At 39.8% G+C, this 144,179-nt stretch overlaps 3 protein-coding genes and 1 pseudogene across 3 annotated transcripts; 3 read left to right on the top strand and 1 right to left on the bottom strand.

Annotated features, from left to right (window-relative positions):
- Positions 1 to 2,253: 2,253 nt before the first annotated feature.
- Positions 2,254 to 53,547, bottom strand: smc2 (structural maintenance of chromosomes 2). Its single transcript, XM_043716076.2, has 24 exons — positions 53,068 to 53,547; positions 51,724 to 51,873; positions 49,958 to 50,080; positions 46,912 to 46,950; positions 46,066 to 46,176; positions 40,273 to 40,317; positions 38,153 to 38,386; positions 37,581 to 37,730; positions 37,224 to 37,457; positions 33,408 to 33,567; positions 29,913 to 30,030; positions 28,624 to 28,762; positions 28,334 to 28,453; positions 27,239 to 27,443; positions 21,733 to 21,868; positions 18,750 to 18,874; positions 15,294 to 15,487; positions 14,279 to 14,422; positions 13,990 to 14,184; positions 10,647 to 10,847; positions 9,279 to 9,395; positions 6,466 to 6,626; positions 4,441 to 4,588; positions 2,254 to 2,976 (listed from the first exon to the last, which is right to left on the bottom strand). The coding sequence occupies exons 1-24, from the start codon at positions 53,233 to 53,235 to the stop codon at positions 2,785 to 2,787; spliced, it is 3,609 nt and encodes a 1,202-aa protein (XP_043572011.2). The 5' UTR covers positions 53,236 to 53,547; the 3' UTR covers positions 2,254 to 2,784.
- A 3,610-nt stretch (positions 53,548 to 57,157) lies between these two features.
- Positions 57,158 to 69,872, top strand: dnajc25 (DnaJ (Hsp40) homolog, subfamily C, member 25). The gene is made up of 4 exons (XM_043716086.2): positions 57,158 to 57,478; positions 59,763 to 59,915; positions 61,833 to 62,303; positions 63,156 to 69,872. The coding sequence occupies exons 1-4, from the start codon at positions 57,158 to 57,160 to the stop codon at positions 63,276 to 63,278; spliced, it is 1,068 nt and encodes a 355-aa protein (XP_043572021.1). The 3' UTR covers positions 63,279 to 69,872.
- Positions 69,873 to 73,059: 3,187 nt separating this feature from the next.
- On the top strand, positions 73,060 to 100,059 carry gng10 (guanine nucleotide binding protein (G protein), gamma 10). The gene is made up of 3 exons (XM_043716098.2): positions 73,060 to 73,279; positions 90,463 to 90,594; positions 98,681 to 100,059. Exons 1-2 carry the CDS (start codon positions 73,199 to 73,201, stop codon positions 90,586 to 90,588), a joined length of 207 nt encoding a protein of 68 aa, XP_043572033.1. The 5' UTR covers positions 73,060 to 73,198; the 3' UTR covers positions 90,589 to 90,594; positions 98,681 to 100,059.
- A 23,180-nt stretch (positions 100,060 to 123,239) lies between these two features.
- Positions 123,240 to 124,002, top strand: LOC148151856 (uncharacterized; annotated as a pseudogene).
- Positions 124,003 to 144,179: the final 20,177 nt, after the last annotated feature.

The raw sequence follows: 144,179 nt of genomic DNA on the forward strand, positions 1-144,179 counted from the left end.
GTTTCCATTCATCTGCGAGTTTGTAAGGTGGTATCCAATGAGTCTAGATGAGTTCCCGCAGTGCAGATTGTAGACGGTACATACTCTTACTACTGTGCAATGAGGGTGTAGGGAATGAACCACCAATCAAGCACACTACTGCTCTGGATGCTGTCATGCTTCACCTTGTTGGAGATTCATTCATTCAGGGAAGTGTGGGCATTCCATCACATTCATGACTTGTATCTTGTAAATGATGGACAGACCTTACTATAGGATTTCTAGCCTCTGACCAGTTTTCATAGCCACAGTGTTTATATGGCTAGTCAAGTTCAGTTTCAAACACAAATCCCAGGATATTGACAATGGGGAACTGATCTGCATTGGTGTCATTAAACGTCAAGGAAAGACAGTTAGATTCTCACATTGGATATGGTTATTTCCGACAAGTGGCAGGCGACATTTGTGCTACACTATTCAGCCCAAGTCTAGATGTTGTTCAGGTTTTGCTGCATTTTGACATGGACTGCATCAGGACCACAAGTGTTGCAAAGGGCACTCAACATTGCTCAAGGTGGTTATTCCTAGAACATTACCCCCAGGAACTCTCGGGTGATGACTTGGGACAAAGATAATTGATCTTTTTTCCCTTTGTGGTAGGTATGATTCTAATCATGGAAAATTTTTCCCAGTTCTTACTAACTTGAATTTTGCCATCTTTGATTTGTTAAACATAGTCTTGTTACCAAACACAGTCACTCTCACTCACCGCAAGAGTTTAGCTCTTTTATCCATGCTTGGACTAAGACTGTAGTGAAGTCAGGAGCTGTGTGGCTTTGGCAGAACCCAAAAGGAGAATCAGGAGCAGTTAATACTGAGCAGGTGCCACTCAAAAGCAGTGATCACGATCCTGTCCATGACTTGATCACCAGCAATAAGTAGATTGTTGGAGTGTTACTTCTCTGGGTTAGTATTGTGGCTGTACTGAGAAACAAGATTTGTGATTCATGAATTAGGTAGAAGCAGCCCCTCAAGGCTGCTTTGCCATAGAGTAGGATCATGATGAGATTATTTTACAATCCCCAGCTACCAGATATCCTTTCAGCCCCTTGCTTTTCAAACATCACTCTACCTTTTGTCTTAAAATATTCAGAGTGCCTTCCTCAAAAGCTGATGGAAGCAAAAATCCAAAGTCTTACGACCTTCTGAGAAAAATCCTCACCTTTATCTTAAATAGGCAACCTGTTCTTTTTAACCACCCAGAGTTCTTGATAGTCCCACAAAAGGAAGCATCTACACCTACCCCGCCGAGAACCCTCAGGATTTTATGCTTCAATCATCTCTTACTTTTCTGAACTGCAGTGGATAAATTAGCTTGTCCAATCTGCTTTCAGAAGACCATCTGCCCATTCCAGATTGAAGTCTGGTAAATCTTTGAACGGCTTTTTACATATCTACATCCTTTAATACTTTACACAGTACGACAGATATGATTACACCAGTCCTCTGTATAACTGAAGCACATGCCTTCTACTTCTGTATAAATTTCCCTTGCATTAAGTAACATTCTATAAAGATGAGATTCCGTACAGGCCCTTTGGCTCAACAAGCCCACACCGAACCTCCGAAAACTAACCCACACAGACCCACTCCCCACCCTGAGTATGGGCAATTTACCATGGCCAATCCACTTAACCAGCACATCTTTGGACTGTGGGAGGAAACTGGAGCACCCCAAGGAAACCCACGCAGGCATGGGGAGAATGTGTAAACTCCACACAGACAGCCGCCAGAGGTGGGAATTGAACCCAGGTCCCTGGCACTGAGGCAGCAGTGCTAACCACCAAGCCACCACACCTCCCTAGTTTCCGAATTACTCACTGTAGCTGCCTATTAGCCTTTTGTGATTGATGTACTAGGATACCCAGATCTCATTGCTGGTAATTGCCCAAACTCTCAAATTAAGATAGGATTTTATATTTTCCCTGCCAAAACAAATTTCACATTTCCCATAGTTATACTCTTTCTGTAAAATCTTTACACTCTCACGTAACCTACCCCTCTGTAGTTACTTTTCTTATTTTCTTCATCTAAGTCACTTATACAGTGGAATACATTGGCTCGTGGTGTCGTTTTGGGGTTGGGGTCACAAGGAAGAACCAACAATGTGGGAAGATAGTGACCCAACTTTAATCAATTTACAGGCCGTTGATGTCAATAGTTGAAGAGTTGGGCCATTGGGGAAGAATTTAACAACAACGCTCATGTAAAAAAGACAAAAGATTGAGGAGTGGATTACTAAATGATAACTTTATCTTGCATCTAGTCCAACAGCATTAGATACGTTAACTCATAAATCTACAGTAGAATCAAAGTCTTGTGCAGAAACTTCACCAAATGTCATGCAGGAAAGAAGCAATGGATACCAGAATAAAAATGAGTCAAGAGGCAATCAAAATCATAAACTAACTGTACATCATTCTTTTACTAACACACAAAACATAACAGTTTTAAGGTTAAATCAAAAACTGTTTTAATTTGTCTTAAGTTTTTTTGAAACATTGATGCAAGAAATACATTAAAACAAAAATGTGTAAAGAAGTTCATCATCTTCCAGAAAAACTCTTTATAATTATAGTAGAAAAAAGAAATTTATTAGAAATATTTAAAACAGTTGCAAAAAAACAGTTTCGGAAAATATAAAGAGAAACAAAAAGTAATTTTGCTGTACAGTTTTACATATACAGGAGATGGCATGCACAGTTCAATACATCCATTTGAGAGATGATAGTTAGTGCTTCAGAATTATATTTGAAGCCTGTTTCTCTTCTCTTTAGTTCTATCTTTATCTGCTCGGCCTGGAAAGTGATGAAGTGCGTTTGAACCATTCTGACTCTGAGCAAATCTTGTAACTGTTGACACACCATCCACAAACTTGGTTTTGAACAAGACATTAGCGTTGGTGAACATGCCATCTTTTAGTGACACGACGATAAACTGTAGGAGTTTAAAATGTTTTTAAAAAGTTACTTTGTCAACAATATAGTGTTTTTGAAAATACTGTGTGCAATTCTGATCTCCCTCCTATTGGAAAGATGTTGTGAAACTCAAAAGGGTTCAGAAAAGATTTACAAGGATGTTGCCAGGGTTGGAGGTTTTGAGCTATAGGGAGAGGCTGAATAAGCTAGGGCTGATTTCCCTGGAGCGTCAGAGACTGACCTTATAGAGGTTTATAAAATCAAGAGGGGCATGGATAGGGTAAATAGACAAGGTCTTTTCCCTGGGTTTTAGAGTCCAGAACTCGAGGGCATAGGTTTAGGATCAGAGGGGAAAAGAATTTAAAAGGGACCCTAAGGGGCAACTTTCTCACGGAAAGGGTGGCGAGTGTATGGAATGAGCTGCCAGAGGGAGTGGTGGAAGCTGGTACAATTACACCATTTAAAATGCATCTGGATGGGTATATGAATAGGAAGGATTTAAAGGGATCTGGGCCAGATTCTACCTAGGTTTCATTGAGCAGAGAACTACTGCTTCAACATGACTTACTGTTATATATCTGCAGTTCTGGGTATGCAGATCAACTCATTGTTGGATTAATTAATTGCTATAGTCTATTTCTAATAACTGGAAACTTGAGCTCCTATGCAAAATAGCTAGGTCTCTTTCATCTTCATTATTAGTTACTTTAACTCCATACAGAGTTGCTTCTTTTCTAAACAATGTTTGTTGCATCTCTAATTTCATCTGCTAATTCAATGAGGCAGGCATTGTCTACTTGCGAACCATGGATGAGTGCTGACAGGGTATTCAGACGCTAAGGCATCACCTCAAGTCTGATCCTTCCCCAAGCAACACCCAGTGCACCGACACCAGAGTTTGCCAAACAATCAGCAGGATCAACCTTGGTCAAACTGGAATGTTCCAGTTAGAACACAACATAGTCATGAGAATTGAACCAGAGACTGTTTGCTGCTCCTCAGTTGGTCGACTGTTAAGACAATGAGCAACAGCTACATACAGAAGGGCTCCATATCTTATCCAGAGCTCACGTTTCCTGTTGTTCTTAGCACGCATATTAATAGGACAAATAAAAATAGCCTCCATGCTCTGGATGAGGAAGGGGTAAACTATTGTTAGTCAGTGTTCAATAATGTCTGTTTGAAGCATTAGTGAAGCAGACTAATTAGGTGCTGAACTCACATTGTTAAACAGGTAACTAAATGGTCAAAATATCACTTGAACAGAATCGGACAGGTAGGGGCTCAGACTTACATAGTGCTAATCTTCATTGAGAAATAAATGTTTCAGAATTGGGAAGGGAGAGCAGGAAGATAAAAGCAGCAAAGAAAATAGGAATGAGACAGGAAAGGCAAAAGGGAGCCAAGAGTTTGATTAATATGCTGTCAAAAATTATATTAACGCAGTTATCGGCTCTTTCTAAAAAAAACATTAATTACATACCTGGGAGTGCTGGAAGTGTGTTCGCAGCATTTGCCCAATGTTCTGAGTATGAGAAAGGTCCAAAGCTGCATCAACTTCATCCAGAATATAAATTGGAGCAGGTTTAAACAGCAACATAGCCAGGATCAGAGATAGAGCCACTAGTGACCTATGGAATGTAAAAACAGAACCAATCACATTCTGGTACTGCAACAGATTTTGAATGAAAAGCACTAGACTTAAATTTGAACAGATCAAGTGTTAACTCCAGTATTGTTCTCACTATCAAAGCTCATTTATTTATCCTCTCTACTAGCATTAACATTCCCTTTGCCTTTTGTTCCAGGGGTATTTTTACCATCTGTTCTGCTTGTTCCTCCACCTTTTCTGCAGCATAAAACCCATCACTTTTTCAGCTGTCTCCAGTTGCAAAGAATCGTACTGGATTTGAAATGTTGATTCCGTTTTTCTTTCAATTACAGTTATACCAGTATACTGTTTTAAGTGTTTTTTTAAAAATTTAACCCATTTTCCTAATCAACCAGTTCAGAGATATTATTACACACCTCTGGAGCAAGTGTGCCTTGATCCCAGGCTCTCAATCCAGTGTAGGAAAACATATTGTTTTTACTTCTGACTTGTTAATTGTCTTGGGCAGTAATTTGTTATCAAGTCAAATGAGTATAATTGTCTTGATGTTTTTATTTTGGAGGAATTGTTAACACTAAGGCTCATCCCTTCCCCCTCAGTGAGTATGAAAGACCTAAACCTTGAAGAGAAGCAGGAGGGTCACCCCAGTGTCCTGACCAATATCGATCAGCCAACAGAGAAAACAGATTATTTGGCCATTATCTGAGAGGAATGGGACTGATTGGACTCAGTGGATCGAGTGGACCTCTAAGACACAGACTTAGGTGCAAAATTGAAGCAACTTCTGGCTGATTTCTCTCTACATTATTTTTATTTCTAAAAGGCAGTGACAACAGAAAACATGGAAGCAAAAGCAATACACTATGGATGGTGGAAATCAAGTAAGAGGTGAATCAGCATTTGTGGAGACAGAGAAAAAAAAAATCGATAAAAGATAATCAATCTGAAACATTCTTTGCTGGATGCTGTCTAACTTACTGAATCTATTAAATAAAACAAAGAATACCAAAAATAAAGTATGAGTTTTCAACATCCAGTTATCTAACTGAGTTTGCTACTCTCAGCAACCTATAAACAAAGGCCCCTGAGTAAAATAAGCTCCCAATCTCCAAAAATACAGATGAGTGGAAAGTAGATAATGAAACTGGAAGAGGCTGTACGGTTACCAAGGATGCATCTGTCCTAACAAAGTTGGAAAATAGAGGGGTCAGAGGATGATTTTTGATTTATTTTAAACAATGAACACTGGTGGTTGGACAATGTTTTCTACTGGCAAAGAGAACAGTTTAAAATAAAAGAGGTTCTGATCAAGACCTTACTGTTTGTAAGTTACCTTGTTTGTTTGTCTCCAAACCAACAAGAACTACACATGAAAGCAGTTAATTGGTGTGGTGGGATCCTATTTTTCTTCATAAATGCCTGACTTGCTGAGTATTTTCAGCAATTATTTTTCAGAGGTTTGTAATACTGTAAATCTCTTCAAGGCATTGTGAAAGGTACCAAATGAAGGACAGTTCTATCTTTCTAAATGGCTTCAGACTAATAACAGAAATTGCACACGCTATTCAGAATGTCAAATAAGAGTCTGAGAACAATGTTAAGGGTTAGTTTATAAGCTATAGACAACTGTACTGTCTCATCAGTTCTAGTACATAGACCTGCCCATCTGGCTGTAGATATGTAGTACACTTGAGAATGTCCAAAGATGGGGCCAACTTGCTTAACGGCCCAGCCTGTCACTCACTTGGTAGGTGACCAACTTTGACACAATATTCTTGTGAAAATTTCAGCAAAGTTACACGAGAGGCAAACTGCAAGTTCTGAAAGCAAACTACTATAGCTGAAGGTTGACAGAGGAAGTATTTACATTAAAAGATAAGTAACATTCAGACAGACCTCTGACCACCACTAAGCTCGGTAAGATTGTCCTTCCAGGCATCACCAAGAGCTACTTTGAATTCAATTCCATCTAGAATGGTCTTGCCTTCAGGAGGTACCAACATGGCATTAGCTCCAGGAAGCAATGTGGAGAAAATTGAGCCAAAATCTTTGTCTACCTGTTAAAAGAGTTAAGTCAAAAAACAAAAATGATATTGGGCAATATATTAAGTTGAAAATACACTGATTACAGTTAATTTGTTGCGTTTTGAGAAGATTTGTAGCTCAGTTTGAGGTTCTGGATGTAGGTTTGCTCACTGAGCTGGAAGGTTCATTTCCAGACGTTTCGTCACCCGACTAGGTAACATCGTTAGTGGGCTTCAGTGCGAAGCACTGTTGATAATTCCTGCTTTCTATTTATAATGTTTGGGTTTCTGTGGGTTGGTGATGCCATTTCCTGTGGTGATGTCATTTCCTGTTCTTTTTCTCAGGGGATGGTAGATGGAGTCTAACTCGATGTGTTTGTTGATAGAGTTCTGGACGGAATGTCATGCTTCTAGGAATTCTGTTTTGTCTCGGTTTGGCTTGTCCTAGAATGGATGTGCTGTCCCAGCCGAGGTGGTGTCCTTCTTCCTCTGTATGTAAGAATACTAGCAAGAGAGGGTCACTAGGACAAGCCAAACAGAGACACGCATGAGAATTCCTAGACGTATGGCATTCAAACCGAAACTCTATCAACAAATACATTGAGTTAGACTCCATCTACCACCCCCTGAGAAAAAGAACCAGAAGTGACATCACCACAGGAAATGACATCACCAGCCTTAATTTCCCTCTTAAGTATACTCCTACTGCCTTTATACTCTAAGGATTCACTCGATCTATCCTGTCTATACCTTACATATGCTTCCTTCTTTTTCTTAACGAAACCCTCAATTTCTTTAGTCATCCAGCATTCCCTGTACCTATCAGCCTTTCCTTTCACCCTAACAGGAATATATTTACTCTGGATTCTCATTACCTCATTTCTGAAGGCTTCCCATTTTCCAGCTGTCTCTTTACCTATTAACATCTGCCCCCAATCAGCTTTTGAAAGTTTTTGCCTAATACCATCAAAATTGGAGGTGTGGTGGACAGCAAAGAAGGTTACCTCAGATTACAACAGGATCTTGACCAGATGGGCCAATGGGCTGAGAAGTGGCAGATGGAGTTTAATTCAGGTAAGTGCGAGGTGCTGCATTTAGGGAAAGCAAATCTTAGCAGGACTTATACACTTAATGGTAAGGTCCTAGAGAGTGTTGCTGAACAAAGAGTGCAGGTTAATAGCTCCTTGAAAGTGGAGTCACGTGTAGATAGGATAGTGAAGGTGGTGTTTGGTATGCTTTCTTTTATTGGTCAGAGTATGGAGTACAGGAGTTGGGAGGTCATGTTGCAGCTGTACAGGACATTGGTTAGGCCACTGTTGGAATATTGCATGCAATTCTGGTCTCCTTCCTATCAAAAAAATGTTATGAAACTTGAAAGGGTTCAGAAAAGATTTACAAGGATGTTGCCAGGGTTGGAGGATTTGAGCTATAGGGAGAGGCTTAACAGGCTGGGGCTTTTCTCCCTGGAGCGTCGGAAGCTGAGGGAGTGACCTTATAGGAGGTTCACAAAGTTATGAGGGGCATGGATAGGATAAATAGACAAAGTCTTTTCTCTGGGGTCGGGGAGTCCAGAACTAGAGGGCATAGGTTTAGGGTGAGAGGGGAATGATATAAAAGAGATCTAAGGGGCAACATTTTCACACAGAGGGTGGTACGTGTATGGAATGAGCTGCCAGAGCAAGTGGTGGAGGCTGGTACAATTGCAATGTTTAAAAGGCATTTGGATGGGTATATAAATAGGAAGGGTTTGGAGGGATATGGGCTGGGTGCTGGCAGGTGGGACTAGATTGGGTTGGGATATCTGGTCGACATGGAGGGGTTGGACCAAAGGGTTTGTTTCCATGCTGTACATATCTATGACTCTACGACTCTATAAACCCAAACGTATAAATAGAAAGCAGGAATGATCAATAGTGCTTTGCCCAGAGGTCCACTGAAGATGTTACCTAGTAGGGTGACGAAACGTCTGGAAATGAACCTTCCAGCTCAGCGAGCATCTACAGTTAACTTGTTCCAGGAGCTTCCTATAAGTTGCACATTCTGCTTAGTCACAAATTGATAAGTGACTTAATGGAGTCAATCCAAATCTTTGACTTCTGAAGTAAAGAATCTAGTGATGTATGATGGTCCATTTAAAAGTTGTAACAAAATGAATTCATACACATTTAAAACAAAAAGTCCACATGCATTGAAATTGCATATTAAAGCTTAAGAGGTACAGTTGTGGAATATCACAATTCTCAGTCAATTCCAAACTAATGCAGTGAGGGTCCATTGCCTCATTCCAGACTTTTAGCAACACAATTTAAAAAGAATATACTTGTCTTTTTTAACTCCATAGCCAAAAGAGGCAAAGTAGACAGTGGTTTTCTTTTTATTTGTTGATCAATGCAAAAGAAAGTCAACATCAACAAACAATATATTCAAAGAAAGCCGCAGGCAGTCAAGCAATTTTAGTCTGAGATCAGTAAATTTGTAACTTTGAATAATTAATTCTAGGTCTTATCCAATGAGTCCTAATTATTTCTTACTGGCTGACTATTGGAGAATAGTTATCACTTGTGTTTTCCTTGATATACTTTTGACTTTACTGCTACTTATTTTGTTTTGTATATTCTGCTTCTTCAAAAACAAAGAAAACAACCTCCAAGCCAACAAAATATTGATCTATGCATTAGTTTTTACCTGTTTCCAAGCAATATTCAGGGCTTCATTTTTCTTTTTATCCAATTCTTCAATAGTTGAAAGAATTTTTGATTTGTCATTTTGAACTATCCTTTTTTTCTTCATCAAATCATTGTACTGTGAAAAGCATAAAGGGAGTTGGCTTAGAATTTATGAACGTTCCTCTTATGCAGTTGCACCTTTCTTATATATAGTAACATGCAGATGTCCAAGACTGACAACTACAATTTGTGGTGACATAGTGGTAATGTCACTAGATGAGCAATTCAAAGGTAGAGGCAAATTCCTTGGGGACATGGGTTCAAATTCCACATTGCAGCAGTTGGTGGAATTTCATTTCAATTAATAAACATCTGCGATATAAAGCTGGTCCCAGTAATAGTGACCTTGAAAACTATCAGTGAAAATGACCATCTGTCTCACTAATGTTCTTCAGGGAAGAAAATCTGTAATGTGACTCCAGATCAACAGCAATGTAGTTGACTCATAAACATCCTCTCAGATAGTCTATCAAGCCATTCAGTTCAAGGGAAATTAGGGATGGGCAACAATTGCTGACCTTGCAAAAGACAGCCTCATGGACAATTAGCAAAATAGAATAGTGGATACAATTCTCAGTCATTTCAGAGGTACCCACCTTTAATTTTAATGGGTATGCACACATTATGCAATTATGTAGGACACATCAAACAGCCTTAAAACCTTGTGTTGTTTACAGTATTTTCTGTCAATCTTTTCAAATGCATGGGAGACTTGTTCATTACAAAGCCAATAGTCAGCAGAAATGCCAAGTCAAGAAGCGATAATAAAACAGAACTGTTCCAAATGCCAGACCTAGAACATCCATTCCGTCAATCACTGGATAAACACGACTCTTAATTATAGCTATTAACAAGGCTATATTTACCATTTTTGAAAAGAAAAACAGCTGCAGGTGATGGATGTCAGCACGTATCCATATCATTGCTCGTATTTAATAATTGAGATGTTCTTTTAATAGCAGAACAAATTAATCATGCCCAGTACTTCTAGAATAGCATATCACATCACTGACAGGGCTTAATAAAAAGCTGTCATATGCAAAGCCAACCCTTTAGTCACCTAGAAGCCGCTATGATTAACAGGCAACTAAATATCATAGTTATCTTTTGTTGCAGGGACATTTTTTCAAGCCTAAAAGCAAGGCCAAGAGAACAATTTATTTACATTTAAGAGGACTTGTATTAAGTAGAAAACAAAATAGCTCTCTTACTGCCAACTGCCAGATCAGATATGCTAGGATTAAAGCATCAGCTCTATGAATATGAGAACTACAAATTTACTTTTGTTTCTTCTGTGCTCTAAAGTGATTTAAATATAAAGTCATACCCGCTCCTCTGCTTGGCTAAGCATGTTCATTGCCCTCACATTCACATTTTTGCTCAGTATATCTTTCTTCTCCTGTAATTGCTGAAGCCTCTGGCCTGCTTCTTTAGGATTATTTGCTTTAAAATCATAGACGGTGTTGGGCTGGCCAAAGAGATGTTTTTCAGAGGTAATCCACTCATACTCTTTCAGCATTTTGGTCACCTGCACAAGTTTTAAATAGATCAAGAAAAGAAAGAGAGCTATTGTAAAGATCAACAATATAATTCCAACTTCTTAAACAAATCCTGCTAAACATTTGATTCATGAAGATAATATCATTCTTTTTTGCCTGCACTGGAAACCAAGTAGCCAACTATTTGCCAAAAGCTTGCAAACATAATTTGCTTTCTACACTCATTTGCACCAGGTGTGGAATTTCTAAGTAATTCCTACATTGACATTTAATAGAACACGACACCATTTTGGATACTGAGCGTGCATTTAATGGGAATGGCAACTACGTTAAGTGCATAGAGGTTATCTACCTAAGGTCACCTCATTTTAATAAAAAAGTGTCAAGTTTCACAAGTTCCATATTCAGCCTGACAATCGCAGGAGAGGGAAAAGGAAAGGAAAGCAGGATTCAAACTCTTAAAAGACCATGGGAAACCTTTATAGCACACAGCCATTATAGTCTACATCTTTGCCTCATTTACTGATCACAGGTCTGCTTGCAGCTCCCTCAAATGGTCTTCCTCCAGCAGTCACAAAGACTAAAACCGATTCCTACAACCATCTACCTCCAGCTTTATCCAGAGACAGAAGTTTGATGCATTGCTTGATTTACAGTAGAGTATTATTCTCCATCTCAGATTGATTTTTAATATAACCAGCATCAACTATCTATCCCCAGAAACTCCAGCCCTTATTTCACAAGTAGACTTCTTCAAGGCTCACCTGACCAACCAGCCTCTCTCACTAATGAGCTACTTAATATTGGAATTTCATTCCTGCTGTCCTTAGCAAATTCCATTAACTTGATGCATTCTAGCAAATTGACAAGTCTTTCTCACAGATCTCATGGTATACAGGGAGAACTAGCTATTTGGACACAGAACTGGCTCAAAAAGTAGAAGACAGCGGGCGGTGGTGGAGGGTTGTTTTTCAGACTGGAGGCCTGTTACCAGTGGAGTGTCACAAGGATCGGTGCTGGGTCCACTACTTTTCATCATTTCTATAAATGTTTTGGATGAGAGCATAAGAGGTACAGTTAGTAGGCTTGCAGATGACACCAAAATTGGAAATGTAGTGGACAGCTAAGAAGGTTACCTCAGATTACAACGGGATCTTGATCAGGCGAGCCAGTGGACTGAGAAGTGGCAGATGGAATTAAATTTAGATAAACGAGAGGTGCTGCATTTTGAGAAAGCAAATCTTAGCAGAACTTATACACTTAATGGTAAGGTCCTAGGGAGTTTTGCTGAACAAAGAGACCTTGGAGTGCAGGTTCATAGCTCCTTGAAAGTGGAATAGCAGGTAAATAGGAGTCATTTGGTACGCTTTCCTTTATTGGTCAGAGTATGGAGTACAGGAGTTGGGAGGTCATGTTGAGGCTGTACAGGACATTGGTTAGGCCACTGTTAGAATATTGCGTGCAATACTGGTCTCCTTCCTATCGGAAAGATGTTGTGAAACTTGAAAGGGCTCAGAAAAGACTTACAAGGATGTTGCCAGGGTTGGAGAATTTGAGCTATAGGGAGAAGGTGAATAGGCGAGGGCTGTATTCCCTGGAGCATCAGAGGCTGAGGGGTGACATCATAGAGGCTTATAAAATCATGAGGGGCATGGACAGGATAAAGAGATAATCTTTTCCCTGGTGTGGGGGAGTCCAGAACTAGAGGGCATAGGTTTAGGGCGAGAGGGGAAAGATATAAAAGAGACCTAAGGGGCAACGTTTTCATGCAGAGGGTGGTATGTGTATGGAATGAGCTGACAGAGGGAGTGGTGGAGGCTAGTACAATTGCAACATTTAAAAGGCATCTGGATGGGTATACAAATACGAAGAGTTTGGAGGGCTATGGGCCGGGTGCTAGCAGGTGGGACTAGATTGGGTTGGGATACCTAGTCGGCATGGGCAACTTGGACCTAAGGGTCTGTTTCCGTGCTGTACATCTCTATGACTCTTACTAACCTTGATCCCCAACCTAATAGTCTACAGTTCTGCAGTCAACACGCCCGCTTCTATCTTTGGTCTAAATGTTGCTCAGCGTTTGATCCCTACTTTCCAAATGTGCTTTACATCATTCCCAACAGTCTTCCCTGTTCAGTATACTCTTGCTACTTAGGTGATCCCAAGTTACCTCCTTGTATGCCCAAGGACAATGTGATTAGTTTGTTTCAAGTAGTAAAGTGGTCAAAAAGTTTAAAAAAAAACACTTGATTCCAAAGCATTAATTTTACAAAATCATTAAAGTGTTAATTTAAAATAACATAACATTAAACAATTTTATTTAGTCACTACAATTACTAATTCATTTTTATTTTCATGTAAACCTGTTTGCTTTCATCAGAATTCTAACAATTATTAACTTTTATTAAAAGATAGATAAAACAGAGAAGGGGGAAAAGATATTTTGATTGCCGAGAGCATCAAAAACACCAGCATTTAGGCTTCTACTTCAGAAGTATGACAGTCGTCAATATCGAAACAAACTGGAAGCTTAAATTACATTCAATAATAAAGACAAATATGGATGGAGGATACAGTTAAATAATTTGTCATGGATTTGAATCAGTTATAGAAATTGCAGTCAAGTAACAGTAAAATTTTACATAAATGTAGGCCCAATTTTTACAGCTACGTTGCCAAATAGATTTTGCCACCTTCAATGTGGAAAAATAATTAGAACAATAGTGATGGAAGTTTAATATTTTTGCTCTTATCATTCAGGTTACATTCAAATCACTCCATATAATTTAGGTAGTCATGGTCCCAAGCAACAGCATTTGAAAGTCATCCTGCCACGTTTCCCACAGACAGTACAGTGGAAATGATATACTCTTTTTGCGCCAGCTTAAGTCTCTATTGGAAAACTGGAAGCAGAAATCAATGTGCAGAATTCTCACCATGAACAACTAACTGAGCTGTGACCAAAACTTCACAGGAAGACTGCTCAAGGATCACCAACAATCTTTCAGGATAGTGAAAACAGACTACGAATAGCTCGGTCATTTGGTACCTAACCCATTTTCTAAACCCACAAAATGCTTAATTCCTGGCAGCATTGCTATTAATTTGTGATTGTACAGTGATTAATCTTTCCATTAATCACTTATTACTTTCTCTTTATTCTCTTGTACTAACCTTAGCAGCAGCCTCAGCAGTGTCCTTTTTATGTTTATGAATGTTGTGCTCCAATTCCTGAATTTTCAACTGTGCTTCATTTTTTTGTTTCACTAACTCAGATATGGAATTGGCTTTGATTTGTATTTCTTTATTCTGAGACTTTATGGTTTCCTTCTGTTTAGCCAGGTCATCCTGAGCTTTCTTCACAGCTTCCTGCAATTAAAAGAATGAAATACACATACAATTATCAAAATCACGTGACCTGCACTTTGCAGATCATAGGTTTCTATTTTAATAGGATTAGTACCTTATTATTTGCTATTTCTTCAGCCATGTTTTCAATCTGCTCTTTGTAAGATTTGATGGCTTCATCCACAGCCTCAATCTGCTGTTTGTACGCAGTCTGTTCACGCTTCAACTCTTCCAGTTCTAAAAGCAAAGCATCCACTTCCTACAGATTAAACACGACAAACTAGGATCAGAGGGAAAAAAAAGCAACGGAAAAGATTTTCCTCGTTTCCCCTACATTTCATTTTGGAACATAAATTAAAACCCCTGAACAAACATCCACTGAAAAGGAACCAGCTTCTGTAAATTGAAACAGGACTGAAATTTTAAAATTATTTTAAAACAAGTGCAAATGTGTTAAACAGCCAGTGATCCTGAATAGGAAATGTGGAAAATCTACTTTCAGATAGACATGATTTTAAGCAAGTTTGATGTCAATGTGTTGATAAAAGAAACAATGCAGAATGCAGGCAGAATTTTGTATAATCTGCGACAGCAGCAATACAAGATAGACCTAATATATCTTTAGAAAGAACAAACATCCGTATTTTCAAACTGGGTAAAATCTCCTTTCATGTGAAGGCAACTTCATGAACCAAGCATTTGCCTTTACACTTAGTTTTAAGCCTCCCTTGCTCATTTCTCCCATCAACCACCTTTCCCATAGAAACTAGGAGCACGAATAGGCCATTTGGCCCTCCCTTGGTGACTTTAAAAAGAGCAATCCACTCTCAGGTCACCTCCAATATTGTTCCTGGGGACATAAGAGTTGTCCAGTCCAATTTCCCCCTTACACAATGGGAGGGTGAATGTGAGAATTAGAAATTTAGCAATACAAATCAATTCTTCAACCTATAAAAATAACTTAATTCCAAGAGTTCTGTACACATCTTTAACTCCACTTTTCTGTCACATATTACAGGGGGAAAATAAATCAGAGCTGTGCAACTTTGACTCACCACCAAACACAACAGATCTCTTTCAGACAAACTGGATTTGTGACAAATTATACATCTCATTGCAATGTTAAGCACCTGTTGTTTCCCTTTAGTCTTCTTATTGGACAAATCGGCCTTCTTTTTGGCATCATCAAGCCTTTTCTGAGCTTCTTTTAGTTCTTTCTCCCTCTCAAACTCTGCATTTTTCATTTTGTTTTCCAAGATCTTGTACTTTTCTTCAGCCTTCTTTTGAACTTCTTTTGTTTTTTTCAGTGTTGCTTCACACTCATCTAAAATTAAAAGACACCATAAATATGTGCTACATTGAGGTCACACCACAGTATACTCTGTGGTTAATCTCTTTGAGCCAAAAGTAGCAGAGTACACTTGAGACAATTTGATTATTGCAAATGAAAAGTTAGTTGTCAAGATTTTTGTGGATAATAGAAGGAAAAGTCTTGCAATGCAAAAACGGCAGTTCCAAATACTCATCAAGAAAATGTTCCTTGCATCATTAATTTCTTTTCATTTGTAACTAAAGAAATTTAAATTTACAGGAGGCAGAGTAATGACAAAGTCACTAGTTTAGTGTTTAGGATTCGCAGTTTAACATTTTGGAGGCATGGGTTCAAAATCCACACGTCAGATAGTGACACGGGAGTTCAATAAAAATATGGTGTTAAATGCTAGCCTAATGGCATCCACAGAATCACGGACAACTGTTGTAAACATCCATCTGGTTCACTAATATTCATCCGGGAAGAAAATCCAAAATTCTTACTAACCACATGTGACTCCAGACACTCAGTAATATGATTGACTCTTAACTGCCCTCTGAAAGAACCTAGCAAACTAGCTCAAGGTCAATTAGGGATGGGCAATAAACATTGGTCAAGCCAGCGAAGACCACATCCCTTCATCAAAAAATACTAGCACGTGTATTCAGGTCACTTTTACAAATTAAAAGTAAGTTATCCTGGAGAATTTAACACATTCTCAAACCTAACATTAAAGCTCTCACAATTACTTGTTGTTAAATCAAGCTTCTTGGGCAGTTTGATGCATTAGCAAAATTTACTTTTGATTTAAATCAGAAGACTTTCGATAAAGAATCTCATTAATGTGTTTTAAAGCTTGAACAATTCATGCCAGGGCTGATGTTCGCAGGTGAAGGTCCAGCTGGAAAGTGGGTAGCCTTCAAAAAAATGAGATAACGAGAGCCCAGAGACGTATATCTCTGTTTGGGTGAAAGGAAAGGCTGGTAGGTGTAGGGAATGATGAATGACTAGAGAAATTAAGATTTTGGTTAAGAAAAAGAAGGAAGTACATGTCAGGTACAAATAGGAGAGATCAAATGAATCCTTAGAAGAGTATTAAAGGCAGTAGGAGAGCGAAATCAGGAGGGCAAAAGGGCATATGAGATACTTTGGCAAATAGGGTTAAGGAAAATCCAAAAGGACTTTTATAAATACATTAAAAGGACAAAAGGGTAACTGGGGAGAGAAGACGGCCATTTAAAGATCAGCAAGACAGCCCACGTGTGGAGCCGCAGAAGATGGGGCAAGATACTAAATGAATAATTTGCATCAGTGTTTACTGTGGAGAAGGACCTGGAAGATACAGAAAGTGGGGAAATAGATGGTGATATCAAAGTGCCCCTTGTTGAAATATTTGGATCATTGATAGTCACAGGTGCAGTGCAGGAAGACTGGTGGTTGGGTAACGTGGTGCCACTATTTAAGAAAGGTGGTAAGGACAAGCCAAGGAATTGTAGACCAGTGAGTCTGACGTGGTGGTGAGCAAGTTTTTGGAGGGAATCCTGAGGGACATGATTTACATGTATTTAGAAAGGCAAGGACTGATTAGCGATAGTTAGCATGGCTTTGTACGTGGGAAATCATTGAGTTGATTGAGTTTCTTGAAGTAACAAGGAGGATTGATGAGGGCAGAGCAGTGGACATGATCTATATGGACCTCAGTAAAGTGTTCGACAAGGTTCCCCATGGGAGACTGGTTAGCAAGGTGAAATTTCATGGAATACAAGGAGAACTAGCCAAATGGATACAGAACTGGCTCGAGGGTAGAAGACAGAGGATGGTGGTGGAGGCCTGTGGCCAGTGGTGTGTCACAAGGATTGATGCTGGGTCCACTATTTTTCGTCATTTACATAAATGATTTGGATGTGAATATAGGAGGCATACTTAGTAAGTTTGTAGATGACACCAAAGTTGAAGGTTAGCAAAGAACTTTACCTCAGATTACAAAGGGGTCTTGATCAGATGAGCAAATGGGTTGAGGAGTGGCACACGGAGTTTAATTTAGATAAAAGCAAGGTGCTGCATTTTGGAAAAACAAATCAGAGCAGGTCTTTTACACTTAATGGTATGGTCCTGTGGAGTGTTGCTGAACAAAGACCTTGGAGTGCAGGTTCATAGCTCCTTGAAAGTATAGTTGCAGGTAGTAGGATAGTGAAGGCGGCATTTGGTATGCTTTCCTTTAATCGGTCAGAGAATAGAGTATAGGAGTCGGGAGGTGATGTTGCGGCTGTACAGGACATTGGTTTGGCCACTTTTGGAATATTTTGTGCAATATTGGTCACCCTCCTAGAAGGATGTTGTGAAATTTGAAAGGGTACAGAATAGATTTACAAGGATGTTGCCAGTGTTGGAGGATTTGAGCTATAAGGAGAGGCTGAATAGACTGGGGCTGTTTTCCTTGAAACATTGGATGCTCAGGGGTGACCTTTGAGGTTTATAAAATCATGAGGAGCATGGATAGGACAAATAGACAAAGTATTTTCCCTGGAGTGGGGGAATTTAGAACTAAAGGACATACATTTAGGATGAGAGGGGAAAGATATAAAAGGGATCTATGAGGCAAGGTTTTCACACAAAGGACACTGCATGTATGGAATAAGCTGCCAGAGAAAGTTGTGGAGGCTGGTACAATTACAGCATTTAAAAAGCATCTGATGGGTATATGAATAGGATATGTTTAGAGGATATGGGCCACGTGCTGACAAGTGGGACTAGATCAGGTTAGAATATCTGGTCAGCATTGACAAATTGGACTGAAGGGTCTGTTTCCATGCTGTACATCTCTATGACTCTATATGATTTCAGATTATAAAGGGCAATAGTAATCGCTGATTCTCTTTTTTGAAAGAAGCAAAATTTAGTCAAAATCTTCCCTTTCTAAAGCCAAACTAGCTACTGAAGCTTACCTCACTAGGTATTTTGCCAGGTTACTCTTAACATACATAGCAGTAGATTCAGTTCCAATGATACACCCCACTGATGCCATTTTATCACTTTTAGTAACAATGTTAACAGAAACAAATGCCAGCCACCGTACTTCAAAGCCTTCTCCCAGAAGTAATGCAAAGCAGCCATTTTACACATTAACATTTAAACAAGTATTCAAAATTGAGGCCATATAAAATAGCATGCTAGAATATATTCCTCTGACGATATCCTGCTTTCATGAAAATTATACTTAAAATTTCACTAATTCCACCCCCACCCCATCCCTTACAGTTATAGTACCAAATACCAATAGTTTTTTGAAGGGTTTCCAATTCCTCCTGCTGTTTGTGGTAGGAGCTCTGTTGAAGCTTCACTAATAGTAATTCTTCCTCCTGAGATTTTAATTCACGTTGCTGTTTCAACTCTCGGTATCTGAAAAGATTTGAGAGAAAAAAAATTATCTGTATCATCAAATGTGACATCAGAACACAAAGAAGGGTGTTTTCAATTTGTTTACTGAATTACTTTGGCCTAAACAGTTAAATAAATATAGTCAAGCCTTTCCCTTTCTTGTTCACTGATATCTCTGTAGTTATCATCCTTTTCATTACAATGCCAAAATTTAACCCACAAAACTTCACTGGCCACATACACGAACTTTAAATCTGGCCAGCGCCTTTTACAAAAGGAGTCCAAAAGCATGCGTATACTCTTTTCAGCAGCCCAGCTTTACTACTACCACCAGGCTTTTCAGTCATGAGGAAGTGCATGATTTATACCTGTGGAACAGATCAAAAATATGAGGAAAAGTTTGAATAAAATGGATCAGGGTTGGGAAGGGGAATGGAGAGACACCAGATATTGGTTTCTGGCTCTGATATTCATTCAGAATCAGAACAGAAAGGCTTGCAAAATAACAGGGCACTTGGACTTACAAATGTCAATAACATTTTTGCAACATACAAATCGACAAAGTGGAGAAAAGAAACTGGTCCAGTACTGGCTACTTAGAACATTTTGTACTGTCTCAAACAAAAAGTCAAGTCACAGCTAAGGCAAGTGGGTCCTTGGGGGAAGGTATGGCTTGTTGAACAGCAATGAGTAGATAGAGGGGAAGAGGGAGAAAAATAAGGCAGAGAATGACGGTCTCAATTATTATTATTTGTTGGAGGCAAGGGTGGAGAATAGCCTAACAACAGGGTCAATAATGGCTAAAAAGAACAGGAATAGTTTTGATTGTGAAACTATGGAAGCTTTGAGCAGAGATTAGCAAGGTCTGATAGCATCAACAGATCCAGTCAGATTTGATGATGAATGGTTAAACTAGATGCAGTCATAAACATTCAAGTCTGTGCCGGTTGGACTTAAGGGATCAAAATATGGCTAAAGTACCAAAAGGAGAAAAGCTTTGATGGGCAGATGAAGGCTATTACTTGCAGAAGAGCATAAAAGACAGGAGGTGAGGAAGCAATTCAGCAGATTGACAGATACAGATGCATTTTGGCAAGTGGAAGGCCAAAGGCTGGAAACTTCAAAGTCTCAAATGCTCGAAGTCCTGTGGTAGAATGCAATGGATTTGCAGATACGCTGGAGGCTCCTTACAGCACCAATTAACTAACACCCAAATTCAGGGATAGGTGTGGCAGATGAATGAGTCCATGAATTGATGGAGCGCCATAGTATCCACAAGCACACTATGAGATTTTCTTGAGGAAAAGTCATGGAAAATTGAGATAGCATACAGAAAAAAAGGTCTCAGAGACTGTAGAAGGAAAACAATGTCAAAATTGGAATAGGCTTTACATGTTACTATTTTTGCACACATACACAGTGGCAAGAAAGCTATTGTGTGGTGGGGTGTGGAATGGAAAAAGATGGTTAATGATTAAACAATAAAAGAGATTGATGATGCAAGAAGTAATTATAAAGGGTAATGAAGAAATAAAAGAAGTATCTGAAACAGTAGAGGGTCATTCAAGGAACTCAGTTGTGGTCTCAATAATGAGTAGTGTATACCAGAAAAGCAGTTAAACAATGTCATCAACAATGAGAAACAGTCAACAAGCAGTAGAATAATGGCTACTGGGCAGCAGAGAAGGAGAATGGCAACTAACAGAAACAGACTGATTCCAGTACAATGGTGCCTGAAAAGCTTCCTGCAGAGAAACACAAAACCCCAAACTCAGGAGCAAGCCTGATAGAACCAACATAGTCTAGTAAAGAATACATGGAAAATGTCAGTGGCACTGGAGTAAGAGTTCAGAGTTCGAAACATTAACTTCGAGTGCAAGCTTTTTCTTGTGGTCTTCAGGAGTCTGTCATCAGGTTCAGCTGGGAGTTAGAATTGAAGAGGAACATTCAACTGCAATTTCTCCTGAACTGGCCAATTAATGTCCAGAGAATGGGCTCTGCATTCAATTAAGGATTCTGGATATTGGAAGATGACCTCACTCAAGTTTTTTAAAATTTAAAATAAAAAGAACCTCTCAGCTGCTGAGCCATTGTTGTATGGTTAGAATGTACAACTTTTAAAACATGGCCTAAGGTGGCTACTGAAGCTAAGAAAGATGGGAGGGCCTCTAAGGCTGCCTAGAGCTCTGGCCCTGCTTCCTCAGTGCTATTAGACAGCTGCTTTGAACCCTGACTGCTTCTGGGAACCCAAGGCAAATTAGGAAACTGCAGCATAATTCCATGCACAAACCCCCTCGCAGTTCAGGAAAACAACTTGCAAGTGGAATGGAGCCAAGAAGCTGACCTTTGTGCCTGCTCCAATCAGGACCTAAAAACCAGATTCTGGCTGAGTCTGAAGCTTGTGGATACAAGTCCAATTTAAGCTGACATAGAAGTGTTATATTAAAGGTGCTACTTACATGGTCTGAGCTGCCTCTCTTTTGAAAGAGAGGAAACAGAAGCTCCCTATCCATTTCAATAGTTCAGTTGAGAGTTTTGACAATAGAGCTCTCTCTGCCAGTTTTCTCAACAAGCACCACAAATTGATCAGCTATTTGTTTGGTGATGAGGTATGAAGGTTTTTTTTTGCCAATAAGACAAGCAAAATACATCAAAATAAAACATTGCATGTGAAGCACATTGAATGTTTCTGAGAGGCTTGGCATAGCATTATACAAATCTAAGTTCTCTCCTTGCTGTGGGGAGGGTGGGGGGAGTGGAGATGGAGACAGCTAGAATGTTAACTTGTATAAACAGTTGTCGATTTATACACTTTAAGCATTTCAAATAATAATTTCGGTAGAATAAAAGATGTTTAATAACCCAAGAAGCAGACATACATTTCAACAATATTCTGGAGACTTGCCAGCTCTTTATCCACTTGCTGCAATTCAGTTTGTTTTGATTTGAGCTCATTCTGGACATCCTTCAGCTCTTGGAGTTTAACCAGCACAGAGGCAGACTGCACACGAGCACCTGGTTAACACAATTAGTACAGAGAAGGGTCACAAATGCCTCCCCTATCCATTCATAAGTCTTGCAAATGGAAATGAAAAGCACCAGATAAAAGCACATTTCTGCTCACTGTGGCCCACAAACTTCAACAGCATGGAAGTAAAGGGGTGGCCTTCATTTTAACAGGACCAAATAATGAAGTAGACTGATTAAAAACACTTATCAAAGTAATGCTGGAAATAGACTCTCCTGCATTCATTCTTGGGTTGCAAAGAGTAATTTTGTCTATTGGATATTTTCATCTTTTTCTCTACACAGTACATTAGTAAATACCCAGATATATCCTGATCCAATTGATATTTAATAACCCTAGAAAGTGAGTTTGCCAGGCATATGTAAACTACAAATATCTGGCTGATTGCTGGGCACTGTATTTGAAAATGTGGCTGTACACAGCTATCAAGTGGATTTTTACTGCACTATTCCTTTGGTTTCTGCAGAGAGACTGCGGTTATTCAATTCAATAACCAGTTTAAAACAAGTCTTGATGTGACTTGCAGCGGCAGTTGTGTGGGCAAATGCTTCGAAACTTATAAATTACTGATCATTTACTTGTACTTTAAATACATTTAAAAAACAACTGTGAAAGAGGATCTTAGACAGCACATTGGAAGGCAGCATATTCAAGAGATTTCAAGAGCTGCAATATAAAAGTGCTGAAGGATGGTTATGATGGTTCAGTTCTGTCTCCCTCAGATAAAGTATTTTGGTTTGTTTTTAATTACACCAACTTTACAGTTACCATAAATCTACTGTTTTGTGATGTGGGTAATCCAAGATGGAGGACAGAAAACATTGTGGCTGTTAGAGCTACTCCTTTTTTGAGCTATTTTATGTGCTGAGGTCGATTTCCTCGAATTCCAGGAGCAGCAATTACTGTTTTATAAGTTGTTGCATTGTTTGGAACTTTGGGGGGAAAAAAGATCAAAACAATGGCACAAAGAAGGAAGACAAAGACAGTGACCATATGGTCAGACAAAGAAACCTATACGGCTATTTGACACAGCAGTGAATCTACATAGTTACTGCCTTTGTTGTAGGAGTTCAACTATCTCTGGACATCGAAGTGCGTCTAGGAAAGGTTAACAACAGCAAAATTCACAGGTGACCTTGAAGGAACCTGTATGGAAGAGCTCACAGCACAGAACCAGATAAGTGCATAGTTTTTGAGTGTAACCTTGCTCTAAATCTACAATAGTGAGTAGTGGGGGTTCTTTCTTGATTATATATCTTTCATTGAGATCTGTCTCTTGATAAAATTTTAAAAATATAAACCATAAGTACTAAGTTAGCCTGGATCACTTTTTTTTTAAAGAGCAAAAAGGCAGTGCTATTTTCTGGGTCTATAGGTTGTGAAGGAACAAAGATGGGCTTTAGTAGAGTGAGATGTGGGAGTTTAAGGAGAGTTTCCATGTTACTGATGATTATGTCTGCAAGAAATGTTTTTGGTTGTGAATCCTATCAGATCAGTTGGAGTGACAGTTAGAGGCAATAATGAATTTTCAGGAGCAAGGGGGTGTGTTGGATGGCAGTTATAGAAAGAAAGAAAAGTCACAGATACATTTTCCTGGAGGTAATCCATCCACCTGAGTGTATGAGACGCAGACAAAAAAATTGCAAATGTTGGAATCCAAAGAAGACAGGCAGGAGGCTGGAAGAACAAGACAAGCCAGGCAGCATCAGGAGGTGCAGAAATCGACATTTCGGGTGTAACCCTTTTTCAGGTCGAACAGTCAGGCCAGGCAGGAACAAAACAGACATCAAGGACTGAAACTAAATTGCATTTGTTTCGATGCAAGAGGCCTAATAGGGATTGCAGTTGAACTCAGGGCAAGGTGAGAATTATGAGACTGGGAGATTATAGTAATTACAGAGTCATGGCTCAGGAATGGACAGGATTGGCAGCTCGATGTTCCAGAATATAAATTATAGAAGAAGGATAGAAAGGGGGCAAGAGAGGTGAGGGAGTGACATTTTTGATAAGGGCTAAGCTTTACAGTTGTACTTAGGGGGTATATTCCTGAGAATACATCCAGGGAGGTTATTTGGGTGAAACTGAGAAATAAGAAAGGGATGATCACCATATTGGGATTGAATTATAGACCTCCCAATAGTCAGCAGGAAATTTTGAAACAAATTTGTAAGTTAGATCTCAATTATCTGAAAAATAATAGGGTGATTATGGTAGGGGATTTTAACTTTCCAAACATAGTCTGGGATTGCCATAGTTTTAAGGGTTTAGACGGAGAAGATTTTGATAAGGGTGTTCAAGAAAATTTTCTGATTCAGTATGTGGATTTACCTACGAGAAAAGGTACAAAACTTGACCTATTCTTGGGAAATAAGGCAGGGCAGGTAAAGGAGTTGAAAGTAGGAGAGCACTTTGGGGCTAGCAACCATAATTCTATTTGTTTTAAAATAACGATGGTAAAGGATAGACCAGAGTACTACAAGTTTTAAAAAATTGAAATTCTAAATTGGAGGAAAGCCAATTTGACGGTATTAGGCAAGACCTACCGGCAGCAGTGGCTCAGTGGTTAACACTGCAGCCTCACAGCGCCAGGGACCTGGGTTCGACTCCCGCCTTGGGCAACTGTCTATATGGAGTTTGCACATTTTCCCCGGGTCTGCGTGGGTTTCCTCCAGGTGCTCCGGTTTCCTCCCACAATCCAAAAGACATGCAGGTCAGGTGAATTGGGCATGCTAAATTGCCAAGTTAGGAGTAAATATAGGGTAGGAGAATGGGTCTGGGTGAGTTACTCTTCGGAGGGTTGGTGTGGACTTGTTGGGCAAAAGGGCTTGTTTCCATACTGTAGGGAATCTAATTTAAAACCTTTCAAACATTGACTGGGGGGGCAGATGCTGCAGGCAAAGGGATGGCCGAAACGTGGGAAGCCTTAAAAAAAAAAGAAGAGATAACGACAGTCCAGAGACAGTATATCCCTGTGAGGGTGATAGGCAAAGCTGGTAGGTGAATGGAATGTTGGATGACTAGAGAAATTAAGGAATTGGTTAAGAAAAAGGAAGCATTTGTCAGCTATAGACAGCAGAAATAGAGTGAATCCTTCAAAGAGTATAAAGGCAGTAGGAGTATACTTAAGAGGGAAATCAGGATGACAAAAAGAAGGCATGAGATAGCTTTGGCAAACAAGGTTAAAAAGGAGGATCCAAAGGGATTCTATAAATACATTAAAAGGACAAAAGGATAACTGGGGAGAGATTAGGGCCCCTCAAAGATCGGCAAGACAGCCTGTGTGTGGAGCCGCAGGAGATGGGGAGATACTAAATCAGTGTCCACTATGGAGAAGGACATGGAAGATATAGAATGTGGAGAAATAGATGGTGACATCTTGAAAAATGTCCATATTACAGAGGTAGTGGTGTTGGATGTCTTAAAACGCATAAAAGGTGGATAAATGCCCAGTACCTGATCAGGTGTACCCGAGAACTCTCTGGAAAGCTAGGGAAGTGATTGCTGAGCCTCTTACTGAGATAATTGAATCATTGATAGTTGCAGGTGAGGTGCCAGAAAACTGGAGGTTGGCTAACATGGTGCCACTATTTAAAGAAAGATGGTAAGGAAAAACCAGGGAACTGTCGACCGGTGAGCCAACGTCGGTGGTAGGCAAGTTGTTGGAGGGAATCTTGAGGGACAGGATTTACATGTATTTGGAAAGGCAAGGACTGATTAGGGGTAGTGAACATGGCTTGTGCATGGGACATGTCTCACTAACTGGATGGAGCTTTTATGAAGAAGTAACAAAGAGGATTGATGAGGGCAGAGTGGTGGACGTGATCTGTATGGACTTCAGTAAGGTGTTTGACAAGGTTCCTCATGGTAGACTGGTTAGCAAGGTTAGATCTCATGCAGTACAGGGAGAACTAGCCACTTGGATAGAGAACTGGCTTGAAGGTAGAAGATAGAGGATGGTGGAGGGTTGCTTTTGAGACTGGGAGCCTGTGACCAGTGGTATCATTTATATAAATGATTTGGATGTGAACGTAGGAGGTATAGTCAGCAAATTTACAGATGACACCAAAACTGGACACATAGTGGACAGCGAAGGTTATCTCTGCATACAACAGGATCTTGATTAGATGGGCCGATGAGTGGCAGGTGGAGTTTAATTCAGATAAATGTGAGGTGCTGCGTTTTGGAAAGGCAAATCAGGGCAGGACTTATACATTTAAATGGGAAGGTCCTGGGGAGTATTGTTGAACAAAGACCTTGGGAGTGTAGGCTCATAGTTCCTTGAAAGTGGAGTCACAAGTGGATAGGATAGTGAAGCAGGCATTTTGTATGCTTTCCTTTATTAGTAAGAACATTGAGTACTGGGAGGTTATCTTGAGGCTGTACAGGACATTAGGTTAGGCCACTTTTGGAATAGTGCACGCAATTCTGGTCTCCTTGCCATCAGAAGAATGTTGTGAAACTTGAAAGGGTTCAGAAAAGATTTATAAAGGATGTTGCCAGGGTTGGAGGATTTGATGTGTAGGGATAGGCCGAATAGGCTGGGTTTGTTTTCCTTGGAGCATCAGAGGCTGAGGGGTGACCTTATAGAGGTTTATAAAATCATAAGGGCCATGGATAGAGTAAATAGACAAAGTCTTTTCCCTGGGCTCGGACAGTCCAGAATTAGAGGGCATATGTTTAGGGTGAGAAACTAAAAGATATAAAAAGGGATCTAAGGGGCAACTTTTCACACTGATGGTGGTGCATGTATGGAATAAGCTGCCAGAGGAAGTGGTGGAGGCTGGCACAATTGTGACATTTAAAAGGCATCTGGGTGTGTATAAGAATAAGGGTTTAGAGGTATACGGGCCAAGTACTGGCAAATGGGCTGATATTAGTTTAGGATATCTGGTCAGCATGGACACGTTGGACTGAAGGGTCTATTTCTGTGCTGTACAACTCTAGGACTCTACTGCTTGTAGTTAAGATTATTCATTGGTTTGCTGTTCAATGATTTTGACGAGAAGCACATAGCCCAATGTGATAAAATGATTAATTTAACAAAAGGGAAAATGGGAATTGTATTTTGTTTGATAAACAGAATGGTGATAGTTTGAGCATTATTTTACTGAACATAATTGTTTCATTGGTAATATTCAATAAGCCAGTTTGAGACTTCCAGTACAAGCTATTTTATGTAAGTACTGTGAAGTGAGAAAAGACAAGTTTTGTATTTGGTTCTGGAGAGTATAATGTACCAATTTGAGGTAATTTTAGTGTGGTTCTAGGATACTTATTTTTATGATGTGGTCCAGGAAGCAATGCAATGAACACAACAGCGTTTGAACAATCTGTCCCAAATAAATAAGAAAACTAACCTCCACTTAACGTTCCCTGCGGGTCAAAGGTATCTCCACCAATCGTGACGGTCTTCGTCATTATCCGAGGATCAAAAGTCACCTTCTTGGCATTATCCAAGCAGTCACATACTAACACGGACCCAAAAACATATTCCATTGCCTTCTTTAATTCATGCTCATATCCAACAAGTGACAAGGCTGTGTGCACATTATCCACACCCACCTGAAATAAAGAAACCAAAAAAAATTATAAATCAGCTGTAAGACAGGCAACATACTGGAGTTTGATATACAGTTGCACAGTCTACAGCACAGACATGCTCATCTAGTTTCCTTTAAATGCATTTGTGCTGTTCATCAACATACCTTGAACTATAAGATAATTCATGAAGAAAATAAATGATCAATGGATGTGTTACAAATCTTACATTTGCGATTTCTCGTCTCAGACTTCTCCAGTAATGGAATTGTTTTCTCTATTTCAAATTTATAGAACCAAACATCAATAGTGAAGATCCATTTCATGCTTTTTTTGGGGTGTTTTAGACCAACAATCTGGCATTTGAAGCACGTTCATCAAAACTCAGCTTCATTGGGGTAGTCATGTGGCTTGCATGGAAGATTCTCACATAGCAAAGATACAGCTCGACAACTCAATCTTAGATACAACGACAATCCAAAAATTAACTTCACAGCTTGCAAGCTGGATCCCCACACTTGGGTAAAACTCAAACAAACTGAAATGGAGAAGTCTCTGTCTTCAATTTCAGTATTTATGGAGAACAAGATCAAATGTCTCCAGGACGAGCTAATGCTCATTCCTCCACTATCACCTTTTATGCTATTTTTATTTTAAACTTGCTCACGGGAATTGCTGGGTCGAGGTGCATTTATTACCCATTCCAGATTCCCCTGGAAGTGGTGGTAGTGAGCTAGCTTTTGAACCTCTGCAATCCTTTAGTTTTTAAACCCAAACTAAGGTCTAGAGGTAGTTTAAACATTCGTATGTACCAATTCATTTCATAAAGCACACGCACACACAAAAAAAAGTGGACTGTATATGCAGGATCATTATTAGGTTCACAGTCCAAATTCTCAACATTCTGGGCTTACCAGATTTTTGGCTGTCTTAACAATACTTTCATTAATACATTTAGCAGAAATTTTGTTGAGTGGTATGATGGTGTATCTTCGTTTGAGCTCCCCTTTTTCTAAAAGTTTCTTGCCTGTTACCTAAACAAATAAACAGTGTGGAGTAAATCATTACAATAATTTTAAGAGCAACATTGGTCATGGAAGACTTAAAGAAAAGACATTAGCATGTAGGTGCAGCAATACGATAAAAATTTGTTTTAGGTTAGTTGGCTTGTGTTAATATAGTATTATCTGTGCTTTTCATTTACCTCAGTGTCCACCACGACATTATACAGACGACCTCCAGCAACCACTTCTAGAGCGGTTGCTGTGGAGACATCTTTCACAGAGAGAAGAGTGGCAACAAGACCTTTCACACGATTTGAGTCCCAATTTTTTTCAGGATCCCTAAAGTATTGAAAATTGATTTTTCAATTAGATTTTAAAAGTTTTTAGTTGAAACCCAATTCCTACAACTCTGATAAAATTTCTGCAAAGTAGCAAATGTAATTTAGTTAACCCAAACAGGTTAACCTACACGCTCCTAGATTGTGACAAGGATATATGAAAAGTAATTAACAACATTGTGCAAATAAAGAAGGCACTCAATACTGTGCTACTGAACATTGTAAGTATGCAACTTCTCCTTGAAGCCTTTCCCTGCTTAGTTTTAGCAGCAAATACAGAATTGCAAAATAAGAATGGTATTTTATTTCAATCTGAGGAGGCTTCAGTCCAATGTATATCTAACAACTAACTTTGAATTCTGTTCACATTTCGACAGCTGTGACAATCCATAACACAAAACAAGATCAATTCACTCCATGTCCCAAAGTTAATGGGGGCTTTATAAAAATTCCAGGATTCAGAGCTTTGCGAAAAGCTAATCAGTTCTTCTTTGGGTAACACCGTAAATTGCACCAGGTGTCTTGAAAGCTGTTGACTCGTTTCTCATATGTTATACATAAGCAGATAAATAGACTACTGAACAGGGAAAAAAATGATCTCCAATCAACATATAGTATATAATTTCTAGTGTATTTTAGAAGGCTGTTAAGTGATCTGTGGAATCAAATCTTACTACATGAAGAATTGAAACTCAACAAAACGTTTTAGAATTCTTTAATTCACTCATGAAATGTGGCATTGCTGGCTTCCCAGCATTTATTGCCAGTTTCTAGTTTCCCATGGGAAGGTGATGGTGATCTGTCTTCTTGAACCACCGTAGTCCATGTGTTGTAGGCAGACCACATGCCATTAGGGAGGGAATTCAGGATTTTGACCCAGAGACACACTGAGGTTTTGGCAATATATTTCCAAATCACAACAGTGAGTGCCTTGGAGGGGAACTTGGGAGTGGTGATGTATCTGCTAGAATATAGACTATCACAATGTTTTGACAAGCTATTGTTATGCAATTATAAATGTTAAAGTTAACAATCTGCACTTGCTTGTTCTACAGTTACCCACAATACTTAAGGTTTTTAAAAATTATGCCTGCAGAAAAAAAGTGTTTTATTCATATGCATATTTAGGTTGACACATGGCACAAACTTACTTGTACTCAAAATTCAAACTAGGGAATTTTGCCATCAAAACTTCATAAGACTCTCTCAGTTTGTTAACCATCCGTGACAGTCCTTGGCGCTGGTGCAAAAGTTTCTCCTCTTTGCCATCTTTAGAGGAAATAATGTTAAAACACATAGTAACAGTAAATAATAAAACTCTAGTTTTTCTGTTCACACATTGTACAAACATTCAGATTAGGAGTTTGATTAAGTCATTTGGTCCCTCAAGCCTGCTCCAATATTCGATCATGGCTGATCTGATTGAGAACGCAATTTCAGTTTCCTGCTTATCACCAATACCCCTAGATTTTTGACTAATAAAGGAGTCGACCTACAAGTCTTCAAAACAGCCAGATGATTGTGCCTCTATCTTTCTGAAAAGAACTCCAGAAAACTCCTCATTTATAAACTGTCCCCTATTTTAGTTTATCCCACAAGAAGAAAGATCCCTTCAGCGTTCACCCGGACATGTCACCTCAGGATCCACCAAGCTTGATAAGACCAAAGAAAATTTAACCCTCCATACCAGAGCCAATCCAGATCCTCTCTCTAAACCTGTCGCCTATTTTCTAAGGATCAGTATCCCTCTGCTCCCTGCCCATTCATGTATCTGTCGAGATACATCTTAAATGACACTATCATGCCCGCCTTTACCACCTCCACTGGCAACATGCTCCAGGCACTCACCACCCTTTGCGTAAACTTTAACTTTTCCCCTCTCACCTTGAACATGTGACCCCTAGTAATCGAAGGCCACCTTGTAATCTTCTGAACTCCAATGGATACAGGTCCAACCTTTCCACAGAAGATAAATCCCTTATCTCAGGCATCAGACAAGAGAAACTTACCTGAACTGCTTCTAATATAATTACATCCTTTTTTAGGAGACCAAAACCGTATCTTGTTGTTTCTCCGTACAACTGTACCACAACATGTCTTTTTATATTCCATTTGTTTTAAATTATTTGGAACAACAACATTCAATTTGCCTTCTTAATCATTTGTTACACTTGTATGTTAACCTTTTGTGATTCATCTACCAGGACACCCAGATTTCTTTGTACCATTGACTTCGACAATCTTTCCATTTAAATAACACGCTGCTTTCCCCATTTTATACTTCATCTGCGAAAACTATTTAATTAGTGAGCAAAAATCTATATCCCTTCACAACTTGCTTTCCTAGCCCATCTATTTTTAAATCTTTCAGCAAATTTAGCAACTTCCATTCAATCCTTTTATCTATGTCATTGATATAGATCATGTAAGAGTACACTCGTTCTTTCTTGCCAAGCTGAAAGCAACACATTTGTGCCACTTTCCTGTTAAATAAACGTTCTGTATCAATGCTAATATGTAGAGGAGGTAACAATGGCATTTTATTTTTATAGTAACCTTGGATTTGGCACTTGTCAGATGCCTTACATTCAACATATTAATTAGGAGTCCGATCCACCTTTTGACCACATCATTGCTGACCTCAATCAAACCTCAAATCTATATTCTTGCTTACCTCTGATATCTTTCACCCCTTGCTTTGCAAGAAGCTATGTAAAACTGATATACAAAATATTTAAGGACTCTAGAATCTCTTCCTAAAATGTGATGGAAGTAAAGTCTCATATTGCTCAGATGATGTTCGCCCAATCTGTTTTAAATGTGTAATCCCTGGTTTTTAAAACAGTGACCCCTAGATCCAGACTCCTCCTCAACTGGAAACATCTTTTCTGCATCTACCCTGTCAAGTTAGTTTCATTCAAATGATCTCTTTTCTAAACACTGCCTAGCTTGCCAGTCTAGCCTGTTTTTTAAGACAATCCACTCATTCCAGATATTAACCTGAAAAACCTTCTCTTGCTGTATTGAATGTAATTACATCTTCCCTTAAATAATGTAACCAATACTATCACAGTACTCCAGGTGCCGTATCACTACTGCCCTGTGCAACTCAAGTATATCCTCCCTACTTTGTATTCAATTTTCATGATAAATGATAGCTTTCCTAATTACATGTCATACTGCATACTAATGTTTTGTGATTCAAATCATGAAAAAAAAAATCCAGATCCCCATGCATTTCAGAGCTCTGCAACCTCTCACCATTTAGATAATGTGGTTCTTTTTTATTCTTGCTGCTAAAATAAACAATTTCACCCCAGTACACTCAATTTGCTACATCTTTGCCCACTCACCTCATCTTTCCGTATTTTCCTTATGTCCTCTTCACAACTTACTTTCTTACTTTTGTGTCTACAGCAAATTTGCTAAATATAAGTCATTCAAACAAAGTGTAAACAGTTAAGCGCCAAGCACTGATCCCTGTTTTTCTTTGGGGGGGGGGGGCAATACTGCATGTCATATCTTGTCAGCATGAAAAAGATCCATTTCAATCTACTATTCATGCCAATATACTACCCCCACACCACAACCCTTTATTTTACTCAATAACTTTTGAGGTGGCACACTCAATAGTTCATTTTACCTGCAACAGGAGTTACCACCTCAAAAGAACTCTCAATAGATTGGTCAAACATGACTTCCTTATCACAAACCATGTTAACTCTGGCTGGTTATGTTCAGCTGATCTAAGTGCCCTGCTATAACCACTTTAATAACAGCTAACATTTTTCATTCATCTATAGGAGAGCCTGTTTGATAATCCCACCCATGTCATTGATTCTTATCCGGACCTCAGCCACTAGATCCTCCTTCTCCCAATTCAAATTCCTCTCCAACCAGAGCACTGGGCAGGTAACAGAATCTTCTGGACTCATGCTCACAGCTGCAGAGAATTATGTCTATCTTTTTACTATACTGTCCACTACCATCACTATGCTGTTATTTAATCCTCCACTTGAATTGGTTCCTATACTACAGCGCCATGGCTAGTTTGCTCATCTACACTGCAAACCCCACTTAAATTCATAAAAACTACAAAAACCTCAAACCTGTTTGACAACTGCTACCTTCTCCATTCCCTTCTCTGCTTCATCCTCCTCCTGTCATCGATCACAATGCAAAAATCACTGATTACTCATCACACAACTCATTTCATATTTATTATAAATTACAAAAATCAGTTGGAGGCTACTTGTGACTCAAACAAACTGCAATCCAATGGAATACAGGCATTGCCCACTTTGCAAAAGTTTGCTTTTATGAACGACCTACATTGGTACCGGTTTTCGCTAACTGAAAGAAATCCAGAAAGGATTTTCACCTTTACAAAAAAAGCAAAAATGTTCCCATATAAATTAATGCTTCTTCGCTTTATGCCATTTTGGCTACCAACAGTTCCATAGGAACGCTTTACTTTCAGATAGCTGGGGGTGGGGGGAGATACCTGTATACATTTCAATACTGCCAACATGATCGCTCATAAAAGATTAAATAATAAAAATGAGAAATTATCACAAGCATTATTCATCTGAAACATGATTAGTCAAAGGTTAAACTGTACTATTACTTTCAAAAAGTTTGCGAACCTTCATAATTCAGTTTCCGCATTTCTGTTTCTAGCTTCTCTCTGCTCTTTTTAACAGCTTCAAAATCATCCTGGTTTTTCTTGTAACTACTGTCCATCTTTTTCATTTCTGATTGTTTGGCCTTCAATTCTTGCTGGGCATATTTCAATTTCATCTGAGCCTACAGTACAAGAGCAAAATACCCAAAAATTTAATTTTAGATTTTTTTTCATTAAAATTAAATTGGTAACATTTACAAATTTATGGTACAGCAAAGTCAACTTAGAACCATTTTAGAATTATTGACAAGCTATGTATAGATTTACATCAAATTATAAACCTCTGTTTTGCACTTGTGTCAGGCTAAGTAATTTAGTATGAAAAAATCAAAAACAGACAACATTTCTGACTTTGTCCACAAGACCAAGTCTGCTCCACCATTTAAACATGGCTGATACATTTCTCAACCCCATTCTCCTGCCTTTTCCCTATATCCCCATACCAATCAAGAATGTATCTACCGCTGCCTTAAATACATTCAATGACTTGACCTCCAGTCTTCTAAAGCCATGAGCTCCACAGATTCACAACCCTCCAGCTGAAGAAATTTCTCATCTCATTATTAATGCCACCTTTACTCTGAGGGTCTGCACCCAGATCCTACACTCTCCCTATTAGTGGAAATATCTTTTTCACACCATTTGATCCACGCGTTTCAGTGTTCCATATGTTTCGAGGAGATTTTCCCCCGCTCATCCTTCTGTCAAGTACAGACCCAGAATCCTCAACTGTTTCTCATAGGACAAGTCTTTCACCCCCAGCATCAGTGTTGTGAACCTCCTCTGTATCCCCTCCAACACCAGCAAATCTTTCCATAGATACAGGGAGTAAAGCTGCTCACAGCATTCCAAATGAGGTCTGACCAGGGCGTTGTACTACCGGAGGCTGTACATGTCTGCTTTTGTATGCTAGCCGTCTTGAAATGAATGTTAACACTGCAACTGCCTTCCTAACTTCCATCTGAACCTGCACATTAATATAAGAAATTAGGACTCCCAAGTCCCTTTTTGCTCAGATTTCTGAAGCCTTTCCCCACTTAAAAAATAGTCATTACCTCTGTTCTTCCTAACAAAGTGCACAACCTCATACTTTCCCATATTGTATTCCTTCTGCTGCATTTTTGCCCACTCTCCTAACTTGTTCAAGTTCTTCTGCAGCCTGCTCAAAATTATTTTTAAAAAACTGAACCCCTATGTAGCCAGCAACTTCAAGAAACTCTTTCCAGTCATGTTTGTTTCACATCTCAGCGTTAGTAGATTAGATTAGATTAGATTACTTACAGTGTGGAAACAAGCCCTTCGGCCCAACAAGGCCACACCGACCCGCCGAAGCGCAACCTGCCCAAACCCATTCCCCTACATTTACCCCTTCACATAATGCTACGTGCAATTTAGCCTGGCCAATTTACCTAACCTGCACATTTTTGGATTGTGGGAGGAAACTGGAGCACCCGGAGGAAACCCACACAGACACGGGGAGAATGTGCAAACTCCACACAGAGAGTCGCCTGAGGCGGGAATTGAACCCGGGTCTCTGGTGCTGTGAGGCAGCAGTGCTAGCCACTGTGCCACCTTGCCACCCATGCTACCAAAAGAATACTAAAATATTGATGTAACAGCAAACAATTGTAGTCCTTTGTGAGGATTATCAAATTTTTATTTGGACTATGTTTTCAACGCATCTTTTCATTCTATATTTAGGAGTTAACTTTTATTTGACATAATTGACAGATGAACCTTGATTATCCAAAGGACATGGGCAGGGAGTATTTTGTTCAGTTAATCGAATGCCGGACAACACAGTTTAGCCAAGCATCAGGACCATGCGATCTTGCCGGACAATCCGAAATTCAGATAATCAAATGCCAGATAATCGAAGTTCCTCTGTATTATTAGAATAAAAACTTGTATTTTTATAGCACCAACTAGCATAGTAAAAGATCCCAAAGCAAATCACAAGTTTTATGTGACTTGAGCCACATTAACAGATATTAGAGTTGGATCAAGAGATAAGCTTTAAGGAGCATCTTTCAAAAAAAAAGGGGGAAAAAAGAAAGACAGGCTGTGGTTTACAGAATTTAAGGACCCATGGCAGCTGTAAGCACAGCTGCCAGTGGTGGAGAAACCAGAACTGGGGGGGTGGGGATGATGCACAAAACAAAACTGAATATGACTACCTCAGATATTTATCTGGAATTGGAAAAATTACTCAGTTTTGCTTCCAGTTTCCATTCTTCTGTCACTTCAACCTCTTCCCTTCCATTCCTTTGGTTTCACTTCTGGTTATGGGCTGTCCATCAATATCCAGTGCAAGCCCATCAATTCCCAGTGTTGCTTTGACTACACTTCCTGATAAAGGGCTTTTGCCCGAAACGTCAATTCTCCTGCTCCTCAGATGGTGCCTGACCTGCTGTGCTTTTCCAGCGCCACACTCTTGACTCTAACCTCCAGCATCTGCAGTCCTCACTTTCTCCTACACTTCCTCACACCCTACTTCCTGATATCTGTCTGATAATGACATCTTTCACAGGGGTGCCTCTGACACCTCTTCTTTTTTTTGTCAGTCAAGAACCGCCACTATCGTCGACAAGGCACTCCGTCACATCTGATCCATTTCCCACAGTTTAGCCCTGAAATTCTCCACCATTCCAGAACAGCAATAAGATTTCCTCATCTTTGCCTTCTATCTCACCAGTCTACGCATTCAGATGATCATCTTTTGCCATTTTTGGCCTAATCTCTTCCCCTCCTTCCAGAAGGAAAAATTCCCGTTGTCCTTCTTTTCTACCCAACTAGACTCCACATTCTAAAAGATTTAACAGGGTCCCGCTCTACCCACAGGAGTGACCTTGCCATTAGAGTAAACCATCTTGCTCCTGTACTAAAATATCTGTCTTGGGCCTGCAAAGCATTCCAACAAAGCTCAATGCAACCTGGAAGCACAACTATGCATTTTCACTGAGGTACTTTAAGTCCTCTAGAATTCACCAACAACTTCAAAGCATAATCTACGTCCTCAATTTTCACTAGAAATCCACACACTTGGCTGTGTCTTGTTTGCATCCTGTTGAATTTGTTTTCAGCAGAACACGATTTCTCCATTTCACACCTACCATTTACACAAAATTTATAATCTTAATTTCTCCTTTACAACCATTAGAACTGTATTTTGCTCTGGGCATTCTCTCCATCTGTTCCACTCATCCCCTGTCAACAGCATAAAAACCAATTTCAATTTCATATCAGACTGAAAACATTAGCTCTTTCTCGCTCTCTCCACCGATGCTGCCAGACCTGCTAGGTTTCTCCAGCATTTTGTGGTTTTATCTCAGAGGAAATTACCAATGTAAGGAAAGTCAAAGTATTGAAGAAGTTTAAAAAAAAAATGAGAATTTTCAATAGATAAAAAAAACATCAATATTAGCTGAGCATTCTATTTTAATTTCAAATACCATATTTCATTTTTATTCACTGCCACCACATCCTTCAATGGAATCACTACACATTTTAAGAGATCATTCTAGCGACTTAAAAAGTACTACCATGCAATTTTTAGTAAACTTGGACCGGAATATCTAAGTTTTTATCTTGTGACTTCAGTAGATTCACTGTGACATAATAACTTGTGCTGAGAAGCAGAGCAAAACTCTGAAAAAACAAGTTCTCAACAACTGTACTTCAAGCTCCATATTTACATGATCCATTAATTATCTACTGCTGAATTAATGAAAACTCTTCAAGTTAAAAGCAATCACGAAGTATAGTATGGTTTACAAACCTGCTTGGCTTCTGTTTCTGCCCTGCTTATATCATTTTTGCAAGCCATCATCTGACCAGCAAGTGTGGCTGCCTCACCATCATCATTGCTGGAGAGACCAGCAGAAACTGCATTGAAGTGCTGCTGAGCAGCTTCCAGAGTCTTGTTATCTTTCTGACTAGTTTCCTGTAGAGCATTCAGTTCATCAGATATCTTTTTCAATTCTTTTTCCTTAGCTGCAACAGCATTACCATCCTGGAGAGACAAAGGTAGCAATAAGCAAAATAAAGGGGTAAAACCAGATACCTACATAAAATCAAAGTAATTTCAAACATTCTAATCCACTAACCACCAAGTTTATTTTGACAAATGCCTTACCTCCTCCATACTTTTAATGAGCGCTTTCCATTTCTTTTCTTCCGCTTTGAGGTTGTCTTTCTTAGAATCATATGTACTTTGCACTTTGGCATCCATACGATGAGCATGAGCAACTGCCTGTTCCAGGGACTGAAGCACTCCACCAACTTGCTACAAGACAAATGCCAATTTCAATGTTTCTTTCAAGTGAAAAAAGCAAAGAGCAGAGACATCATTCAAAATAAAGCTAATTAGTCAAGGAAAATAAAAGGAAATAATTTGGAGAAAATGACTGTAATCTAGATAGGAGATGAGGAACACATGGAGGATACATGCTCCTTGTGACTGGAACATAGCAGAACATGTCTGTATTTAATACTTCTGTTTCAGTCAGTAAACCAAAAACATAAAAACTGAGTTTTTATATCAGGTCACACACAGTCATCAAGAACCTTATAATTGTGGCATACAATTTTCAAACTGAACTGGTCAGGTGAACAAGCAAAATGCATGTACCATTTATCACTGGAATAAACACTTAACAGCAACATTAAATCAGAATGAACATTCAGGTGGTTGCAACTAGTATGTACCTCATCTCGGATTTTTTCCAACTCAGCCACTTCTTTGTTGATCTCCTTCACTTTCTTTTCACAATCAGAATTTGTTTCTTGAAGTTTAGTGATACTGTCTTGCATAGACTTTAGATCTTCAGCAGAGCGCAACTTGGTCTCCTCTGCACAAACAAATTGGTATGCAACGTACAGACGGGTAAGATGCTCAATCTCACGTGTTATTTTCTGGAATTCCAAATATGAGGATCTTTCCTACCAATAAAATGAAATTGTACATTTGTAATGTATTAAGAATGGCAAATTTTTGAATTAAAATATCAAGTCAAATGACTTAATCCAGTGACCTACAGAAAACCCAACTGGCAAGCTTTACCACACCTTTAAAGATTTTAAAATTGGTTGAAATATTACATTTACAGATACAACTCTGCAGCTCATATCTGTTCTAAAATCCCATCAACCCTTGTGCTCCCGGTCCTGTACTTACTCTCCCAATTTTAACATCTCACCTCAGCTTTCAAATCCACCCGAGCCTTGCTCCTCGCTATATCTCCCTCTTCTAGCCCTAATCTTCCAAGATCATCAATTCCTCCAATTTTAGCATTTTGAGCATCTCCATTTTTATTGCTGAACCAGTGCTGACCATACATTCCCATGCTTCACACTTTGGAATTCTTCCTGAACATTTGACCTCTTGCTCCTCAGTGTCTACTTCTTTAACACACAACTTTTTCACAAACCTTTAACCACAATTATACTTGTGAAATACTTTGAAAAAATTTGCTACATTAAAAAAAGGTAGCAAAGCTTATGTTTTATAGAGAAGCTATGGATTAAAAAAAATTCAATTCCAGCATTTAAAGCCAGTCAGATACTAGTAACTGTCTGAAGAGAACTCATCAAATTAGACAATCTCATCAGAACTTTCTCCCTGCCTCAATCTTCTCTTCACAGATTTTGCCAGATTTGCCAATGAAATTTCTTCAGCACTTTATTTCAGTTTTCCAGCATCTGCAGTATTTCACTTTTATTATAATCTTCTCTCATACTTTGAGGACAGTTGTATTGACAGTGACTGGCTTCCAGTACTTTGTTCTGCAAATAAATATTTTCAAGAAAGCCTTAGTGCTAGCATGCTAGTCAACAGAAGTCATCACAGCAGCACTCAACCCAGTAACTTTCTCATGGATGTCAAGACAACGTGTTAAAAAGCCATCACCAGCAACAGCACTAACTAATTCTTCACTTTATAATCAGGTGTACCAATTCCTAACTGTAGCATTCTTTTCACCATCACAGTAAAATTAAAGTAATTTAGCACTGGGGTTCATCTGGGAAATCACTCTACCTTAGAATCCTTATAGTGTGGAAGCAGGCCATTTGGCCCATCGGGTCCACAGGAACCTTCAAAGGGAATCCCACCCAGGCCTATCCCCGCAACCCTGCATTTCCCATGGTTAATTCACCTAGCCTGCACATCCTGGACACTATAGGCAATTTAGCATCACTAATGCACCAAACCTGCACATCATTGGAACGTGTGAAGAAACTGACGCACTCTGAGGAAACCCATGCAGACACGGGGAGAATGTGCAAACTCCACACAAACAAACAGCCATCTAAGGCTGGAATCGAACACCAGTCCTGGAGCTGGGAAGCAGCAGTGCTAACCACTGAGTCATTATGCCGCACTGTACCTTGTACTACTTAACTACACATTCGGTGAATTAAGGGAGATTACAACGCAGAAGAGTTAAAAAAAAAAAGCCATGTAATAGCAAACACAAAAAAAAAAGTTTTAAAAAATTTTAAGCCTTATAAAGAAAGACTATGTAGATCTGCGGTTGAAAAATAGTATTTATGTTTGGGGCTAAGATTTTCATTTCAATTGCAATCTACACAGTTGTAGTCAACGATAGGTTCCCTCAGTGAACAGTTTTGTAGGAAATGATGCAGATGGTCTCCAAAAAGGGAAAAATATCAAATTAAAGATGATCTTCCTTTTCTGCGTATTGAAGGAAATAGGAAGGAAATGCAGGAATTCAGGGTGGAGAATTACTGTTCTGAAATGCTATTTATGATTTCCAAATTATACCTAATTTCCTCCCTTGGCATTACAGCAACCATTTAGTACATACCTCCTTCAGTTTCTGAAGTGTTGGAGTAATTTCCTCTTCAAGGATCTAATATACAAGAAAGTCCAGGAGAAATAAAATTAGAAGATTAAAGTACTTTTACTTTGTTCATGATTTAAAGTACATACAATTGAGCTGTGGTAAGAGTAAATACTTAAAAAATATTTAGTTTGAGCATAGCACTTCAAAGACAATACAGAAATAATTTAATATTCCATGCAGTTTATAGCTCTAAGCAATACAGACAAAATTCTAGAATTGTTAACATTCACACTAATCACCAAATACTGAACAGCTCAAAAATAAATGGAACAGCATTGTACAGACACTGTTGTTAAATGTACTCACTTTACCTTTTGTCTCTTACTGGAAATTGGTAAAGGTTTTCTTTCAAATTTACTTGTATTATCCAAGATCGAAAATGTTTAAATTATTTACACAACTGAAGATAATGTACCAACACAAGCATATTTCATTGCAGAAAACTCAAGAAAAATTATTCATTATGTGCATTTTAACAAAACTCCAACACCCTTAATGAACAATGAAAGATCAGTTGTTTTGAGCTGTTGGCTTTCTTTAAAGCGGCACAGTGGCTCAATGATTAGCCCTGCAGCCACACAGCGCCAGGGACCTGGGCTCGATTCCAGCCTCAGGCAACTGTCTGTGTGGAGTTTGCACATTCTCCCAGTGTCTGCGTGGGTTTCCTGTGGGTGCTCCAGTTTCCTCCCACAGTCCAAAGATGTGCAGGTCAGGTGGATTGGCCATGCTAAATTGCCCATAGTGTCGGGTGCATTAGTCAGAGGGAAATGGGTCTGGGTGGGTTACTCTTCAGGGGGTCGGTGTGGACTTGTTGGGTCGAAGGGCCTGTATCCATATTGTGGGGAATCTAACCTAATCTATAACATATCAAGTGATGTGTGTTTCTTTTTGAATGCACCATTTGAGAAAAATGTAATTGGACTGGATGGTAAAAGGCAATTTTGGAAGAGATGGGGAGCTGAGGGATAAAGTTCAACCTGAGAAGAATTCAGGGTAACGGTGTGCACGTACAAATAGAGCAGCATTGAATTCAAAAACTAAATTGAAGGACTGCTGGAAGCTCTCCTATTGGCAGTCACCAAATTAAAGTAACTTGTGATCTAACCATAAAGCCCACTAAACAAAGATTAGTACAATTCCAATAATATTGAAATTGTGCAACATTAATGATGAATGCGATTTTTGAGATTTGTAGCTCAGGTTGTAAGTTTGTTTGCTCAGCTGAAAGGTTTGTTTTCAGACATTTCATCACCATACTAGGTTTCAACATCAGTGAGCAGCTGGTGAAGTGCTGGTGTTATGTCCCACTTTCTATTTACGGGCCTTGGTTTCTTAAGGTGGGCGACATCATTTCTGATTCTCTTTTTCTCAGAGGATGCTAATCGATGTGTTTATTGATGGAATTTGAGCTAGAATGCCAGGCCTCTACAAATTCCTCTGTGTGTCTGTTTAGCTTGTCCGACGATAGATTTGTTGGCCCAGTCAAGGTGGTGTCCTTCTATGTCTGTATGTAAAAATACAAGTGATAGTAGGTCACGTCTTTTGGTGGCTAGTTGCCGTTTATGTATTCTGGTGGCTAGTTTTCTGCCTGTTTGTCCGGTGTAGTATTTGTTATAGTCCTTGCATGGTACTTTGTAAATGACATTAGTTTTGCTGGTTATTTGTACAAGTCCTTTAGGTTCATTAGCCGCTGTTTAAGTGTGTTGGTAGGTTCATAGACTACCATGATGACAAGGGGTCTGAGTAGTCTGGAAGTTATTTCAGCGATGTCTTTGATGTAAGGTAATATGGCTAGAGTTTTTGGATGCATTGTGTCTTCCTGTTTGGGTTTGTTGTTGAGGAATCGGCAGACTATATTTATTAGGTACCTGTTCTTTCTGAATATGTGCCAAAAGACTTTACATACTAACTCAACATACCATGAATGGACAGACGCACTAGAATAAGCCATTAGCATTAAACAGCTGCAAACGCAGAAAATGAAAAAACTAACTCTTCAGGAAAAATTGGACATGCTCACAAAAAAGAACAACACAGAGGCTTGGATAAAAACACCTATCAGACTGCCCACTAACAGATACGGAAAAACCGTCTTAGAAAGAGGATCAAACAAACAACCACACAGACGCAAACAAAAAAAAGACTTCATAACAGCATTAGAATCAACACTGAAGGACAATGGACTCAGGAGAAACTGAACAGACTATCTGACAGACAGTTGCACCAACACTAAACAGGAAAAAGGAAGGGAACACACTAAACAGACAGGATAGGAAAACCCTAGAAAGACTCAAAAAAGACAAAAACAGTGTAATCCTCCCTGCAGGCAAAGTACGCACAATCATTCTCAACAGAACAGAGTACATTGGAAAAATGGATACCGGCACTTACCAATAGGGGGCAATAGACCCAACCCCACAACTAGAAAAACATGTAAAATCCACATTGAAAAGGCTTCAGAAAATCAGGACAAATAAACAAGACAGACTTCTAAATAATGAAACTGGATGGATCCAACACACCCTGCTTCTATGGACTACCTAAAGTACACAAACCAAGGGACCCCCTCAGACCCATAGTCTCACTACCTGGAAGAGCAACATACAGACTAGCCAAGGAACTCCACAGAAAACTGAAATACCTAATAGAAGACTCATGCCACTCCATTCACTCCACCCAAGAATTCCTGAACACCAAAGACATCAAGATAGAAGAGGACAAAATGATGGTCTCCTTTGACATAACAGCACTGTTCACATAAATTAACATCAACCTGGCCAAAGAAACACTGACTGCACTACTAGAGGAACAAAGGACACAAGCACCATACAGCAGCAACATCATCAGCAAACCCAACAACCTCAATCTTAGTAGACTTGTGCCTCATCACCAACTTTACATTCAATAACAAGACCTACAAACAAATCAACAGAACACTCATGGGAGCACCAATATCAGGGTTCTGAACAGAAGTAGTAATACAGAGACTCAAATAGCCCTCCCAACTGTCCGCTACATGTATGACACCTTTCTCATCACAAAACAGACCAAATTAGAGGCAACCCACAACACCATCAATAATATCCTTACCTGACATATAATTCTCTAAAGAGGAGGAGAACAACAACAGACTCCCATTCCTAGATGTCACAGTAGAACAGTTAACGGAGAACTTCAAACCAGCGTCTACAGGAAAACACCACATATGGACCAAATACTGAACTACAGAAGCAATCATTCCAACACCCACAAAACAGAGCTGCATCAGGACATTATTACAATGAGCCACAACACACTGTTGCAAGCAGGAACTACAAACAGTATAAGAAAAATACCTATACAGCATATTCAGGAAGAACGGGTACCAAATAAACAGTCTGACGATTTCTCAACAACAAACCTAGACAAGTAGACCTAACGCACCCAGAAACTCAAGCCACATTACCTTACATCAAAGACATCTCTGAAATGACTACCAGACTACTCAGACCCTTTGGCATCATGGTAGTCCACTAACCTACCAACATACTTAAAGAGCGGCTAATGAACCTAAAGGACCGTACAAACAGACAGCAAAATGAATGTCATTTAGAAAATATCATGCAAGAACTATAACAAACACTACAATCGGACAAACAGGCAGAAAACTAGCCACCAGGATACATGAACACCAACTAGCCACCAAAAGATGTAACCCACTATCACTAGTATCCTTACATATAGGCGAAGGAGAACACCGCTTTGACTGGGACAACAGATCCATTGTAGGATAAGCTAAACAGAGAAATGCATGGGATTTCCTAGAGGTGTGGCATTCTAGCCAGAATTCCATCAATAAACATATCGATTTGGACCCCATCTACCATCCTCAGAGAAAAAAAAAAAATCGCAAATGTTGTCAGCCAGACTTAAGAAACCAAGACCCACAAATAGAAAGTAGGACATAACACCAGCGCTTCACCGGAGGCTCGCTCATTATGTTGCATAGTATGGTGATGAAACATTTGAAAACAAACCTTCCAGCTCAGTGAGAATCTTACAACCTGATTAACGATGAATACTAAGCAAGCACATGCAAGAAAATGCAATCTGGATTAGGGTATGCAAAACAGTAACTATGTTTCTTCATAAATGGCTCCATAAAAGAAAAGAGCAATAAATTTTTTTGGTTATCATCATTGTCTTACATGGCTCTTACATGGCATTAATTCAGTTTGTGAACTGTTAAAAGAACAAAGAAAGGCTCTGTGCCCTTTTCCTAGTTTTGTTGCTACAAGACATGTGAGGCATCACAGGCTTCCTCAGGAGCCTTTTAAAATATCAATCCAGAGAATAGAAAAAATATTTCAAATGGACTTGAAGCTCTAGAATCCAAATAATCTACCACTTCCAACATGCCAAAAGCCAATGTAGAACTAATTTTTATATAGTAGCACAACCCACTGAATGAGAAAAGTTTGACTAAAAAAAAGAAACTCAAGGGACAGGTATTGAAGTTACAAAAACAATGACAACTCACAGTGTCTTCTCCCAACCCTGTTTAAAACTGAACTAGAACTTTTTAAATCTCAATATTCTCCTGGGCCCTCTTATGAAGGCAGTGATCCTTGCTCGGCTAAATATGACCATATAACTGTCAATGTTTCATCCAACACAGGGCCCCAGAGAATAACCAGTCATCTATTTTACAATAGGAGTGCGTACAAGTTTAATACTTCATCATGCACATCACATACACATGCAACACTCCCTCACACTTGAGACTTTACCATCGAATACTTTGCCTTTGTAATTTAGAGATGCTTGAGACAATTGTAGTCACCCATTTGGTCTCAGCTGAAGGCACAGGCTGAGAATCAAAGCATAATTTCTAACAATTATGGCTCAGAAACAGATTAGGATTCACACATTCAATTTTAATGAAGCCTTTTTACCACTTGGGGTGCAGGTTCATAGTTCCTTGAAGGTGGAGTCACAGGAAGACAAGGTGGTGATTGGTACATTTCCCTCCTTTGGTCATTGCATGGAGTAAATGAGTTGGGATGTCATGTTGCGGCTGTACTGTATAGGCTACTTTTGGAATACTGCATTCAGTTTCCGTCTCCCTCTTACTGGAAAGATGTTAAACTTGAAAGGATGCAGAAAAGATTTACAAGGATGTTGCCACAGTTTTAGCTATAAGGAGAAGCTGAATAGGCGAGGACTATCTTTCCTGGAACATCAGAAGCTGACAGACAACCTTATAGATGCTTATAGAATCATGAAGGGCATGGATCAGTAAATCGCCATGGTCGTTTCCCAGAGTAGGGGAGTCCAAAAATCAGTCAGCATAGGTTTAAGGAAAGTGGGGAAAGATTTAAAAGGGATGTAAGGGGCAACCATTGTCATGCCGAGGGTGGTGTGTATATGGAATGAACTGCCAGATAAAGTGGTGGAGATTGAAACAATTACAACATTTAAAAGGCATCTGGATATGTACATGAATAGGAAGGGTTTTCGACAAATAGGGTCCAAATGCTAACAATGGGACTAGATTAACTTAGGATATCTAGTTGGCATGGAGAATAGTAACAAAGGGTCTGTTTCCATGCTGTACAACTCTATGACTCCATAATTGTAAGTCAAGCTCAGTAACTTCTCACTGTCCTTCAATAATACACTTTGCAAATCAAAATAATTTACCAGCAACACCAGTGGAAAAGAAAAGTAATGACAAAGCAGGAAATTTTTTCCAGTGACATCAAACCAATTTACCGTATGAATTTCTTTCAACTTGGCCTCCTTTTTCTCAATTGTTTTCTCAGCCGCTAACTTTTTACACTCATACATTCTGGTCCCTGCAGCTTCCTCAATCAAAGATAGAATCTAAGGAGAAAGCATGAAGAATTAGGTGCTGCATTGTCTTGTTAACAGTCTATTTCAAATACTTAAAGCTGTGCACTATAATTTTTTTTAAAAAACCATTCCAAACCCAATGCATATATCAGATCTTCAACAACTTGTAAATCTGGAGGGTTGTGGTGTTTATGCCAGTTATCTGATAATGTATCCAACCTATAAAATGTTTTCCATGAAAGCATCTTTCTACAAAACTCCGATTCAAGCATCCTTGGCATGCGATGTAAAACCAACACATCTCTTCATGCATTGAAACTTGTCCAAGCTGAGAAATTGCTATTCTCTTCTGCATTTACAAAGATATGCCATTCTCACAAACTTGCAACCACTTCTATTCTGTTGAATGAGCAAACTGAACTTTTCATTCAATTGTTGTTTAAACAGATGTCCACTTAAAAGTCTAAATGCTTAGTACTTGCTCCTTCAGTCATTTTCAGATACAGATCTCTTCTATTTACAACCATGTCCCTCAACAATCTTTCATGGGCCTTAGAATGGAGATTCACAGCTAACAGACTACTCCTCCAAATAGCCTTCAGCTCTTTTTCAACTATGAAATACAAGGAGCAGAGAGTAGCTCTCAGGAACAACTTAACAGAATTTGAATATACAATTGCATAAATCAGCTCAGGTCAAAACAAGCAGTACATGAGTTTTCAATGATTCACAGTATCAGGTTTAAATGTAAACTAGAATAGTTACCTCTGGAGGCTTCATATTCAGAACTTTAGTGATGCGGCCCTAAAAGGAAGAAACAAAAATTATGATTTTTAAGAACCAGTCATCATAATTCTATTAGTTTTAAAATAGTGATGAAATGGGATCTAAAAGTTCTAAATTGGAGGAAGGCCAATTTTGTCAGTATTAGGCAAGAAATTTCAAAAGTTGATTGGGGCAGATGTTTGCAGGTAAAGGGACAACTAGAAAATGGGAAGCCTTCAAAATTTGAGATAACACGAGTCCAGAAAAAGTATATTGCTGTTAGGGTAAAGGGCAAAGCTGGTAGGTGGAAGAGAAATTGATGTTTTGGTCATGAAAAAGAAGGAACCATATGTCAGGTATAGACAGCATAGATCGAGTGAATCCCTTGAGGAGTATAAAGGCAGTAGGAGGCAAAAAGGGATCATGAGATAGTTTTGGCAAATAGGGTTAAGGAGAATCCAAAGGGAACCTAAAGACAAAAGGGAAACTAGGAAAAGAATAGGGCCCCTTAAAGATCAGCAAGGCTGCCTACATGTGGAATTGCAGGAGATGGGGACGATACTAAATGACTGATATTTTGGAGAAGATTTGTAGTTCAGGTTGTAAATTTACTTGCTGAACTGATAGATTTGTTCAGACGTTTCGTCACCATGCTAGGTAACATAATCTAGTGAAGCATTGGTGTTCTGTCCCGCTTGCTTCTTATGTGTCTTAGTTTGTCGTGCTGGGTGATATCACTTTCCAGTTCTGAGAGGTTGGTAAATGGGGTCCAAATCTATATGCTCGTTAATGGAGTTCCGGTTTGAATGCCAGGCCTCTAGGAATTCCCATGCGCGTCTTTGTTTAGCTTATCCCAGGATGGATGTATTATCCCAATCAAACTGGTGTCCCCCTTAGTGAGTATTTTGCATGAGTATTTACTGTGGAGAAGAATATGGAAGATAGATAACGTGGGAAAATAAGTAGCGACATTTTGAAAAATGTCCATATTACAGAGGTGGTGCTGCTGGACATCTTAAAACTCATCAATGTGGATAAATCTTGGACCTGATGAGGTGTACTCTAGAACTCTGTGGCGGGCTAGGGAAGTGATTGCTGGGCCTCTTGCTAAGATATTTGGATCATCGATAGTCACAGGTGCTGTGCCGGAAGACTGGAGGTTGGCTAACATGGTGCCACTGTTTAAGAAACGTGGTAAGGACAAGCCAGGGAACTGTAGCCTGGTGAGTCTGACATCAGTGGTGGACAAGTTTGATTACATTAGATTAGATTAGATTACATTACATTACAGTGTGGAAACAGGCCCTTCGGTCCAACAAGTCCACACTGACCCGCCGAAGCGCAACCCACCCAAACCCCTACATTTACCCCTTACCTAACACTACGGGCAATTTAGCATGGCCAATTCACCTGACCTGCACATCTTTGGACTGTGGGAGGAAACCGGAGCACCCGGAGGAAACCCACGCAGACACGGGGAGAATATGCAAACTCCACACAGTCAGTTACCTGAGGCGGGAATTGAACCCGGGTCTCAGGCGCTGTGAGGCAGCAGTGCTAACCACTGTGCCACCGTGCTGCCCACACGGAATCCTGAGGGACAGGATTTACATGTATTTGGAAAGGCAAGGACAGATTAGGGATAGTGAGCATGGCTTTGTGCATAGGAAATTCTGTCTCACTAACTTGATTGAGTTTTTTGAAGTAACGAAGAGAATTGATAAGGGCAGAGTAGTGGACATGATCTATATGGACTTTAGTAAGGCTTTTGACAAGGTCCCTCATGGTAGACTGGTTAGCAAAGTTAGATCACATGGAATACAGGGAGAACTAGCCACTTGGATACAGAACTGACTCAGAGGAAGACAACAGAGGGTGGTGATGGAGGGTTGCTTTTCAGACTGGAGGCCTGTGACCAGTGGTGTGCCATAAGAATCGATGCTGGGTCCACTGCTTTGTTATTTATATAAATGACTTGGGTGTGAACATAGGAGGAATGGTTAGCAAGTTTGCAGGTGACAGCAAAACTGGGGATGAATTGGATAGCGAAGAAGGTTACCCGAGTACAACAGGATCTTGTACAGATCGGCCAATGAGCGGCAAATGGGGAATAATTTAGATAAATGTGAGGTGCTGCATTTTGGAAAGGCAAATCAGGGCAGGACTTGTACACTCAATGGTAAGTTCCCTGGGAGTGCTGCTGAACAAATAAAACTTGGAATGTAGGTTCATAGTTCCTTGAATGTGGAGTCACAGGTAGACAGGATAGTGAAAGCAGATTTTTACATGCCTTCATTGGTCCTATTCAGCATAGGAGTTGGGAGGTCATGTTGCAGCTATACAGGACATCGGTTGGCCCACTTTTGGAATACTGCATGCAATTCTGCTCACCCTGCTATAGCAAGGATGTTGTGAAACTTGAAAGGGTTCAGAAAAGATTCACAAGGATGTTACCAGTGTTGGAGGATTTGAGCTATAATAAGAGGATGAAGGCGAAGGTTATTTTCCCTGAAGCAGAGACTAAGGGGTGAACTTAAAGAGGTTTATAAAATCCCCAATTGCCCTCAAGGTCAGTGGTGGTGAGCTGCCTCTTGAGCCACTGCTACCCAAATGGCATAAGTACACTTCCAGACCTGTTAGGGCATTCCAGGATCTTGACCCAGTGACCGCAAACAGAAAAGTAGTTCCAAATCAGGATGCTGAGATGCTTGGAGCAGAGCTCGCAAGTGATGGTTTTCTCATGCACCTACTGCAATTGACTTTCTAGGAGGTAAAGTTTTCAACAAGTAGAAAAGAGCGAGGACCTCAGATACTAGAGAGTCAGAGATGATAAGTGTGGCATTGGAAAAGGCAAAGCAGATCTGACAACATCTGAGCAAGAGAGTCAACATTTTGGGAATAACCTTTCTTCTGAAGGTTTCAAAGGCACCATGGCAGGAGTGTTGTGAATTGGTATGGTGGATTTTGAAGACGGAACACAGCTGCTGCTGTGCAACGGTGTTGAACAAAGTGAATAGATTTACAATCCTCTGTCATATGTACAAACCTGCATGATAAGGAAATGTGGATTGTTGACATTCAGACCAATTGAACAGAAGAGATCTTGCACTCTGGTGTTGTTTGCATTCACACCATTAATTAGGTACTTGTTTCGCCCACCAATTACCACCTGAAAAATGAATAGTTTTAATTGCCTGGAAGTAAAAAGACAAAGATTCCAAAAACACAACACAACAAACACAAACTTAAAAGATAAAATACAGAAATAGCCAGTGTAGAAATTCAATAATCCTGGTAAGCAGAGTCATTCACATTGATTACAGAAAGCAAAATAATAAATTCCTAAAGCCAACCAGTTTACCCCATGTAATACTTATAATCTTATTTGAGCGGGCAAATATCAAGTTGAGAATTGCAACTTTTCACATTATTTATTTTACTATTTATTGCTAATTTATGTAAAATCGTGCTTTAGATCTCCAAGGAGTATAAAATCATACAAATCTGTGCCCAATCACCTTCACAGGTTTGTAAAGGAAGGCAACATATTATGCTATGAGCATATTATGAGCATGAATCACTTTATCCTACAAAAATAGTGATATGTGGTGTACCACCAAAAGTGAGCACTGTCCAGTTATCGCCACATTCCTTGACATGGCAAAAATGTGGATCATCCTGGCAACTAACACACTCAGTCTTCAAAAAAATCAATGTCATGATGCTTTTTGAATTCCATGATCAAATGTCTGAAATTTACATGGAATGAAATTAAAATAGTACAACAATCACTAATTCAAATTGAAACTTGATCAAGACAAGACACCCTAACAGAGATGAACATTTTTATCCAAAGGCAAGGAAGCCAGTCTTCCAAGAGAGAAGGGTGAAAATATCTTCATCTTCTATCTTTATAGAACATCCAATATTTGCATGTTCCAGAAGACGACACCTCCTGGGATTATCAAGCTCGGAGACAATGAACCCAGAAGCAAACAAGATTGTATTTCAAACTTCTGGAAGACAGAAGAAACTAAGACTGTGCAATTGGAATCAGCTGGAGAAAATTCTCCCTCCGTCTAACGCAAAGAAAAGGTGTTAAGTGACAACATAGATTAAAAAGAAAACGTAGAACACAAAACTCAAAGGATAACTGTAACTCCTGATATCCAAGACAACAATTGAACAATCACGGTCTAAGGTTGAAACCTTATTTCAAGGACACCCAGAGTATTTTAAAACTATTTGTTCTTTTCAACTTCCTTTTGAATGGGACACTATGTTTAACTTTACATCTGTGTTTAACTTTGATACTGTGCCTTTAGTATTTTTGTCAGGATCAGCAGGTAATTAGAACTGCTCTTTCACTCAAGAAAGTCTTGTACTTTAACAGGAAAAAAAAAGATAATAGCCTCATGCTAAAAAAAACATAAATCTTTATTGCGACCAACCAAGGAGGTTGAAAAAATTCTCACCATCTCACCTAGTCATAACAACTTTAAACAATAACCTCCCTGGCATTTCAACAGTGTTTGGGCTAAAGCATCAGTTCCGATTCCACAATTGAGGAAGAACAAACAAGTATCCTTCTGTATGACATTAACTTGTGCCGTACTTGTTTCACTGGCAAGAATACAAAATGGACTAGGTTCCAGATCAAAAGCCATAAGGGGGAAAAGTCAGGGAGACAGAAAGGAGGGACAAAGACTTACCAACAATTTTGTGTTTAATCTCATCTAACTCCTGAGAATGGATGAAGTTTTCATGTTAACAGAGTGGAATATTAAATACAATAGAAATGTTGCAGAGTACCTGTCTCGAGACGGTAATTTCATCGTGTGTCTCAAAACCCAGAGGACTTTGTTTTTTGTCAGAGTTATCAAATGTGATTGAAACAGTGGCTTTTGTAATCCCTGCTTGGCCATTTTTGTAGACCAAATCTTGAAGGTTGCTGGCTCGCACCTAACAACAGATAACAAAACAAGGTTGCAATGAAAGTCAGCATTAAAATGTTTCAAAACCCAAAATCTCTCAAGTATTATAATCGATTTCCAATTCAACAGTAGCCTAACATCAATTGTAAAAGGAACTTTGGAATCTCAAAGATAATTGGATACATAGAAAATACTATTAGGATTTTGAGTTGACATGGATTTACGAAATAGAAATCTTTTTGACAAGCAGATTAAGAGTTTATGGAGGATGTAATTAGCAGAATAGATGGGGTGTATTTGGACCATCAGAAAGCTTTTAATAAAAGGTGCCAATAAGAAAGGTAGGAGTCAAAATTACATCACACGGGTTTGGGGGAATATGCTGGCAAAGATTGACAGACAGAAATTAGAATCAAACTGGTCATTTTCTGATTGCAAGCAGTGACTAGTACTACAAGGATTAGTACATGGGCCCCAGTTTGCAGAATCTACATCAATAATTTGGATGTGGGGACCCAGAAATGTGCTGAGACACAAACTAGATGGGAATGTAAATGTGAAGGGGATGCAAAGATTTAGACAAGCGGAGTGACTGAACAAGGACACCACAGATCATGTGGGAAAATGTTGTTACTTACTTTGGCAAAAAAACTTTAAATGTAGAATATTTCTTAAACATTATTCCACAGCTGACCTTATAGAGATTTATAAAATAACGAGGGGCGTGGAAAGGATGAATAGTCAAAATCTTTTCCCCAGGGTAGGGGAGTCCAAAACTAGAGGATGGTGCATCCATGGAATGAGTTGCCAAAGGAAGTGATGGATGCTGACACAATTATAGGTATATGCATAGGAAGTGTTTAGAGGGATATGGGCCAAACACTGGTAACTAAGACTAGATTAATGTGGAATATCTGGACGGTGCAGACGGATTGAACCGACGGGTCTGTTTCCATGCTGTTACTCTATGACTTAGCTTCACCATCACCATCCCCACCCCACAAAAACCTCCCAACTCCTTCGTCCCCTTTGCTTCCCTTCCACAACAGCAAAAACACCACCACTTCTCGCTCCTTTCGCCCAGCCAACCATCACCCCTCTATTTTCCTTTTACAGCCACCCCCACTCCGATCGTCCCATCCTCCCCCAAACTTCAGATCCCCCATCCGCCTCACTATCCCCGTCCTTCACCCTGCCCACTTTCCCCACGTCTCGGTCAGACCTGGGACAAGTTACTGATGCCGAGCAGGAAGCAGATGGAGTCGAGGATGTTGGACTTGCCGCTGCCATTCAAGCCGGTAATGGCATTAAAAAGCGGGTCGAAACCGTTGATCTCTGTCCTTTGCGCGTAGGACTTGAAGCCGTCGATGATGATAGACTTGACGTACATTTTCCTTCAACGTATTAAATTTGATTAAACTAAACTAAATCCCCAATTTCACTCCAACTCGGGAAGCTCCGGGAGCCTCCCAGCAGTTTAAATTTTGGCGCCAATTCCTGACCGTTAGTTCAATGGCCTTGCTTGGTTCAGTGGCGCTCTACCCTCCACACCGCCGGGCAATTTTAAAGTAGAAAATGCTATCACAACAGCTCAGGATCAATGCAGTTACACAGCAGATTCCCGGTGTTTGGAGAATAATTAACGTTTTGCGGTAAATTGGCGTTTTCGAGCCGGCAGACGCCGTTCACTGACATCACGCGGCGCGGGGGCGGACTCCTGCTGCTACTCTTAAAGGGGCCGCATCTTCACTAGGACGTTCCAACGTACTTAAACAAGTTAGCACTTTTTGAAGTGTAGTCACTGATGTAGGCAACATGGCAACTGTTTTGTTCACAGTAAACTCCCACAAAAAGCAATATATTACTGAGCAGGTAATGTGGAATTTTTAAAAATATTGTCATTGAATTGTTTACATCCACCTCCAAGGCAGATGTGGCCTACTTTTAGCATCTCACCAAAATGATATATTGTCAGAGCATTAAGTAAATTTCTCAGATTATGTGGATGATTACCTTGGGTTACATCCAGGAATTGAAGATCCATATCCTAAACACTGCTGATAGGCCAGAGTTAGAGTTCAACGTATCGATCCTGAACGTACTATAAAGTTAATCTCTAGGACTGGGCATACAGCCACTTGTCTATGACTAATAGTGTCCCTGTCCTTGCTATGTCAGGGACAGAGCTGGGTTCCCAGAAGTATGGGCATATGCATTCATATGTTAAATAACAATTCATTGGTCTAAAAGTAAAAATAAATCAAGGAAATCAAAAATATAATATTCATAAAACAGATATAAGTTATATCACAATCACCTTTTATAAGTCCCTTTAACCTTATAAAGACAGATTGTGGAGAAAGAAGGGAATTGCATTGAATTAAATTTATTGTCACATGTACCAAGGCACAATGAAAAGCTTTGTCTTGCGAGCAATGCAGGCCAATCACAGAGTTAAGTAGCATAGATAAGTAAATAATAGCTAAACAACAGCAAAAACAAAAACACAGGTACAAGCAAATGTATTGTGGAAGTAAGGAGAGCAAACTTTCTTGGGTGTTTTGACCACTGACTAAACTGTAAATGGAGATTAGAGAGATGGAAACTTGTAAATTCTGACAACATAGCTGTATTGACAAAGGCAAATGATTTAACCTACACTGTAGCATAACGTGCCTTAATAAAGACTGATATAGTAAGTAAGGCCATACTTTGGGGAGGGAAAAGACTACGGATAAATTGAAGTTATGCTCTAGAAATAGCATTCTCAAAATGATTACGCCAATACATCCTACCAGACCTTAACAGAGATGTTCCTAGTACCTTGAAGGAACCTTTGTGTGCAAAGGATATAGCACAATATTTATTGGGAATTTTCTTTTTACTTCTATCGTCACATTTTGGGATTCTGATCTGTTTTACCTGGTATAAGGAATCTTAGTTTCAGGCACAAGTGGTTTTACCTGGAATTGGAAGCCAAATATTTCACAAATGTGGAAACTGGCAGTACCTATTTTAAATGAAAATTAGCTTGGATTTTATAGAATAAAATGAGTCAACTATTATAAGTTATGATAGTAAGGCAAACAAGTAAGTTGTTATCCAGCCTAAGTATCCAGCTGTTCGGTCAATAATTAGGACCAGCTGGGATGCTGGCCTTTACCTCAGGTGGTCTGGAATATAAATGATTGGAAATTGAAATACAACTAAATACAACTGCAATTGTACAGCACTTTTTTTTAAAACTTAGGATGACCCAAAATATTTACAACTAATTAAGTGTTTTGAAGTGTAGTGCTGTAGTAATGCAGGAAAAGTTGACCAGTCTGAGGGCATATCTTATGAAGAAAGGTCAGGGGAGTTAGGGCTTTTCTCATTGGAGTGAAGAAGATTGAGAGGTGACTTGACAGAGGCATACAAGATGATGACAGGCCTAGATAGAATGGATAGCTAGAGACTTTTTCCCAGGGTGGAAATGGATATCACAAGGGGTCATAATTTTAAGGTGATTGGAGGAGGGTTGAGGGGAGATTTCAGGGTCTTTACACAGAGAGTGATAGGTGTATGGAATGCACTGCCAGCCTTGGTAGTAGGGTCAGATACAGTAGGGGCATTTGAGTGACTCTTGGATAGGCATATAAAAGCTGGCATATAAAGGATAAATGCTGGATAGTACACTTGAGAAACTGGCCCTGCAAACCTTTAGAATAGTTCTATCAGATGTTACATATCTACTTCACAAGACAGAAAGCATAGATCTTTTCAATATCTAATAAAGAATTGGTGCATCCAACAGTGCAGTCCTCCCTCAAAACTCTATGGATTTTTTTTGTGATCAACTCTCTAGAGTAGAGGGCTTGAACCCATGCACTCCTGAAACTGGAATGTTAGTGCAGCATATTAATATCATGAGGTAACACCATAAGCTTTCAATATTATTCATTATACATTTGGAAAAACAATGAACTGTTAATAATGATATTTAAAATTTGAATGATTTTAAAGAATTGAAGAAATATTTGAAGGGGACAAGATCACAGGGCTTTAATGGGGGGGGGGGGATCATGAAGGATAGAAAGGAGAAATAGAACACTACAGTACAGTACAGACCCTTCAGCCCTCGATTTTGTGTTGACCTCTGAAACCAATCTGAAGCCCATCTAACCTACACTATTCCATTCTCGTTCATATGCTTATCCAGTGACCATTTAAATACCTTGAAAGTTGGCGAGTCTACTACTGTTGCGGGCAGTGTGTTCTATACCTCTACTATTCTCTGAGTAAAGAAAGTACCTCTGACATCAGTTCTATATCTATCACCCTGAATTTAAAGCTATGTCCCCTCGTGCTAGCCATTGCCATATGAAGAAAAAGACTCTCACTGTCCACCTATCCAATCCTCCAATTATCTTGTATGTCTCAATTAAGTCACCTCTCAACCTTCTTCTCTCTAATGAAAACAGCCTTAAGTCCCTCAGCCTTTCCTCTAAGACTTTCCCTCCAAACTAGGCAACATCCTAGTAAATTTCCTCTGAACCCTTTCCAAAGCTTCTACATCTTTCCTATAATGTGGTGACCAGAACTGTACACAATACTCCAAATGCGGCTACACCAGCTTTATGCAGCTGCAGCATGACCTCATGGTTCTGAAACTAAATCCCTCCACCAATAAAAGTGAACGCACTGTTTGCCTTCTTAATAACCCTATCAACCTGGATGGCAACTTTCAAGGATTTATGTACATGGACACCGAGATCCCGCACAGTTTTCTGCATTAAACTCCATTTGCCACCTCTCAGCTCAGCTCTGCAGCTTATCTGTGTCCCTCTGTAACCTACAACATCCTTCATCACTATCCACAACTCTGGCGACCTTAGTGGCATCCACAAATTTACTAACCCATCCTTCTTCTATGCCCTCATCCACATCATTTAAAAGAATGACAAACAGCAGTGGACCCAAATCAGATCCTTGCAGTACACCACTAGTAACTGAACTCCAGGATGAATATTTCCCATCAACCACTACCCTCTGTCTTCTTTCAGCAAACCAATTTCTGATCCAAACTGCCAAAACACCCTCAATCCCATGCCTCTGTATTTTGTGCAGCAGCCCACCATGGGCAACCTTATCAAACACCTTACTACAATGATGAAAAACAACTGGCCAATCAAAGGGCAAGTATATAAACGATGGGCTGAATGAACTCACTGCGCCGATTACCCGCGCTAACAAACAGCCGTTAGCGTTTGAAATTGTGACGTTTCCCACGCGCGACCGCTGATGTAAACTGCAGCGCTGAGGAATGACGCATGTGCAACGACGTCGGTTGCCAGTTCGCTGACATGGCGTCGGCGAGCAGGCCGGCTGTAGTGGTGTTGTTACTTCGATTTTGCGCCGTTACCTTCACGTTGCTGGGTAGGGTTGATGGCCTGGTGGAAGGCTTGTATTGCGGTGCCGTCTCCTGCTACGACGTCCTCGGAGTGTCAAGAGATGCTGGCAAAAGCGAGATCGCCCGCGCTTACCGCCAGTTGGCCCGGCGCTTCCACCCGGATCGGTACAGACCCACGGAGGCCGGGGAGAACCCCGAGGAGAAGTTCCTACTGGTTGCCACCGCCTATGAAACACTGAAGGTGTGAATTGGGCGCAGGCTGCATCTGGGGCCAAGGGAACATCTGTTAGAGAATGGGAGGGTTGGGGGTTTGTGGGGGTAGGGGTACATCTGGCAGTGTTGATGGTATTGACTAGCTTGTTTGCAAATGTCAGCTACTGGCAAAATGAAACCTGCATCTCTGGTTACTGTGGTAGTTAATTTTAAAATGTGTAGAACCTTGAATGGTTGGATGAAAAGTAAACTGCTTTGCACTGCATGGAAGAATGGTAGCTGTCACTGAGAATTTGTATTTCTGTTTCTCCTTATAGATTTACTATCCAAAAGCACTTTACTTAAAACTTAGAACTGCTAGCCTTATTTCCAAATACATCATTTGCGCAGTCACTGTCAAAGGATGAAATTATAAAATGTATATATTTCATCTGCTCTTCTTGGTCATGAGTGACTTTATAATTGTTTCTAGCTTGTTGCAGTTTTATCACATTCTTTATTTGAAAAATGTCGAAACAAAATTGGTAAATTTCCCTTCTTGCTGCATTTGAGATTTTGAGCAAGAGTTGAGGAACTTCTCTGGAAAAGAGAAGAATGTGTGAAGTTGCATCATTGCTCACTGTCTTACCTCCTACAAACATATTAATATATCTGGAGTTGAGAGCAGATTATATTGGGCAACAAATGTACGCATGAAAATCTTGAAGTTTTTTTCCTCCTTGCCTGTTGTCCGATGCAAGTGGAATCCAGGTACTTTGTAGAATTCTGGTACAGCCCTGAGGTGGTTTATTTAATGTTAACTTGTCATTTGACTTGGATAAGAGAAGGGAAAGAATATGTAGAGTCTGAAGCCTCTGGTCCATAGCTTCAGTCATTGAATGGAGGTCATGATGTGAAATTCTTAGCCCATATGTCCCAAGATCCATATAGCACCTTTTCAGATCCTCAGGATGTAGTGAAATAGTTCATGTGATTAATTACTTTTGAAACGCAATCACTGTTATGTCACCAAATATGGCAGCAGTTTGGATGCACTAAAACCACCAATTTATCAGTTCTTTTGATATTGACTGAGGATGTTATAGCAGCCTCGGCAACTCCCTACTCCTCTTCAAATACTGCCATGAGATTGCATACATCCACTTGAACAGGTCAACAGGACCTCCAACAATGTGTCTGTATTGCAGTGTAGTGAAAATTTTAACCTGGATCGTGTTTGCAAGGCTCCAAGTCGAAATTTGTGACACAGATGGAAGTGTTACTCAGCTCAGCAAAAACTGGAGTTCAAACCTAAGACTTTTCTAATTAATTTGGTTCTCTTATTTATGCTTGAATGTAGAATTGTTAGGGTTACCAACTTAGTGTCATAGAGGTTTACAGAACAGAAAGATACCCTTCTGCCCATTGAGTTTGCACCAGTCAAAAATAGCCATCTACCTATTTAAAAAATCAAATGTATTTTTTATGTATTCTTCCTAATTGTTGTAGCAAATAATTTTAAGTTGCTCATTTAACACTTAAGATGGACAATTGTCAATGGAATACAACCTAAAGTTCCTGGAAATGTAAACATTAGTCCACATTAAACACCACCAAAGTAATTCTTGCAGTCTCATTTCCAGGTTGCAGGAGAAAGCTGTCTCATAACCTTTGGTCCTTGTCTTTGGCTGCTTAGAAGTATCTTATTAATCCAGAAAATCTCGTCAGTATGACAGTAACAGACGTCTTCCATATGTGCACATTGAGTGATCAATTATCAACTAATGTTTCATACAATAACCTATTTCAAATTCATGCCCTACTAAATTTAGATCCATCTGTAATCACCTTGTGTTCTCATCAATTACAGGAACAATTTTTTCAGGACTCCTCCTTATTTGTCAGGTTTTACATGAAAACCAAAAATATTCTCATAGGTAATTGGAACAAAATTTTCTTAGTTACCTTGTGCATTTTTTTAATCAAACCAATTTGTCATACTTTCATCAGGAAGAACATTAGTTTCCAGTTAATTACAGTTTAAAAAGATCTCTGAGAGGAGATTCTATTACATTGTGTTATATTTGGTATTAGTATTCAGTTTGTGTGGATTACCGTCTAGGTGGGGACACCTTAAAGCCTGTGCTGCTTATTATACCTGTGATAGTTATCATACTGCACTTCCTATGTATAATTGGAGAATCAGTTGTAGAAATTTTTAAAAATGGATGTTACTTAAAGTTTATTTAGTCTTTTTAATCAGTTGGTAATATTAGATTTTTAAAAATGACAGTGTTAGTGATTGCTTCTTGTTCTAACCCTGTTTCTTAAAGGATGATGAAGCCCGGAAGGATTACGATTACATGCTTGATCATCCTGATGAATTTTACAGGCATTACTACCATTACTACAAGAGAAGGCTAGCACCCAAAGTGGATGTCAGAATAGTTATAATTGTGACAGTTTGTGCTATATCACTTTTTCAGGTAAGGCATTTATGCAATATGCTGTTCAGTTGCACATAAGTGCAACATGACTCAAGTGACAATTAATGATGAGCATCAGCACGTTCATAAATACAATGGCTTATAGTTAGGTCTGACTTATACTGACATCATCTTGAGTGTTCTAATAACTTGCTTCCTCACTTATCTTTCTCAGATGGTATTCTGTTGTTAACTGTATTTGCCGTAAATTTCCAGCTTAAATAGTTTAATTCAAATGGGAAATAATTATAAACTGTTTTAGAAATTAAACTATTAATTTTTGTGTCAAACAACTAGAAAAACTGGAGTGATCCTTGTTGGAGGGGAGAAGATTAAGGGGAGATTTAATTAAGAAGCTAAAGATTGAGAGGTTGAGATTGTTGGAGAAACCAATTTCACTGACAGGAAAGTCAGAAACCAAAAGTGAGATTTAAAATGTTTGGCAGAAACATTCGAGGAGGAAAATTTAAAATTGTTTTCTGTAGCAACTTGTTAAATCCAGATTGATGGAGGCTGATAAAATAAAACCATAGACTAAGATGTAATATCAGGAGCACATCAAATCTGCTCTGCCATTCAAAGACTTGGTTGATCTGATAATCTTCAATTTTCACCATAATCGATTCCCTTACTGCTTAAAAATCTGTCTGTTTCAGCCTTGAATGTGCATAACAACTCATCCTCAACATAGGTAATTTTCTTTTGACAGTAACTATGTAGTTTAAAAGGAGGAATTGGAAGGATAGTGGGGAGTAGTACTAAGTGGATAGCTCTTTCAAAGAGCTGGTTCAGGCACAATGGGCCAAATAATGACCTCATGCTGCATTTTTCTGGGGACTGAAAGATATGGGCTATCTTATACATTAACAATTACAAAGGATTTATGTATGATAATGCTTCTTTTCTGCAGCTGTAATGTTGAAGTAGTTTTAGTTTCTGTGGTGGTTGGTATAGACAGGATACATTGATTCAATTACACACTTTTACCCAAAGGTATTGAGTTGAATTCCCATCATAAATTGCAAAATGGGAAAAATTTGCCATTTATTGAATCTATTGGGTAAGCTAAATTCCTTCAGTGAGAGGAATTTGCCACCCATATTTTATTTGGCCAACGAGGCCAGTCCCCACAGTATGGTTTACACTGAATGTCCTCAATCTCCTAATAGGGGAAAAATGACTTTAGTAAAGAGGGCAATTGTCATATGTTAAGAAACAGACTGCAGAAGTGTTAGGAACCATTGGCTGGGTTAAATAAAATTAGGGAAGTAAACTTTCAAGAGATCTGAAAAGGAAGGGCTATAGGATCATTCTGGATGGATAAATTCAGACTGAATAAATCTCCTTCCTCATTTAATTTCATGGTTTTATATGTGTATAACTGTTTACTGAAGATTTCCACACTTCATAAAATACTGCAGTAGCCTGTTTGTGTTCAAATTTATCAATATTCCTTACAGCCCACAAATTTTAATGCAGATAATAGTTTCCAAGCTTTTGGCAATTATGTTCATTGTGACCATTATGGAGCTGCAAGTAAACTGTCCAGTTACAATATATTTTTAATTTGTCAGTGTACAAATTGATTTGGTCTTTATATCAGTAAAACAGTTATAGCAATTATGGCATTAAACCGATGATGAACTACTCCTCTCAAAACATAAATCAGTGGAATTCACTACCCAAGAGTACAATGCACACTGAATATGTTGGAGGAGACAGACAACAGATTTTAATTTAATAATGGGTTAAAGGGAGTGCACAGGAAAGTGGAGTTGAAGCCGATATGAGATCAACCATGATTATATAAAACGGTCAAGCAGGCTAATGGGGCTGAATTACTGACTGCTGCACCTTGTTATGTTTACCTGCTAGCTCTTTGCACTTACGTATTTTTAATTTCTGTTGTTTTTGCAGTACTACAGCTGGTGGAGCAGTTATAGTGAGGCCATTCATTATCTCACTACTGTGCCAAAGTATAGAATCCAGGCCACAGAAATTGCAAAGCAGCAAGGCCTTCTTAACAAAACTAAAGAAAAAGGGAAAAACAGACGCTCTAAGGAAGAAATCAAAGAGGAGGAGGAGGAAATCATTAAAAGCATTATCAAAAATAACATTGATATTAAAGGTGGCTATCAGAAACCACAGCTATATGATATACTCCTCTTCCAAATTGTTTTAGCTCCTTATTACATCTGTAGGTATATAATGTGGTATTGCAGGTGGATTTACCGTTTTCACATAAAACAGGAAGAATATGGAGAAGAAGAAAAATTGTATATTATTAGAAAAAACATGAAAATGTCACAAGGCCAATTTGATAGTTTAGAAGATCATCAGAAAGAGATGTTCCTTGAGAGGAAGCTGTGGTTACGAGAAAACTTTGAGGTAAGCATTGTATGTTGCAACTTCAAGAATAGTAAATTATGTAAAGAATGCATAAAACTAAATTCCTGGTCTTTAAGAACTTTCAATCATATAGTAGTTCTGTAATGGAGAACTTTCAGTTTAAAACATTTGTAGTATATGCACCTGAACACAAAGACAAAGAATTAAATCAAAAAGTAATGCACATTGACAAGTGTAAAATTTAGTTGAAAGTTTATGGTGTCAAACTGATCGATTACTCATAGGTATAAATTGTTAGTGATGTAAATTTTGTATTGGGAAGATTGCTGGCTGCGTGGAAACCCTGGCAGAATTCATGGTGTGAGTTTTTTCTTCTTAGCTTTGTTTCCTGCATCCCTGAATTTGTTGATTCCTTCTGCTGAGGTATGTCAACAGATGACAGTTCGCTCATGGCACCAAGTGGCAGTGGGTAAATGACAATGGATGTTTAGATTAGCATGTGTAAATGTCAGAAGGTTTGGTAGTGCTTGTAACAGAGGTAATGTTTCAGGGTGGTGATTGATTATCAGAGCACAGGTGAAATGGTCTCATAGAATGGTGGAACATGCTGGAGAGGCTGAAAGGCCGACCTGTGTTCCTAGAGGATTGTGTCCAGGCTTTTCCTGAACATTATTGGCCATACCATGTGTATAAACTTTAAGCAGCATTCATCAGGCTGCAGTGAGAACTCTAATTATTTTATCTCCCATTGTATTATCTAACACTGGCTGTTTTAACTATGGATCCTAATATGATAATGTAAATCAGCATGAACCTGTTGTCAACATAGTCTTAGCTTCTCAAAGGGAAGCAGGATACAGCTGAATTGACTGACTTTTATTTAATTTTTAGGTTTATAAGCTGGAACAAGAGGAAGAACTCAAAAAGAAAGTAGCATCAGATCCACGATGGAAACGGTATCGGCGGTGGTTGAGAAATGAGGGGCCAGGGAGGCTAACATTTATCGATGACTAAATACCTCTGCCTTACACAAGTGTTTACAGAAAATGGCTTTTTATATTTAAAAAAAACTATTTTGATAATGAAATATAAATATCATTGATCTAATAACTCAGGATTTAGTTTAAACAGCATACAGCATTCAGTTTAATTACAGCCCTGTTACTATTTAGATTCACCCCACAAAAAGTGCATTCCCAAATATTAGTGGAAATGTGTACTGATATAGAATCTGGCTGTGTTATTTCTGTTATTCAAATTATAATTTTTGACTGGAAGGACTAAAGTGGACAAGTTTTGGTTGCTTATTCATTTTATACAAATATATAGGTGAGATGAAATTGCATTGCCAAGGATTAGTTCACTGTAGATTTTTTTTTATTATAAATTAAATGTCATAGAAATAAAAATCTAAATGTGAGATATTTAATGGTTATTTAGTTTCTAGGTGGAAGTTGAAATAATAGCTGTTTAAGATCAAATGGTGCCTGCAAGTTACAGATATATAAACTAGAAAAATCATCGGCTGCTCAAATGCATGCAACAAGTTTGTGAACAGAAGTAGATTATAGTTTATCTTTTTTTACTTGCACCCACTTTGTACACTATTTATGAATATATGCAAGTAATTCTACCATTATAAGTTCCTAAGACATCTTTTGGATTTATTTCACAATTGTCAATTGAGCTGACAACTAGGGGTTGATGTGTTTTTCTTTGGGCATCTTGGTTCTCTTAACATTTCCTCCATAGGAAGGACTTGATGATGGTTTTGTGATAAGTTATTGAAAAGCTACTGCTGGTACCAAAACAGAATCGTAGAATTCCTACAGTGTGGAAAGAAGCCATTTGGCTCATCTAGTTTTCACTGACCTTCCAAAAAGCATCCCACCCAGTCCCCATAACCCTGTATTTCCCATGACTAATCTGCACATCCCTGGACACTACAGGATAACGTAGTGTGGCCAAAGCACCTAAACTGCACATCTTTGGACTGTGGGAGCAAACAGAAGCACCCAGCAGAAAGCCACACAGACATGGGGAAAACATGCAGACTCCATACAGGCAGTTACCCAGGGCTGGAATTGAATCCAGGTCCCTGGTACTGTGAGGCAACAATGCTAATTACTGTGCCACTGTGCTGCACCTGCCTATTGTGAGGTTTAGATAAGTTTAGAAGACAGCTATTAGAATAACCACATTATTTGCTACGTCCTTGCTGTCCTTTCCTAGTTATTATAGGATTTTAAAGCAAATTTAAATTTTATCATTTTTCTATCCATGAATGCCCATTACCTAAATTTGATTTTTTAAAAAAACATATTTAACTTTTTTCAATTTAATTGAATCACTCTGGGTATTAGTTTGGAGCGAACTGATAAGTTGTATCTGTAAAAGACAAAAATCCAAGAATAGCTGATCTTCTCTTTATGCAGTATACATCACGATAGAATCTGTGCTGAATTAAGTGCTTCCAGTTCAGAATGCAGTGACACTAATATGGAAGACTAATATAGCTAATCCCGAGTAACCACAGACTGGTTATCTAGAAAATGTTAATTGGAAGGCAGAATTCTGCGAATGTTGGAAATCTGGAAAAAATGCAGAGAAAGCTATAAATATTCTTGGAGAGAATAACACCAATATTTGTGGTGATCAACTTGTATCACTAACTCTGTCCACAGATAGTGTCTGATTCTGTATTTGCAGCATTTTCTGTTTTTTATGCAGCATATGTTGATAGTTCCATTAAAAATTTTATATAAGAAGTGAATGGATTGTAACAGATTTATCTCAAAACTTGGTCAGGAATATTAATATGTACCTGCGCCTAATGGTGTTTAAACTAAATTGAGGTGGACATTCAAAACAACCCATCTCCTAAGAAACATCTTCCTTCGCTGTCCATTCTAAAGATAAATTCTCAGGCCAAGACTTTTTACCACTTAAATGTAAATTCGAAGTATTCTGTCATCATGATTTTGGAATGAGATACTAAATCAATTATCTTAATTACCCAAAAAATTAAAATGTATGGCATTAAAGGCATAAGTTTGTCCTATTTTAAAGTTTTAAAAATATAAAATTAGCACCTTTTTTAAATTTCTAGATTTTGAGAATAATATCCACATACTAAACATTAGAAGCAAGTATTAATACAACAAAGCACAACCGACAGTTCAGAATGTCATTAACTGCAGTCTTTGAAATGTATTGCCAGTTAACCCACAACAGATTTTAGATTGGTAATAATGCCTACTCACCAACAGGTAATAATACAATGAAAGATGACAAACATTTTGTATGCCACTTGTATTGAAAACATGGGAGAGAGGGTGGTTGTATTATCTGGTGGGTGAATACAATTTTTCTTCTCTAACAAATATAAGTCACTAAAAGCTACTTTGCTTTCATTAATGAACAATAACTAGGGTGGTGTTTTGGATTTAGAATTCAAAATGTCTCAGTTCACCAAAGATGCAGCAATAGTTTCATTGTGAGAATAAAGCTCTCACATAATTGGCTATTTAAAACCTGCGATTTGATTCAAAAATTTGAATTTATTTGGCATCTTTAATACAACAAATTATCCAAGGTGCTTCACAGGAAATATACAAAAGAACTTGCATTTATGTAGTGCCTTTCCTATCATAAGGATGACCAAAAGCATTGTAGAACCAATGAAAAACTTTGATGTGTAGTCACTGTTAAAGGAAATGTAATGGCCAATTTGCACACAACAAGGTGGAAATAACCAGATTAACTTGTGTTGTTCATTGAGGGATAAAGTATCGTCCAGACAGGCACCCAGTTTAAAGATTAATCTGAAAGATGGCACTCCAGCAGCACTGTATTTGCATGTTGGCTGTGGATTTTGTGCTCAGGTCCTGGAGTGGTATTTGAACCCACAATCTTCTGACTCGGGATAAGGATGCTGTCAAGTGAGGTGTGGTTCAGGAGAACAAGCAAAGTTTGACCCTGAATCAATATTAGGACAGCTGGTCAAAAATTTGGTCGAGGATCATGTTTTCCTATTACAATATCTTAAAAAAAAAAGGACCTCTTTCTTCAGTGAAGCATAATTGTCTTCAGTGTGCTTAGATGATACTTATACAGATCAAGAAGCATCTAGGTTTGAACCATGGTCTTTGTTAACTTAAAATTTGACAGGGTGTGCAGTAATACAACATTTCCATACATTCCTGGTTTGGCAAAGGGAACATCAGGCTCCTGATTACTGATCATTTATCTGCCTTGATAAGTATGTTGAGTGGATAACAACAGGTGAAGACTAGATTACACTAAACTGCTTTAATTTTCCTGGTGTCACTGGTAATCCCCACAAGAGTTGATCTTATCAAGGTTTTACAGGTAAATTGTGACCACTGAGGCAACTGGTATTAATCTTGCCAATATTTATACCTTAGCCATTAATGTGGGGAAGAAAGTTCCAATGATTATCACATTTGGCCGTGGGAGCTTGCTGTCAGTAAATTGACTGCAAGTTAAGATTGTTGCTTTTTCAACAGTGATTGCACTACAGCTCATTACTGCAAAGCATTTTTTTGATAGCCTGAAGTGAAAAAGCCCCATGTAAAGTCAAGTTCATTCTTTCTAACTCTACCTCTGAAAGAAATCAATGCCTTAAGAGGAAATAATTGGTGGAAGAAACAGTTGATAGAATAGCATTGGTTGCACTTTGTTTTGGAGGCTGTAAGGTTTTGTAGGTTTGAATAAATATTCAGCAAGATATGAAAATCTACATTTTGAGGGGACATGTTCTGGAAAAACTGCCTGTCTGATTTATTTTGCTGAAATTCATTGCTGAGTTTTGCCAAACATTTTGTAATGCTTGTTCTAATAACATGCTAATTGGAATTTAATAACAATTTCAGAATTAACTTACTGGAATTAGAATCTCTCTTTTCACTCTGTCTGACTTAATTTATTTCTTCTTGCTTTATACTGAATTTTGTTTTTTGAATTATGGCTGAAATGTATTACTATACAGTACACCAGGAAAATTAATCAATACGATTATCAAATTGAAACTGCTATGCTTTTCAAAACCTTTTTTCCTGATGCTCAGTCAACAAGACAATTGGACATTAACTTAATTTAATGCCAGATAGTTCTCAAATTATGAAGTGGAGCAGTGTCTGATCTATCTTTATTGTAGATTTGTGTGTAATGTTGGTTTGGTTTTATAATTTACATTGCAGAAAATGGTATAGAATAATATTTATCACCTTTTTCTAACAAGGGATCAGGATGTATACTTTTGGAGCTATTCCTGGAAGACATCTGTTGTGAAGGGTTTTCCTTCTAGTTTTATTTTATATAAAGTAAACATTTTATAATTGAACAAGTGGAGATTTAAGTGCTGCTTATTTTTAAAATTCATTATTTTATGGATACTTTCATACTTTCAATGTTGTAAAGACATTGAAAATTCCAGTATTTGGAAACAGACTTATTTTGAATCAAATGTTTAAAATGGTTTCAAATATTTTAAAAGCCCTTAATTTGTTTGCACTTTAACATTATTCTTAAAATCAATTCATTCAAGAAAATGTACCTGTAGTGGCATGTTATCTTGCATGTGAAGAACTTTTTCTGCTCTGTATAATTATTTAACAACCTTATTACAGGATTTTACTGGAAAATAAGATTCCTCTCAAGATTAGGAAAAAACACAAAGGGGAAGAGCATACTGCTCACTGATTCTAGAATGAGAATGAAAATCTCTGTACTCTTTTATGTAGCAGAATCTGTCTTTTCAAATTTGTGCTTTAATCCTTCCAATGGCCTTGCTCCTCCCAATGTCCATGACATTTTGAAGTTCCCTGTGCTGCTTCAAACTTTTGCAGACCCCCTGTTCCTTCAGCTGTCTACTGGTACTGAATCTTTCAACTCCCAAGGCCCTAAGCTCTAGAGTTCCCTCACTGTTCCTCCACCTCTACCTCATTATTTCTTCAAGCTGGCTTCTTTGTAAAATGTTTGGTCACCTGTTCTCCTATTATAGTGTCAAAGTTTGATAGTATTTCTACTAAGTGCTTCAGATAATCCTGCTATGTTAAAAGTGCTATATTAATGCATGTTTCTGCAAAATCTTGATTGTGGTATCATTATTAGGTTTTTTTTAAAAAAATTCTGCAAAAGCGTGACATGGCACACAAACAGTATTCTCTGTTTTCCTTCTGCTATTGTTAAGGTTTAGATTTTTGATAGAAATATAAAATATCTTTGCCTGATTTGGAAAGAAAGAGAAATTGTAAGTGTTCGTCTCATATGGAGGTTACTGCAAACGTTATGCAAAATGGCAAGTTTTTTTGTTTTCCTGTCCACTCCCAGTTTTGAGAGATGGAAGTGGATAGTATATTCTATGCATATCTCTGAACAATGTGTTAATCTTACACTGGAAAGTGAGGAATATTAGGGATAGTCCAGGAATAAGTTTTGCACAAATTTAAGCCCATTGTAATACTGGGCATAAACAGTTTAAAGCTCATAGCTTCAGTGGGTTAGATCACAATATGTCATATGTTTGCAAACTACACCTCCCATATGAGGCCTTGAACACATTACGTAAGCATGAAGTAATAGTTGAGTATACAAAATATCATTTATATACCTATAGCTTTTTGTTAGAATATTTTGTTCTTTCTGCTTAGCAATACAGTGCTGTTGGAACTTGCATTCATACCTATTAGCCTAGTGTGTATGGTGGAGTAATATTACTCTACTTTATGCTGATCTATGTCATTTACCCTATATGTTGAATTTGTCTTCTCTAAAAGCTCAAATGTTGTGGCATGGTTTCAACAAATGTATCTCAAATTTCTAAATGCTTTTAATTTAAAACTAAATTTTTTTCAATCATATTTTGGAATGTACTTTATGGTGGAGGCATGTAATGGGATGTGCTTCAAGCCCAAATAGCTGATGAAATGTACGTTTAAAAACTCACCATTTGTTTTATAAACTATTCTTGATCAGATTTGTTATTTATACATTATTTATACATTGAGTAAATGGGATCTTTAATCAGAATCTCTGATTTGATTATGTCTTTCTAGTTATGCACATGAAAAATCAATTATAGAAACTGCTTGTAACTACATTCATTTATTGCTGCTGTATTTAAATTGATGTGTGTTTTGTTGAATAGTCATCCATAATCTGATAGTAACTGTATAGTTCACAAGTCAATACTGCTTTGTGGGCATCTCTACTTTCTTGCCATATTTAAAAGAAAATTAAAGCCATGCAAAATATCTCCAGGAAACCGCCTTCAAGAATTAAAACAACAGCTAAAGTAAAAATGAAAAGTGTCAAAGCTAATGTCAACTGTGAGAAAGCCCTTTGTGAACATTTAAACAACATACTGGTGCCAATGCAAAGTGTCCAGTCTCCTAATCTTGAGATTTGGGAGCCTAAGTTGCTGGTTAATAATTTATTCCAATTTAAATAAAGAAAATATCCAGTAATCAGTTGCCTGCATACAATCTAATGTCATTATAAGTTAAAAGTTTTCTACTTCTGGTAGAACAGTGTTCCACCACTGTCTTTTGAAAAGTTTTAAATAAAAAAGAATTTGAGTATGTGTTTGAAATTGTTGACAATGAAATTGTTTTGTTGATTTAGATTTTACATAGCAGAGGGGCCAAATCAGGTAGTTCAGAAAGAGCAAGAGAAATTGCTAAATCCAGGCAATAGTTGTACAAGGCTTAATTAGGTTTAATTAGGCCTCCAGGAAAAGAAGCCTTTAAGGCAAAGAATTGCTCAATCCACATAGCTCAGTTGAGAGAGCATTAGATTGAAGATCTAACAGTCTCTGGCAAACCTGGATTTTGCCAATGATTAAGATTGTTTAGAGGCTACCTACCTCTGAGTCAGAAGGTACAGGTTCAAGTCCCAACTACTCCAGAGGTATATCATGACACATCTAAGATAAGGAGTTCCACACCTTTTGAAAGTTTGTGATAGAGTGTGCCATCCATTACAATAAAAGGGAGTCGAATAGTGTCTGTCCTTAATGAGATACCTTTGCATGTTTTGGGTTGTTACATTTTACTAAAAAGTACAAACTGATAATGACATAGTATGAGAGAGAGTTTCTAGAACCTGAGTGAACAGGACAAGCAGAAATGTAGGTAAAAACAATGACTGCAGATGCTGGAAACCAGATTCTGGATTAGTGGTGCTGGAAGAGCACAGCAGTTCAGGCAGCATCCGGGGACAGGCAAAATCGACGTTTCAGGCAAAAGCCCTTCATCAGGAATAATGAAGGGCTTTTGCCCGAAACGCGATTTTTGCCTGTCCTCCGATGCTGCCTGAACTGCTGTGTTCTTCCAGCACCACTAATCCACAAGCAGAAATGTATATTGCTTAATCAATCCAATTAAATGATTGTTCTTTCAATTTTTACATTGTTACTTTCACAATGGGTGCATTCAATAGCAAGTTGTTTAAAGTAACCATGGAAAACTAACATTTACAAGATTTAAATTTTATAAATTTAAGGTACACAAAAATTAAAATATGAAGGAATAAAACATTCCTCTTGTAATAGTTAATTTTCAGTGCCAGTAACATTTTGACAGCACAATGAGTAGGATTTCTTAAAATGCCAACAAAAGATGCAAACATGAACACTAAGTATGCAAAGAAAATTATTGGACGTGCTGGAAAAAAAAGTTGTAAATTAATAAGTCTGGCAGTATCTGTGGCGAGAGAGAAAGTTAATACTTGAGACGAGTGTCCTATTGTCTTAATAGGTCGATCACCTTTTTTGCATTAACTCATGGTGGCACTTATTTTGATTTTAATATATAACCTATTGAAACATGAATTCAACTTCTGAGAATTAGTTGGAATTGAATTTTGTTTATCAAATGCAATGTATTGGTGACGTTGATGAATTGCGCAACCACCTCGTGGGAGCACGCAAGGTAGTCATCAATGTAGCAGAGGAAGAGGTGGGGAGTGGTGCCAGTGTAATTACGGAAGATGGACTGTTCTACGTAGCCAACAAAGAGACAGGCAAAGCTGGGGCCCATACGGGTGCCCATGGCTACCCCTTTGGTCTGGAGGAAGTGGCAGGGTTCGAAGGAGAAATTAAGGGTGAGGACCAGTTCGGCCAAACGAATGAGTGTTGGTGGAAGGGTACTGTTGGGGACGCCGGGAGAGGAAAAAACGGAGGGCTTGGAGGCCCTGGTCATGGCGGATGGAGGTGTAGAGGGATTCGATATCCATGGTGAAGATGAGGCGTTGGGGGCCAGGGAAATGGAGGTGGAGAGCGTGGGTGGTGTCTTGAACGTATGTGGGGAGTTCCTGGACTAGGGGGGATAGGACAGTGTCGAAGTAGGTAGAAATGAGTTCAGTGGGACAGGAGCATGCTGAGATAATAGGGTGGTCAGGCTTGTGGATCTTGGAAAGGAGGTAGAACCTGGCAGGGGGGGGGGGGGTTCCCGGACTATGAGGTTGGAAGCTGTGGGTGGGAGATCACCTCCATCCAAGGCCCTAAAGGAGCCTTCCACATCCATCAAAGTTTTACCTGCACATCCACTAATATCATTTATTGTATCCGTTGCTCCCGATGCAGCCTCCTGTACATTGGGAAGACTGGACACCTCCTAGCAGAGCGCTTTAGGGAACATCTCCGGGACACCCGCACCAATCAACCACACCGCCCTGTGGCCCAACATTTCAACTCCCCCTCCCACTCTGCTGAGGACATGGAGGTCCTGGGCCTCCTTCACCGCTGCTCCCTCACCACCAGACACCTGGAGGAAGAACACCTCATCTTCTGCCTCGGAACACTTCAACCCCATGGCATCAATGTGGACTTCAACAGTTTCCTCATTTCCCCTTCCAGCTCAGCACTGTCCCCATGACTTGTCCTACCTGCCTATCTCCTTTTCCACCTATCCACTCCACCCTCCTCCCTGGCCTATCACCTTCATCCCCTCCCCCACTCATCTATTGTACTCTATGCTACTTTCTCCCCACCCCCACCCTCCTCTAGCTTATCTCTCCACGCTTCAGGCTCTCTTCCTTTATTCCTGATAAAGGGCTTTTGCCCGAAACGTTGAATTTACTGCTCCTCGGATGCTGCCTGAATTGCTGGGCTCTTCCAGCACCACTAATCCAGAATCCTGTTTCCAGCATCTGCAGTCATTGTTTTTACTTAGGTAAGGTGAATGGCAGGTGTCTTTTCCCTAGGGTGGGGGATTTCAAGACTGGGACCATATTTTTAAGGTGAGAGTGGAAAGATTTTAAAAAGACATCGGGCAATTTTTTAACGTATGGAGTAGTTTGTGTGTGGAATGAACCTCCAGTGGAAGGGTACAGTTACTTTATCAAAAAGACATTTAGACAAGTATTTGAATAAGAAATTTTGGAGGGTTATAGGCCAAGCGCTGGCAGGAGGAGGGGCGGAAATTTAGTTTGGGATGATGTTCCGCATGGACCGAAGGGTCTATTTCCTTGCTGTATGGCTTTTTCAAAAAAAAAACGTAGTATCTGTCACTTTTCTAGAACACGAACATTGACAACCACCTGATGAAGGAGCAGCGCTCCGAAAGCTAGTGCTTCCAATTAAACCTGTTGGACTATAACCTGGGGGGGGGGGGGTGATTTTTTTTAACTTTATTCACGAATACAGCCGCAAATCTCCCAGTAAGGAGGTAGATGGCGGTGTGAGCGCTTCTGTTGGAGCTTTTACCCATCTTGCATTCACTGGCAATGGTTAACTGTGTGTGTTTCAGCGGCCGCTCTCTCTTCACTGCTGAATCCCAATGACATCAGTTCCTCTCGTGGCAACTCGGGTGGAGCATTTGCAAAGTGCCCAGAGTAAGACTCTGAGCTACAGTCCCGGCATTTGAAAAGGGAGAGGAGAAAGAAAGTACTGGGGTGGGGGGGAAGAAAGCATGAGTACTAACTCGAACGTGTCGAGCATGCAGCGGATGGTGGAGCAGCTGAAATTCGAGGCAGGGATAGAGAGGATGAAGGTGGGTTGAATGAAACGCGTGGATACAACTCGTTACATTTTGGAGCGAACGCCAACCTTCTATTCCCGGGAATCCGGCAAAGGGACCTCAACAAATTGTATCCCACTAAGGAGGGAGCGGGAATAATGGATGGCATTCATTTAGTTTCACTGTGCACTCCGTGTTAAAATAGATTCATCTCCCTTATACAGCATTGCAAAACCTCGAAGCAGAGGTACAAAAGTTATTCCCCTCCCAGCAATATAGTTGCACAAAAGCGACAGTGCAGCCCCCCCCCCCCCCCCCCGATGATTCATCCAGCCTCGAGTTTTTTCTTTCCCTAAAATACCTTTTCTGACCGATCATCTCACAAGTGGTTTGCATTCTTTAGAGAACCGCGAATGTAGTTTTTGATTTCGTGCCAGACAGAAGCCTGTTTATGTTGCTGGGCTCCGGCCTGCCTGGAACTTTGTATAGTCAGGCAGTTCAGAGCAGAGCTGAAGGCATCTCTGCATTTACACAATCGGCCAACAGAAATTCAAGTGTACCAGAGTGCAAAGAAAGGCTTGTATTTATATAACGCATTTCAATAGGATGTTCCAAAGCGCTTCACAGCCCTCTTTGAAATATCAACACAAAAAGCTGAACATATCCAGAAGCTCAGCTTCTGTACAGATGGCGATAGTTAGCGTTTCAGGTCTCACCAGAACTTTTTAAAGAGCACTCGATGTCGCATTTATCTTATTTGTGTTTATAAATGCAAGAAGAGTAGCATCTATTTTTACCACAGTGGTTGTTCATTAGCATCTTTTCAACCAGAACTGGTGAGGTTCATTTACCAGTTCAGCGAGAATTCGGCTGTATGCAGGGAATGTCAGAGGTGCTGGGGCCTAGCCTAAACATTTTGAACATATTTTTCCATTTTGTATCCTTCATAAACTTCAGCCCCTCTAATGTTGTTTCTATCCTAATCTGGATTGAGTGTCACCCATCTCAACACACATCAGTCTATTTTGGTGAGGACTGTCTTTTGAAAACCCTTTCACAGCCTTTGGTTTGGCCTCAGCTGGAGTGTTACACCCACTGTGCAGTGGGCCCAGTGGTTAGCTCTGTTACCTCACAATGACAGGGACCCAGGTTCGATTCCAACCTGTCTGTATGGATGTTTGTATGTTCCCACCTTGTCTGCTTGGGTTTCCACTGGTGCTCTGCTCCTCCCACAATCCAAAGATGTGAAGGTTCAGTGGATTAGCAATGGGGAATGCAGGGTTACAGACTGGGAGTGGGTTTGAGTTGGAAGCTGTTCAAAGATTCAGCTAGACTTGATGGGCCAAATGGTCTCTACCTGTACTGTAGTGATTCTATAATTCTAAGATCTACATCTGGACATTGCACTTTACGAAGGATGTGAAGCCATTAGTGAGTCTAGAAAGATCCACAAGGGTAGGTGAGGGACTTCAGTATCGCAGACAGACTGGAGAAGGTGGGACTGCTCTCCTTTGAGAAGCAAAGACTGAGAAGAGATTGAATATGGATATTCAAAATTAGGAGGGACCAGGACAGAGTAGATACGGAGAAACTATCCATTTATGGAAAGAGTCGAGAATGAGAAGGTAGAGATTTAAGGTAATTGGCAAAAGGAACGATGGCAATCAGGAATGCGTTGTTTAAGAATGCAGTGGAAATAGGTTCAATCAAAAGGGAATTGGATGATTATCTGCAAAGGAACAATGTGCAAGGAAAGGCAGGGGAATGGCAGTAGATGAATTGTTCCTGAGGAGAAACAGTATAGACCTGAAGGGCCAATGGCTTCCTGTGCTGTAACAATGGGGTTATTCTCTCATCTGTCTGAAGGTTGGAGAAAGTTACACAGCCACTCCGCACTCCTGTAACTCTGTGATTCTTTTATATATCCAGTTTTCATTTTGTACCTTGTGCCGGCCTGGAGTCCTACAATCTGGAATTTCTACCATAAAATGTCCCTTTTGCTCCTTCTTTAAACGTTGCTTGAGCCCACCCTTGATCAAGAGGCCACAAAATTCAAGAAAGGTTCACCAAATAAGGCAGCGTGTTTGTGTCGAGAAACAACTAATGTTTTGAGTCAATGATGACCCTGCACTGGAACTGAGTAAAGATAGATATGTTTTGATAAAAGTTTTGAGCAAATGAAAGGGTGGGGGGAAGGGAGCAAAATATCTAGATCCACATTGATCTTTCTGCTAAGTAGAGATTACTTCTTAGTATAGAGCAACCTACTGAGTCGTCTTAACAATTGCAAATCGAAATCTGATTAAACTATCATGAATCCTTAATAATGGAAGGCGCAGTCAAAATGATATTGTCTGTGTCATGATGTAAAAATGTTTCTTGGGAGAAAACAGGTGGAATTCACATTTTGACTATGGTAAAGTGCTTTGGGCATTTTGCAATGTGAAAGACGCTGTACAAATGCATATTCTAATAACCTAGTTTAGGGATTGTAAATTGCTCCTTTTTACAGGGAATGCAGGAGATTTCTGCGTCTTTCTCGTTCCTCCCAAAATAGCTTTAATTTTTGATGTTAAGATTTGACAATAGCTCCACAATGAGATTCTCATATTTAACATGCATTAGTTCAGATTTAGTGTTCTGCAGCGATTGGATTGAAGAAAAGTTGAATGTGCAGTTTTTAAAAAGTGTGTAGGGTTAAGTTTATTGACTCAGGTTTTGCAGCTGGTGTCCCTGGGCTGTCTATGGCTTCAGATCTTTACATTTCATGTTAACTTCCTCGTTTATTTTAGTCTCTGATCAAAAATGTTTGCAGTGATGGCATTTCCTCCTTTTGGGGAACGCAGACTCTTCAGAATGATTGGATGGATATTGAATATTTGCATCAGAATCAATACTTGCAGCCAGTCACCACAGATCCTTTTTCTTTATTGAAAGATTCAAAAGATTTATTTTTAATCTCAGAAAAAATGGCAACTTTGATCTGGGGGGGGGGGAGTCCCTGACCAAACGACTTTTACTGAGTCCACTTCTGTCTTAAATAGAAATTTCTACTTGTTATAGAATCTGAATATGCCAACCCTCTCCCCTCATACATTATCAGTTTTGGATTTCCCCTGAAATTAGCATTCTTGTGAATTATCCTATTAAGTGCAAATCAACATATTTGAATAAAATGACTTTTTTCAGCAATTGTCAAGCTCAGTACCACTGAACACCTGCTTCAGACTTGCGTGGTTATAGCACTGAAGGAGGCTGTTTATCTCATTGTGACTGTGTTGGCTCCCTGAAGGAGAAATTCACCTAATGTCACTCATTTATTTTATCCTATAACCTTGCAAATGTTCCCTTTTCAGGTATTTGTCCCTTTCTCTACTATTGAATCAGCTTCCTTTGACCTTTTAGGGTCATCAATGGTCACTGAGTAAAACAATTCTCCTGATTTCCTTTTGCTAATTTCTTAAATTTAGTCATCAACCCTCTTGTCATCCTCAATGCTGAGTAACGACTGTAGAAATGGCAACAAGAATTGGATAACAACCAGCACTGAGTTAGCAAGAGATTAGATAATGTTCACATCACAAAAATCCCAGTAAATGGCCATGTGCAATACCTTTTTGAAGCATTGTCAAAGTTATAATGTAGGAACATGGTAGGTTTGCACGCAGCAAACAGCACGCAGACTATGACGAGGCAATTTGTCATAGTGGTATTGAATGAGGGATATTGGGCTGGTCACAACTGCCCAGCTGCCCTTAAAGATTTTGCCTTGAAATCATTTAAATCCACCTGAGGGGGCAACTGAGTTTACTGTCTTATCTGAAAGCCAGCACCTCTGACAATGCAGCACTCCTTCAATATTGCATTAGAGAAGTAGCCAGTTGTGTTGTAGGACGGACTCAAAATCAGTAATTCAGAGACTCTGTTTATATAGATGCCTGAAATATACTGTTTGCTCAGAATTACTATTTATACTTAACCACAAGGTCAGAAGTTTGCTTCATTGTTGAAAGCTGGAGATCGTAATTCACATTCTGTACAAGTCAATGTTGTTTGTTAGTATAAAACGTTTGTTCATACAGAATGTGAATTTTACCGGAAAATGAGATTTGTTGCGAAAGCTTTTCACCTTGCACACATCAGGAGAAATGCAAGAAATTTCAAATATCTCCACCATCCCTCTGCAGTATGAGGTTTTGAGATTTGGTATTCTTGTGGTTGTTCTTCCAAGTGCAAGATGGAAACCTCTAGCAACATATTTGCCTTCTCAACAACATACAAGTCATTGTTTTGGTGATTCTGCAGCTGAACTTAGGAATCAAATTAGCATTTCATTCCTTTTTTTTGCCTGTCCTCAACTCTTAAATTCTCATATAATTTGCCTCCCTTCTTCTAGATTCCCACTCCAGGTCTCCATTTAGTGGGTGTATCAGGGGACTGCACACGATAAGCCCCAAATTAGCTGTTTTTTGGGGAACTGAGGCATAGTGTATGTGGCTGATGGATGTTTTGGAGTTTTATTTCAGTTACAAAATGGGAATTGTGACAGATCTCCTGAGTACAAGTTTAGATGCTACATGTAATTTTACATTATTACTGATTTCTTTTAAAATTAAAATAAAATTATCGCAACTGAATGTCTGTAGTAAGAGTAGAATAAAGCATCAATGAAAATGGTTGGATTAACACCACAGGGAATGGGTGAGATGAATCGTATAAATGCAAAGGAAACAAGATGCATATGTGAGGGCGAAGGAGAGAGAAGGATATGTTGATATGGTGAGATGAAGAGGGGTGACAGCAGGCTCCAGTGGAATATTGCAACCGATAGGGATTATTTAGGACAAACTGTCTGTTTGTCCAGGGCAATCCTGTTCATGCTAAAATTTGTGACCTTTAATTCGATTCAATTTTTCTTCTATTTAAAACAATTCTTTGCACTAGTATAGAGTGGATGTGGGGTGTTGATAATGGCAGAATGTAATGGGTGTGTGTTCTGGATCAAACCAGAACCCCATGAAATATTTCATGTAAGTAGCCTAGACCCTCACGTTTTCTTATTTTAAAGCTATATGTGAAGTGCCATCTTCCAGATATGAAGCAACTGGTCAAACTACTCGATATTAAGTAAAACAATCTATTTAAACACGATAGTTAAACTACAAACAAAAGAGGAATTTAGAATAACTTAACAATTGGAAAACTTAACCAAATAATAGTTAACTATCACTAATTAACTGTTCCAATATAGTAACATTCCTTAAACACACCTTTTGGCAAAGACACAGATTCTCACATGTAATTCTTCAATCCAGGAGGAAAATTCAGAGAAAGCATATCGGTCATGACATATCCACTGAAGTTTTCAACTTTTGAGACCCCAAAGGCTTCTGAAAACTAAACCTAAAAACTAAAAAAAAAACCTAGAAAGCCTGGCCTGAGAGAGCTGGTCACACCCAGGCTGCTTCCATTGTTCCAACTTTTTGGGAAAAAAAACCCAGGGTGCCTCAAATTTTACTTTCACAGAGACCTCTGCCTTAAAACCCCATCAAAGAAAAACCAGGACAAAATAACCTCTTAAAGTGACAGCATCATCACAGTGAGCTTGTGACGTGTATACAAACTTGGAAGAAAATAAGAAGCTGATTGTCCAGATTGTTGAAACTTTAAAGAGTAGAGACTAAATCATAGATTTTTTTTAAGCAACAAACCCACGAATTCTGAACTCAAAAGCTGTCTCCACAACCCCCTCTGATGCGTTCAATGCTTTCTGTGCTCAGTTTGAGCAGAATGTCAGTGGCCTGACAGCCCTGGATACACCTGTTCCCACGCTGAATGCTGCAGACGTCAGATCAGTCTTCCTGGGAGTCAACCCAAAGAAAGCGACTGGCCTGGACAGTGTCCCTGTCTGAGAACTCCGATCCTGTGTGGACCAATTGGCAGAGGTATTCACCAACATCTATAACCTCCCTACAAGCCAAAGTACCCACCTGCTTCAAGAAGACCACCATCAAACTGGTGGCTCTGACCTCAATAATCATGAAGTATTTAGAGAGGCTGGTCATGGCCCACATCAACTCCAGTCTCCCAGTCTGCCTCGATCCCCTACAATTTGCCTCCTGACATATAACAGGTCCTCAGCGGATGCCATATCCCTGACCCTGCACTCATTCCTGGCATATCTGGACAAGGACACCTATGTCAGACTCCTGCTTATTGACATCAGCTCCACCTTCAACACCATTATCCCCTCTGGACTGATCTCAAAACTCAGACCATGGTCTTGGCTACACCCTCTGCAACTGGATCCTCAGCTTTCTGACCCACAGATTGCAATCAGTTAGGATAGGTAACTGCACCTCATCCACAATAACAATCAATACTGCAGCACCCCCAAGGAAGTGTTCTCAGCCCCTTACCGTACTCCCTGTACACCCATGACTGTGTTGCCAAATTCCAAATGAATGCCATCTACACAATCGCTTACAATACCACTGCAGTAAGACGGATATCTAACAATGATGAGTCAAAATACAGAGGGGAGATAAGAGGTTTTGGTGATGTGGTGCAGTGAGAACAACCTCTCTCTACATCTGCAAAACTAAAAACTGATCATTGACTTCAGAAAGAAAGGAGGAGCACACGCCCCATCTACATCAACAGAACTGAGATTGAGAGTGTGAACAGCGTCAAGCTCCTTGGAGTGACGATAACTGATCACCTTTCCTGGACTTCCCATGTAGATGTGATGGTCAGGAAGGCACAACAATGCTTCTACTTCCTCAGACAGCTCAGGAAATTTGGCATGTCCATAAGGACCCTCGTCAGCTACTACAGATGAACCATTGAAAGCACATTGTCTGGGTACATAACAGCCTGGTATGGAAACTGCTTTGCCCAGGACCATAAGAAACTATAGAAGATGGTGTGCACAGCCCAGGCCATCACGGAAGCCAACCTTTCTTCCATGGACTCCATTTACATGGCTCGCTGCCACAGAAAGGCTGCCAACATCAAAGACCAATCGCACCCCAGTAATGATCTCCTACAACCTCTTCCATCAGGCAGAGAATACAGAGGCCTGAGCGTGCACACCAGCAGGTTTGGGAATAGCTTCTTCCTGGCTGTCGTTAGACTGATCGACTCTCTAGTCTCAAATAATCTTGGTCTTACTAACATTGATCTCACCTGGCACACACACCCTGTGCAATGTAACCTGTATGCCTCTAAGTGTGTTTTACAACCTCTGATCTGTGTATCTTTGCTTACTGCAATCTGCATGCACTGCTTGTAAGCAAAGGTTTTCACTGTACTTTAGTTCACGTTACAATAAATCAATCAAATGAAGAGACTGTAAAGATGCCTTTAGAGCATAAGAACAGGAGATGGCCAAGCAAAGCCATGAACCTGCTCTCAATTTAGTCCATTCATTGTTGCCCTTTATCCTAAGTTGATGAAACTGACTTGGCCAGGTTCCATCTTCGCTGTCTCATCATACTGTTAATATCTCTTGGCAGAACAAGGTCACCAACTCGGAGATCCTAGAGAATGCTGCTGCTTTCAGTATATGCTCATTACTGAGGTAACAGTGTCAGCACTGGCTCAGCCACATTCACCGGGGATGGGGGGTGTTGGTGCCAGTTATATACCCGAAGACTTTCTAGATGGTGAACTGGCCGTAGGGCCATGGCCTCCTGAACATTCCCATGTCCGCTACAAGTGAAGTCTAAAGCTGATGGACGTTGACAAGGGCAACATGGAGATGGCCACTGACAGCTGTGACCTCTTGATGTTGACAGTTTTGAGGGACATCAGAAAAGATAAGGCAGAAACGAGACATTGAGCTGGCTGAGAAGAGAGCTGGGAGAGAATCTTGCACCATCTCAGCCCACTGCCTTCCTCTGCAGCAAATGTGGCTATCTCACCTCTGGAGGGCTGTGTTCCTGAGATCCCATCAGGCAATGTTTTACAGAAATCTGACCACCATTGTGTAAAGCATTAAGAGATGGAAAACAGTCACAGTTCCTAACCTTAGTTAGAGGTAAAAAGACTGCAGATGCTGGAATCCAAGGTAGACAAGCAGGAGGCTGGAAGAACACAGCAAGCCAAGCAGCATCAGGAGATGGTGAGTCAGACTAGGCCTGAAGAAGGGTTACACCCGGAACGTTGACTTCTCCACCTCCTGATGCTGCCTGGCTTGCTATGTTCTTCCAGCTTCCTTGTCTACCTTACATTTCCTAACCTTGGCTTTGTTCTGTAACCCACAACAGCCTTTTCTCTGACCCTGCTGTACATATTCTGCACAGTGTTTATCATATTCTCTTTTTGTCTACTAGTAACTTTCAGTAAACTAGCAATAAAATGGGCTGCATTTCCAAGTATGTAATTGATTATTAATGTTTGTCAAAACTGTGAAAATGAGAGTATGCATGAAAGATCTCCAGTGGAATATAAGTCATATCCTAATTAATCATGTTACAGTTTTCACTACCCTGTAAATATTTCATGCATTCTTCTGTAAGGGAAAACATGTGGAAATTTTGGATCTTTAACAAACAGAGAGCAAGAAAGGTAGAGAGAACTCATTATGTGCAAAAAAAACAGCAGTATTAATCTCTAATGGAGTAGTGGATAATTTATTGTTACATTACACACATGAAACTTAGAAGAATGAGAGGTGACTCTATTGAAATGTAGAATTTTTCAGGAATTGGTAGAGTTGATCCTGGGAGAATGTTTGTTTTCTCTTCAAAATAAGGGGTCTCCCATTTTAAAAAGGTAATGTAGTGAAATTTCTTCTGCGGATTGTTAACTCAGCAGTAGAGGCTGGTCAGTGTATATATTCAAGGCTGAGTTAGAGTTTGGATCGACAAGGAAGTTGAGAGTTATGGGGATTGAGAAAGTGGAGATGATTCCTCAATAAAAATCACCGTGATATTATTCAATCTTCTTCAAAGGACCAAATGGCCAACTCCTGCTATTTCTTGTGTTCAATGGATGCTCGTGTACCTCGACATAACTGCTTCTTACTTCCATATGTAAATACTTGAACGTGTTCAGAATGTTTAGGGAGTTTGAATGGAATAACCGGACATACTGTTTCCAGTGCAGGTGGGGTTAGTAATCAGGGCAGGGGTTTAGGGAAAATAGCACGAGGGTAGAGTATGTCTTTTCTTCAGAATGGGGATTTTTTTATGTAGGCTTTTGACAGAGAGGTAGCAAGACAACAGATAGTGTCGAGGCCAGTGTAAAAGGAAAAGGGATTGTTAATGATGGTGAAAGAGAGAGATGTAAAATGTGTCTAAATTAAGGTGTCAAAGGGAGAGAATGGGTCCTGTACTGAGGCGAGGCGGGGATGGACAGAGTGGATAATTGTATGGAACTGAAGAAAAGGATCAGCATTGCTTCCAATTTCCATCCTCTCTCCTTCATCTGGTCTATCTCTGACTTTTCCCTCCCTGTCCTTGACTTCACTATTTCAATTTTTGGGGATAGGCTGTCCACCAATAGCCATTACAAACCCACAGTTACCCTGACTGCGCATCCACATACCCTGCTTCTTGCCAGGATTGCATTCCATTCTCCTAGTTTCTCCATCTCTGTTGCATCTATTCTGATGATTTCATTTTCCACCAGGCTGCCTCCGACATGATCTCCTTTTCTCCTTTTTCCTTGACTGAGTATGATCCATCCTGCCCATTATGATTGACAGGGCCTTGTCTGACCTATTTCCCGTACTTTTACCTTCACCCTTTCCCCTCTTTCCCAAAACAGCAATTGGGTTCCAATTTCCACCCCATTAATCTCCACATTCAAAGGATTACTTTATGTGATCTACTTTACATTAGTGAGATCAAATGCAGGTGGATGACCACTTTTTGGAACACTTCGGCTCTGTCTGTAGGAGGGACCCCATCTTCCAGTCACCTGCCAATTCAATATGTGTGACATGCTAACATTTCTGTCTTGGGACTGATGCAGTGTTCCAGTGAAGGACAGTCCAAGCTCAAGGAATAATATTTTATTTTCCACTTAGGTACTTTGATGTCTCGAGGTCTCTGTATTGAATTCCATAAATTCAGAAACTACCTGCAAAGTGTCTATTCTCCATTTTTCTTCCATTCTCCCCTCCCCCAGGCTTGTTTGCATCTTGTTTACTTTGCTCTTGAAGTAAGGAGAACCTATTCTCTCCCTATCACACCTTAAATTACCCCCATCTGTTTTTCTCTTTCATCACAATTAATAGCCCATTTGTCTTTTTCACTGGGTCCTTACACCATCTGCCATCTTTATCCTGTTCCACCACTGTCAAAAGTATACCAAAAAGTTTTCCAACTCCTCTCCAGTCTGAAGAATACTGAAAACGTTAAATTTGTTACTCTCTCCACCAATGTTGCCATACCTGTACAGCATTCTCTGTATTTGTTTCAGATTTCTAGCATCTACTCTTTTATTTTAAAAAAAAAACCTGTAGACATTAAAACCTTCTTCATGCCACATTCATTAGAGCTTTGTCTGAAAGGATGATGGAACCAGATTTAGTCGTGACCTTCAAAAGAATATTGAATAAATGGTTGAAAATTTGTAGGAGGAGATGGGAAGCCATGAGGGGAGGTAAGTGGTCCTAACTGGATAGCTCCTGAAGAGCCAGCACAGGCACAATGGGCAGGATGGCTGTTTCTTTGCTCTATAGTTCCATGTCCTTATTGACTCTCTTCCTCCTCCCCATTTGCTGTTCCCGAAAAAGTTAGAAGCACCCAGCCATGTTCTCATGACTGCACAGCCTATTCACTCAGATAATTAAATCAAATCAAATAGCAAACACGTTAGCCTGCAGCAATAGTAATATAATGGAGCTTTTAGCTCCTGACTGAAACTGGGCTTGATCTGGAATGGGACAACTCTCAGTGGACAGGTAAACACGGAGCAGAGGAACTATTTCTGAAACTATGAGGCCGTCACACTGTCCCCTTTATGGATGATGATCATTTTTTATGCGTTAGCTCTCTAATTGGTCAACTCCCAAGGTGATTAGTGACCTGAAAATTATATTTTATGAGCTGTCATTTAAATGATTTCTGAGGAGTGAAACCTCCCCCGTAGCTGTAGATTCTAATCTTGCATGAGATGCTACACTGTAACGAATGCCTTGGTTGAAGCTTTTAAATGTTCTGCTGATTCTACTGTGGGAGAGAGAAAACATCTCAATCTTTCAACAATAGAAAATGAAAACACATTTGGGAGGTATTTTGTCATTTTTGCTCTTTTTCTTTTCTGGTTCCAACAATACTTTTAACATGTATTTGAATAGGTCATCAGTTTGTAGACTGAGGCACCATAGAAAGAGCTCATTCGGCCCATTGTGACTGTGCCAACGCTTTGCAAGAGCTATCCAGTTATTTTCCACTCGCCAAATCTTTGCAAGCAGCCCTGCAAACTTCTCCCCTTCAGATACTTATCTGATTTCCTTTAGAAAATTATGATTGACTCGGATTCCAGAGTCCCTTCAGGAATTATGTTCCTATCCCATCAGCTTGAGAATTCAATTCAATTAATCATATCAGCCGGGAATGGTGAGCTTATATTGGCAATCGTGCCATTGTGAAACTATTGGATTGTCATTAAAAACCTGTCTGGTTTATTCATCCTCTTGTCGGAAGGAAATTATGTGATCCCTAACGTGCGGCATTGTGATTCACTCTGACTTGCCCTCTGAAATGGCCTAACCAGTCACTCAGTTGTTTTCAGGAATCCTGTTCACCACCACACTCTTGGGGGTAATTAGGGATGGGCAATAATTTACTTGATTCATTCATGGGATGTGGGTGCAGTTGGCAAGGGAAACATTTGTTGCTTATCCCTCTCATTGCCCTTTGAGTGAGTGACCAGCGGTGTCTGTTACGGTGGGACTTAAACCCATGATCATTGAGCCTGGGCCTCTAGATTACTTATCCATCAACATTGCCACCACACCACTATCTCCCCACCTAAATGCTGACTTTGCTCATGATGTCCAAATCCCATGAATGAATATTAAGAAAACTAGAGAAATTGAAATTTGAATGCAGTGGGACTCTATTTTTAGGACCGTTTAAATACAGATTATTTTAAAAATGAGAAGGGAAGTCACTGTGTGTCTCAAATTGTAGGCTGGCTGATCAACTAATGCTGGATTTAGTCTCTGCACATGTTCTGTCTCAAAACTTGAGAAACCATTTTTTAGCAGTAATATATTGATACTTTTATTGGGCATTAAAATTAAATATTGGAGTTGTGGTCAAGGAAGAGTTGAAGTTCCTCCTTCACTTCTACAATCTTTTAGCTATTTGGATCTGTCAGTTAAATATAGTACCAGTCTGTCATTAAGGAGTTTGACATTAAATGCCAACATACTTAGATGCAGAGCAGTTCACAGGAGCATTTATCAGACAGGAATTTGACACTGAGCCATGCAATGATTTAGAATTAGAAGAATCCCTTTGGCCCAACAAGTTCACACCGACCTCCGAAGAGTATCCCACCCAAACCCATTCCCCATTACTCTACGTTTACCTCTGACTAATTCACCCAACCTACACATCCCTGAACACTCTGGACAATTTAGCATGGCCAGCTTTGGATCATTGGAGGAAACCGGAGCACCTGGAGGGAACCCACACAGACACCGGGAGAATGTGCAAACTCCACACAGACATTGCCCGACACTGGAATCGAACCCGGGTCCCTGACACTGTGAGGCAGAACCGATCTAAAACGACAATTTTGTTTACCTTTCCGCTTGATTTGAACTCATCCAAAGCTCTTCCTGTTTCCCAACTGGTTTTAAGTCCCGTTCGCCCATCAGCCCTCTGCTGACTGACCTACACTGGATTGTGGTTTTTTTATTTCACCTCACCCTCATTTTCAGTCACCTCCATAATCTCACCCTTTCCCTGTAACCTCTTATTCATCCTCCATTTTAATGGTTGATTTGCATACCTATCTCCATATATCTCCGCCTTTCCTCCCCAAATCTCTTACTACTTGGGGTAAAGCTTTTAATATTTTTGGACTCTTATCAATTGAAAACTGCTCGAATTTTATTTGCAATGCTGCATAAGCCTGAAGAATTCATAGAAATTAGTGACAGTGGTAACCCGTACTTTCAGTTATTAATAGTTCAGAAGGTACCAGACACTGAGCAATGCACGCAATCCTATATCTAGAAACTTGTGATATCTATGCAGGCTATTTCATGGCACCTCTCAATGGAACTTGAGTAAGTTTCCAAATTGAGTTATGCTGTAATTCTGAACCACTTATATAGTTTTCTTGAAATAGAACCAAGCATTGCATAATTCTTGTGTTTATTCAGTGGCCATCAGAAAGATTTTAGAATATATACAAACATTGAGGTGCATCCTAATCAACATCCTGTTTCAGTGTCTCAAACTTCAACCTTGACTACCCCCTCAGCACAAGCTAAATCCAATATTATTTCTATATCACTGTGACCAAAAGATTTATGAGCATATAGTTAAATGCACTTTTCCTTTTACTTGCATGGCTTGACTATAGTTTCTTTTGCATGAGCCAAGCTGTGGAGACTTTGTAGAGCTTCCAAATTTGCTTGGGGCCCAGATGCTAGAGTCTAACCTTGTTTCCAATAGAGAGATTTTCCCTTTGTGGGGAGAGGGTGGGGGCGGATGTGAATCGGACAAGGGAAACCTGAACTCTGTGCTGGTTCAAACAAACCTCTTTTTGACTGTGGCAGGGGCTTTAAACCGCAGTGTGGGAGTCATAAGTTTATGGTGTAGATACATAGACTCTGGAAGGATAATCTGTTAAAGTGTCACAGTGTGACTGTCTTTTAAATGGCCTGATCTCTGCATTTTTTGAAAAAGTGTCAGTGAGAGTTAAAAAATCTGTGTTCTATCAGTTACAATGACTGCCTCTTGGTAAGGATTATAAACAGTCTCCAGCGCATCCAAACCAGCACTGAGACTGACCATCGCCAGAGCCTGTAGCCTGTAACTGGAACAGGGAGGACAAAAATAGAGGGGAAGCAATATAAAGTAGCACCTACAGTGACATGCAACTTATCAACATTACATAGAATGTTTGGTTGATTTACAAAAGCTTTAATTATCTTAGCTTGGTTTGGAATTGGTCTGTGGGGGAGGGGTTCAAGGTTCCCAGCTAAGATTGGCAGCTCAAATAGCCTGGTGAGCACTTTGCTCTTTTTGATGTGGGGTTATGATGGGGATAACACACAGCCAGGACAAAGCCCCAGAGAACTTACCTATCTTGACATTCGGCCAGGCTTGTTGCCAGCTCCAGCTCAGAGGGCAATGGGCCAGAATCTAACCCACTCCGTATGTCCCAGAGTGAAAGGTGGGTCTGGTGGAACACTATCTACTGAGAAAGGTTTGCCTAATTGAGGAGTTTCCCAACTCAAGATACCCATGGGTGGCACAGTGGTTAGCACTGTTGTCTCACAGCGCCAGAGACCTGGGTTCAATTCCTGTCTCAGGCAACTGTCTGTGTGGAGTTTGCACATTCTCCCAGTGTCTGCGTGGGTTTCTCCGGGTGCTCCGGTTTCCTCCCACAGTCCAAAAATGTGCAGGTTAGGTGAATTGGCCATGCTAAATTGCCCGTAGTGTTAGGTGAAGGGGTAAATGTAGGGGAATGGGTCTGGGTGGGTTGCTCTTCGGAGGGTCGGTGTGGACTTGTTGGGCTGAAGGGCCTGTTTCCACACTGTAAGTAATCTAATCTAATCTCGTAAAAGTGAAAGTCTTGCCTTGGGTGTCCAATTGTTGTTTCACTTTTAAAAACAATGTAGAACAAAAATTCACATTTCCCAAAATAGAAACAGAAAATTCTAGAAGTACCTCACCATTTCAGGGAGCAGTTATGGACAGAGAAGCAGTCAGCATTTTGGATCCATAACCTTTGTCAGTTGGAAAATGTTGAAGATATAATTTTGAAGGAAATACAGAGGTAGGCATCAATTGGGGAAAGGATTAAGGAGGGAAAGGGAAAGACCTTATTGCGTCAATGCCCTGAAGTAGCCCAGAAATTTAAACCATTCTGCCTAGAACTTAAAAACACCAGAGTAGGACTTGGTTGCGAAGTGATTTACTGTTAAGGAAAACAGACACAAGTGGAACAGAAAGTGACTTTGCAATGGGAATATGCAGAAGAATGATGCCTGTGCTATGTAGAAGGAGCCCAAGCAGTTGGTCTAATTGGATAGTTCTTTCAAACACCTCGAACAAGCACAATGAGCCAAAAGCCCACCAATAATTCAAGCAATAATTCATAAATGTTTCAGTGATTAGCTTTGGGTGATCCACGAACTGTGTGGAGTTGTAAATGTGAGCTGTAGAAATACATTAGTTCATTACGTATAAATTTTGTGTATGTGACTCACTCTCGGTGAGTCATGTTTTCCTTGAAAAACTTTTAACAGGGAGCTATTGCCTCTGTGGCGTTGCTTTAACAAGAATTTTTTTTTTAAGTTTGCAGTACACAATTTTTTGGCTTTGGGCATACTGCGAGGAATGTGGGTTAAACCTGGAGTTAAACTCCGCATCGCACTGAGCTTTATTGTATGACTTAGATGCATCGGAATCAGAATTGATCTTTCAGGACTGGTTTTCCCCTTTCTGCAACATTGTTATGGCAGACTACAGTTGATCAGTATTTGCTTCAGCTGTGTCCAACATTTTGACTGGGATCTGAATCCCTGGCTCTGCATCTGCCAAAAACATAAAGGCACTAAAATGCATAATGTGCATCATTGACGTCTTTGGAGTTCTAGCTGCTTCTAGTTTGCACTTTTGTCAAATCACAATTAAAGGAGAGCTTCAGTCTTGTGTGTTCAGTGCTGACGTTTTGGGGATGTACAGCCAAAGCTTGAAGAAAAACATTACTGTTAAAGAAATTCTGATGAAGAGTCACCAGACTCACAATGTTAATTCTGCTTTCTCCCTGAAGATGCTGCCAAACTTGCTGAGTTTCACCAGCGATTTCTGTTTTTGTTTTCGCATCCACAGTTCTTTGCTTTTTTTCTGTTAAAGGTGAAACTGGCACAAAATTCCAGCTTCTGCAGTGGGGAAGTTTGTAGTAGGGCAGGGCAAAAGCGAGACTAGAACACACACTAAAGGGCAAAAATAAACACACTGGAATCAGCTAAGTGAACAACAACTTGCATTTATGTTGCACCTTTAATGTTGTAAAGCATCTCGAGCTATTTCACAGGAGTGGTTATCAAATGCAATTTAACACAGCTCCATAATGATCAATTCAGGTGACCAAAAGCTTTGCCAAAGAAGTAGATTTAGAGGAATATTTTAAAGAAGGGGAGCTTGATAAAAAGGCTAAAGGGTTTAAGGAGTGAATTCCAGGGTTTAAGGAGTGAATTCCAGAGTTTAAGGACCCAGGTAGCTGCGTTTAAAAACTGTTCAGGCATGCGATCACATGCCTGGAGTAGATGAGATTTAAACTCAGACCTTCTGTCCCACAGGTCAGGATACTGCTGTTGCTTCAGAAGACCCCTTTAAGTAGCTGTTTAATTAGTAAATTAAGGTCAAGTATCTCTAGGTCAGGGATTCAGGGGAGAAAGCACTCTTTGACACCCAGTTTACTCTGAAAGAGAAAACACTCTTTGGATAACGAACTAACATATTTATTTCTGTAGAGGTGTAGTTCTCCTGTTTGCCAATCGCATGAAAAATCCTTGGTTCAAAACCTGGTGGAAACATTATTAAAGAAAAAAACTGAGGAAAAATTGCATTGTTCCCATTTGTTGTTGAACATAAAGATGCACTGGCATTGCATATTGAAGGTGCTGTCTTTCTGAGTTGCTCGTCTGAGGATCTATCTGCTTGCTCGAGTGGCATAAAAGATCCCATGGAACTGTCAGAGAAGAATGGGAAGCTATTACTGGTGTTCTGGTCAATATTCATAAAGAGAAACTTATTCACATTGGCAGTGGGTTGTAGCTTTAGATCGGTATTCACAATGTGAGACATAAATCTAAAACTTCAATTGACTTCTGGTCTCACACCAACAGAACAAGCTGGGTACAAATTGTTGAGAATGTGAAAACCAGGTTTGATTAGATAGGTGAGCAAATTGTGGGAATTAAGTTGATGCCACATAAATTATAATTTATCTTTCTCCTCTGCTTTTGTGCATGAAATGCAATCAGACAATCTTTGTTTTAAATACAGGTTTCACAAGCTGCCACAGAACTCCAGCAGTATTGCGTCCAGAATGCCTGTAAAGATGCATTGCTGGTAGGATTACCTGCAGGAAGCAACCCCTTCAGAGAACCTAGGTCCTGTTCCCTTCTCTAAAATCAGGTACATCAAGCAGCCCTTAAGCTTAGCAGTTTCTGTCATATTTTATTGTCTTATGTGATACACTTTGAATAAACGGTCACTAGGACTCCTAGAACTTGTCTTTTTAACAAAGGACCATTCCTAGCTATCCCCCTCCCTGTGAGTTAAAAGAAAAGACATGTAACCAATTCAAGAAACTGACCAAGATTCCTTAGAATCCCTCACTGGCAAATCCTGAAAGGCCTTGACTGAGTGGTTAAGTGTCCCAAATCTTACCTATCTTCCGCCTCAATCGTTTGAACTGCGTACAGTTTGGGTCTCCTTATTTGAGAAAGGACAGAATAGCATTAGAAGCAGTTCAGAGAAGTTCACTCAATTGATTCTGGAGAATACGGGGTTACTTTAGGAGGAATGACTGGGCCTATATCAATTTAGAAGACTGAGAGGTGATCACCATTGTAATATGTATGATTCTAAGGAGTAGATGCTGAGATGTTGTCTCCCTCAGACCACAACCATATTATATAAAATAAAGATAAAATAGAATCAGAAAAATAAGGGACTCTAATTTAAAATGGTGATTGGGAGAATTACAATTTTGTTAGAAATACAATCCATATTCCTCATTGCCACCTCCTGCATTGCTCTTGCATGGATCAATCACCACCTGAGACAGTTGTTTTTATGACCAACCTCAATTTCTTTTTTTAAAAAAAATTAATGCAGCCCTACTCAACTGAACTGTTCAATTGCACATCATCAGTATATCAATAATTTTGAAGACTTGAATCAGATGAACTGTACATGCAGACCTTTACAGTGCATTCGAAGCTGGGCAAAATGTCTGTCTCTATGGCACAGTGTATTTGAAGCAACTTGAAGGTGTTGTTCATGGAATTATATCAGAATCTAGTTTTGCTTTTACTGTAGATACATATATTTGATCATTTTCTTCACAGTAACCAGGATAAATGAACTCTGAACTTGTTAATTTTAGATTTCATACCTTGAATTTAGTCTGCATCTTTCGAACATACGAATTAAAAGTAGGTTTTCCAGCCTCTCAAGTCAGCTCTGCCATTTGATTAAAGGGAAGAGAATTTCACACAGAAACAACCCTCAGAAAATAATTCTCCCCATCACCATCTTAAATTGCAGTCTCTTATTTTTCACATTCTATTTTATCTATTTTTCTAGTCTCTGGTTCTGGTCTGAGGGAGACAACATCTCAGCATCTACTCCTTAGAATCATAATGTTTCAATGTGATCACCTCTCTTCTCTGAACTGCTTCTAATGCTATTCTGTCCTTTCTCAAATAAAGACACTCAAGCTGTACATAGTTCAAAATGTGAACAAGAGTTCACACTATTACACATTATACTCTCTCTGCTAACTTTTTGCCCAATGAGCCCAAATCCCTTTGCAGATCCTTTATGTTCTGACAATTTACTTTCCTACCTATCTCTGCATTAATAGTAAATTGAGCAACTATAAATTTGACTCCATCTCCTAAGTCATTTAGGTAGCTGATGCCCCAGCACTGATTCCTGACCCATTCCACTGGTTACAGCTTGCCAACCTGAAAAAAGCTAATTTATTTGTACTTATTTGGAGTAATTTATTTGGCAGCACGGTGGCACAGTGGTTAGCACTGCTGCCTCACAGCGCCAGAGACCCGGGTTCAATTCCCACCTCAGGCAACTGTCTGTGTGGAGTTTGCACATTCTCCCCAAGTCTGCATGGGTTTCCTCCAGGTGTTCTGGTTTCCTCCCACAGTCCAAAAATGTGCAGGTTAGGTGAATTGGCCATGCTAATTTGCACGTAGTGTTAGGGGAAGGGGTAAATGTAGGGGAATAGGTCTGGGTGGGTTGCTCTTCGGAGGGTCAGTATGGACTTGTTGGGCTGCAGGGCTGTAAGTAATCTAATCTAATCTACTCTCAGCTTCCTGTTAGTCACGCAATCATCTGTCCATGATAATATATTTCTCCTTACACCATGAGCTCTATTTGTCCTTTGAGATGTTTCTGAAACATATTTGTGTTTATTTTGAGCAGAGTACCATCCTGTAATAATTAAAATTAGATGCAAAGTATTTCCTAATACCCCACCTCTTCATCTCTTAAGTTTTCTATAACACCCTGTCGCAGTCTGGTTTGTTTAATAACTTCCCTTTACGTAGAGCGTAAATGCACACTGGTCAGGCAAAATGGCCTGTTTCTATTCTGTATATTCCATATAAAAATGATTTCTCATTATTTTGAGTATATCTAGAGACATCGTCATATTTAACTCTTTTGCCTAATTTGCCTAATTTTCTGTTATTTTTGTTAATTACTGTAATCTTTCACAAATACTAGTGGTAACAATATAATCCTTGAGATACCATCTTGTTAAGATAAATGCAAATTGTCGCTTTGAAGCCATTATATTTCATCACGCGCTTCTCTAGAAAGAAAGATTCTAAGGAAATGATGCAGCATCCATGGCTAACTAAGGAAGTTAATGATGCCATCAAACTGTCATAAAAAGAGTATAATTCTGCAAAGATGAGAGGTCAGAAGATTGAAACATTGGACAGAATATAAAAAACAGCAAAGAATGTTTAAAAAATTAAGGATGAAATTAAGAGTTAAGGAGCAGGAGTATTAAACAAGGAGAAGAAAAACAAGAATTAGCTTATTCATATAAAATCAGATTGTAAGAGTTTATTTCAAAGAGCAAAGTGAGCACTGTTCCTCTAGAGAGTGTGTCCGGGTCATTAATGTAAAATAAAGAAATGGCAGAAAAATTGAACACATATTTTGCATCTGACTTCACTGAAGAGGATAATGAGAGTCCAGAGGCAGTATGTTCCTGTTAGTATGAAGGGCAAGATTAGTAGGTGTAGGGAATGTTGGATGACTGAAAATATTGAGGATCAGGTCAAGAGAAAGGAAGTCTATGGCAGGTATGGACAGCCGGGATTGAGTGAATTCCTTGAGCAGTATAAGGGTGGTAAGAGTTTATTCGAGAAACCGTCGGGAGGGCGAAAAGGGGACATGAGAGAGCTTTGGCAGATAGGGTTCAGGAGAATCCAAAGTGATTTTATAAATACGTTAAGAGCAAAAGAATAACTATGGAGAGAATCGGACCCCTTAAAGATCAAGGCCATTTATGTATGGAACCACAAGAAATGAGTGAGATAATAAATGAGTATTTCACATTAGTATCTACTGTAGCGAAGGAAATGGAAGGTAGAGAACTTGGGGAAATAAATACCGATATCTATTTAAGTGTCCATATTACAGAGGTGACGGTGCTGGACATCTGAAAACACACATAGATGGATAAATCACAGGAACCTGATCAGGTATATCCCAGAACTTTGCGAGAAGTTAGGGAAGTGATTGTTGTACTCCATGCTCTGATATTTGTATTATTAATAGCAATGGGATACCAAAGACACTAGAACAGCTAATATGGTGTCATTATTTAAGAAAGGTGGTAAGGAAAAGCCAGGGTACTATAGACAGATGAACTTGCTAGCAGTGATAGGTAAGTTGCTGGAGGGAATCCTGAGGGACAAGATTTACATGTATTTGGAAAGGCAAGGATTGATTAGGGATCATCAACATGGTTTGTTTGTGGGAAATCCTGATGAAGGGCTTACACCCGAAATGTCGATTCTCCTGCTCCTCAGATGTTGCCTGACCTGTGCTTTTCCAGCATTTACTGTAGGTGGTTTTTTTTGGACTGGAGGCATGTGACCAACGGTGTGCTGCAAGGATCCACTGCTTTTCGTCACTAATATAAATGATTTGGATGTGAATATAGGCAGAATGGTGAGTAAATTTGCAGATGACATCAAAATTGGAGGCGTAGTGGACAGGGAAGAAGGTTATCTTAGAGGACAATGGGACCTTGATCAGATGGGCCAAGGAATGGTAGATGGAATTTAATTTAGATAAATATGAGGTGTTGCATTTTGGTAAGGCAAACCAGGGCAGTATTTATACACTTAATGGTAAGGTCCTGAACAATGTTGCTGAACAAAGAGACAATGGAGTGCAGGTTCCTTGAAGGTAGTGTCACAGGCAGACAGGGTAGTGAAGACAGTGTTTGATATGCTTGCCTTTATTGATCAGTGCATTGAGTATAAGAGTTGGAATGTCATATTGCAGCTATAGAGGATATTGGTTAAGCCATTTTTGGAATACAGCATTCGATTCTGGTCTCCCTGCTATAGGAAAGATGTTATAGAATCACAGAGATGTACAGCATGGAAACATCCTTCAGTCCAACTTGTCTATGCCGACCAGATAGTCTAAATTAATCTTGTTCCATTTTCTAGCATTTGGTTATATCTCTCTAAACCCTTCCTATTCATATATCCATCCAAATGCCTTTTAAATGTTGTAATTGTACCAGCCTCCACCACTTCCTTTGGCAGCTTGTTCCATATATGCACCACCCTTTCCCTGAAAAAGCTCCCCTTAGATCTTTTTTAAATCTTTCCCCTCTGACTTTAAACCTATGCCCTGTAGTTTTATACTCCTCTAACCTGCGAGAAGATCCCACGTCTTTCTCTGGTATCTTAGCTATTTATTCTATCCATGCCCCTCATAATTTTATGAACCTCTATAAGGACACCCCTCAGCCTCCAACACTCCAGGGAAAACAGCCTCCGCCTAATCAGCCTCTCACTATAGCTCAAACTCTCCAACCCCGGCAACATCCTTGTAAATCATTTGTGAGCCCTTTTCAAGTTTAACAACATTGTTCCTGTAGCAGGGAGACCAGAATTGAATATAGTCTTCCAAAAATTGCCTAACCATTGTTCTATACTGCCACAACATGACATTTCAACTGCTATACTCAGTGCACTGATCAGTAAAAGCAAGCTTACTAAACGGTTTCTTCACTATGCTGTCTACCTGCAACTCCACCTTGAAAGAACCATGAGAGGGGTAAAATTTAAATGGAGAGAGATTTCAGAACTCTATAGTACTAAGGGACCTAGATATCCTGGTACCTGAGCCATATAAAGTTAGTATGCACATTCAGCAAGTGATTAGGAACATAAATGGAATATTGTTGTTTATTGCAAGGGGAATATTGTATTAAATAGAGAGTTGCAGAGAACTTTGATACTCCATCTGCAGCACTGTGTACAGTTTTGGTGATCTTATTAAAGAAAGGATGTTAAAATGTTAGAAGCAGTTTAGTGAAGTTTACTCGAATTATGCCATGGATGGCTTAATAATAAGGAAAGGTTCAGCCTCCATCCATTATAGTTTAGAAGATTAAGATGTGATCTCATTGAAACACAAGAAATCCTGAGGGGACTTGATGGTGTGGATGCTGAAAGGATATCCTCATGGGAGACTAGAACTAGGAGTCACAGTTTAAAAATAAGGGGTCTCCCATTTAGGATGAAGTATATTCTTCTGAGGGTCATAAGCTTTTGGAATGCAGAGGCTAGAGAATCGGCATAATTGAGAGGGAGGTAAGAAGATTCTTGACTGACAAAAGAATCAAAGGTTGTTGGGACAACAGACAACAATCAGATTAGCCATAATCTTATCGAATGGTGCAGCGTGCTCAAAGGGCTGAGTGGCCGACTCCTGCTTCTAATTATGTTCATCATCAGGATATATAAAGCTTCAAAACCTTTTGGGAATTTGTTTGGAATTGTCTTTTCATGATACTGACTTGTCACCTCATTTTTAAGAATCAATTGTTCCCAAAATGATGGGAAGCTGTTTGATATGACTTGTATCAAGTCTGAAGTTTCATTGTGTCTGAGTTGCTGTTATAATGGCCTGAAGCTTTACGTTACTAATGAGCAGTATCATGTGCTTTCCCAACTTTGGTGTAAACAAGCAGTGCCTAAGCAAGAACTTCCATCGGGCTTTGTCACTGAGTCATTTTCATTTGAGACACAATCTAATGAACTTAATTTTTAAAAAAACTGATTAGGGCAGAATTCTACATCTTGTCCCTGCCTCAGAGTTGGCTAGGAATACATCCTCTCTAATGGAGTGTTAATAGGCTGGAGGCAGGATTTCAGCTCCTTGTTGGCTAGTGTTCCACCTCAGTGGCTGATCAGATTGCCCAGAGGCTCTATAGTCCAAGTAGTGCCACCAAGAGCAGTGGCCACTTCCTTGGACCATAGCAGTCTGCAAATTCAAGTTCCAGAACCTAAATGGAGGCGAGTGGGATTCTTGCAGCATGGACAGGTTAGTGGGAATGAGGTTGTGAGGAAGACTGGGGGGGCTATGATAGCAAGACCGGGCAGAAGAGAATTACTGAGAGGAGGAAACAGTGTGAGAATGGAAGTGCCTCAAAATATGAAAAAAAGGTCAATGATGGAGTCTGAATTTGCTTCTGCCCAAAAACACCGCACAACTGAGCTGTGCAGTTCAGAAAGGATCCAAATTAGTTCTGTGCAATTATCAGGATTAACTGTAAGTGTGCACCATTTAATCTCAATGTCACTGTGATTCATGAATGGTAAAAATCGTACACTCAGTCTCAAGTATCTTTTAAAGACTCATGCTGAAGATAATTTGATTGTGAGTGAGAAGAGAATTGGAAATATATTTGAGTGTGGGTGAGGTCAGGGTTAGATTGGACATAGTGGTGATGCCTCCCATATTGAAATGGTCTGTCGGCACATGGTGTCCACAAAATGTGGGCAAGTTGGCAAAAGAGATTTGCAGGATTTGGTACTGAGAGGAGAGAAATTGAAACTCCTCTCAAAAGAACTCTTAATCATACATGTCAGTACTAGAATATAATAATGAAAAAGAAATTAATTGAGTTATTGTGTTCTAGTTGGTATGTTGTATTTGACCTCCAATAACTCCTGTGTTGGGTTAAACAATTTTTTTCCATAGATTCTCACATCTGTTGTAGATTAGTGACGTTTGATTACACAGAGGAAACTATTGTAAGGCAGATCCAGCCTGATTCATGCCCTTGGCCTTCTCTTTTGAATGACGTTCTTAGGAGTCATGGAGCTAAGTTTGCTTTTTGGATGGGAGCTGTTGTTGCAAGGAGCCCAGATTGTAGAATCAGGTTATAATAGCTTGCAGTTAATTTGCGTTTTTAAAATACACAAATGACCGAAGGTGCACTTGGTAAACTGTTTGGGAAAAAAAGAGAGATGTAATACTTATTTAACATCCCTGCATTTAATCCCTATTCATTTGTATTCATAGCATGGGAATGGCTTTGCTTCTGACAGGAGGATAAAATATGTTGTGTCATAAGTTAGTTGTAACATTAACCACTTTCATTGAAACAATGTGACCAAGATAACATAGTGAACAAATCCAAAGCCCGTCCCATGAGCATTATCAAACAAGATTAGTCACTGAACCACATCAGGAGATATTAGGAGAATTGATTTAAAATATTGATCAGAGAGTTAGATTTTAAGGAGTTTCTAGAAGGAGGCAGAGATGATCATCTGGATTAGGGAGGAAGCCACAAAGTGTAGGGCCTTTGTGGCTAAAGATGTAGTCACTACTTAGTGAAATAATTAAAACTGGGGATGTGTTAGAGGCCAGTACTGAGGCAAAGAGAAGGCTAAGCTGGAAGAGGTTAGAGATAGCCGGAGATGTCAGGCATTTGAAAAGCAAGCTGTGAATTTTAAAATTGAAAGAATTTATAAATATCAATGAGCATGGACATTGAGTGAATAACACTTAGTTTGAGTTAGTCAGTGAGGTTTTATCTGAAAAGGTAATTTTCCAGAGTTTAGTAATTAAAGCATGCTTGTATTCTTTCATCAGTTCTGTAAAATGGTCATTGATCTCAACATGAAGTCTGATTCTCTCACCTTGGGTGCTGCCAGAACTGTACTCTGTTTTTATTTCAAATTTACAGCATTCATTTTATTTTTGGTCCTGCTTTGATTTTTATTGCCCACTTATCTGTGTGAAATATTACCAAAAGGATATTATTTAAAACCCTTGAAACTTTACTTCGTACTTCAGAAAGTCTCCATGTCCTCTTATGCCTGCAAGCCATTTTCTGCTTCAAAGCTTTTTATCAGTCATCTGTTATTAGTTATCTCTCAGGACGTTTTGTTTAATTTTTATGATCTGTTCTCTCTTGCAGGAAATTGGATACTTTTGGAAGAAACCTGTCGATGACTAATGTTGCCTCTTTATGAAGAACATTTTTCCGTACTGTTATTTACTTCCTTCTTTGCCAAAACAATTTCTGTATTTATTAGTATCTATATAAGAGTTTCCTACTAATCTGGCAGTATTCTACCTTTTTGTGGAATATAAATGTTTTTGCATTAGGAACCTCTCAGCAGTGGGCAAGTTGGTGTCATAGAAATGCCTTATATTCAATTTGTAATATGCTTACAATTGGTTGAAGGGCAAGAGGTTTATTGTGTGAAATTGTTGGAATTTTGTTAAAACTAAAAACAATACAAAGATAATTATGCCTACATTTAATATCTTAATTATTATTTTAGTTATAGGTTAGTCAGTCCCATTATGGTTGGGTTTCTTGGAAGGAAAATTGTCAGTAGTGATGATGGGCCTCACTACATTTTGCTTTTCAAATGAGAATCTTTGATTAATGATTAGCAGCAAAATAACCCTGATGAATTTGGCATCAGCTCGCCAGTGCTATAGTTTATAATCTGCATTTGGAGTGTATTTAATTTTGCCTTTAAAAAGTAAGTAAAGTTTGTTCTAATTAAAGAAAATAATGCCACTTGAAGAGTGCATTGCCCACTTGGATAGTGGAGTACTGTCAAGTAAAGTTTGTGCATGTTATTGCTTTTTTTTACTGCCATAAAGATAAGCAGTCAAGATATAACCTAGGCCTCTACAGTGTTTATAGGTTATCAAAAAAAAACAAGTACAGGTCATTTACAAAACAAACACTTGAATGTTATTCACCAAGTCTTTCCAAAGAATTGTCACCATCCTTTTTGAGTTGCTGTGACATGGCAGGCATACAACTGCCTTAACATCTTACCTTTTTCTTTAATTATTAATTGTAACCAATCTTAACAATTATGTAGCACATTTGTGTGGTTTCATTAAATTTATTTGAAATAATTTTTTTTTAAAATGTGTTTTGTGATCTGGTGTGAAATGATTAGCTTGGTGAATCATGCAGTCTGGTCACATAACTGAAGTTCAGCCTGTACCTACCTTGCACGTGTGTTGCATTAGCACCAATTTTACATGAAATGACTTAAGCCTCAGTCACCCAAGATTGGAAATTTGTGTGTGTGCAGAGTAATGATTTCAATTATTTTTAAACCTGCTGTGCATGTGTAAACCTAAAACATTTATTAATTTGTTAGTTTAATGATTAAATATGTTTATTCCATTCCAAGATAATATAATTTGGAATTGCTTCAAAGATGAATGAATTTGGTAACAATCTGTTTAAGTATTTGAATTGTGACATGTAACAAATGCATGACTTGGAAAAGTTTTTTTTAAGTAAACAACTTTTTAAATGTAGGTGTATCTTGATCAAAATGCTTCAACCATTTCTCAGTATTTTTCCTGTTAAAATGTGTTATCTGACTCTTCTCTCCATTCTGATTAATCCATGCTCTCCTTCAAAGTTTTTATAGTTTTCACTTTGTTTAAGCCCTACTTTGACTTTAGGAAAGTCACTTTTCTTTGCTTTAATACCAAATTATGAAATTAGATATATTTACATATTAACATTTTCTATCCAATAAGTTACTAACATTATGTAGAAAATGTAGCAGCCAATCTCTGTGGATCAAGTGTTCATGTACAGCAATGTGATAACCAGATACTGTATCAATAAGACATTGGGGAGAACTCTCCTGGTCTTTAAAATAACACCATGGATCTATAAAATCCACCTGAGATTAGTTCTCTGTTTAAGTGTCTAACGCGAAACAATGACACCTTTAAACGTGCAGCATTCACTCAGTACTGTGCTCGAGAATCAGCTGTGTTTGTGCTCAAGTCTCTGGAGTCAGACTTGAACCCATAAGCTTCTGACAGATACAAGTGCAGTACCCACCGAACTGTGGCTGAAATCTGTACATTGGACAAATACTGACCACAGGGAATGTCACTGACAAATTTCCTCCAATTTGATCAGTATCTAAACAGCTAGGTTTAATTTTCATTGAATAAATCTTGTATTTACAGAACTTGCAACGTGAATTGCCTTGGTTGTTGGGTAAAAACTGGTGTTCATTATCCATACCTAAAGCTATGGATACCACTTCAAAAAGTACTGTATTTTTGGCTTCCTCAAGATGTTAGCTGAAGCAGGTCAGAAGTCTGGGGAAATTCATTTTCATAGTTTTAAAGCCCTGTAGCTTGGCTAACTTACATAAATAACTAAAATACTATTGAAAAGAAAATGGTCTTGATTGAAATGTACATATTCACATCCTTCTCCTTAGGGTATATACTTGGGTTCATAGCTGTAATATATCCTTTTGGTTTTTAAAATTCCAAAGAGGTCTCTTACAGTTTGACATTGAACTATTGTTAATGCATAACTGAGGTTTCGGCGCAACAAAATCAATTAACAGTTTCTGTTTGATCTTCTAGTTTTGCACCAGGCATCCTGTAAACATGACTCCTTATTTGGAAAAGTTTTTACGTGGGACACAATGTGAAACTTCTGAATTGTCATTGCCTTCTCTTCCCTCTCTTTCATCCAAAGCAAGGCCCAGGCAGGTTACAGCCCCTCGCTCACCTATGTTGCTGGTGGGCTCAGTGAGACGTACATGTGGTCCTTGGCATCTAATAAATAGTTGTTCGATTCTTTTTCCATCCAAGTGGCATGTGTGAAAACGTGGAATGCAAATTAGGTCACAGATAAAGGGCTAGGAAAGTTACATAGATGTTCAGAATTGTTTATCTTATTCTTACAAAGATGCTAAGTGTCGAGGACAAAAAAAAACTGTCAAATCAGTGTATCTGAGTTGGTCTCTGTGATGTGGAATTGGTTTAGTGGCTAACAATGGAAGATAGCCACTTAAAGTTACAAATTGTGGAAATTTAAAACCGGAACAATTCATCAGTAAGGTGCGTTAGAAACCTTCATCTGAAAAATGAAACAATGAGCTAACTCTGGCTGCAGACATTTTGTCAGAATTGAAACTGTTACATATTTTTAGTTTTCATTTCTAACCAACAACTCTCAGTCATCTAAAATTAGTCTTTTTTTCAGATGCATCATTGTATTGCAGAATGTTCTGTGTTTGATCACAGGGAGTCAGAGTCCTACAGCACAGAGACAGGCCCTTTGGCCCAAGCTGGTCCATCTGATTAAAATGTCCATCCACGCTAACCCCATTTCCCTCCACTTTGCCCATATCCTTCTAAACCTTTCCTGTCCATGTATTTGTCCAAATGCCTTTTAAATGTTGTTAATGTATCTGCCTCAACCACTTCCACTGGCAGCTCATTCCATGTGCGTACCACCCTCTGTGTTTAAAAAAAATTTGCCCCTCCGGTTCCCTTTTATTTTTACCCTTCTAACCTTAAATTCCCTCTAGATGCCCTCTAGTCCTAGATTCCCCAACCCTGGGGAAAAAGACTGAGTGCATTCACCCTATCCATGCCTCTCATGATCTTATTCACTTCTCTAAGGTCCCCCCTCAGTCTCCTACTCTCTAAAGAAAAAAAGTCCTAGTTTGTCCAACCTCTCCCTGTAACTCAGACTCTTGAGTCCTGGCAACAATCTTGTAAATGTTTGCACTTATGGTTGTCTTTATTGATTATAAAGACACTCACATCTCTTAATGCATGTTGCAAAATCACACCTTTATGTTAAGTATGAGACTGATGTTCATTTTTAGTGCTTAGTTGTATACCAGCACCTGAGCACAATGCAGAGAGAAAATGCTAGGGCATTCAAGTGCACATATTGGAGGGTGCTCAATTGTTCTGGCCTCTGTGAATGGAAATAAAATAGGTTGGTACGTCAACCTTACTCCCCTCCTGTTTTTTTCCTGTTGCATCCAGGCAGTGCTTTAAGTTTAACTGTTCAATTGTTCAAATTAAAATCTCCCTCCATGTGTTAAGGTTGGAAGGTGAAGCTAAGGCTAAATAAAAAAATGTCTGCCGTGGCATGTAGACTTTAAAAATAAGACTTTTAAGACTGAACTGTGAAAAATAAAGTTCTGTTGCAACAGAACAGAATGCGTCAGATCATATTTAAAAAGAACAAAACAATAGTGTCAGGAGGTTTTAATTTTGCACTTATGACCAGCACTCATTTCTTTGTATGAGTCATGCTATGCATCTGCATTGATATCAGCAAACAAAAGAAACAAAGGCATGACAAATATTGTTCAGCTTGTCTAAATGCAAGGATGATATTTGCATTTCACTCACTTACTATTTTCCGAACTACAAATTACTATTTCTCACATACTTGGATAGATTTGGTATTTTTAAATCCACCTTCTGTGAAATACACTTATTTCTCAGTGCAAAAACATCTTTCTGTAGCTATTTACACTAAACCTTATCCATCCTTTCATCATCATTCTTTAACATCTTCATCTAATCAAGACAGTCAAGTTGCCTTTCCAAATCTCAAACCAGTTTCAATAGCTGTATGGAGTGCAATCGAGGTATATACAACTATATCAGAGGTAACTTGTATCAGAGATCCTATCTCTAATTCTAACTCTTTTAAAATGCTGCAAGCCATTTTCAAGTGCAAATGTTGCTCCTTCTGGGAGGGTGTGTAGTGTATTTTAAGAGCTAGCTGTAGTTTTTCTTCTGATGGAGAGTGGAAATAAGGTTAGTTTAACTGTAGCATCCTAGCTGCAGCTCAGCATGTATTGCTCTTAATGAGTATATTACACTGCAGCTATTTTGCATGCTGCAATATCACAAAACTGAACTGAATGGCTTATTCATTTCTTAGGCCGTGTGAGGAAGAAATATGATTAGGATTCCAGGATAACTCCTTGCTGCTTTCCAAATGGTATAAATACTGTTACTGTATACTTGAACCACTAAATCAAGAAGCCAGAAACTCTTCATCTGATGGATTGCTTCACCAGTTTTCCTGCACTCCTTAGGCCTAAACTATGTGAGTTCAGAAGCAGAGTGCAGTAGATATAGAGCTACATCAATTTTTGTCCAGACAAGATCCATACGTTCAGTTACTGGGCATCTGAGCTGTAGGTTTGGCCTTGAATCTGCAAATATTTAATCAGACACGAATAATAGATGTGTGAGAGTCTAATGTTTGTGAAATTGTTGATGCATTCAGTGGCCAAAGACATCAGTGATAGGACAAGAAAACTTGCCTCCCTCTTTTTGGTTTTAGGGCAGTCACAAAAGTATTACGGTAAATGGGTCTGGGTGGGTTTCTCTTTGGTGTGGACTAGTTGGGCCGAAGGGCCTGTTTCCACACTGTAGGGAATCTAATCTAATCTTAAAAAAAATGCTGGTACACTTTGCCAATCAGTGCTGTTTAAATAGGATATCCTGTAGAGTTAAGATGGAGTTTGCAATGTACTGTATCTCCAACCTTTTTTTGTGGTCAGCCAGTCATTACAACCATAGTCCAATGACTCTTCATCACCGCGTGCCTAACACTGCTAGAACCATACATCCATTGTCACTTTTCCCTTTCAGTTTTTTTGTCGACAACGTAGTCTCACTATTTCAATGTTATATAGGCAATGAAAGGCATTGAATCTAACATAATAGTGCTCTGGAATTATAATGGTAGGGGATTTTAACTTTCCAAACATAGATTGAAACTTACCAAAGTGTTAAGGGCTTGCATGGAGAGAAATTAAAGACTGTACAAGAAAATTTTCTTATTCAATATGTGGCTGTACTTACTGGAGAAGGTGCAAAACTGGACCTTCTCTTGGAAAATAAGGCAGAGCAAGTCTGGAGGTGTCAGTGGGGGAGTACTTTGGGGCAAGTGATCATAACTCTATAGCTATGGAAAAGAATAGACATGATCTAAAAGTTAAAGTTATCAATTGGTGTAAGGTCAATTTTGACGGGATTAGGAGCTTTCAAAAGCTGATTTGGGGCAGATTATTTCCAGGTAGAGGGCCGAATGTAAATTGGGAGGTGTTCAAAAATGAGATGAGAGTTTAGAGAAAGTATAATCCTGTTTGGTGTGTGTAGGACAAGGTTGGTAGGTGTAAGGAATGCTGGATGACTAGAAAAATGGACGTACTCTGGACAATAAAAAGAAGGCGGCGTATATCAGGTGTAGATAGCTGGGATCGTGAATCCCTAAAGATGTATAAAGGCAGTAGGAGTATACTTAAGAGGAAAATCAGGAGGGCAAAAGAGGGACATGAGAGATTTGACATAAAGGCTTAAATGAATCCGAAGAAATTCTAAAAATACATTAAGGACAAAACAGGGAGCGATTAGGGTCCCTTAGACGTCCTCATTGATTTTTATGTATGGAACCACAGGAGATGGGTGTTACACTAAACAATTATTCTGCATCAGTGTTTACTGGGAGAAGGCCATGGAAGCTAGGGTATTTGAAGGAATAAATAGCTATGTCTTAAAAAGTATCCATATAACAGAAAAGGAAGTGCAAGAGGTCTTAAAACACAAAGGTAAATAAATCTCTGGGACCTGATCAAGAACTCTGTGGGAAGCTAGGGAAAAGATTGCTGGGACCCTTGCTGAGATGTTTGTATCATCGATAACACAGGTAAGGTGCCAGAACACTGGAGGGTGCCTAATGTGGTGTCATTATATAAAAAAGTGGTAATGAAAAGCCAAGGAACTATCAGCCATTGAGGCTGACATCGGTGTTAGGTAAGTTTTTGGTGGGGATTCTGAGGGATAGGATTTACATAGATTTGGAAAGGCAAGAACTGATTAGGGGTAGTCAACATGGCTTTTTGTATGTGGGAAATCACGTCTCACTAACTTGATTTGAGTTTTTTGATGAGTTGGTAAGATTAAAGGCAGAACAGTAGACATTGTCTATATGGACTTCAGCAAGACATTCGACAAGGTTCCTTATGTTAGACTGGTTAGCAATGGAATCCATGGGGAGTTAGCCAATTGGATACAAAATTGGCCTGAAGGTAGAGGAGGGGTAGTAGATGGTTATTTTTGCAGACTAAAGGCCTGTGACAACAATCGTGCTCGGTCCATTGCTTTTTGTCATTTGTATAAATGATTTGGATGTAAATGTAGCAGGTATTGTCAGTAAGTTTACAAAACTGGTGTAATGGACAGTGAAAAAGGTTATCTTAGAGGACAAAGTGAGCTTGATCAGATGGGCCAATAACCGAGGAGTGATGGATGGAGTTTAATTTAAATAAATCTGAAGTGTTGCATTTTGGAACGGCAAACCAGGACAGAACTTATACACTTAATGGTAGGACCCTGGGGAGTGTTGCAGAACAAAAAGTCCTGGGGTGCAGGTGCATAATTCTTGAAAATCACAGGTAGACATGGTGGTGAGGGTGTTTGCCTTCATTGATCAGTGTGTTGATTGTAAAAGTTTGGATGTCATGTTACGGCTATTCAGAATATTGGTTAGGGCACTTTTGAAATATGGTGTTCAAATCTGGTCTTCCTCTTAAAGAAAATATATGATTAAACTTGAAATGGTTCAGTAAAGATTTGGAAGAAAAGACAAGGCTGTCACTAGGATTGAAGAGTTTGAGCCATAGGGAGAGGCTGAATAGACTGAGATTTTTTTTTCCTCTGGAGCATCTGAGGCTGAGGGGTGACCTTATATAGGTTTATAAAATCATGAGGGGCATGGATCTGGTGAACAGCCAAGATCTTTTTCTCAAGGTAGGGAAGTCCAAAACTAGATTAGATTAGATTACTTAGTGTGGAAACAGGCCCTTCGGCCCAACAAGTCCACACCGCCCCGCCGAAGCGCAACCCACCCATACCCCTACATTTACCCCTTACCTAACACTACGGGCAATTTAGTATGGCCAATTCACCTGACCTGCACATCTTTGGACTGTGGGAGGAAACCGGAGCACCCGGAGGAAACCCACGCAGACACGGGGAGAATGTGCAAACTCCACACAGTCAGTCGCCTGAGTCGGGAATTGAACCCGGGTCTCTGGCGCTGTGAGGCAGCAGTGCTAACCACTGTGCCACCGTGCCGCCCACAAAAGAGCATAGGTTTAGGGTGATATGGGAAAGATCTAAAAGAGACATAAGGGGCAACTTTTCACACACAGGGAGGTGCCTATATGGAATGAACTGCCAAAGAAAGTGGTGGAGGTGGGTACAATTACAACATTTAAAAGGCAGCTGGGTGTGTAAATGTATAGGAAAAAGTGAGGACTGCAGATGCTGGAGATCTGAGCTGAAAATGTGTTGCTGGAAAAGCGCAGCAGGTCCTGAAGAAGGGTTCATGCCCGAAACGTCAATTCTCCTGCTCCTTGGATGCTGTCTGACCTGCTGCGCTTTTCCAGCAACACATATTCAGCTGTGTAAATGTATAGGAAGGGTTTAGAGGGATCTGGGTCAAATGCTGGCAAATGGAACTAGATAATTTCAGATATCTGGTCTGCACAGACAAGCTGGGCCAGAGGGTCTGTTTCTGTGCTGTATAACTCTATGAATGATGCCACACTATAATCCCAATAATAAAACATCCAGCAGATTCAGCATGATCTGTGAACAGAAATAGATTAGATTAATGTTTTGGTTTGACCCCACTTGAAAGTATTCTGATAAGAGTGATCAATCTGAAATCTCAACCATATATTCCTTGCTGTACAGATGCTGCCTGACCTGTTGAGTGTTTACTACATTATATTTAAAATCTCCAGCCTTGACAGTATTTTGCAAATTCTCAAGTAAAAATTATATCTCTAATTCCTAGGCAAAACAAAATATATTCAAAACAATAACAAATTAGCTTCATGGTGCATTGGGTGTGTAGTTTTGTGATCTGAATGAATCAGGGCCAAGTTTGTAATTTTCAAGCAATCCCTTTGATTGATATTCTTAACAATATCTTTAACCTTGCAGGTTATCTTACTTATATAGAAACTGAGTAATAAGGAAAGTTGTTTTGAATGAAATTTTCTTTCAATATTAGAATGCCGAAAGAAAACTACATTGGAATGAACTTTACATTGAGTGTACCTACTCAATGGCTAAGGAACAATAGCAGCAATAATTCATAAATGTTAACATTCCTTGTGACCATTGCTGAGCATTTCATTTGCTCAACTTCAAAATGGTAAAGCAGAAAGTTAAATTGGATCTCCAACCAATACCATGAATGTCAATGATAATTACCTTAAAATAATTCAGTATTCATATTATTTTAATGCTTAATACACAATAGAATACATTGGGCTAGTTAGATCTGTTAATATTTAACTTCATACAGTATAACTATTGAGGAAAAAAGAATTTTGAAGAAAAACTGAATAACTCTCAAACTGTTTCAAAAGAATACGAGGCGGGTCTGCCCATCAATTCTTCCAGGAACCTTTTCGTAGGCGAGTCGTCGTTTCTTTGCTTCTGGTAAAATTTTGTATCTTGGTTCTAATAATTGAATAAAGCAAGGTTATGAAAAGATGCTGGGGCTCTGAAATTATGCTTAAACCATTTAAAGATTTAGTTACCTCTGTAGTTGGTATTATTCTAATGAAATTTTAAAATAATACTGCGATAAAAATAATGCCATATAGTGTAACAGAAGATCTGAGCATTTTGGAAGAAGCTGCCTTTTCTAAGTAACATGTTTGCAAGGGAGAGCAATAAATGGGTACGCAAGATATGCAATGCTATAATGCAATATTGTTTAACACATTTCATTCAATCTTGTGTCAAAATGAACACTTCATGCAGGACAGTATAGAAAGCCCTAACACTTTACTATGTGCAAGGAAATTGGGAGACTGGCCTGTTCATGTTCCTAGTCATTACTCTCAATTCCATGTTTTTTTGTTATCTCCTGTGAATACTAAAAGAACTCCAATCACTTTCCTCTTGATTGTCATCATGTTGATAAATAAGCAATCAGGATAATTTTACATTTGAGTTGCAAGTGGATCACATCAGCTATTTTTATTGGTAAATGGAAGCACATTCCATTTGTTATACTGCTCCCTCTGCTACCCATTTGGTGGGGGAGGTGTAAATAAAGTTTGTTCAATAATAGCTACCTGCAGCTGGGCACGTGCTAATCTTATTCAGTGCAATACACAACAGGCAGAATTTTTAAAAATATCATTCGTGGTATGTAGGTATTTATTATTCAGAGGACAATTAGGAGTCAACCATGTATGCTAGACTAGGTAAGGATAGCAGGTGATGTAACCCCTCCCTCCTAAATGATTTTTAAGACTATCAACAGTGGTTGCATTGTTACCATTATTGAAAGATTTTTTCCCCCCAAGTCTTAATGTCCAATATAAAGTTGGAAATAAGACAGTAAAATCAATACTTTGCAATCAACATGATTACGTTTACTTGAACAGACTAACTCAATGGCCAACTACATACTGAGGTTTTGATCAGAACTTTAAATGAAGTATATATCTTGACCAGTGTTTTCCAGCAGTAATACATACACTGAGTAAATACAGTCTGTGGAACCTTCCTGCATGTAATGTGTTGACCAACAAGACAACTTACTCAACATGACTTCTGTGTCTGTTTGTCTTTTTCTTAAATACATTTTATTCATAAAATTTATAAACATTGATTACAGCACCATTCAAAATTAAGTTTGAATATAAATCAAAACAAACCAGTGTCTTCCAATTCTGTGTATTTTCAGTTTGTATGACATGGTTATGGGCAATGCTGAAAAACTGGAACTTAAAAATGTGTTGGAAAAGCGCAGCAGGTCAGGCAGCATCAAAGGAGCAGGAGAATCGTCGTTTTGGGCATAAGCCCTTCTTCAGGAAACTGGAAGACCAACAAGCTACAGGGAGACTGAAGCGTGTGTTTTTCATCAAGCTTGTGATCTTCCAGCCTGTGGAGCAGAGTCCTGTGTTTGTGGAGCTGTTCAAGATGAACATTGACAAAAAGCACTACCTTTTCTTAAAACTTACTTTGCAAAGGCACATTCCAAAAGTGTGTGGAAAATGATCTTTTACCTACCAGCTACCTTGAGCAAGTTTTGAGATTTGTAGCTCAGGTTGAGGTCTTGGATACAAGTTTGCTCACTGAGATTTTCAGAAATTTTGTCACCATACTAGGTAACATCATCAGTGAGCTTCCAGTGAAGCACTGGTGTTATGTCCTGCTTTCTACTTATGTGCCTAGATTTCCTTGGGTTGGTGATGTCATTTTCTGTGTCAATATCATTTGCTGTTTTTTTCCTCAGAGGGTGGTAGATGGGGTCCAAGTCAACGTGTTTGTTGATAGAGTTCCGGTTGGAATGCTGTGCTTCTAGGAATTCTCATGCGTATCTCTGTTTGGCGTGTCCTAGGATAGATGTGTTGTCCCAGTCAAAGTTGCGTCCTTCCTCAACTGTACATAAGGATACTAGTGATAGTGGGTCATGTCTTTTTGTGGCCAGTTGATGTACATGTATCCTTGTGGTTAGTTTTCTGCCTGATTGTCCAATGTCGTGTTTGTTACAGTTCTTGCAAGGTATTTTGTAAATGATGTTCGTTTTATTTGTTGTCTGTATAGGGTCTTATAAATTCATTAGCTGCTATTATAGTGTGTTAATAGGTTTCTGGGCTACCATGATGCCAAGAAGTCTGAGTAGTCTGGCAGTCATTTCCAAGATTTCTTTGATGTAGGAGAGAATGGCTAGGGCTTCTGGGTGCATTTTGTCTGCTTGTTTGGGTTTGTTGCTGAGAAATCAACGGACTGTGTTCATTGGGTACCTATTCTTTTTGAATACGCTGTATAGGTGATTTTCTTAATTCCTCTGTGCTGCAGTGTGGGGTGGCTCATTGTTCTAATGCAGCTTCGTTTGTGGGTGTTGGGATGATTGCTTCTGTAGTTCAGTATTTGGTCTGTATACATTGTTTTGCTGTAGATGCTGGTTTCAAGTTCTCCATTGACTGTTCGCTCTACTGTGACATCTAGGAATGGCAGTTTGTTCTTGTTTTGCTCCTCTCTTGTGAATTTTATGCCAGTAAGGATACTATTGATGGCCTTGAAGGTTTCCTCTAATTTGTTTCATTTAGTAATGACAAAGGTGTCATCCATGTAGTGGACCCAAAGTTTGGGTTGAATGGTTGGCAGAGCTTTTTGTTCAAGTCTCTGCATTACTGCCTCTGCTAAAAACCCTGATATTGGAGATCCCGTGGATGTTCTGTTGGTTTGTCTGTAGGTTTTGTTATTGAAAGTGAAGTGGGTGGTAAGGCATAGGTCCACTCACTTGATGATATCCTTTGCTGATGAAGTTGGACATGTTTGGTGTATGTGTCTTTGGTTCTTCTAATAGTGTAGTCGGTGTTTCTTTGGCCAGGTTGCTGTTGATGGATGTGAACAGGGCTGATACGTCAAAAGGAGATCATTATTTCATCCTCTTCTATCTTGTTAGATAGAAGAGGATGAAATAATGGTCTCCTTTGAAGTAATAGCCCTGTTCACATTTCAGAAATGACTGCCAGACCACTCGGACCTCTTGGCATTATGGTAGTCCACAAGCCCACCAACACACTAAAATAGCAGCTAATGAACTTAAAGGGCCTTATGTAGACAACAAGCAAAACAAATGTCATTTATAAAATACCTTGCAAGAACTGTGATAAATAGGCAGAAAACTAGCCACAAAAAGACATGACCCACTATCACTAGTATCCTTAAATACAGATTAGGAAGGACATCACTTTGACTGGGACAACACATCCATCCTAGGACAAGCCAAACAGAGATGCACACGAGATATCCATGAAGCATGGCATTTCAACTGGAATTCTATCAACAAACACATTGACTTGGACCCCATTTACTGCCCTTTGAGGAAAAGAACAGGAAATGACATCTTTTAACACAGGAAAGGACATCACCAACCCAAGGAAACCTAAACACACAAATAGAAAGCAGGATATAACACCAGTGCTTCACTGGAGGTTCACTAATGATGTTACCTAGTACAGTGATGAAATGTCTGAAAATGAACCTTCCAGCTCAGCGAGCAAACTTACATCCAGAGCTAGCTTGAGGTTAACATGCAGAGGCAAAGAGACTCAAGATATGTAGGAAGGATCTGAAATCGAGGGCCTTCTCACCACCAGCTAAGTTATATTTTAATGCTTATTTGCAGGTAATGTGGCATTTTACCAAAATTTTAACGACAATAATGACTTTCTAACAAGACCTACAATCTCCTTTTCCTGTAAGACTTTGAATCGAATTGCAGATCACCATGTCAGACTAATAATCCAAAGTTGTCTTTTATGTAAATGTATGTCTACAGGACAGTGGTATGAGCTGAATGGAACGTTCTATGGTTACAAGGCCAGAAACATCTTTCACAACACCAGCAACAGGTAGAACCTGATCATGTAGTGGCACTTGGTGCTTATTTTTCTGAGTGTCTACGCATAACTTGATGTTGCCAGACACAAATGTGGTCATTAGGATGAGGGATACGTTGAGTGCATTTTCTCTCAACGTTACCTGGAGTTTTGTTCATCATGTTTTTGTGGATGTGATCTATTTTCAATCTCCATATAAAGCGAAAGATGGTTTGGGTGACTGTCGGGAACCGGATTTCAGCTAGACAGATGCAGCAACATCAACAGAACCTCTCACCTGATAACGCGGTTCTGACCTGCCATGGAGAGGGAATATTACTCACTCGCATTGGCCCAGTTTTGTTTTACCATGCCTACGTGCTCATCCTAGATGTTAGCACATGCCTAACCCCTTTGAATAATCTCCAAGAAGCTTTAGGTAATCTGACCAGACACTTAAGCAGGCAAAGGATCAATCAACCTTTGTGTTATTGAATTATACCTGCCAAATAAATTATGTACCACATGTTCTCATTGGGAACAAAGGAAACTTGGGAAGTGTAGCTTCTGGACTTATAACTTGGAGATCCTAACCTGCAAAGTTAGAGTTCTGAAAAATTACTGCACAGCAATGTGGCTTAACCCTATGCTCAGAAACACTCTTTACTACAGTAGTAATCCATCTAATTTGTTCACAAAACAGCTTTGTGACCTCTCTGATGCAACATTTGAAATGCAAATATATATTTGCAAAGCACAGATAGCACTGTTCACAGGAACAGAAGTAGTCTGTTCAGCCTGTTGAGCTTGCCTCACCATTCAATACAATTGTGATTGATCAAACACTGCCATGTCTTTTACTCAGCCCATCCCCATAATCCTGTATACCATTAGTAATCAGAAATCTATCAACCTCCACCTTGAATCAAAGACTGAACTTCCTCGGTCTTCTTTGGTAGAGAATTCAGAAGGTTCACAAGTATGAGGAAACAAATTCTCACCTCAGAGCTGTGTTCTCTGGCTTCAGTCTCCCCAAACAGGGGAAATAGCTTTTCTGTAGCAAACCTGTTTATCTCTTTTTAAGAATTTTATAAATTTCATTGAGACCACCACTCATTCTTCATAACTCTAGAGAACACGGGTTCAGTTTACACAATTTCTTTCCATAGGTCAGTCTCACCATCCTGGGAAAGCCACAATTAGGTGTGACATTAAAATCTATGGAATGAATCAAAAGCTAACCTACTGAGAAGCGCAGTAGTTTTACTTAAGAACTGCAGTGCTCTGTCATGATAATGATTTTAAAAATGGATTATTGATTTTCACAGTCCTTATTTTAATACCTACATTCTTCTTCAGCCCCTTGAGAATGGAAGGCTTTAGAAGATTTATCTATTCTGAGACTAATTAGTCTCTCCATTACCATTTATTTTTATTGTAAATAAAATAAGTTCCTCCCCTTGATTTATTTTTAGTTCTCCTTTAACCACTGGTATTTTAACTTCTCCCTCTACTGTAAAAACTGATGCAAAGTATTTGTTTAATAATTCCGTCATTAACTAGTCATCTTAAACATCATGACCTATCTCTGAGGTCACATTTCCCTCAGCTACACCCTGACTTTTGATATATTAAATATATTCATAAGCACCTGTACTATATAAGTAGATTTATACAGATCTATCCATGTTCATATCACAGATAATTCTCCAGTAGCCTTATGCATGGAAAGTCAAATGATTCACTGTTTCATAAGAGGAAAACTATACCATGTAACACACAGTACATAACACTTTTACAGAAGCGTTATGTGTCCTTTTAGGTATCTTAATTTTTCAAAATAAATACTCACGGTACATGGAGATTAGGCTGACTTTTTAAATATTGTGAGTCAAAAATACTTACTAATCCTTAAGTAAATGTAAACTCAACTAATAGAGGATTTAACTGTCATTTGTTTCAGCCTGAAGAACTTTGCAGGTTATTGTCACTTTCTGTCCTGTGTTGAAAGCTGGCAGCATACCCTGTCTCTTTAAAGAAGTTATGGTTAACTGTGAAGGAGAGTTTTTCCCTTCCATTCTCCTGACATTTTAAAAATGGAAGACCTCTCATGAAGCGTCATGAGTTACTCATGCTCCCACTACCTCCCTGGAGGGCTGTCTTGACCTCCTACACCATGGACTCCAATGCAGCCTGCCAAACCTATGGGCCTGCTCTCTGCTCTGCTACACCATTACTGTTCCTTCCTCCAGGCCCACCAATCTTCTCCAAGTAGCTGTAGCCTCAACTACAGCTAAAATGAAATAAGATTTTCAATCTGGCTTTAAGCAAAGCCTGCAAAGTTTAGGTGGTGATAAACTGACATCAGGTCATAGAGCTGTACAACATGGAGACAGACCCTTCAGTCCAACTTGTCCATGCAAACCAGATATCCCAACCCAATCTAGTCCCACCTGCCAGCACCCAGCCCATAGCCCTCCAAACCCTTCCTATTCATGTACCCATCCAGATACCTTTTAAATGTTGCAATTGTACTAGCCTCCATCACTTCCTCGGGCAGCCCATTCCACACACACACCACCCCCTCTCCGTGAAAAAGGTTGCCCCCTTCGGTCTCTTTTATATCATTCCCCTCTCACCCTAAACCTATATCCTCTAGTTCTGGACTCCCCCACCCTAGGGAAAAGACCTTTGTTATCTATCCGCTCCATGACCCTCATGATTTTATAAATCTTTATAAGGTCACCCCTCAACCTCTGATGCGCCAGCGCTAGCCTATTCAACCTCTCCCTATAGCTCAAATCCTCCAACCTTGGCAGCATCCTTAGAATTTTTTTCTGAAGTACTTCAAGTTTCACACAACATTTTTCCCATAGGAAGGAGACCAGAATTGCATGCAATATTCAAAAAGCGACCTTAACCAATGTCCTATACAGCCCCAGCATGACCTTCCAACTCCTGTACTCATAACTCTGACCAATAAAGGAAAGAATACCAAATGCCTTCTTCACTATCCTATCTACCTGCGACTCTACTTTCAAGGAGTTATGAACCTGCACTCCAAGGTCTCTTTGTTCAGCAACACTCCGCAGGACATTACCATTAAGTGTACAAGTCCTGCTAGGATTTGCTTTCCTAAAATGCACCACCTCGCATTTATCTGGATTAAACTCCATCTGCCACTCCTCAGCACATTGGCTCATCTGATCAAGATCCTTTGTAATCTGAGGTAACCTTCTTCGCTGTCCCCCACACCTCCAATTTTGGTGTCATCTGCAAACTTACTAACTATACCTCAAGCTCACATCCAAATCATGAACTTGAGCTCTTGCTGAGGGATGCAGCTGATTAGCAGCAAGTTCAATGCTGCACACCAAATGAGCATTCATGCATTTCTGGTCATGTTCAACAATCATCTTTAAGTTCCTTATGTGAATTTTTCAAAGCAATCCTAAGTAAAACACTGAAGGCCTGGCCTTTGATAGCTTTGGAGGTGATTCTGAGCTATGATAACATTGTGATGGATTTGCTGAGGTTTGGTAACGTGAGGGAGATCTTTTAGTTTGTGCCGTCATTGTGAAAGGGGAACCAAGCAATGGAAGAGGAACCTGAGGCTTGGCTGAATTAGAGGGGAGTAAATGTGGAGCCTTGTTTGTGAATCATTATATGCACGTCAGCAAGATGAGGGTTCTGGACCTGGCAGCGCTGGTTGTTTTGTTTCCAAGAGATGGCTGCAAACATTGAACTGTTTTGTGATTGGTTCCTGCAACAGCCCAAATCTGCCTATCCCAGTTATGTTGAATTGGCAGTCTGAAAACTTGTTTAGGGAGATTGTTATAGCCCCTAATCGACTGAGGAAAAATGATAGAAAAGGGCAAAGTTAAATTGCAATATAAGCAGACACATTCAATAGGATAGATCATTTTACCTTCAAAGTCAACATCAAGGTTACCAACTATCATATAAGGAATTAAATGCAGTACTTACCTGGTGAAGTTGCTGAATAGGTATAAAATGTTGCTGTATCAGGTAAATATTCTTCTATACATGATGCAGGTGAACTTCTCCACTCATTCACTTTAGTCTCGGTACATTGCCTCTTGTTTCCTTTTCTCTGAAATAATTCATAATTGAAGGCCTGCCCTTCTACAATTCCATTGCAAAAATCAGTTGTTTTAGAAGGAAAATAGGTACTGTTACAAATTTCAGACTTGTCTGTATCCGAATACTCAATCTCTGAGTTATAAACTGAAAAATTAGGATTAACATACAGCATTTGTTCATGATTTTCTCCAATAGCTTTATTATGTTGGTGACAGAATGGTTCACTCAGTTGGTAAAATGAATTATCCAAATGTTTTCCAGATAAGACTGGGTAAGCTTGATAAGGAGACATGTGGTGATGATTCTTGACATTCTGCATTGCTGTAATGTCACTGGCCTCATCTTTCAACCCATAGTGAAGTACACTAATGTCATGCTGAGGAACGAAGCCATACTGTGCACTGCTGCTTGATTTTACACCCAGCCTTTCTTTTGCTTTTTTTTGATACTTATGTTCTGCAGTGTATATGTGCTCACCCATGGAAAACTTGTCCAGAGAAGACATTGTGCTCTTTTCAAAATAAATGTCAGGCTCCCCAAGATCTGAGTTTTTCTTTAAGGCTAGATGACTCGGATGATCAAATAATTTATGTTCTACTTGATGAGAATTTACAAATGGGACAGTGCATCCAGAGCCTGTTCTGCCCTGACACTGCACTTCAACACTGTAATCCGAACTTTCAAAATTCTGAGGTAGACCATTTTTCTTATGATCTGTCATTTGCTTCACTTTTGAATGCAAGTGATTCTTCAACTGATAGCAAGGTGAAAGGATAGCAGGCCTGGATTGAAAAATTGGTCTGAAATTCTGAATTTGAGTCTTGGAGAACACATTCCCAGTCTCCCATAGATCCCTTGGTTCACAAGTATCAATCATTTCCAAACCTTCTGATTCTTCAGGTCTCTCTGAGTGAACGTTCTTTAGTATATCATAACCTGAGTGAAGCTGATGATCAACCATTCCAGACATAGATGGTGTAAAACTTAACACAACTTTGTCAGAAGGTGATTCCTTTTGTGATTTTCTTGATTCTTGTGATGAGCCAAGCCTGTGCAATGCAGTGATCTCACTGAAAAGCTAGATCAACAGTTTTCATTACAAATGTACAAGTGAGCGTCAAGAAAAATAACATATACAAAAAAATAACATATCAACATATAAGTGAGCATCAAGAAAAATAACATATAAATGAGCATCAAGAAAAATGAATATCTTAAATTACAAAATTGATCTGAATTGTGATTCCAATGATTTGTGTAGTTTTCTTTAAATGTTCCCTTGGCATTTCCTTTATAGTACAGAGCTTTTTTTTAGCAATTAAAATCACAAAGAAAAGTTAAAAAAAAATTGCTATCACAGCTTGTGTAATTCACAATGTCCTGATTTCATTTTTTTATTTCTTCACAGGGTTTGGCTGTCACTGGCAAGGCCAGCAATGACCTCCCATCCCAGTACAACTGAAAGGTTTGCTGGGCTATTTCAGAGGGCTGCTAAGACATTACTGTGGCCCACGAGTCACATATAGGCCCGGCCTGATAAATATTTTCTTCCCTACATTATATGAATTAAGTGGCTGCATTTTTAAGGAATGCTGATAATTTCAGCACTACTGATATTAATTTTTTTAATGAAAGATTTGTTTAATGAACTGAAAAAATCCCAAGGTGGGGATTTTCATTTCCAGATCACTAATCCAGACATCTGAATGAATTGACCAGAATTATAACCATTATGCTAATGTTTCCCTTATCATTTTTTTGGAATGATTTTCTGTCAAACAGAAAATGAAGATGTAGTTAAAAGGCTACTATGGATGACATTAACATAAGTTACTATATTCCAACACCATTTAATGTATCAGAAAAATACTTCAAATGGAAATAATATAAACATAAATTTTACCATTTATTAAGGGTACAATACTTAATTTATGTAAGATTTGAAATTGTCACTGGTGCCCCCACTGGTGTTGCAAAACTCACAATATTATGTTTAAAAATGCATTTTCAGATTAAAAGAAATATGGTCAAGATATTTTCCCTGTTATTTTGTTCAATAGTTTTCAGAACTCTGGCAATAATTTTTTGGAGGTCTTGACTTTAGTAGTTATCTATTTGGAGGCTACTTTGGAAAGGCTTGAAATTTTTGAAAGGTAATCTCAAGAAAATAAAAAGATAAGAAAAAGAAGCAGGTGTATGCCATGCGACCCCTTTAGATTGTTCTGCCATTCAATAAGATCATGGCTGATCTGACTTTAGCCTCAACTCCACTTTGCTGCCTGTTCCCCTTGACTTCCATAGAGTGAAAATTGAGTACAACCCAGTCTTGAATATATTCAATGGCTAAGCTGCTACTGCTCTCTGAGGTTGAGAATTCCAAAGATTAAAATCAAAATATTGTAAATGATGGAGATCTGAAATAAAAACAGAAACTACCAGATAAGCTTAGCAGGTTTGGCAACATCATTTAACATTTTGAGTCCGATCTGACTTTTCCTCAGAACCTAAGGGAGCTGGAAAATGTCATTTTTTAAATTTGTTGATCAAGGGGAGGAATGAGTGTAACAGACAGGTAGGGTGCCCAGAGGTAAAGACAAAGAGAGTACTAAGAGTAGTAGAAGTTAAAAATCACACAACACCAGGTTATATCCCAACAGGTTTATTTGGAAGCACTAGCTTTCGGAGCGCTGCCCCTTCAACAGGTGGTTGTGGAGTTTAAGATCATGCTCACAGAATTTATAGCCAAAGAAGTCCAGTGTCATGGATATGTGATACAGTAAACAATCTTAGATTGAAAGTTTTATCAAAGTTCTAATCTAAGATTGTTTACTGTATCACATCTCCATGACACTGGACTTCATTAGCTATAAATTCTGTGAGCATGATCTTAACCTCCAAACCACTGATAAAAGAGTGGTGATCCAAAAGCTAGTGCTTCCAAATAAACCTGTTGGACTATAACCTGGTGTTGTGTGATTTTTAACTTTGTCCATCGTAGTCCAACACTGGCACCTCCAAATCAATAGTCGTAGTAGAGAGAGAGAGAGAGATGCAGAATAGGTGTTAAGATAAATATGAATAGTAAAAAATAAGGCAGCTCCGCTGAAAACAAAAAAAAAGCTAAGAACGGCAGATGCTGGAAATCAAAAACAGAAATTACAAGCATACTGCCAGATGGAGCAGTGTTTTCGAGAGGAATAAGGCAGTGCTATTTTCTGGGTCTGTAGATTGAAAGAAGCAAAAATGGCCTTTAGCAGAGTGATACACTCTTCTTGTCAGATGTGGGAGTTAGGGAGAGTTTACAGGGACCTGCAGAAGGTCATTGTACACATTGGAACCAATGACATAGGAAGGGAAAAGGATGAGATTCTGAAGGGACAATATAGACAGTTAGGCTGGAATTTAAAAAGGAGGTCTTCAAGGAGGTCGGCACGGTGGCACAGTGGTTGGGCGGCACGGTGGCACAGTGGTTAGCACTGCTGCCTCACAGCGCCTGAGACCCGGGTTCAATTCCCACCTCAGGCGACTGACTGTGGAGTTTGCACGTTCTCCCCGTGTCTGCGTGGGTTTCCTCCGGGTGCTCCGGTTTCCTCCCACAGTCCAAAGATGTGCAAGTCAGGTGAATTGGCCATGCTAAATTGTCCGTAGTGTTAGGTAAGGGGTAAATGCAGGGGTATGGGTGGGTTGCGCTTCGGCGGGTCGGTGTGGACTTGTTGGGCCGAAGGGCCTGTTTCCACACTGTAATGTAATCTAAATCTAAATCTAAAATAATAATATCTGGATTACTCCTGGTGCTGCAAGCTAGTGAGGATAGGAATAGGAGGTCAGAGCAGATGAATGTGTGGCTGAAGAACTGGTGTATGGGAGAAGGATTCACATTTTTGGATCATTGGAATCTCTTCCGGGGTAGAAGTGACCTGTACAAGAAAGACAGATTGCACCTGAATTGGAAGGGGACTAAAATACTGGCAGGGAGATTTGCTAGAGCTGCTCAAGAAGATTTAAACTAGTAAGGTGGGGGTGTGGGACCCAGGGAGATAGTGAGGAAAGAGATCAATCTGAGACTGGCATAGTTGAGAAGAGAAGCAAGTCAACAATCAGGGCAGGCAGGGGCAAAGCAGAGAACAAGATAGGACTGGTAAATTAAAGTGCAATTATTTCAATGCAAGAGGCTAACAGGGAAGGCAGATGAACTCAGGGCATGGTTAGGAACATGGGACTGGGGTATCATAGCAATTACAGCAATGTAGCTCAGGGATGGACAGGACTGGCAGCTTAATGTTCCAGGATACAAATGCTACCGGAAGGACAGAAAGGGAGGCAAAAGACGGGAGGAGTGGCATTTTTGTTAAGGGATAGCATTACAGCTGTATTGAGGGAGGATATTCCCGGAAATATATTTGGGGAAATTATTTGGGTTGAACTGAGAAATAAGAAAGGGATGATCACCTTATTGGGATTGTATTATAGACCCCTAATAGAGGAAAATTGAGAAAGAAATTTGCAAGAGGATCTCAGTTATCTGTAAGAATAATAGATTGGTTATGGTAGGGGATTTTAACTTTCCAAACATAGACTGGGACTGCCATAGTGTTAAGGGTTTAGATGGAGAGGAATTTCTTAAGTGTATACAAGAAAATTTTCTGATTCAGTATGTGGATGTACCTATTAGAGAAGGTGCAAAATTTGACCTACTCTTGGGAATAAGGCAGGGCAGGTGACTGGGGTGTCAGTGGGGGGGCACTTTAGGGTCAGCGACCATAATTCTATTAGATTTAAAATAATGATGGAAAAGGATAGACCAGATCTAAAAGTTGAAGTTCTAAATTGGAGAAAGGCCAACTTCGATGGTATTAGGCAAGAACTTTCAAAAGCTGATTGGGGGCAGATGTTCGCAGGTAAAGGGACAGCTGGAAAATGGGAAGCCTTCAGAAATGAGATGACAAGAGTCCAGAGAAAGTATATTCCTGTTAGGGTGAAAAGAAAGGCTGGTAGGTATAGGGAATTATGGATGACTAGAGAAATTGAGGGTTTGGTTAAGAGAAAGAAGGAAGCATATGTCAGGTATAGACAGGATAGATCGAGTGAATCCTTAGAAGAGTACAAAGGCAGTAGGAGTATACTTAAGAGGGAAATCAGGAGGGCAAAAAGGGGACATGAGATAGCATTGGCAAATAGAATTAAGGAGAATCCAAAGGGTTTTTACAAATACATTAAGGACAAAAGGGTAACTACGGAAAGAATAGGGCCCTTCAAAGATCAGCAAGGCGGCCATTGTGTGGAGCCACAGGAGATGGGGAGATACTAAACGAGTAATTTGCATCAGTGTTTACTGTGGAAAAGGACGTGGAAGATATAAAAAGTAGGGAAATAGATGGTGACAAATTGGAAAATGTCCATATTACAGAGGAGGAAGTGCTGGATGTCTTGAAACACATAACGATGGATAAATCCCCAGGACCTGATCAGGTGTACCCTCGACCTCTGTGGGAAGCTAGGGAAGTGATTGCTGGGCCCCTTGCTAAGATATTTATATCATTGATAGTCACAGGTGAGGTGTCTGAAGACTGGAGGTTGGCTAACATGGTGCCACTGTTTAAGAAGGGTGGTAAGGACAAGCCAGGGAACTATAGACCAGTGAGCCTGATGTCGGTAGTGGACTTAGCCAATTAAGTACATCATTTCACCCCTCTGCTATTTTACTAACAGCAAGGTAGATCCACAAGTGGATAATTGGGCAGCTTTTTTCTGCGTGGTTTGTGTTGGACAAGAGAGGTAGGACCTTATTTGAGTGTCTCCTGTGCCTAAAAGATGCACTGGCCCTCTTCTGTCAGCATCTTAAATCAGGCCTCCAATTGCTGGGCAAAGCCAGCCAAGTCCTGCAGATACCTTGTACTTACCTGAGGTACCCTATTTATAATTTCCTCTTCTTCAGGATTGCCTGTAGTCTCTTAGCATCGACTACTTTAACTATGTGCTGCTGGGACTGATGCTGGTGAGCATGCAGTTTCTGAGCCATGAAAGCGCATTGGTGAAGTTTTCCCAGAGCCAGAAGAAGATTCAGTCACTGGTGTTGCTATGCATTATGCCCCTCTCTTTATCTATTATTGCTGTTCATTATTCAAATCCCAGGTTGTATTTGTTGGAATACCTTTCCTAGTTCCTTCGGTTTCTGCACTTCTCTCTCTGCCTTTACAGCCCTCATAAAATCAATTTCTTTGACTACATTTTTGCTCACCCCTCCAAGTACTTTTTAGTTTTTCCACTCTGAGTCTATTTTTTTCTAAAACTTCTGTTTTGGAATGCTTTTCTACATTTAAATACATTATATAAAGTCAAGTTATTGCTGCTTAGTCAATTCTATGCAAAGATTATAAGCGCATAATTAAAGACAGATCAAACACCTGCCAAGATCCCTGGAGTAGAGAGGTCACATGAGATGGCAAGGTTGATGGGGTGACAATGAAAATAGCTTAAGGAATTTATATGGTTATGTTTAGAGAGAACATATGGGCAATACATTGAGGATGAAGAGAGCAAAGGGATCTGCTAGTGGTTGGAACCAAAGATGAGAAGAGATTTAATGCTTCAAATAATTTTTAAATCAAACAAATTAGAAAAAGGAAAAAAAAATAGCTATCTTTCTCTCTATCTAATTCCTTGAGTATTTCATTTTTCCTCTGCTTCATCAATGTTAGAGATTAGAATTCCTGTATAACACATGTAAACCATGAGTATTGGTCTTTCCTATTAATGCGCAGGTGATAATCAATTCAACTGGCATTTTTTGGTAACAAGTAATATTAAATGAAGAATGACACAGCACTAAACCATTGTTCTGACATTATTAGATCTCAAATCTGTACAATATGGTTTATTTTATTATATCCTTCACAATATGGGTGGCACTGTGGCATAGTGGTTAGCACTGCTGCCTCACAGCACCAGAGACCTGGGTTCAATTCCTGTCTCAGGCAATTGTCTGTGTGGAGTTTGCACATTCTCCCTGTATCTGCGTGGGTTTCCTCCGGGTTCTCTGGTTTCCTCCCACAGTCCAAAAATGTGCAGGTTAGGTGAACTGGCCGTGCTAAATTGCCTGTAGTGAGGGAGATCCAAGATGGCGGCGACCCAGCAAGTCTGAGTCTACAGTGCTCCTCCCAAGACTTGGGTAAAGTGGGTCACCCACCCCCACCACACTTACCAAATCATTTATAATAGCTGTTTAATTTAATTAGTTGTTTAATATCAAATTTAAACAATCTAATCTTTAGTAAAAATGACTAAAGGGAAGGGAGCCCGCAGCTCTCAATAAGCAGGAACCCCTCCCCCACCCTCTCCAGCTGCAGACGAGGTGTCCACAGCCGCCCCGGGGGACTTACCTACGGTGGCAAGCCTTGTAGAAATCATCTCCAAACTGGGCGCGAAGATCGACGATTTCATCGAAGAATCCCGAAGTCAATGGGACTCACTCTCGGCCGTGCTGCAGAGGCACGACCGAGACATCCAAGAAATCAAGCGCCGAGTCGGAGGGGCGGAGTTAAAGGCCGCGACCTCCGAAACTACAGCTCAATTGCCCGTGGATCAGGTCCGGACTCTCGAACAGCGAGTCTGGACCTTAGAGAATCACATTGACGACCTCGATAATCGAGGTCGCCGAAAAAATATTCGTTTGCTGGGCCTTCCCGAACGGGAAGAGGAAGGCCAGCTTACAGTGTTTCTCGAGCAGTGGCTGCCACAGCTTTTAAATTTGGAAGCTGGATCCGGCCAGGTAAGGGTAGAATGGGCCTACCGGGTCGCAATATGCGGGCCCGGCTCGAACCAGCGCCCACGCCCGGTCCTGTTCCGGCTGCAGAGCTACAAGGAGAGGCAGATACTCCTAGAAGCCTCTAGAAATCTTGGAAAAGACCCCCAGGGTTATGATCTATAAAGGATCGAAGATCATGTTATTCCAGGACTTTTCCCCAGCTCTGGTCCGAAAGACGAGGCGAAGAAGTGTTTAAGGGACTTAAATATTCAGTACTCCTTACGCTACCCAGTGACGCTACGCTTTAACCATGAAGGATCCGTATATAACTTCGGATCGCCAGAAAAGGCTAAGGAATTCTTGGACTCTCTTAGATAAACTGTAAGACATAATGGATGTTGGTTTGCCTTTCCCCCCACTTTGGTTTATATCCTCCCTTTTTTTTCTCTTATCTTACTGTTTAATATTATCATGGGGGGTGGGGAGAGGGATTTGATTTTCTCCCCCCCCTTGGGGTTGTTTTCTTTTATTATTTTATGTATATATGTGGGATGTATGTATATGTGTGTGTGTATATATATGTATATGTGTGTGTGTGTGTATATGTATATGTGTGTGTGTATATATATGTATATGTGTGTGTGTATATATTATATATATATATATATATATATATATATATATATGCTGAGGGATTTGGTTAATGTTGGTGGGGGGAGGTGGTTACCTTATTCAATTTTACCTCTGTCTTTAGGAGCAGGGTTGTTTCTCCCTTCTTATTTTGTATTACTATATTTATATTTAATGATTATTTGTTGAGGTTGTAATTTTATAGTTATATGTTTATATATGGTATTAACATTACCAAATATATCCAGGTGTTGGTATGGGTGGGGGTAGGGTGCTCACTGTTAACTCTAGCTTTGTATTATATCTGAATTCTCCTCATTGTATTGAGGAGCACCTGGGTCAAGGGTGGGGCATTGGTTGGGAGAGGATATGATGGTCTTTTGGAGAGGAAGTGACACCCCCTGGAAACAAGGGGGAAAATTTCCACTTAGATACGTTTTATTTTTTTTAATTTAGAAATAGTTTTTTATTGTATTGTTGTGAGTGTATTAGAGAGGCTTTATTTTTGTAAATTTTATATGCTCTACGCTCGGGATGTTCTGGATAGGGTTTCCCCTCCCAAGGGGTCTCGGATTTGCCCAGATGATTATGGTTGATCAGTCGGTTAAGTGGTGCACCTGGAATGTCAAGGGGAGTAATTCGCCAGTCAAAAGGAAGAAAATATTATCAAATCTTAAGAAGGAAGGAGTTGATATAGCTCTCCTACAGGTAGACACACCTGTCGGATAAAGAACACTTGAAATTATGACAGGGTGGATTTGATCAGGCCTTTTTTTCTTCTTTTAGCTCAAAAAGCAGGGGAGTTGTTATTCTTGTTCGGAAGAATTTCCCTTTCAAAATCCTAAAGCAGATAAAAGACAAATCTGGACGATATATTTTGATTAAAGCCCTCATAAATGGAGAGGAATATGGGATTTTAAATTTGTACTGCCCCCCGGCACACCCCTTTAAATTTATAACGGAAGCCTTTTCAAAATTGATGGCTTTTGGTGCCCGTCATACAATTATAGGGGGAGACTTTAATTGTATTATGGATCCGGAAATAGATAGGATTCCCAAGAGTACTGCAGGAGTATCTCCCAGATCTAGACAATTGATGGATCTGAACAAAGAATTAGGATTAGTAGATGTATGGAGATGTCTTCATCCACAGGGCAGAGATTTTTCTTTCTACTCCAATCCACATAAATGTCATACCAGAATTGATATGTTTTTTGCCCCCTCGATTTTTAAAAATTCCATATCATCCTGTAAAATAGGTAGTATAGCAATTTCCGACCACACTGCTGTATATATGGAAACTAGGGCGAGGAACAATGGGACATCCCCTCGGCATTGGCGTATGGACCCCTTCCTAATGAAAGATAGTAAATTTGTACAGTACTTCTCTCAAGAATTTAAAACTTTTTTAGAAATTAATTCAGGTACAGCTAGCAACCCATCAATGATGTGGGAGACCATCAAAGCTTACACGCGAGGTTTGATCATCTCCTACTCAGCGACCCAGAAGAAATTGAAGGGAGAACAACAGCATCTGCTTGAAGCTCGCTTAAAAGCAGCTGAAACAGCATACACTGATAGACCTATTGTTAAATTGCAAAGGATTACGGCTCTTAGGACAGCTCTAAACACTACGCTTACTCAAACGGCTAAGAGGGAAATATTATTTGCAAAACAAAGGTTATATGAATATGGCGACAAACCGGGTAGATACTTAGCATTTCTTGCAAAGAAAAAAAAGGCCCCTCAGACTATTACGTCTATCAAGGAAAGTACGGGTATTTTGACTCATGATCATAAAAAGATTAATGCGATCTTTAGAGAATTTTATTCTGAGTTGTATAAATCGCAGGATTGTGAAGATAGGACAAGGAGGATGCAGTCATTTTTTAAAAATTTGACCTTTCCAGGCCTAACTCCGGAACAGGTATCAATCCTAAATGCTCCTCTAACAGTCCAAGAAATACTTGATGCAATTAGGCAACTTCAGTGGGAAGGCACCGGGCCCAGATGGTTTTCAAGCTGAATTCTATAAAGAATTTACAGAAATATTGGCTGGTCCACTTATGGACATGTATAACTATGCATATAGTCAGGGCTGTCTCCCGCCTTCGCTGAAAGAGGCAAATATTTCTCTTATGCTTAAAAAAGGAAAGGATCCAGAAGATTGTACATCATATAGACCAATATCCTTGCTAAATGTAGATTTTAAAATCCTTTCTAAAACGTTATCACTGAGACTAGAAAGGGTACTGCCACATATTATAAAGGAGGATCAGACGGGGTTTATTAAGGGCCATAGATCATCCAATAATATTAGAAGGGTTTTGAATATGATTCAAACCTGTCATCAGGGAAAGATACCAGGAGTAGTAGTTTCATTAGACGCGGAAAAGGCATTTGATAGGGTTGAATGGTCATATTTGTTTTACACATTGGAAAGGTTTGGCGTTGGACAGGTGTTTACCAAATGGGTCTCAACATTGTATAATGACCCCAAAGCAGTTGTGGTTACCAATGGATTAGGTTCGGATAGCTTCAGTGTGGGTAGGGGCTGCCGTCAGGGATGTCCCCTCTCGCTATTGTTATTTACGCTAATAATTGAACCACTAGCAGAAGCTATACGAGCTGATCCTAATATAACGGCCCCGAGGATTGGTACAGGTAAACATAAAATTACCCTTTATGCAGATGATGTTCTTCTATTCCTCAGTAATCCTCTGATGTCCGTACCTCGCCTAATCCAAGTTATTAATACATTTAGCATATTCTCAGGCTATAAAATTAATTTTTCAAAATCTGAGGCTATGCCAATGGGTGGCCTTGCTATGACATCCCACTTAGTGGACGGATCCCTTTTTCCCTTTCGTTGGTCCCTGGAGGGCTTCTTATATTTAGGCATTTTTATAACTCCAGTATTTGGTCAGTTGTATAAGGCTAATTTTGTGCATTTACTGGATAGAATAAGGCAGGGTCTCCAGCGATGGGGAGACCTTCCAATTTCCTGGTTAGGTAGAATAGCGCTAATCAAAATGAATGTCCTGCCCCGTCTCCTATATCCTTTGAGAATGCTTCTGGTGATGCTGCCGAGGACGGCTCTACGTAAATTATATGGCTGGCTGGGTTCCTTTATCTGGAATCATTGACGGCCCCTCATTAAGCTGAAGAAACTACAGCTTCCACAGACAAGGGGAGGATTGGACTTCCCAGACTTTAGGAAATATCAGTTAAGTTCCCTATTAAGTTACATAGCTGATTGGGCCTTGTCTGATCCACAATCAATCTGGTTGGACATCGAGGCCTCTCAAGTAAAATACCCATTTATTAACCTTTTATTTTCAGACAAGAAGAAAATCATTACAAATCATTGTAAAAACCCTATAATACTAAACACAATTAAGGCTTGGAATATAATGCGGCAAAACGAGGGCAACTCACATAAAACATCCCCCTATGCACCGATAGTGGGAGCATGGGGATTCCAACCGGGGTTTACAGATGCCACTTTCAAACTCTGGAGATCCAGGGGTATCTCATGTTTAGGGGACCTATTTAAGGATGGGGTCCTGATGTCTTTTGAACAGCTGCGTCGGAAATTCGGATTACCTAATGGAGACCTCTTTCGATATTTTCAAATTCGAGATTATATACAGAAGAAGACTACGTTATTAGATAGTCTTTATAAATCAGATAGAGAATGTAGTGTCCTACGACCAGTGGGGGTATCTTCCGTCAGTACTATTTATCATTTACTACATGATGAAGTATCGGGAGATATGGATAATCTGCTTAAAACATGGGATCAGGATTTGGGACTAGAAATCTCTACAGAAACGTGGAATGATATTTGGGAAAACGCTAGAAGAATTACTATCTGTAACAGAACCCAGGCTATCTAGCTGAAGATACTTCATAGGGCCCATATAGCACCGGTTCGACTGGCAAAATTTAAGGCAGGAGTATCTCCAATGTGTCCCAAATGCAAAATAGAGGTGGGCACTCTTGTACATTGCCTATGGACCTGTCATAAGATCCGTAGATATTGGACTAAAGTAGCAAGTACCCTGACAGAAATTTTAGGAACGGAAATTAAAGTGGACCCTGTATCTTTCCTTTTGGGCTTTTCGAACTTTCCCTCCCTGGACATGTACGGGAAGAGACTATTTTCTATTCTTTCTTTCTGTGCAAGGAAAAATATTTTGGTGAACTGGTGGCTGAGGGCCCCCCTGGACTTTCAAATTGGCACAGATTAATTATGGAATGTATTCCCCTTGACTTCCTTACAAATATGGTGCACCGAAAGACCGAATTATTTTATAAAATATGGCAGCCCTTCTTGAATTACATAAATACAGATATTTCGGCTATCCTAACAAGGGCTTTTATTTAATTGAGATTACAAACTTGGCTGGTCCGGGGCCCCTTAAGAGGAATCCCGCACGAATACGGGTTTTATTACATCTGATGTTAACACATTCCGAACATGTAAGAGACTTAAATATACACTCTGGTTAGTTGTAGGTTAGATTAGTAGATATTTGAGTTTTGTTTTTTTTTCTTTTTCGGTTTTTTTTATTCTTTTGTTAAATTTTGGCTATTGTATATTTGATTTAATTGTATATCAATGTTTATATTTGAGAGTTTTGTTTATTTTTGTAAACTTGTAAAAATGTTAAATTTTTAATAAAAATATCTATAAAAAAAAATTGCCTGTAGTGTTAGGTGAAGGGGTAAATGTAGGGGAATGGGTCAGGGTGGGTTGCGCTTCGGCGGGTCGGTGTGGATTTGTTGGGCTGAAGGGCCTGTTTCCACACTGTAAGTGATCTAATCTAATATTTGTCTGACCAATTAGCATATCAGTAGGTTATTTAAATCTAAATAATGTCTGACCTTCAGAGCTTTTCCTGGAACCTCAGGAAGGATTTCCTGCAATTCATTAAAAGTCGCTGACAGAAGCCACTCCATTGATGGAGATTTTCTGAGCATTAATTGGGCAACCAATGAATTTAAACTGGGAAAATCAAGTAGCTGCTTTTCATCCTAGAATAAAATAAATGCGTTTCAGACATATATGATAAATCAAATGATTCACAAACATAAATTACATACCAAATGCTCATATGCAAAATCAAAATACAACACTTGTAGATACCTATTTGTGATTCAAGAGCTAGCATGTCCTGAGAGCTAAAGTAATCAAGGAATATGGGGAAAGGCAGGATATCGAATTAATGTAAAAGATCAACCATCATTGAATTGCACAGCAACATGAAAGAGACTGAATGGCTTACTGCTGCTCCTATTTCTTACATTCTTATGTAGGTACATGGGCTTTCAAAAGGCATTTGTTAAAATACAAATTCAAAAAGTGTGGTGCTGTAAAAGCACAGGTGGTCAGACAGCATCTGAGGAGCAGGAGAGTTAATGCTTCAAGCACAAGCTCTTCATGACATTCCTATGCTGCTCCTCAGATGCTGCCTGACTGGCTGTGCCTTTCCAGCACTACACTTTTTGACTCTGATCTCCAGCATCTGCAGTCCTCACTTTCTCCCATTTGTTAAGATAATTTTAGCCCATGGCAGTTAAGGGCAATGGCAGGATGGACATGAAACTTGCTAAGAGACAGAAAATAGAGGTAGATGTCTTTGTCCTCTTGCAGCTCATTGAGGATGAATAATAGCAAAAGGATTGTAAATGAAAGTTCCATTTTGCTGCTGTATTATCACACAAACAAGTTAATGGAAATTCTAGGTTATTATAAATTTTCAGCACTGATAGACTAATATACTAAAACACATACCTCCCTCCTCCCCACAACCTGTTTGAAAGGAGTATGTACACTCCATTAATATTTTCCCCAGACAATGGACATGGGATTGTCCAAAATGAGATTAGCATTTGATGCATTTGATTTTCTTTATTTTTGGATTTCTTGGTTTCTCTCAGTTAAATGCAATTTACAAAATGTTCTGTAAAATTGAAAAGATTAACCAGTGACAAATAGTGTAAGCTTTCTTTGTGACAATAGTTAAATTAATATTGGTATTAATTACCAATTGGTGGATTTTCAGATGAGCAAAGAGCCACATTCACAGGAAGGAGTAAACATGCATCTTCTACAGGCTATCCAGTGTGATGAAAATTGTAAAAAGTGGTATAAACAAGTATAAAGATGTAAGCATCACAAACAAGTGGTAAATTTGAAGTACATCAGTAATGATTGCCCCCAGATGCCTACAATAAAACTATATAATATGATTGAACGATAACGCAAAATATGAACCTCAGTTGGAAGAGTAGAAAGCCAAGATCTGTCAAGCCATGTGAATGGATCCTGATTGCTTGAAAGCAAGGTGATATCTGCTATTTGGCGAACTACTTGCGTTGTCTCTGTAATTCCTGGTGCAAGTACAACCTAAAAGTATGGTGAGAACAAAACTGTTATAATTATAAATAACAGTATTAAACATTTTTAGGTCTGTTTTTGAATGCTTTGGAATTAATTACTGCAGATTGACAAATTATTGAGGCACAATTTATATTTAAATATGATTTGGAGATGCTGGTGTTGGACTGGAGTGTACAAAGTTAAAAATCACACAACACCAGGTTATAGTCCAACAGGTTTAATTGGAAGCACACTAGCTTTCGGAGCAATAAAGGAGGGTCGCTCCGAAAGCTAGTGTGCTTCCAATTCAACCTGTTGGACTATAACCTGGTGTTGTGTGATTTTTAACTTTATATTTAAATATTTATGATACAATGGGGAAAACTGATTACAACATGTGAATTCACATTTTTCTATTGAACAAGTGAAAGAAGATTGCCTGCAATATAAACCCTTTTATATTGTTGTAATTTCTAATTTTGGCATGATTTGGTACAGCAAAAAGTGCTGAAAATTCCACTTGAGTTGCGGAGGACTTGGTTGAAACAAGTAATAATTGTGAGAGATATTTATCTTGCTGTCACAGTTAGTTGTCCTTTTCACTCACACTTAATTTTGATCATTGTCCTGTTTTATAGTGCAAATGTACTATATTTCTCAGCTTGCCTGAAGTAAGAAGGCAAATTCTAATTGGCCACTGAAACAGCTGGTGATTTGGGTGGCATATGTCCTCAAATTGGTATTTGCATTTGAGTGCCAACATGCTGAACGGAGCTGAGCACAGGTTGAATTTGTAAAACCAGTTAGTTACTGGAACAGTTTTTTTTAAGATTAGATTCCCTACAGTCTTAATAAGACCCTTCAGCCCAACAAGTCCACCCCGACCTTCTGAAGAGTAACCCACCCAGACCCATTCCTCTACCCTATATTTACCCCTGACTAATGCACCTAACACATGAGCAATTTAGCATGACCAATTCATCTGACCTGCACATCTTTGGATTGTGGGAGGAAACCCACGCAGACACAGGGAGAACGTGCAAACTCCAGGCACCCGAAGTGGGAAGTGAACCCGGATTCTTAAGTCTCTGAGGCAGCAGCTCTGACCACTGAGCTACTACGTCACCCCATTCTCACAGTTGACACACACTCCATTCAGTGGCACTTGAATTCAGACAGTAAATTTAAACAGTGCCAATGAGCTCAGCAATTGCTGACTTTTTGAGAAGCTGTTAAAAATATAAAAATTGCAATGTTGTAACATCTTAATGCTTACAAAGCTAGATGTATGAGAAATAAAAGTGTGAGATTTGGTTTCTTCTTTCACCAACTGGCTATTAGGAATATAACACCAGAAGCTTCCTGTTACTGGAAAACCTAGATCCACTGAGTAAAATGTAAGACAGCAGACAAAAATGATGTTAAATTGACAATCCACTTTCCAGAAATAGATTGGTAGCCTCCCATTCCACCCCATCTAACCCTGTCCTACCTCCCTTTTTACTAGAAATTGGTGGGTCAAAGAGAGTCGAATGTTGACATTGTGTGTCTAAGTTATGGACTGCAGCAGTTCAAGAAGGTAGCTCACCACACCTTCTCAAAGGCAATTAGGGATAGGCAATAAATGCTGGCTCAGCCTACATCCTTGAATGAATAAAAAAACTACCACTCATCACAAACTAATCCATTTTTATGTGGCCAACCTTATATCATCACTGACTCTTGTAATACAATCTTTTGATGATCCACCCTAATTCCCCAGATGCGTTTCCCATTCATCCACCCTAAGTCAATTTGTTTATCCATGGAAACCCTGGAAAATTAGTGATAGTGCCAGTGTACCAGTTTTCTCAAGTTTCTGTAGCTCTCCTTCCAAAGACGTAGTGAACAAAGGCAATAATCTGTGAGGACCTTTTCACAGTATTTGATGCTATTGCTTTTGTTGCTGTAGCAAGCTTTTAAAAAATAAAATTCCTAAAATATCTCAATGAAATAAAACAGCCATAAACTTGAGGTATGTTTACCAATGAGAACAAATTATCATAAATTAATTGCTGGAACAATATTAGGAAAGTAAGTTCCCAGTTCAAATAAAGATACATCCTTAAAGGAAAAGTTATGTTTATAATTAGTTACCTTACTTGGTGTAACCCTACCAGTTGGTCACCTAGCACTTTACAATGTTCTGCTTTTTAAAAAAAATTTACAAGAGAAAGTAAAAATTCACTATTGATCATTATTTGTACCTTTACTTCAATTTTCTCTGATTTCATCACAAAAGGCACTAAAGCTGCATAGATCAAGGAAAGACTGTGAAAAATCTTTTCATTAAAACAATATCTGAAAAAGAAACAGGACAGGACAAATGAGTGCAAAAATTCAAGTAACTCTGTAGGTGTTATGACAATGTGGGTGTACTTTAAGAGAGCTAAAAACAGCAGAAGTATTGGACACAGCACCAAGTGTTCTCAATAAGGCAACAATGTAATACTTGCTCAAACAACTCTATTAGCTCGTCGCTTGGAGACAAAAAAAAATTCAAATTCGGCCAATCAATTTAAATTATACCCCGAAAAATATCAAACTCCAATCCAGTTTGAATTTAGTATATTGACAATCTTAAAAGCCAACTGTTACGACACAGGATAAACTCTCCTGCTTAATTTAAAACCAGCAACACAGAAAAGATTTATCCCGTGCAGTAATCTGTAAAAATTTGAGTGGCCATGGACTATTTAAAGTAAAAATTAACAAGTTTATTTCTTTAAGTATAAACAGAGAATAATTAACTAACAACTGTTTACCATTCCTTACTCTAACTTATGTTACCTTCCCTTCTATAATACTGTCCGATAAAATTCCCAATTAAGATTTACAAAACCACACTTCTTGTCTCAAAACCAGGCAGCTTTTGTTCTTCTATTCGGATCTTCTTAAGTCTTTTCTTTTTCTTAGGAATTTCTTCGTCACAGGTTACTGATTGAAAAGGTACCTTTTTAAGAGATCTATTTTTCAGGCAGTCTGTTTACATACTGGGCTTGTCAGTTCTCCTCTCAATTGTTCAATTTTCCCCAGTTTTGTACCCCCAAAGCATTGGATTGTGTCATTGGATTTTAAGATTGTCAATATACTCAATTCAAACTGGATTGGAGTTTGATCATTTTTGAGGTATAATTTAAATTGATTGCCAAATTCCAGGCAACAAGCTAATCGAGATTTCGAGCAAATGTTACATTGTTGCCTTATTGAGAACATTTGGTGCTGTGTCTGGGGCTTCTGCTGCCTTTAACTCTCTTAAAGTACACCCACATCTTCATGACATAGGTTACTTCGTAAGTTTTCTGATATGGGAAGCTGTAAGAGCGATTTTTAGATTAGATTCCCTACAGTATAGAAACAGGCCATTTGGCCCAGCAAGTCCACACCAACCCTCTGATAAGAAAACCACCCAGACCCATTCCCCTCCCCTATATTTAACTCTGACTAATGCACCTAACAATGGGCAATTTAGCATGGCCAATTCACCTGGCCTGCACAGCTTTGGATTATGGGAGGAAACCGGAACACCTGAAGTAAACCTGCGCAGTCATGGGGAGAATGTACAAACTCCACACAGACTGTCTCCCAAGGCACGAATCGAACCCAGGTCCCTGGCACTGTGAGGCAGCAGTGCGAACCACTGAGGCCAATAAATAATTCCATTATATAATTATGGCAAGCATTTTGGAACATCTTCATGCTGCAAAAAGTGCACAATCTTGCTATTGTCGTAACCAAAAGTTAAAAATTAAAATTCATTCTAAAATAAGTGCTTCTTTTCCTGATTTTGAGAATATTGCCATTTGTGTGGAAAACAAATGGATAACAGTCAACTTGGTGAACTACTATGTTTACTTACTGTGTATTTAGGCTTTCTTTAGGATAAAAAATAAGCCAGCAACAGCTGTACTGTAGTGCCAGTGTTGTTAATCTTTGAACAATAAAATCTGATGCTTTTTCAGTAGTTAGCTCCTTGATATCCTAATAAGTATGAAAAAATATTACTCCTTGATCATTATTTTAATGCAAAGGAGCTACACATTTTATTTACATTACACAACTTATTGTGCCTCCTGATTTAACGTTGTCTGGAAACTTGGATATATTGTACAACTCTTTAACCACATTCAACACAGTACTTTCTGTCTCATGCTTCACAACCAATTGCAACTCAAGTCTGAAGATTTCTTCCAATTCCAATAATTTCAGCTTCTGCAACTCTTAGAACCAAAACTTTATTGAGTGCCTCTTCGACATCCATATAGACAACATCTAGAGATAAGCCTAACTCTTCATTCTTCTGCACGTGTTAAAATCTTCTGACATTCCATACTTGATTATAGTTGTGGGGCAGCCACTAGAAACAACTGTGTTGCTGAACAAAGAGACCTTGGAGTACAGGTTCATAGCTCCTTGAAAGTGGAGTCATAGGTAGATAGGATAGTGAAGAAGGCGTTTGGTATGCTTTCTTTTATTGGTCAGAGTATTGAGTACAGGAGTTGGGAGGCCATGTTGCGGCTGTACAGGACATTGGTTATGGAAATGTGTTGCTGGAAAAGCGCAGCAGGTCAGGCAGCATCTAGGGAACAGGAGAATCGACGTTTCGGGCATTAGCCCTTCTTCAAGAATGAGGAAAGTTGGTCCAGCAGGCTAAGATAAAAGATAGGGAGGAGGGACTTGGGGGAGGGGCGTCGGAAATGTGATAGGTGGAAAGAGGTCAAGGTGAGGGTGATAGGTCAGACTGGGGTGGGGGCGGAGAGGTCGGGAAGAAGATTGCAGGTTAGGAAGGCGGTGCTGAATTTGATGGATTTGACTGAGACAGGCTGGGGGGAGGGGAAATGAGGAAACTGGTGAAATCCGAGTTCATCCCTTGTGGTTGGAGGGTTCCTAGCCGGGAAATGAGGCGTTCTTCCTCCAACCGTCGTTTCGCTGTGGTCTGACGATGGAGGAGTCCAAAGACCTGCATATCCTTGGTGGAGTGGAAGGGGGAATTGAAATGTTGAGCTACAGGGTGGTTGGGTTGGTTGGTCCGGGTGTCCCAGAGGTGTTCCCTGAAACGCTTCGCAAGTAGGCGGCCCGTCTCCCCAATATAGAGGAGGCCACATCGGGTGCAAACGATGCAATAGATGATATGTGTGGAGGTACAGGTGAATCTGTGGCGGATATGGAAGTTTCCTTTGGGGCCTTGGAGGGAGGTGAGGGGGGGAGGTGTGGGCGCAAGTCTTGCACCTCCTGCGGTTGCAGGGGAAGGTGCCGGGAGTGGAGGTTGGGTTTGTGGGGGGTGTGGATCTGACGAGGGAGTCACGGAGGGAGTGGTCTTTACGGAATGCTGATAGGGGAGGGGAGGGAAATATATCCTTGGTGGTGGGGTCCGTTTGGATGTGGCGGAAATGGCGGCGGATGATGCGCTGTACATGGAGGTTAGTGGGGTGGTAGGTGAGGACCAGTGGGGTTCTGTCCTGGTGGCGGTTGGAGGGGCGGGGTTCAAGGGCGGAGGATCGGGAAGTGGAAGAGATGCGGTGGAGGGCATCGTCGACCACGTCGGGGGGGAAATTGCGGTCCTTGAAGAAGGAGGCCATCTGGGATGTGCGTTTTTGGAACTGGTCCTCCTGGGAGCAGATGCGGTGGAGTCGAAGGAATTGGGAGAATGGGATGGCGTTTTTACAGGGGGCAGGATGGGAGGAGGTGTAGTCCAGGTAGCTGTGGGAGTCGGTTGGTTTGTAGTAGATGTCCGTGTTGATTCGGTCGCCTGAGATATCTCAGGCGACCGAATCAACATTCTATCTCCCCTCCCCTATCAGCATTCCGTAAAGACCACTCCCTCCATGACTCCCTCGTCAGATCCACACCCCCCACCAACCCAACCTCCACTCCCGGCACCTTCCCCTGCAACCGCAGGAGGTGCAAGACTTGCGCCCACACCTCTCCCCTCACCTCCCTCCAAGGCCCCAAAGGAAACTTCCATATCCGCCACAGATTCACCTGTACCTCCACACATATCATCTATTGCATCGTTTGCACCCGATGTGGCCTCCTCTATATTGGGGAGACGGGCCGCCTGCTTGCGGAGCGTTTCAGGGAACACCTCTGGGACACCCGGACCAACCAACCCAACCACCCTGTAGCTCAACATTTCAATTCCCCCTTCCACTCCACCAAGGATATGCAGGTCTTTGGACTCCTCCATCGTCAGACCACAGCGAAACGACGGTTGGAGGAAGAACGCCTCATCTTCCGGCTAGGAACCCTCCAACCACAAGGGATGAACTCGGATTTCACCAGTTTCCTCATTTCCCCTCCCCCCAGCCTGTCTCAGTCAAATCCATCAAATTCAGCACCGCCTTCCTAACCTGCAATCTTCTTCCCGACCTCTCCGCCCCCGCCCCAGTCTGACCAATCACCCTCACCTTGACCTCTTTCCACCTATCACATTTCTGACGCCCCTCCCCCAAGTCCCTCCTCCCTATCTTTTATCTTAGCCTGCTGGACCAACTTTCCTCATTCCTGAAGAAGGGCTAATGCCCGAAACGTCGATTCTCCTGTTCCCTAGATGCTGCCTGACCTGCTGCGCTTTTCCAGCAACACATTTCCATCTCTGATCTCCAGCATCTGCAGACCTCACTTTCTCCTCAGGACATTGGTTAGGCCACTTGAAATATTGCATGCAATTCTGGTCTCCTTCCTATCGGAAAGATGTTGTGAAACTTGAAAGGGTTCAGAACAGATTTACAAGGATGTTGCCAGGGTTGGAGGATTTGAGCTATAGGGAGAGGCTGAACAGGTTGGGGCTATTTTCCCTGGAGTGTTGGAGGCTGAGGGGTGACCTTATAGAGGTTTACAAAATTATGAGGGGCATGGATAAGATAAATAGACTCCCTGGGGTCGGGGAGTCCAGAACTAGAGGGCATAGGTTTAGGGTGAGAGGGGAAAGAAATAAAAGAGACCTAAGGGGCAACTTTTTCACGCAGAGGGTGGCACATGTATGGAATGAGATGCCAGAGGAAGTGGTGGAGGCTGGTACAATTGCAACATTTAAGAGGCATTTGGATGGGTATATGAATAGCAAGGGTTTGGAGGGATATGGGCTGGGTGCTGGCAGGTGGGACTAGATTGGGTTGGGATATCTGGTCAGCATGGACAGGTTCGACCGAAGGGTCTGTTTCCATGCTGTATATCTCTATGACTCGAAATCTGTAGTTTAATGGTTTTTCTTCCTCATGTTTCATAAATAATGGATTTGCATTCACTTTAAAAAAAAATCTATAGGTGTGTTGTAGGTTTGTAGTACATTATTATTGTTTGGAAACTTGGTTTCTAAAGTAGAATTAATGAGTTTTGGTTTGGTTCTGTGATTGTGCCTTTTTTAAAGTTTAGAAATTCCTTTTATAGCATTGGTTCAAAACGGCTGTTCCAAGAAAGCATATGATATAGCTAAATAACTAGCAAACTACCTGGTTAGATATTGTAAGCTTTTATAATTTACAGAAACAGAGGTCAGAAATCAGAAGGCAGTTCAATATCACTAATGGCACAGATAATAGTGAATGATTATGATGTAGTAGGCATCATAGAGACTTGGTTACGGGGGGTCAGGACTGGCAGTTAAACCTCCATGGTTTTTCAACTTATCGAAAAGACAGAGAGGTGGGCAGAGGGGGTGGGGTTGCCTTGTTAGTTAAGAACAAAATTAAATCTATGGTATTGAATGACATAGCGTCGGATGATGTGGAGTCTGTGTGGGTGGAATTGAGGAACCACAAAGGCAAAAAAAACATAATTGGAGTTGTGTATAGACCTCCTAACAGTGGTCAGGACCAGGGACGCAACATGTACCAGGAAATAGAGAAGGCATGTCAGAAAGGCAAGGTTACATTGATCATGGGAGACTTCAATATGCAGGTGGACTGGGTAAATAATGTTGCTAGTGGATCTAAAGAAAGGGAATTCATGGAATGCTTACAGGATGGCTTTTTGGAACAGCTTGTCATGGAGCCCACAAGAGAGCAGGCTATTCTGGACCTAGTGCTCTGCAATGAACCAGACTCTATAAAAGATCTTAAAGTAAGGGAACCCTTAGGAAGTACCGACCATAATATGGTAGAGTTCAGTCTGGAGTTTGAAAGGGAGAAGGCAAAATCGGATGTAATGGTGTTACAGTTGAATAAAGGTAATTATGAGGGCATGAGAGAGGAACTGACTAAAATAGACTGGAAGCAGAGGCTAACCGGGAAGACAGTAGAGCAAAAATGGCAGGAGTTTGTAGGTATAATCGAGGACACTGTACAGAGGTTCATTCCCAAGAAAAGAAAGATTAACCGGGGAGGGATTAGACAACCTTGGCTGACAAAGGAAGTCAGGAAATGTATTAAAGAAAAAGAGAGATCCTATAAAGTGGCTAAGAACAGTGGGAAATCAGAAGATTGGGAAGGATACAAAAGCAAACAGAGGATAACAAAGAGTGTAATAAGAAATGAGAGGATCAAATATGAAGGTAGGCTAGCCAGTAATATTAGAAATAATAGTAAAAGTTTCTTTCAGTACATAAGAAACAAACGACAGGCAAAAGTAGACATTGGGCCACTTCAAACTGATGCAGGAAGCCTAGTGATGGGAGATAAGGAAATAGCAGGAGAACTTAACAAGTACTTTGCATCAGTTTTCACAGTGGAAGACATGAGTAATATCCCAAAAATTAAAGGGTGTCACGGGGCTGAGTTGAATATGGTTGCCATTACGAAAGAGATAGTGCTAGAAAAATTAAAAAGTCTTAAAATTGATAAATTTCCTGGCCCCGATGGGATACACCCTAGAGTTCTGAGAGAGGTGGCTGAGGAAATAGCAGAGGCATTGGTTGAGATCTTTCAAGATTCACTGGAGTCAGGAAAGGTCCCGGATGATTGGAAGATGGCTGTTGTAACCCCCTTGTTCAAGAAAGGATCAAGGCAAAAGATGGAAAACTACAGGCCAATCTGCTTAACCTCGGTTGTTGGTACAATTCTAGAATCCATCATTAAGAATGAGGTTTCTAAATTCTTGGAAGAGCAGAGTCTGATTAGAACAAGTCAACATGGATTTAGTAAAGGGAGGTCATGCCTGACAAACCTGTTGGAATTTTTTGAAGAGGTAACAAGTAGGTTAGACCAGGGAAACCCAGTGGATGTGGTCTATCTAGACTTTCAAAAGGCCTTTGATAAGGTGCCACACGGGAGGCTGCTGAGCAAGGTGAGGGCCCATGGTGTTCGAGGTGAGCTGCTGGGATGGATTGAGGATTGGCTGTCTAACAGAAGGCAGAGAGTTGGGATAAAAGGTTATTTTTCGGAATGGCAGCCGGTGACGAACGGTGTCCCGCAGGGTTCGGTGCTGGGGCCACAGCTGTTCGCATTATATATTAATGATTTGGATGAGGGAACCGGGGGCATTCTAGCGAAGTTTGCCGATGATACGAAGTTAGGTGGACAGGCAGGTAGTACTGAGGAAGTGGGGAGGCTACAGAAGGATCTAGACAGTGGTCCAGGAAATGGCTGATGGAATTTAACGTGAGCAAGTGCGAGGTCTTGCACTTTGGCAAAAAGAATAAAAGCATAGACTACTTTCTAAATGGTGAGAAAATTAATAAAGCCAAAGCACAAAGGGATCTGGGAGTGCTAGTCAGGATTCTCTAAAGGTAAACATGCAGGTTGAGTCCGTGATTAAGAAAGCGAATGCAATGTTGTCTCTTATCTCAAGAAGGTTGGAATATAAAAGCAGAGATGTACTACTAAGACTTTATAAAGCTCTGGTTAGGCCCCATTTGGAGTACTGTGTCCAGTTTTGGTCCCCACACCTCAGGAAGGACATACTTCCACTGGAACGTGTCCAGCGGAGATTCACACGGATGATCCCTGGAATGACAGGTCTAACATATGAGGAACGGCTGAGGATACTGGGATTGTATTTGTTGGAGTTTAGAAGATTAAGGGGAGACTTAATAGAGACGTATAAAATAATACATGGCTTGGAAAAGGTGGATGCTAGGAAATTGTTTCCGTTAGACAAGGAGACTAGGACCCGTGGACACAGCCTTAGAATTAGAGGGGGTCATTTCAGAACAGAAATGCGGAGACATTTCTTCAGCCAGAGAGTGGTGGGCCTGTGGAATTCATTGCCACGGAGTGCATTGGAAGCCGGGACGCTAAATGTCTTCAAGGCCGAGATTGATAGATTCTTGTTGTCTCGAGGAATTAAGGGCTACGGGGGGATCGCTGGTAAGTGGAGCTGAAATACGCATCAGCCATGATTGAATGGCGGAGTGGACTCGATGGGCCGAATGGCCTTACTTCCACTCCTATGTCTTATGGTCTTATGGTCTAATATCAAAGTAAAAATCCATTCCAGCAGCTATGCTGTACAAAAGCTTAAAGCAATCAAATTCAGGGAAAAGTCAGTGAATTACCTGTCTGCACATCCAAAGGAAAGATGGAGAGAATCACATGTGATGAATATGCAGAAAGTCATCAAAAGGAAATACTTGTGAACTCACCAGTTGAGTCAGACATTTTAAAGTGAACATTGGAGTGATTCTTCAGTGGAGTTTGCTATGAATGTTTCTTTGTTCCTCTGGTATTTCATCACTTTTATGAAAACTGATGCAGAAGAATGAATTATCTATCCTGAGCTGAGAGTGTAGAGTCTGTAAAATTCCTGACTCCACAAATTTAACCCGGGAAGAAGTGCTCAGGAAGTCTGGAATCATGATGGGTGACCTTTTAAAGAATTTGGAACTGTTGGTTCCCGAGGCAGTTTGAATGAACACTGGCATAGTGCACCAGCACTTTGTTGAAAATGACGACATGCCAGCTAATGGCCCCAACCTCCCTCCAAGGCCTCCAGGCCCACTTATGATCCTCTAGTTAAAGCGACAGCCATTTCTAGTCCCTAAGTCAACTGAGGGTCTGAAATAACTCCACAGAGGCTATCACCAAGTCACACTTTATTTCCTATATATAGCAGTTGACACTGGTTCTCTGATAATTTCTCAAAGAACAGAATCTCTGACACTTCTATTTATATCTTTCAGCCAGGGCTCCCTGATTGGACTGGATTAACAGCCCAATCAGGGAACTCATATTATACGAGGTCCATCTGGTTGACCTTGTTATGATCACTACATCCCACCTAAGGGGACATCGGCCTGTTCTTTTTCTTGTAACCTATCCTGAGGCATTTTTGCACTGGGTCCAGTTCTTCCAAGTCAGTGTCATATATGGGCAGCATATACCAGACCATAGCCTGCCTCTTGTGCCCATAGCAACTTGGAAGAAATTCATCCTCTTCTTCAGGCAATAAAGGATTGCAGCTGCAACATCTGCCGTGTCCATCTCAGACTTGGAGATTTCTTTGATACCAGACAGAGGGGAAGAACCCTTGGGTTCCAACAGCCTTTCTGGGGCTGGGTATGTTTTGCTCCTGCCCCGTTTTTGAATTTGCAGCTTCCATGTTGTTCACATGCTTGTTTAGGATTGCCTCACCTACTCGAATATTGTACATCACAGGACAAGACTTTGTGTTGACCATACAGAGCCATTTTGTGGTTCGGTACTAAACTTCATCCCCTGAAGTAAACTGTCTCTCCGGCTTAGAGGATTTTGTGTTTTGCATTTGCTTTCCTAATGCTGTTTCACCCCGTCCTCTGCCCGGAGATATTGGAAGATCAGAATTAACCTGTTGCAGAGTCGTCTCTCCATTAGCTACTCTGCTGGCGCTATCACTGTAGTTGCATGAAGGGTGGTTTGATAATTAAATAGAAACTAGGACTGTTTGGTATTGAGTGAAGCTTTGGGCTATTTCTTTAAGGCTGCCTTCAAAGTTTGGACTGCTTTTTCTGCCAGACTACCGGATGATGGAAGGTATGGAGCTGTCCTTATATACCAAAGCCATTTCACTTTAGGAAATACCTGAATTCCCTGCTGGTAAATGATGGCTGGTTATCTGTGACCAACACTTCACGGAGCACATGTATTACAAAATATGCTTACAGCTTTTCTATCGTTGTCCCTTTATTTGATGAATGAACTCTAAGCATGTCCTGCTACTTTGACTGGACATCCACAGTGATTAAGATTGTTGAGCCCATGAAAGGACCTGCATAGTCGTCATGCAACTGAGTCCCGGGTCTATCCAGTCATTCCCACCAATTGGAGGAGAGCTGCTGGTGATAACTTTTGTCCTTGTTGGCACTTTGGCCACTGCCCCACCAATGCAGTTATTTCTGCATCCAATCCTAGCCACCAGACATAACCTCTCTCCAATATCTTCGTTCTGGAAATCCCTGGATGGCCCTGGTGGGGTTCAGGGTAAAAACAATGACTGCAGATGCTGGAAACCAGAGTTTAGATTAGAGTGGTGCTGGAAAAGCACAGCAGTTCAGGCAGCATCCGAGGAGCAGTAAAATCAACGTTCCGGGCAAAAGCCCTTCATCAGGAATACGGCAGAGTGCCTGAAGGGTGGAAAGATAAATGAGAGGAGGGTGGGGGAGGGGAGAAAGTAGCATAGAGTACAATAGGTGAGTGGGGCAGGGGATGAAGATGATAAGTCAGGAAGCAGGGTGGGGTGGATAGGTGGAAAGGAAGATAGGCAGGTAAGACAAGTTATGGGGACAGTGCTGAGCTGGAAGTTTGGAGCTGGGGTGAGGTGGGGGAAGGGGAAATGAGGAAACTGGTGAAGTCCACATTGATGCCCTGGGGTTGAAGTGTTCCGAGGCGGAAGATGAGGCGTTCTACCTCCAGGCGTCGGGTGGTGAGGGAGCGACGGTGAAGGAGGCCCAGGTCCTCCATGTTCTCGGCTGAGTGGGAGGGGGAGTTGAAATGTTGGACCACAGGGCGGTGTCCCAGAGATGTTCCCTAAAGTGTTCTGCTAGGAGGCGTCCAGTCTCCCCAATGTAGAGGAGATCGCATTGGGAGCAACGGATACAATAAATGATATTGGTGGATGTGCAGGTAAAACTTTGGATGTGCAATGCTCCTTTGGGTCCTTGGATGTAGGTGAGGGAGGAGTTGTGGGCGCAGGTTTTGCAATTCCTGCGGTGACAGGGGAAGGTGCCAGGACGGGAGGGTGGGTTGTTGGGGGGCGTGGTCTTGACCAGGTAGTCACGAAGGGTACGGACTTTGTGGAAAGCGGGAAGGGAAATATATCCCTGGTGGTGGGGTCCGTTTGGAGGCGGTGGAAATGTCGACAGATGATTTGGTTATTGCGAAGGTTTGTTGGGTGGAAGGTGAGCACCCAGGGGGTCTGTTCTTGTTACGGTTGGAGGGGTGGGGTCTGAGGG

Source organism: Chiloscyllium plagiosum, unplaced genomic scaffold (assembly GCF_037043375.1).
Source record: "Chiloscyllium plagiosum isolate Xiang-an unplaced genomic scaffold, Cpla_swu_hap1 HiC_scaffold_2, whole genome shotgun sequence".
Taxonomy (NCBI): domain Eukaryota; kingdom Metazoa; phylum Chordata; class Chondrichthyes; order Orectolobiformes; family Hemiscylliidae; genus Chiloscyllium; species Chiloscyllium plagiosum.

What these genes read in the sequence shown, in the direction of transcription:
- dnajc25 (XM_043716086.2), top strand. Translation starts at nt 57,158, where the DNA reads ATGTGCAACGACGTCGGTTGCCAGTTCGCTGACATGGCGTCGGCGAGC. An exon ending in CCGCCTATGAAACACTGAAG is followed by an intron (nt 57,479 to 59,762) that starts GTGTGAATTGGG and finishes TGTTTCTTAAAG; the next exon opens with GATGATGAAGCCCGGAAGGA. An exon ending in GTGCTATATCACTTTTTCAG is followed by an intron (nt 59,916 to 61,832) that starts GTAAGGCATTTA and finishes TTGTTTTTGCAG; the next exon opens with TACTACAGCTGGTGGAGCAG.
- smc2 (XM_043716076.2), bottom strand. Translation starts at nt 53,235, where the DNA reads ATGTACGTCAAGTCTATCATCATCGACGGCTTCAAGTCCTACGCGCAA. An exon ending in GCAGGGAACGTTAAGTGGAG is followed by an intron (nt 21,869 to 27,238) that starts GTTAGTTTTCTT and finishes TGTGTTAACCAG; the next exon opens with GTGCTCGTGTGCAGTCTGCC. An exon ending in CACACTTCCAGCACTCCCAG is followed by an intron (nt 2,977 to 4,440) that starts GTATGTAATTAA and finishes AAACTCCTACAG; the next exon opens with TTTATCGTCGTGTCACTAAA.
- gng10 (XM_043716098.2), top strand. Translation starts at nt 73,199, where the DNA reads ATGAGTACTAACTCGAACGTGTCGAGCATGCAGCGGATGGTGGAGCAG. An exon ending in CAGGGATAGAGAGGATGAAG is followed by an intron (nt 73,280 to 90,462) that starts GTGGGTTGAATG and finishes TTTTAAATACAG; the next exon opens with GTTTCACAAGCTGCCACAGA.